At 37.2% G+C, this 121,896-nt stretch overlaps 1 protein-coding gene across 8 annotated transcripts; it reads right to left on the bottom strand.

Annotated features, from left to right (window-relative positions):
* Positions 1-5,807: 5,807 nt before the first annotated feature.
* Positions 5,808-117,370, bottom strand: KIAA0232 (KIAA0232 ortholog). Of its 8 annotated transcripts, none has more exons than XM_020992104.2 (10): positions 117,165-117,368; positions 100,457-100,636; positions 80,507-81,006; positions 65,200-65,337; positions 32,316-32,382; positions 31,045-31,126; positions 25,352-28,649; positions 10,897-11,005; positions 6,981-7,078; positions 5,808-6,618 (listed from the first exon to the last, which is right to left on the bottom strand). In XM_020992104.2, exons 3-10 carry the CDS (start codon positions 80,735-80,737, stop codon positions 6,439-6,441), a joined length of 4,203 nt encoding a protein of 1,400 aa, XP_020847763.1. In that variant the 5' UTR covers positions 80,738-81,006; positions 100,457-100,636; positions 117,165-117,368; the 3' UTR covers positions 5,808-6,438. The 8 variants fall into 8 exon arrangements, with proteins under 8 accessions (XP_020847763.1, XP_020847768.1, XP_020847765.1 ...); XM_020992109.2 differs by having other exon boundaries at positions 80,965-81,006; positions 117,165-117,367; XM_020992106.2 differs by lacking the exon at positions 100,457-100,636.
* Between the last annotated feature and the right edge of the window lie 4,526 nt (positions 117,371-121,896).

The raw sequence follows: 121,896 nt of genomic DNA, 5'->3' as shown, positions 1-121,896 counted from the left end.
TTTTTCCAATGAGATATTTCACATTGTTTTCTAATTTTTCATTCTTTTGGATTTGTTCTACTGTGTCTTGATTTCTCATAAAGTCACTATCTTCCAATTGCTCTATTCTAATTTTTAAGGAAGTATTTTCTTCAGTAAACTTTTGGACTTCCTTTTCCATTTGGCCAATTTTGCTTTTTAGGGCATTTTCTCCTCATTGGCTTTTTGGACCTCTTTTGCCATTTGGGTTAGGCTGTTTTTTAAGGTGTTATTTTCTTCAGTATTTTTTTGGGTCTCCTTTAGCAAGCTGTTGACTTGTTTTTCATGATTTTCTTGCATCACTCTCATTTCTCTTCCCAGTTTTTCCTCTACTTCCCTTACTTGCTTCTCAAAATCCCTTTTGAGCTCTTCCAAGGCCTGGGACTGATTCATATTTTTCTTGGAGGCTTTGGATGTAGGAGCTTTGATTTTGTTGTCTTCTTCTGGTTGTATATTTTGATCTTCTTTGTCACCAAAGTAAGATAATATAGTCTGACTCTTTTTGCCCTGCTTGCTCATGATCCTGGCCAATTACTTGAGTTTTAAACTCTTTGTTAAGGTACGAATCTGCTTCCATATGTGGAGAATGTACTGTCCCAAGCTTCGGGGGTTTGTGTAGCTGTTTTCAGAGATACTTGTAGGGACCTGTAAATTTTCAGTTCTTGCAAGGTGGTATGATAAGGGGTGAGGTGTTTACTCCTTTCCTGGCCTGTGACCACAAGTACTCCTTTCTGTCCTGTAACTGTGAGGAGGGGTTTCTCTCCACAGCCACTACAAGCTCCACCACGCCAGCGCTCCTCCTCACCCCAGCACTGCCGCCCAGAACTGTGACCCAGATCCACACACGGGCAAAACAAGAGATTCCTGCCTCCGCACTGGCAGAGAGATCCCTGTAGTCCCTCTCTGATCAGCCACTGGATTCCCCCTCAGTCTGTGGGCCGGAAGCTCGGGAAGCAGCTGCCCCCCCCCCCAAACCCCGCCTTCCTCTCTGAGCACCGACAGAAACAGAGTTTTCCCACTGACCTTCTAAATTGTCTTTGGCATTGGTGGATTGAGGAGTCTGGAAACCTCCACAGCAGCCCATGATTCAGTCCTCTGAGGCCTGCTCCAGGTTTGCTGCGGCCTGCGCGTCCACGCTGCGCTGCGCTGCCCTGCGCTCCCAGCCCGGCGCCATACAACTTTCTGATCAATCATCCAGGTTGTCTTGGGCTGGAAATTTGTTTCACTCTGTCTTTTTGTGGGTTCTGCTGCTTCAGAATTTGTTTACAGCCATTTTTTATGAGTATTTGGAGGGGTTTGGGGGAGAGCTCAAGCAAGTCACCGCTTTCACTCTGCCATCTTGGCTCCGCCCCTTTGAAGCTCTGTTCTGAGGCAGCCATTCCTTTTTCTGTATTTTCACTAAACTCACTGGTCTAGTTTGTAGATTTGGGTCTCTTCCTCGCTCTAAAAACGGGGACCTTACCCTCTCCAATGCTATATCTCAATAACACCCTTAAGTTCTCTCACGTATATTTTTATAGAGTTAGTCTGGACTTGATAATGTGAATTTATCAAGGATACCGAGGTGCTTTTACTTTATTCCTTATTTAGGGTACCAATTCCCTATGTTACTCTTTATACTATTAAGCATGAATGCTCTGTCTTTTCCAGCCCAAAGATTATTCTTAGCAGAGAAAACAGAAGCAATTACCTTCTCTCCTCTTTTCCTGTCCTGCCTATCCCAGCACTGGTCCTAGGTCCTAGACTTTCACCTTTTACCAGTATACCTAAAACAAAACCTTTTTGTGATCATTGGCCTTCCTCCCTAGTCTCAGCTCATTCTGATCTGACATTGCTGATACTATTCTTGTAGAACAGAGGCAGGCTTTAATACTCTACGGCAGAGGTGTCAAGTCCCAAGTCCCCCCCAGTGCCACCTGAACCAGATTAAAATGCAAGTGGGAAATATTTAACAAAATAAATGAAAATACAATAAAACATAACATTACATTTAACTTTACCTTTAAAAACTAAGTCAACATGCAGCCCACAGGGAAACTTATACATGGATTAGCGGCTCCCATTTCTATTGATGTCATTGCTGTCCATCGTGATTTTAAAATCTTAGTGGGATGAAAGTTCCCTGTGCATCCACTGTTCCCTTTAGACATGCTTCCCTCTTCATTCTCTAAACTGAAATTGTATCTTCAGAATTCCATCAAGAGCTTCTCTTCCCTTCTGGGCAGATTTCCCTTACTTAATTTCAGTTCATGGTATCTTATTTATCCTTTCCTGAACTCTTTGAAATTTCCTCTCTCCAAAGTTGGCATGACATGTCAGATAATTCCCAACTTTCCTCTATTTCTCTATCACTAATTCTAAGATGGAGTGTTAACTTCTCCTTAAGGTTCCTATAATTTCTACCCAAATCCAAGGTCACATAAATCACATGCTGAAAAATGAGGAAGAATAGGATGGTGTTAGAAGTTCAAGGAAAGAAGAGAATGCATGGATCACCTGTCAGGGGGAGTGGGATTGAGAGTCAATAAAAGATGAGTAAAAGAATTACTACCCTGCAGAGAGGGCCATTAAGGGTAGAGAGCATAAATTTATTGTAGCCCAGAGCTCAGGAATAGGAATAAAGGAGGCAAATGGAAGGAACCCAAGTTTATTTAGCAAAGTGGAAATGGTGGTAGGTCAAGGGGCAAGAAACTGAAGATTTGGTGGTTTTACCATAGGGTGAAGACTAGAGAGGAAGGAAAGTAAGGCCAGAATATGCTTGGCAGACAGAAAGAAAAGGGAGGCATTTAGGAACTGAATATTATGGCTGGGGTGGGGGTGCAGCAAGTGGGTAAGGACCATATAAAGAGTGAGAAAGGAAGTATAAGACAGATGGACCAATATGAGACTGGTTAAAGAAGAGATTTTTAGAGTCAGGATCTTAGAAATGGTGCTATTTGTATTAGAGCTTTGATATTAAAATACACAGAGAGTCACCTTTTAAGGTTCATGGGTTGTGTAAGCATGATTGTATTTTAATAGGCTATTCAATTGTTAGTAATGAATGAAAGCAGGGCTTTGGGTATGTTTTAATTTCAGAATCATAACACTAACATTTTAATGTTAGTTTTATATTTGAAGTAATTAGGGGGAAATCGGTCAGGTACTTTAAACTTTAATATTTTTTAATATACACTAATATTTAAAAAGATATCTGGCTTCACTGTTATGGATTTCCACTTTATTGATACAGATTACTGCACCTCTATGACTTAGCCAACAGTTTTCATCTCCTGGTGGCAACCTTATCCCCCAGTCTTAGATGGGCTGGTGAAGGTTAAAGAGACACACAGTTGGTCACCCAACCCAACCTGCCAGACATTATGCGCTCTGCTGGAGCAGATTCTGAGAACCCAGGGTCAGTTCTAAGGCAGGATGAAGGATCTAAGGACTACTTTAATAGAGGCAACTTCCTTTTAATGAGAGGAATCCTGCTGAAGAGAGCTGTCAAACCTTAGTTTCAAGCACTGTGATTCCAGGGCTCTTCCTGTATTCCATTAACACAGAGAATCATATTCATAGAACATTAGCTCTGGAAGGGACTTGAGTGATCACCTAGTTCTGGTGAGAGAGCAAAGTCCAAGAAGAAGGTGACATCACTGTTAAGTGGGAGAATTCAAGTGTTCTGGTTCTTAGTCCAGGACCCTTTCCATACTACCAGCAGGAGGCCATGACTGCTGTGTCTCTAAAGAACTGTGTACTCTCCCAAATGAAAACATGACACTGTCCTTTTAAATTTTTATTTGGTGTTAAGTAACTCCACAAGAAAACAAAATCAGTTACTCTGGTGTACGTGAAATCAGAACAATACAACCACTTGAAGCAAAAAAGTAGAAACAAATCTCAGCCCGGGAATGGAAAACTGATCCTCCAGTGCTATGGATCTGCCACGCGCTTCATCCCATAGTGCGTTTCAGCATTTTGCCAACCTTTAATGCTGTTTTGTGTCTATCCATACAAATAACTAAAAATCACACTTCAACTCTCTTGCTGAAAGCTTCTGAGCCACTTAAGTACAGAAACAAGTAAAGACATAATTTGTTATTGCCCAGACCCTCCCTGTCCCACCCCCTCCCCTTTACAAGGGCTGCCTTTCTCCATCATGATGTGAGTCAAGTCAGCACCTCTGCCATTCGGAGCCCTTTCTTGCTAGAGAAGCAGCTCAGTTGAAAACAAACCGAGCTGAAGGTTGTGTTTGAAATGTGTCTATTTGATCTTTGCTACCCTATCCACAATTTCTATGACAATATCCACTGTCCTAATTTGAGGAATTTACAGTCAAATTTTTTTTTTTTGCCTTCACTGTTCACAATTTTTTTTCAGTGTAGGTGGTTAACCTTTTTAAAAATTTTTTTATTTTTTTAGGAAGCTCTAGAATAAAGTAAGTTACAGAAAAATTTATCCAAAGTTTGTAAATAAATAACAACAACAACAAAAAAAACCCCCTTGAAAGTGTTAAGTGATTTGCTGCAGAAATATAAACCCTCATATAATTCTGTTTATTTAACAAGATCAAACCTAGCCAATTTAATCAGGGTTTCCAACAGCAAGGACATATATAACCTCCTCAAATGACTTTACAACCTTAGACAGTGTTTTCCATGTTATCAATAAAAGGCAACAAAACCCAATTACTTAATCAAAATCAAATGTCATATTTTCAAAGCCAGTTCAGCTCACATTTCGAACAGAATTTGTATGAGTTCTTATTGCCTGTCAAAATGAACAGTTAAGCTTTCAAGTCAGCATTGGACTCTCTACACTTGCTGATGTTCTAGACATGCTGCTATTGTATAGATTAGTTCTTAAAATGATGAGTTGGTAAGAACTTAGAATATTTAGGTTTTGCAAATATTGCTCCTCCTGGCCTCAACATTTTGCATAATGTGTTAAAAGCACTAGGAGTTGATAGTCTTGTACAGATATAACTTGACGATGTACTGACTGTCTAGTTAACAAAAGAAAATTTAAAAGCAAGTCACAGAAAGCAACCATCACTACTGCAATCACACGTGTATGTTGAAAATCATTACTCTGCACCCCACCCACCCACCCGCCACACACATAACTTGCCCCTAACATTCTCTCAGAAAACACAAAATGAACTACAAGATCTACTAGATTACAGCCACAACAGCGGCTAACTGCAGCAGCCAAAGATTTCTTTCAAGTGAAGTGTGACCTTTTTTGCATATAAAACACTTTAAAATATGAGCATTTTAGATGAGTTCAATAGGCTCAAAATCAATACAGGATGCATTGCAGGTTACACTAAGGTAATCATTTGCAAGGAGACATAGTCCTTATTTCTTATTAAAAGATTTACCATCACAAATCCCTGTTTTCCCCAGCCCCAACCCCCATGACATTTTTTGGTGTCATTTCTCAATGTTCATCAGCTTTATAATAGAAGGAAAAGGACAGAGAGATAGAGAGATGGAGGGAGAGAGAGGGACTGAAATGAGAGGTGGAAGGAAAGGAGATAAAAGAGAGGGAAAGGGGGGAGAGAAAGGAGAGAAGGTAGAAAGAGGGAGAGAAGAAAGGGGGAAGGAGAAGACAGGGGAAGAGAGAGACTGGACTGGAAAGGGAAAGATGAGCACAAAAGAGGGGGAGAGAAGAGGAGAAGAGGAAGCAAGGGGAAAAGAAAGAAACAGAAGAGAGACTGCAACCCCCTCACATTGCCTCCACACATACCAAAAATTAAAAAAAAAATCATTGGCTTCTCCAGTTAGCAAGAAAATCACAAACCATAGAATCCTCTGTGGGTTTATTTAGGGGGGAAAATATCCTAAGATAGAAAACACAGTATTCTGTAAGTCTCTAAAGCACAACCTTGTTGTTCCTACTTCAAATTTACATGAGATTTTACCAAATGAAGACTAGACAAGTCATTCATGCTCTTCTCCTGCATTCAGAAAGGCACTGATAAATTACAGTGTTCAGTATTTATCTCCCAGTTCTTAGAGAACAAAGCTAAAATGTGCCAAAAGCTAAAGTCTCTGAATAGCAGAAGGAGTTATAGACACTGCAATGCTAATAAGATAATAGTGGTGAGGCTGCAATTACAAATGAAAATAACTGCAGTTAAGAGGCAAAGAGCAGTGATGCATCTAAGATAAGCACATGCACACCCATTCTTGAATTGACAACACAATCTAGTCTATTTCAAATAGCCAAGAATTGAACAGGTTGGGGGAAAAAATGTTCCAACAGGAGAGTTATCCTCAACCATAAAATAAGCAAGAAGAGAAAGATAAATACGCATCTGAATCAGTTACTTGAAGAGGAAACCCAAGTTGTTGTTTTAGAGTAACAGGTCTCACAAAAAGGAGTTTTCCATCACATATTACTTTTTTAGACAATTGGTACTACTCTGCAGTTTCATAGATGAGTTCGAGAAAAAAGCTCCTCTTCACAAGGATCAGCCCATTCACTACCACCTTCTGAGGCTGTGTCTTCGGAGTTGGAACTATCACTGGAATATAATTTTTTCCGGAAGCCATTTGATTTTGTTCCAGGATTTCTTTCTTCTGTACACCTTGCTTCATAAACAGAAGACACCTAAGAATAGATAAACAGTTTCTAGTAGGTCTCAAAGGCTATGGTTGAATAAACTGGTATTTTTATCTGTTAACAAAGTTTGTTTGTGACATATTTCTTTTATACAGAGACACAACAATTTTCCCACCTCCCAAACTTTGTACAGGGCGAGAAATCTGTGAAGAGCATAAAGCATCTGTTTCCACACAGAATGTTCAGACCTTTGGGTTAAAGCTGATGGGTAGGATAAAATATAAATGACAGAGAAGTGATTTTGTAGAGGAAATGATTTGAATTGTTATTTTAACAGGAATAGAAAGAGTCTGTGTAGGGGCAAGGGGTTGGTGCTTTAGCAGCGGTACAATTCTAAAAGTGATACTCACCCTATTAAAATCTAACAGATGCTCTCCATCGTTGGGTATTTCTTTAACATCTGGATATTCTTCCAAGCCATTCTCTCCCTTGGTATTTGTATAACATTCTTATGAATTTTGAATGCAAGAGAACAAAAAAAGAGGGAAGATGAGAGGGAAAGACAAAATTATTAAACAATTTTACATACTATTTTTACTATAACATTCATTTAGTTACATTGCAACTCAGTCTTGGAGAGCTCCGCCTGAAACCTTGAGCGGTTAATTGATTTGCTTATGGTTATGCAGCTAGTAGGCATCAAAAGCAGGATAGGAATCCTGGTTTTCCTTACCCCAATGCCTCTTCACTATCCAAAATACTACACAACCTTTGGGACCATAGTATATTATAAGATCATAGATTTTGAGATGAAGAGGTCTCAAAGGATTTCTAGTCCAAACCCTTCATTTTCCAGATGATGAAACTGACTGAGGCACAAAGGGTTTAAATAACTTCAAGTGTCAAAGGTAGGATTTGAAAGATAGGTCCTCAGACTCCAGAGCAAGGGCTCTTTCCATTGTACCAAATTCTAATAAGGCAATAATTTAGACAATGTGGTGAATAGAGAAAATGAATTGCATCTATTTTTGAGATCTTTATTTTTAAAGATTATATTGCCGGTATAACTGTACTCCAGAGACATCAATGAAATTTCAAAGTTCATTCACCTTTGCTTCCCATTTGCTCCCATTTCCCTCACTATCTCCTCTAAAAAACAAAAACAAAACCTCTCTGAAAAAGCATCTTCCAACAAACAGCCTTTATTTTACTGGAATTACAGAACAGGGACAGAATTCAATTCAATTCAATAAATATCAATAAAGAATAATGGTAGTGTGCAGTAATGGCCAAATCCCTTAATGGAAGGCTGTTTGAGGTATGAAAGGGGATTATAGGGACCTGACTCTATGAAGAAAAAGTCTGAGCTGTTTTTTTGTGGTCCTGGAAATGGAGCAACTAGGTTTCCTGATAGCTTTTAGGCACTCCAAACAGCACCATTATAATTTTCTGGGTTTTCATGGGGGGAGGGGTGGCAGAGGGAAAAGAGAGCCCAAATAACTCAGCTATGTTTCATCATGGCTTCGAATAGGATTTAACTGTTCTTCATGGTCAAGACCAAGCTGCCTCATGCTGCATCCTTGGGAATATACAGACCTACCACATCATGTCCTCCTGACGGCTGGGTGCAAACATGTTTTTCTGTTCTTAGTGTCACTCCTTCTTACCCATAAGGATATCTCCAAGTTTGACTAGTCATGGTACTCATCCACCCACTTAGGTACTATTTGAATGTACTGTGATAGATGACTGTGTATTTCCACAACTCTTGTAATATATATGCTAAAGAATGTAAACGGCTGATGCTTCTTGAATTTTAGGAGGTTTTAACAATACTCTCTCTCTATATACATATATATGTATGTATATATGTATATGTATATATATAAATTTAAACATTGTGAATACTATTTTAGTAATTGAAAATATCTGTCATTTTTATTCCCCAGAATGGCACTTCTCAATTCAAATTCACAACCTCTTCATACTTTAATGGATGCCTTCATGGGTTGCTGTGGGGAAAAAAAAAATCATCTGATGGCCAAGTTTCTCGGCTTATGCTCAAGACAGCCTCTCAAAGGATGATCCTTGAAGACAAGCCTGAACTCAAAGTCTTCCCAGATTGGTAGGACTTGCCAGAGCTTATGTGCTGTTGGCACGGCACAGTACAGCGCAGCACTACTGAGCTTAGAGTGACCTTCGTGTTCTGAAGCAGCACATGAGAAGGACTTTATTGTTGAACATTTTTATAAAGACCTCACTCTTCAAATCCAAAGCCATCTCACAGACATTCATTAACTTAGCCTTCAATAAATTCCTGCAACTGAAATTTCCCAGAATTGGAGATGGTAAAAGTAAATGCCCAGTAACAGTAAGGAGGTTTTAGGAACCTAAACACTTGCCACATCTACGGAGAGATCAATAAAGTTGGGTGTATGACTGCCTGCTATTTCATGACTACTCTAATCCAGTTCCTATTAGGAACTCCTATTTCTACAGGAATGCTTGACAATGCCAGAGTTCCAGGAATGCTTTTCCCCCAATCAAACATTATAGTGACTTAACTCACTCAAGACCATACACTATTACTAATTCAGTACAAGTTAAACTTGTATATAAGGGGTATGCTACTTTGCAGTTAACACAGCTTTAAGGATTTAATTACTACAAGTATATATCAGAGAAATTGTATGTACAACCAGAGATGTAAGGTTAATTGGTTAACAATCAAATTCACCATGTACCAACTGGTCGAAAACCAGAATACTAGAAGAATACCAACAGAATCTTAATAAATTAATGTGGCATGTGACATAGGTTAATAGAAAAGCACTGGAACAGGAGATAGGAGATTTTGATTCCAGTCCTATTTTTGCCATAAACTGTGTGACTCTGGGCAAACTATATCCCATTCTCTCAGCATAAATTTCCTTTATTTGTAAAATGAGGGAGTTGAATATACCATATCTAAAATCTCTTTTAGATTTGATATTCTACAGATATGCTATGCATTTATGGATGATGCTTAATGGCTTGCCAACAATAAAGGAAAGTATGTACTTTGAAAGTGCTGAATGAGCTATACTGTCTCACTTAGTGGCCTTTATGGCCAAAGGCACATGTTTCAAAATGCCTGGTTAGGATTAAGGATGTAGTGTGTGACTGCAGATGAGAGAAAAGAAATTCACTGTCCTACATAGGGATTAAACCTGCCTTACTAACTTGCTGCTCTCACCAACTAAATTAATCAGCCATAGTACAAACCTCTAGGAAAGCATACAGAATTTTCAATAAAGTTAATTTATTTTACCACATTAAAGAAAAACAACAAATTTTTGCTGAGCATCTATTATGTGACAGGCATGGTAGTTTGTGCTACAGGAAATATCAATAATGTTAAAATATGGACTTTGCCCTCAAGGAACCTACAGCATAGTTGAAGACACAATACATTAAATATGCACAAAGTCAAATAACAACAAAAATTATAAATAACAGACAAAACAGAAGACATGTCACAAGGCAGGACACTATTACTTGCCACGGAGATTGTATATCCTACTTGAGCTATGTCAACCACGTTGCCAACATGCCATATTTTGAGAAGTAGAAAAATAACATTAACAAATTAAGACCCTGAGCTTTATTCTGATGGTTTGTTTTCAACACATTATAACTGTAACTTCACTTATTGATAGGCTAGAGATATATACAAAGGATATACAGAACCAAACTGTCAAACCAATTGTTACAGAGCAAAAATGAATGGGTCACTGGCAGAGCGACAGAAGAAACCCTATTACAATGTGATAAGAAAAACTTAAAGGACTAAAGCATAGCCATTAACTATTGGGAACAAAGAGATAAGGTGATGCTTTTGAAATAGTTACTTTATTGTGAATGAGCTTCCAGAAAATAGCTACAGTGCTCAAGAAGAATATAAGTACAGAGAAAAGGCAATGTTATATAGTGGAGAGAATACTGGTCTTTGAGGTACAAGATCTAGATTCAAATCCTAGTTTCCCTACTTACTATATGCCCTTGGGCAAGCCATTTAAACTTTCTGAATGTCAGTTTCTCCGTCTGTAAAATGAGTGAGCGTTTTATGCAATTTCTTTACAATATCCATGTGAGTCAAATAATATAGCTATACAAAAGGCTAAGTTTGGGTGCTGATCTTTTCACCCTATGGTAAAAAGTGAACTTGGAGAGTGATGCACACACTGTCTAGTGCTCATGTATGCTCTGTGTACACTCTATCTAGTTAATACAGGAAGTGCATTTCAGCATCAGATTTACTCGTGTGCTCGCTGTAAGACTGTTTACCTTCACATTCTGATCCAGGAAAAAGGGGAGAGTACAGCGCTTTTCCCCACCAGCACTGCTTCTCTTGATTGCCACTCATTCCTTGCAGATCAGTATTCAATATAGGAAACTGTTTAGATAAAAGCAAATATAGTAATGAATCAGCATCCCACAAATGGGGCAGGAGTCTAGTACTGAAAACAAAGGAAAATCCTGGAAATTTGTCTTTGAGAAAATATTTTGATTTATAATCACAAAATAACAAGAAAAGTCACGATTGCTACCTACTGTATCAGAAAGATGTACCAGATAATAGATTAAGGAAAGGTAGCATGAGGTGCTTTTTATTAGTAGTGTAAATACTCATGAGTCTTTTTTTCCTCTCTGGACTCAGTTTAAATAGTCTCAACTATAAAATGGGCTAATACCACATGCAAGTTTTTGTTAAAAAAGCACTTTGCCTAATCAAAGGATAATTGGGGACTTCTTTGGGAGAAATAATTGGGGAAAAAGAACCTGAGGAATCACCTGCTACTTTAATAATTTAGGTACCCACTAAGAACTAACGACAAGTTGTAAGGACACTTTGAATACAAGCAAAACATGATTGCTATAGGAAGAAATGCGTGTGTTCCAGTCACATTCAGTCCCTTCAGATTTACACAGATCATTCACTTACAAAGCTGGGATTTGAAAATCTGCCTAGGTCAGAAATCTAGTCTTCACATGGTGCACTAAAAGGTTAAGATAGAAATACTTCTTCCAGTTCTGGTATGAGAGTATAGGACATAAATAAAGTATAGGGAGAAAACGAACATTTATTAAAAACTTACTATTTGCAAGATACTGTAGTCATCACTGGAGTTACAAAGATGAGAAACTACATAGTCCTTATCATTAAAGAATTTATATTCTAATAGTGAGGCATGATATGCCCTAAAATAAATAACACAAGGTAGATTGTAATGGAATAAAAGAGAGAGCAAGATGAAGTGTTCTAGGAACATTTAAGGAGGAAGAGATGATTCAAACTTTCCATTCTTTGGCTGTGGTTGAAGAAGAATATTTAAAAGGTCTGAAAATAATAGAGTGCCATATTCAACTAAGTTATGAAAAAACTAAAATAAATTAAAGGAAACCTCAAAAATATAATGAAATGATTTGAACCACAGACTCTTATGGTTGGAAGGGACTTTAGATGTCATCCTGTTTAACCCCTCCTTCAAACATGAATCTCCTCTACATAACAGCCACAAGTAGTGGGTATTCCTGTGAGTATTCCACCTCACTGGAAGACTATGTTTAGCACCCACCCCTTACTTTGCGCTCCAAGGCAATCCATTCCATGTTCAGACAGCTCTGTTAGGAAAACTGACAATCATAAGTCAATATCTGCATTTGTGCCTTCTTATAGTGCCTACAAAAGGTTTTATACATTAATGTTCAAAAATGTACACTTTTCAAATCACAACTCTTTCCAGAAAATTTTTGGAATTTTCTACGTTGCTTGACAAGACCACAAGGGTAAAAGGGAAGAAAAGAGAGGGAGCTAATAGAAGGGAGGTGGGACTGAGGGAGGCAGTGGTCAAAAGCAAAACATTAGTGAGGAGGGAAAGGGAGAAAGGAGGAAGAAATGCATAAACATGGGGGGAATAGGATGGAGAAAAAGACACAGATAGTAATAACTGTTAATGTGAATGGGATGAACTCTCCCATAAAATGGAAGCAGACAGCATAATGGATTAAAAACCATAATCCTATAGCATACTGTTTACAGGAAATACATCTGAAACAGAGGTACATACACAGGGGAAAGGTAAAAGGCTGGAGTAGAATATATTATATTTCAGCTGAAGTAAAAAAAAAAAAGCAGGGGTAGCAATCCTGATCTCAGACAAAGCAAAAGCAAAAATAGATCTTATCAAAAGAGATAAGAAAGGAAACTACATCCTGCTGAAAGGCACCATAGACAATGAAGTAATATCATTACTAAACATATATTAACATAACAGTACTAAACATTACAGGAAGAAATAGACAACAAAACTATACTAGTGGGGGACCTCAGCCTCCCCCTCCTTGAACTAGATTAATCTAACCACAAAATAAACAAAAAAGAAGTTAAGGAGCTGAATAGAATATTAGAAAAGTTAGGTATGGTAGACCTCTGGAGAAAACTGAATGGGGATAGAAAGGAATATACTTTTTTCTCAGCAGTACATGGCACATACACAAAAAATTGACCATGTACTAGGGCTTTAAAACCTCACAATCCAATGCAGAAAGGCAGAAATATTAAAACCATCCTTTTCAGATCATGATGCAATAAAAATTATATGTAATAAATGGCCATGGAAAGAAAAACCTTAAAATCATTGGAAACTAAATAATCTAATCCTAAAAAATGAATGGGTCAAACAACAAATCATAGAAACAATCAATAACTTCATTCAAGAGAATGACAATAATGAGACAACATACCAAAACTTATGGGATGCAGCAAAAGCAGTGCTTAGAGGAAGTTTTACATCTCTAAATGCTTACATGAATAAAAAGAAAAAAGAAAAAGAGGAGATCAACAAATTGGGCATACAACTAGAAAAAGAATAAATTAAAAATCCTCAATTAAACACCAAATTAGAAATACTGAAAACCAAAGGAAAAGTTAAGAAAATTGAAATTAAGAAAACTATTGAACTAATAAATAAAACTAAGAGCTGGTTTTATCAAAAAACCCAATAAAACAGATAAATCTTTGGTTAATTTAATTAAAAAAAAAGAAGAAAACCAAATTACCAGTTTCAAAAATAAAAAGTGTGAATCCATTACCAAGGAAGAGGAAATTAAAACAATAATTAGGAACTATTTTGCCCAACTGTATGCCAATAAATTTTATAATCTTAGTGAAATGGATGAATATTTACAAAAATATAAATTGTCCAGATTAACAGAAGAGGAAGTAAAATACTTAAATAATACCATCTCAGAAAAAGAAATTGAACAAGAAATTGAACTCCCTAGGAAAAAATCTCCAGATAATCCTTTTATATGCCATTTATAAGATCATCAGATCTAGAGCTTCAAGGGAATTTAAAAGATCATTTGGGGGGAAAAAAGCCATCATCTGATCCAACTGACTCATTTAACAGATCAGTAAATTGAGGCACAGAGAAGTGAGGTGATTTGTGCCCATTAATACTAGTAAGTAGCAGAGCTGGAATTCAAAATCAGATCTTCTGATTCTAAATTCAAGGCTTTTTGTACTACAACTCACTGCCTCATGAATTCCCTATCTTATTCTCTTATAATGCCTAACCTTTCTCCTCTTGCCTCACTGAAGACACTGAATGCTCTGTAAATCTTAAAATACTGCATAAATATAAGCTGTAAATGTCAGCAAGTCCTTTAACCCTCCATCTCTTTACTCTTATTTACTCATATTAAAAAAATTTCTCTGTCCTCATCCATCTTCTCTTTCCCTCTTGTCTCTGAGGTCTGGTCTTCCTGGCCAAAGCTGTCTTCCGCCTGTACTCAATCCTATTGCCTCCCATCTCCTTTGGGATCTCACGCAATTATAACTTCCTTATCTATCTGTATTTTCAATATTCCTTTCTATTGGCTTCTTTCTTATATCATCCTCAACTTTCTCTTTTCCGGAAAACAAAAATAAAATCTTCCCTCAAGCTCAACTCCCATTGCTCCTTCCTTTCTCTGCCAAACTTGTCCAAAGGGTGGTCTACACTGAATGCCTCCTTTTCCTCACCATCCATTTATGCCTCAGCCTCTTGTAATATGGATTCTAATGTTACCATTTGACTGGAAAGTGCTCTCTCAAAAGCCATTTATCTCCAACTGCTAAATCAATGGTATTTTCTCAGTCTTTGGCCTTATTTACCTCTCTGCATCATGTGAAATGACTTGGCATGTCCTTCTTGATATTCCGTATTTTCTTGGCTTCTGTAATATTATATTTTCTGATTCTTTTCTTATGGTCTCTTTCCTGCTCTACTTTTATCTCCTTTCTTAACTTTTCTTCCTGTTTTGGCTCTCTGAGCACAGGTGCTACCCACTTCCCTCAAGGTTCTGTCCTTGTTCCTTTCTCTCTCCACTCTCCCTTACACATTTTGCCAACTTGAATTTTTCAACTATTACCTTTATGTAGGTGACTTCGAAATCTACATCTCCAGCTCTGACCTTTCTCTTGGGCCTGAGACTGCCATTCCTTGCTATATATGCCAACTAGATATCCCACTGGTATTTGAAATTCAACAAGTGAAACTGAACTCATGATTTTCCCCCGCTTCCTTATTTTGACCAACAGTATCGCTATCCTCCCATGCTTATAATGAATCATGTCTAATTCTTCCTACTCCTACATCTAACAAGTAAAATCAGTCGTTACATGTTATTCCTTCTATAGAATCTATAATACTTCTTGACTTATGATGAAAGGTACTGTTCATCTCCAGAAAAAGAACTAGTGGAGCCTGAATGCAGAACAAAGATACTTTTTCTTTTTTTTTGTGTCTGTATATTCTTTCACAGTATGACTTACGTGGAAATGTGTTTTGCATGACTACACATGTATAACCTACATAAAATTGCTTGCCTTCTCAATGAAGGAGGAGGAGAGGAAGGGAGGGAAAGAATTTGGAACTCAAAATTTGAAGAGAATGTTAAAATTGTTTTTACATGTAATTGGGGGAAAAATAAATATTCAATAAAAAAAGTATCTATCTCTTCTTTATCATTCTTCCTACCATTGCTCTAGTTGAGGCTGTTTACCGATAGCTTCCTAATGGGTCTTCCTGACTCTCCAATCCATCATACAGATTACTGCTAGATCAATTTTCCAAATAAGGCACAACTATGTTCAACTCATTCTGCTATTCAAAAACTCCTTTGTCTGCTAAATAAAGTTAAAAGTCCATAACTTGGCATTAAAGGCTCTTCAAAATCTAGCTCAAACCTATGTGTCCATTGTATTTCAAATTCCAAGACCTAGCAAAACTCTGGTACAGGCTGACCTTTGAATATCAAACTTTTCTTCCCCTATGCTTTATTATACTGTTCTCTATAACTAAAATGCCTTCCTTCACATCTTTGCTTATGTCCAATCTAGCATAGAATCAAAGAAGCTCAGAATGGGAAAGAATTTCAAAAGGCCATCTAATCCAATCCATATCTGAACATAAATTACTTTCTATAATATATCTAACAAGTGGTTATCTAGCCTTGGCTGGAAGACATCCAGTGAAAGAGAAGCCACTATCCCCAGATTATTAGGAAGGTTTTCTTTACATCAAGTCTAAGTTTGCCACTTTGTAAATTTCATATTCTGTTCCTCATTCTGGACACTGAGACCAGAAATAACAAGTTCAATCCTTTTTCTATATGACAGCCCTTCAAATACTTAAAGATAATTATCACGTCTCCATTAAGTCTCTTCTCTAGGATAAACATTACCAATCTCTTTAACCAAGCATCATCTAGTATGAACCCAAGTTCCTTCTCCAAACTGGTTGCCCTCCTTTGAGGGGACCATCTTATCAGTGTCTAGAACTGGGCATGACACAGTAGAACCATCACTTCCTTAGTCCTAGACACACTCTCCATTTCATTCAGGACTAATATATATGTACACACACACTATACACTATATATGCTACACAGTATAGTAATACACACACACACACACATATAGTGTATGTGTGGAAAGCAAGCAAGCAAGAAAGGTTTCTAGAGGACTTAATAGAGACATTATAGTTGTCTTCAATTATTTGAAGGGCTGTCACATGGAAAAAGGATTAAACTTGTTCTTTTTGGCCTCAGAGTCCAGAACAAGGAAAAGAGCATAGAATTTACAATGAGGGAAACTTAGGCTTGGTGTAACACCTTCCTAATATTCCAAGGGGAGGTGCGCACGCATATACACACACACGCTTCAAATCACCTTAGCTTTCTTGGCTGCCATAATACCTCACTTTTGACTACTACTGAGCGGGAAGTCCACTATGACTGTGATGGAAACAGTCCAAGATCTTGAGCCTAAGAGTCCTGGAAACAGAAGTTTCTCCCTCCTCCAGAACCACCACTGATTTATACACAGCAGCTCCTAGACAACAATCCTACTTCCACTGCAGCACAGCCATTGTGAAGGGGAAAAATAATTGTGGAGAGGGAGCGCACCTTCCTCATTACCATCAGCGACAACTGCTGATCAATTGCTAATAGTCAGATAGACACAGGAGTCCTGGGAATGGCAGTACCTCCCAGACCACCAGTCTTGCTACTAGCCCAGTCCTCACAGCCTTCATCTGGGGAAGTGACTGATGTGGAGCATGAGCCAGCAAGCCAGCCTAGCTGAAGCAGCTAGGCACGATATTCTAGGCAAGTCAGATCACCACTACCACTACTACCTTAATCACCATCTTCCCTCAAACTCTGATGGAGTCAGGCCTGGATCCTGAACTCATGAATCCAGGGAATAGAAATGCTTCCACAGTCCAATGCCCTCAGCCAGCATACTGGGAAACAATATCTATGTAGATATAGCCTAGCCACTGCTCCTGCTGGTGCTTAGAATCACTGGCCCCTGATGGATGACCCAGAAATGAAAGTTCTACTGCCAAAGTCCTTAACACTGTCCAATGGTGCAACATCAAAAACTGATAGATTTTTGAAATAGAAATAGAAATGATATGCTTTGCTGCTGCACCCTGAGGATAATGGGATTTCCCATCCAACCTGTAGCTGAATTCTGCCATTTGTGTTATTTCCACCCCGATTAGAATGTGAGCTCCTGGAGGGCAGGGACCATCTTACTTTTCTATTTGAATCCCTAATGCTTAGCACAGTGTTTTGCACGAAGCAAGCTTTTGATAAATACTTCATTCATTCAATTGATCTAACAACAAGAATTTATTAAGCACTCATAGGTTCCCAACATTATAAATATTGGGGATACAAGGAGAAAAATGCCCTCAAGGAGCTTGAATTCCATCAAAGCACACAACATGCATATATACACATACTTACAAAATACATACAAGGTATTTTTTAGGGGAAAAAGACTAGTAACTGGGGGTAGAGGATCAAGAAAAGCTTCATGTAGAACACAGGTTTGAGATGAGCTTTGAAGAAAACTAGGAATTCTAAGGCGTAGAGGTAAAGAGGGAGTATGAGCATTTTGACTCCCATCCCAGAGCTTTCCCACTAAAGCAATGTGTATATTATGCTCTATTACAATTTTAAGGGTAAATTTGGATATTCTCTCAAACAAGAAAAGTACAATGAATGTATTATGTTCTGCCCCTTTTATGTTTTCAGAGAAACATTGTGTTAATGTAGTGACATTACATTCACTGTGAAATATCATTAAAAACTTACATAAGAGATGCCACTATAGGTTAGACTAATGGTAAATTCATTTAGTATCTAACGATATATATAGCCTTAAGGGATGGTTTGTATCTTTGTGATGCTACCCCAAAAGGTTAGGAATATACTCCTAATAAGAATGGTGATTTCCTGTTCCACAACAAATAAATGATTAAAGGATATGAATAGTTTTCAAAAGAAGAAATATAAATTAATAATCACTTGAAAAAATGCTCAGCTGTCACTAATAACCAAAACCATAAAATTTAAAAGAATTCTTAGGCACAAATTCACACATAAAATTGGCAAAAAAGAAAAAAGCAATAAAACTAAGAGTAGAGTTGTAGAAAAACAAGTACACTTACTCATTCCTGGTAGAACTGCAAACATGTAAAATCTTTTTGGAAGCAATCTGTCAGTATACAGTGAAAGTTACAAAAATAATCATGCTTTATGAGCCAACCGTTACAGTGCTGCAAATAGGCTCTGAGAGTGTCATCGAAAGAGAGCTATCTACTCAACTATGTCATGGCAGTATTACAGACAAAAATCATAAAAACAGGAAACAATATAAAATTTCAAAAATAGAGAAATAGTTAAATAAAATGAAGCCCATTAAATATAATGGAATACTACATTGCAATTAAGATGGCTAAGTATGAAAAATATAAAGACATCTATAAAGACTTTTAATGAAATTATTTGAAGAAAAAAAGAACCAGAAGAATTGCATACACACCACAAAAGTAAGAATGAATGAACAAAGAATCCTGATGAAAACTTAGAGTAACTTAAAAACTACTATCATATGTGATACTTAAATGTAAGTAGTTACTAAGCAGCTAGACAGTTCAGTAGATAGAGGGCTGGGTATGGAGTCAAGAAGATCTGAGTGCAAATCCATCTTCAGATACTTATTAGCTGTGTGAACCTGGGCAAGTCTCAGTTTCCTCATCTGTAAAATGAATTAGAGGAGGAAATGGCAAACTACTCTAGTATCTTTGCCAAGAAAACTCCACGGACAGTACTGGCATACTATGGTCCACAGGGTCACGGAGAGTCATACGTGACTGAACAACTTAACAAGTTACTAAACAAGTTTACTTGGTGGTTTTGAAGTTCAATGTCCAATTTTTAATAAAACATTTAAATAAAAACAAATGTTCCAAACTGGATATGAGGGGGGAAAATATAATCCCAGGACAGATTTGACTTAGCTATTACCTGTTTTTTGTTGTTCACTTGTTTCAGTAGTCTGACTCTTCCTAACCCTATTTGGAGTTTTTTTGGCAAAGATACTGGAGTGGTTTGCCATTTCCTTCTCCAGTTATTATTACTGGATTAATTACTATTAATATATATATTATCTGCTATAGATCAATATTGATTTACTAGAAACCCTTACTGAAACAATACCACCTCCTAGATACAATAAGTTCCCTACGTTTGTTATCGTGTCATTTTTTACTCCATTTCTGCCTGTTAATAATAATATGAATTCATAATGCCTTTTACAGTTTACAAAATGCTTTCTTCATAACAACACTGTGAAGTAGGTAGTGCAAATATTATCTCCATTGTGAAGATGAGGAAGCGAGTGTCCAAAGAGATGAACTGGAGCCCAGATCTTTTTGTTTTATGTTCAGGTTTTTGATTTGGTGAACACTGTTTTCATCCCAGCCACATACTTAAGAATTGTACAGAAACAATGACATACCAGGCTTAGTCTTTGGTTTTTTTTTTTAAATTTTAGGTCAGTTCCCATATGGCTACCCTTTCATTTCCTTGATTATTCATTTACTATAACTGTCCTTTTTTTGACCTTCTCTAGCTTCATTTCAAGTCTTCCTTCAGGTGTAGCAACCAGACTGAAGGAAATATTCCAGGTGCAGATGAACACAATTCTGTAAATAGGTAGGAGATTTTATGTTTATTTATTTATTTATTTTTTGGCTAGGCAATGGGGTTAAGTGACTTGCCCAGGGTCACACACCTAGTGTTATTGTCTGAGGCCACATTTGAACTCAGGTCCTCCTGAATCCAGGGCTGGTGCTCTATCCACTGCACCACCTAGCTGCCCCTCTGTTTAATTTCTAATACCTTTCCTGATACTCAAGATTTTGACTTTGGATTCCTCACTTCCTCATTCCTCAAACTGTTACAATCTGACTTCTTTTTGACTCCAGCACTTGATTGCAGCAGTTCTTTCAAAGACTGCCAAAGATCTTTTAATTGCTAAATCCAGTGTCCTTTACTCAGATCTCATTGCCCTTGACCTTTTCACAGATTTCGATGTTTCTCCTCCCTTGGCTTCAGTTACATTGTTTTCTCCTGGTTCTCCCATCTATGATAGTACCTTCTTGTTCTTTACTAGTTCTCACTCTCCTCTTGCTCCCTAAGTGCCCCCCAAGGCTCTGTCCTGGATCCTTTGCTATATTTTTTCTCTTGGTAATCTTTTCTGCACCCACTTTTCAATATTTACCTCTATACAAATGATTCATAAATTTATATATCCATCTCTAATTGTGTCCTAGTCCTTCATCTCCAAATGCCTTTTAGACATCTATACCTTTTGGTGCCAGGAAAACACCCCACTCCCATGTCCAAAAAAGTGACCTCATTATTTTCCCCCTGAACTCAGTATTCTACCCAACTTCCCTTCTATTGACAGTACCACCCCATTCCCCACATGAGAAACTTCAGTCACCTGTGACCTCTCTTTCTCACCATGCACATATAATCACTGCCAAAGTCTGTGATTTTTACTTTGACAGAATTTTCAAATTTGTTCCCTTCCTTGTAGCCACACAGCACTGTCATGACCTCTCACTTGGATTACTGTAATCCCTGGATTATTGTATTAGTCCCTTTGCCTGATCCAACAGGCATTTGTGCATGCTCTCCCTTGACCTTGTAATTCACTCCCTCTTCATCTCCACTTTTCAGAATCCTTCACTTCCTTCAAGTCTCAGTTCAGGTGCTGCCTGTTCTTTTCCCTTTCTCCTATCCTCCATTACAATCACTCTATGTGCAAATCATACCACCCTTCTTCCACCCCTGTGGGATGTAAGCTTCTTGAGGGGAGCAACCATGTCACAGTTCTGAGCATATAGTAGATGCTTAATAAATCCTTGAAGAATATTCTCCAGATTTTTAGCAAAATTGAGTTAAATTAAGAAGAAGCATACATTTTTCCAGACAACTAAATTCACTTACTTTTTATAATTTCATAAGGTCCTTTAAAAAAAATCTCCTGTAATTTAGTTATAAAACAAATATCACTAAAGTACACACATACCTAACCTTGAGAGTAAGAGATGGCTCCCTGACTCAAATATCTTCCCACTTTAGTCCATCTGCCAAACTGATCTTCCTAAAGCACAGATCTGACCATGTTACCCTTCAATTCAATAAACTCCAGTGGCTCCCTCTCACCTCCACAATCACATATAAAATCTCATATGGCTTTTAAAGCACTGCATAACCTAAGCTTTCCAGTCTTCTTACACTTTACTTCCCAACAAATACTCTGCAATCCAGCAATAATGGTCTCCACATTGTTCCTTGAACAAGATCTTCAACCTCTTGACCCCATGTCTGGAATTCTCTCCCTTGTCTCTGCCCCATAATTTCTTTCAAGTACTAGCTAAAATCTCACCTTTACAAAAAGTCTTTCTCGATCTCCCTTAATGCTAGTGCCTTTCTTCTGCTAATTATTTCCAATATATCTTGTATACATCTTGTCTGGACAGTTGCTTGCAAACTGTCTCCCCCATTAGACTATGAGGTCCTTTAGAATAAGGACGATGTTTTGCCTTTCTGTGTATCCCCAGCACTTGGAACATAATGCTTAATAAATGCTTTCTGATTGACTGAATCCTCCGTCTTTTCCCACATACTACAGAAGCAGAGAAGACCAGACATTTGAAGAAAGGTTTGTACCCTCAATAAAAGTTCCCTTTATTAAGAATAAAAAAAAAAGACTTATCTTTTGGGCTCTCTAAAGCTGACTCTGTGTGTGTGTGTGTGTGTGTGTGTGTGTGTGTGTGTGTGTGTGTGTGTGTGAGATATAGAAAAAACATTGTCCTAGGAGTAAGGAGACCTGAGTTGTTCTCTTTGCTCTGTCACTAACTGACTTATAAATACAAATAATTGGACGATCTTAAATAGTCTATCTGATATTTGGTTGGTAGCTTAGAAAAATGAGGACTTTTGATAAACTTAACAGGTACAACGACTATCTAGAAAGTATAAAGACATGGTAATAGGATAATGTGGGCTCTGCTTTCGCTTATTTTTCTTTTCTTTCCATCATGAAGCCAAATGAAATACTAAATCCATAAGGAGGATATGAAACACCAAAAACTGGTTGTATAAGATGAATAAAAAGAAAGCTACTATCACCCTATGTCTCCCGCACTACTTCAAATCTCAGTTTTCCCCCGCTGTTAATGTCATTGCTATTTAGTTACTTTGCTTTAAAATATAGTTTTAGGAATTCTAATGATCAGAGGATGGACTGAAAAGTTAAAACAAATTCAACAAGAGAAAATTAAAAAGCAAAGCAGGGTGAATTATGCAGGATATAAGAAAGCTTAAGATGTACTCTAAAAGAGAGACATGGTATAGTGGAAAAAGCACTAGATTAGTAGTTAGGAAGGCCATCATTCTAACCTCAACCTCATTACGGACTAGCTGTGTGGCAGTCAATGTCATACTCTCTGGGTTTCAGTTTTTTCATCTATCAAATAAAGGAGCTGAAATAGATGGTCTAAGTCCTTTTCAGATCTAAAATTATATTTAATATTGTGATGCTGAGGACTAACAGGGATCAATACCTGATCTACATACTTAACTAATTTTTAATGCTGACATTTGGATTGTTCTGCAAAATGAAAATGCTTAAAAGTACAGTTTAATACAAAGGTACTGAAATTCTGATAGGATCATGATCCTTACGTATTTAAATTAGAAGGATTTAGGTGAATGAGCAGTGAAACATGAAATGAAAATAATACAAATTGGCTAATACTCATATGCCATTCCAAGATAATTAAAGAAACACTCAGAATTGGTGATTAAAAAAAAATAAAGTAGAGCTTACATGATCAGGTGGCAGTGACTTAATGAACTAATTTAAGAATGTAATTATATTTCAAATACAAAAGATGAAAATTTTATTAGTAGACCTTAAACGATATTGATCTAAATTTCAAAACCCTCAACTTTTTATCTAAGACAGTTCTAACCCTTATATCATTAAGTGTCTAGTATGGAAAAACACAACATGACAATAATATAAAATGTAACTTCAAAAAATATCAGTTTAGTACTTTAAAAGTAAGGCACAAAGTATGACAAATTCCTCATGTTGAGTTGTCATTGGAGATTAATATTAACAATTAATATATTAATAGAGAATATATTAATTCATAACAGTTAAGAAATTTCACATATTAAAGTATTATTTAATTGAGATGAATAACCTGGAATCTTTTGAAAACAAAAAATGCTTGCCTTTTCCTGTAGATTATTCTAATGTTGTTAGTATTGTAAGTCCCTCTTCAGTCATGTCACTGTTGTTTAACAATAGCTGCATGATGAACACTCATTTATTCTCTTATTACAGCTGTGAGTATACACCCAATTATTTCTCAAAAAACCACCATTGTGGAGGGCATAGGAATTGCCATGCTTATGGATGCTTTAAAAAGTAATGTGACAATCTATCTTTCTGTAAAACAGATTAAAGCCTATTAACTATTACTACTAAGAATCAATTGGATTTCAAATCATTTCTTGGTAATATATTAGTAGGAAATGAGAATACTATTAATGAAATACAATAAAATATATTAACAGGAATTTTTAAAAACTATTGCAAATTTCCCCAAAATAATATGCAACAAAAATATTAGTAGCACTTTCCATAAAATTTTGTACAGGTACACAAGAATATCCTGATAAACATTATTAATGGGTTCCATCAAAATAAATAGGTACGTGAAATATTACAGGGTGGCAGCAAGCTTAGATTGTCACTGACCATTCTACTTGTGTTACAGGTGACTAGCTAAAAATGATACATTGGAATTTTACAATATTATGAAGGAGTATGGTTAAGGCTATTTTAAAGTTATGGTATCATTGCAAAACTGATGTCAGGGAACATCATCTGGAGTTTGACTGTACTCTGGCTTTACATAAAGAACATGTAATTGAATATGTATGAGCTTTATTTCTATACAAATTGAATGTCTTAAATGTACACAGGGGAACTTGCTATTTAAAGAAGCCCAGTAATAAAGATTTCTTTAAAGCAAAGGTACTTTCTGTAACACTAATAACCATTTGTAAACACATCTATTTTTTAAATTAGTTTTTATGTGTTATACTTTAAAATTTTCAAAGATCTACCATTTTATCATAATTTCTTTCAACCAATGCAGATTTATAGTCTCCTACCACATAGATGGTTCTTTATAATGCTAGCTAAAAAAATTCAACACCTGGTGGTCAACCAAAGACCTTTCTGAACTTAATTAGCTGACCTTTCGACTAAAGATGTACAATCCATCACCAGATCTTTACTCAAAGTCTTTTATGCTTGGTAGAACCTGCTAGAGCTTATGTTATGCTGGGATAATGATTGAACTCAGCATCATTTCCACACAATGAAGCAACAGAGTAGAACTTTACAAATTAAGTATTCTTAAAGTGGTAAAAGCTTTTGTTAAGGTAACCAAGTGACCTGCTTAAAATGCTAACATTTCCAAGGCGGGGTGGTGGTGGAGATAAACACAAATGAAGTCTACTGATGACACAAAGCACATTAAGCATCAGGTTAATTCAAACCCACAAGGCTAAAAATTTTACACAACTGGAAAGATTAAATATTTTCAAATGATTTTGCAATAACATTTCTAAGCTTGCTTCTCAGTAACTGTTAGTTGCCTTTTCAACTGCCTGATATCACTGTTATTGAATTTGTCACTTACTCTACGATCATTAATATGAAAATGCTAATTTTGTATCCATGTATGCCTGTGCAAACACATGTGTGCTCCTGCACGCACACACACACACAAATACATACCTCTTCTAGCTCTCCTGAAGAAACAGGATTATCTTCATATGCAGGGAATTGACAACCTGCTTTACAACTGCAAAAGTTATTTATTTCTTCTTCACAAGGTGCCAATATTTTGCAATTCACTTCCGAGTTTTCTATATGCTCTGTTTCTAAAGATTCTTTCATGCTACACTCCAAACACTGATCTTGCTTTCCTATTGGCAAAATCCCAGATGATTCCTCCTGGGAATCCAGTGATGTCTGAGCACTTTTCTCCATTCCAGATTTTTTCAATCTGGGAAGGAATTTTCCGGACTCAAGCTCTGACTTTCCGTAGTAATGCCCTTCTTTCTCTGCATCTTCTTCCAGGGGTTTGAGATCTGCTTGTGGATCTTCAAACACATCAACTTGAGAAGGGAGAGGATTTGTCTCATCTTTTTCAGATTCAAATTCTGACTCACTTCCTCCTCCTGGAGACAGTTCAGATGCAGAAATTGGGCGAAAGTGAGTCCTTGGAGAAATCCTTATAGCCCTATATTGTGTTCTGTCAACACCACATATCCTGGGATGAAAAACTTCACTGTCTGAATCAGAGCAGAGGATTGATTTAGGTTTAAAACTAGGGCTGAAAGATGCAATCCCTTCTGGTTCAAATGAACATTCTACATGAAGAACTTGTGAAAATGGATTGTTTAGGTCAAAGGAAGAGAATGAATATTCGAGCCCAGGATCTTCGACTTGAAAGTTACCACAAGCTCCTAGTAAGTCTTCATGGAAGATAAAAGAAAACCCTTTATTTAATCCACTTTCCCCACTCTTAGATTGATCATTCTGTTCAAATGATACAAATGGTCTCCATAACTGCCTGTGACCTGGTGCAAAGCTGTTTCCTGGGGTCATAAAGACATCTGTACCAGCTATTGTCACTACATCAGAAGCTGCACACTGCAGTAGGCTTCCTTTTGTGTGACTAGGTGGTACTACTGCCCATTCCCCATCACTATTAAATGTTTTTAGTTCTCCATAAACTCCACCAAGAATAAACGCATTTTCTTTATCCTCGTTTACATCCCAAGGTTTGGAGGGTGTAGTATAATCTCCACCATCTACCTTAGATAGCTCACTTGGAACAAACGCTCTTTTCTCCAAGTTCTCTTTCTGTCCCTCCCATAGATGGTACTCTGATCTCTGCACTGCCTTATTAGGCTCATGGAGGGTTTCCATTTTAGCTTCAGTATCCAAACAGCAGCAGTAGTTATTTACATCTGTTGAAAACAAATCATCGTCTATTCTTTCTATTTCTACCATTGCTACAGAACTTCTGTCTGTCATATTTGTCCAAATGTCTTTAATAACCCCTGAGCTGTAGCCATCTCCTGGTGGACTCCTCTCACTACAAACTTGTGCAGCTTCATAGTCTTTACTTTCTGTTTTTTGTTCTAGCTGAATACCACAGACAGATTCTAGTTTAGATTTTTTTTTGAAAACCAAATTAGGCATCTCTCCTAAAGTTCTATCATTTTGCTGGCAAGTTTCTTCTTGCAAAAAATCTAGAAGTTCTTCATCTACATAATTTGAGGAGACTCTGGGAACTACATAATTAATATCTTCTGCATTAAACTGCGTGGATTCTTCAAACTGAATATTTAAAGTCTCATTGTCTGAACGTGTTTCTTCTGAGTGTGACCATGGACTACAAGTTCTTGTTGAAAGATTGGAACAGTGTTCATTTTCATCAAAGGCACTATTTTTGGTCCATATTAGCAACCTAGACTGTGTTTTTCCAAGCATATTAGCACTACTACTAGAATCTGTATTTTCATTTCCCAAGTTGAGTGTTTCAAAAGAAAATGGTAAAACAGAATTACTGCATTGCACTTCAAACACTGAAAAACAAGAGTTTATACCAGACCCTTCATTAATATCTGAAAAGAGCTCTTGATTGCCAGCAAGCATGTGTGAACTAAGCATTGTGCTGTCTAAGATAGGTGAGAGTCTAATAGGAGAATCACCTCCAAAACTTTCCCCATCTGCATCACCAGAGCTTGAAGATGAACAGCACTCCAAAAATTGAGCTAAATTACTAAGGTCTTGCAAGATTAATCCCTCAGCACCAACAGAGCTGGTAGAATCTGTCCATATTGCACTTTCCCCTTGCAACTCCATTCCATCTAACACTATGCAACATTCTGCCTCAAAATCAGTTTTCTCTTTACTCTTCTGTCGAATCATATTCAAAATCCGACTTTCTCCTTGCATCGTATCTGAGGCACCAGGATCCAACGTGGATTGATCAATATCCACTTCATAGAAGTGTGTTAGTTCTGACAGATGAACATCATCCAAATATTTATTGTCCTCTTGTTGAGAACATAACGAGGTCCCAGTGAGGTCAATATCCTCATTTATAACTGCAGGCATTTCTACAAAGTGACCATCAATAAAAGTACCTGCTGCGAGGTATGTTTTATGAATATTATTGTTGCTAATACAAAGACCATGCACTGATTCTGACAATGCTTCTACTGCTTCTGATGTTAGATCACATGTATCTTGCCTGTTTCGGTATGTAGTCTCAAGTTTACTTTTTCTGCTCACAGGAACAAAATATTCTGCAATGGGTTCTGTATACCATAAAGGTTCCTCTTTATATTCTTTTTCATTTCTGCTCTCCAAGTACAGATCTTTTCCTTCGGTGCAGCCAGGATCGCTTCTTCCAATTTCCTTCAAATGTCTTTTGCCCCTTTTGCACAGCTGTTTGATGGACCCACTGCTACTGCTGCTGCTACTTCCAGCATGAAACTTTCTTTCAGCCCTTTCACTGGTCTTCACAGAAATCCTGCTTTGACCATTTCGCCCTTTTCTGTTTCGAATCTCTCGTGTTCTATGCCTTACTTTAACACATTTCATTGAGGCTTTTAATTCTCCCTGATTACCACTTGAACTTGAGCCTGCTTCACTAGAACCTGAAGACCAGGATCGAGGGCGAATTTTTCCTTCAGGTTTGTGTCGGGTTTGCTTTTTATAGAAAGCAGGTTTCTCTTCAATTGTGCCATTATTAAACTTGTTCTCTTTTTCATTTTTACTTTTTTTCAGCTGGATTCGCTCATGTACAGTGCTGGACACTTCACTACTTCTCTCTTTAATGACTTCACTTTCACTATTGCAATCCTTGGGAGAGGACGTGTCGGTGGTAGCTGGTGGAGCTGTGGATGATGAGGATGAGCTAGAGTAAGAGCAAACTTTAGATTTATTCCATACGGTCATGATTTCTTGCAGGCAAACTGGTTTCTCAGACAGTGGTGGAAATGCTTCGTAGTACCTAAAAGTAAAGAAACTTTCAAAAATTAGCATTTAAAAATATAAGCATGATTAATTCTCCCTTATCTGGAATGACATCAGAAAATTGGGTATTCCAGTAAAATGGATGACCTATATGCCTCTTACAAATAACCAATTTAATGAATTAGAATACAATGAAACATAGTTTAGGCTAAATCACATAAGTCCTTCTGTTTCCAGTCTTTCCCTAGGTGAAGAGTACAAAAGAAAAGCTAAGATACAGTCTCTGTCCTCAAGGTGCTGCTTAAAGTTAGACTGAGTTGTTAAGACTAACACCCAGGAAGTAATGGTGAGTGAACAATATAACACAGAGTATCATCAAATATTCTAGAGGAGACAGAGATCACCTAAGGTAGACTAAGCAGGGAAAGTCCTCATGGAGGAGGTAGGACTTGAGCTAGGCCTTGACAAATAGGTAGAATTTGGAGTAATAAAGAGGGAAGACATGTCAGACAAGAGCAACATAAACAAAGTTACTGAGCCAGCTATAGTGTAGTGGAAAGAACTCTGGATTGGATTCAGTGGACCTGGCTTTGAATACCAGCTACAAGGTCCATGTGACCTTAAGTGTGTCACAAACTCTTCTGGCCTCAAGTTTCCTCATCTGTAAAATGAGGGGGTTGAACTAAATAGCTTTCTAGCTCTAAATCTTACGATCTTACAAAAAAGCATGTCACATTCATGAAGCTCTGAGGAAACCAAGCTGGCTATAATACAATTCTTATGGGGAGGGCAGTACAGTAGGAAACAACAGAGCAGAATTCCCTTACTGAGAGCCTTTAAAGCAAAACAGAACAAATTCCAGAAACTGGAAACCAACGAAGGTTTCTGATTAGGACAACAAAGTAAAAAAAGCAATGTCTGAGTAATATTCATCTAGCAAGAGTATACAGGACAGATAGGTAAGGGACAAATCCAGAGTTAGGGAGGCTACTTTAGTAATTCAAGCACAAGGTGATGAGATATAAGGTAGTCCATTAAAATATTACTGACAATTAAAGTTCATCTTAACACAATGCTTTAAAGTTTACAAAACATTACTCTCATCTTGCAGATGGGAAAACTGAGGCTCAGAAGGAGAAATGACCTATTCATAATGATACAACTATAAGATCCAAATCTGAGATTTGAACCCAGGTTTTTTTAAATTTCAAGTTTAGTGTTCTTTCCACTATACCAATTCGAAATGTAATTTCTTTTTTACTTTTTCTGAAGGTATTACATACAGTGCCATAGTGTCACCATCAGCAACTGTATTTCATTTATCTCTGGCTTCCCCACAGCATCCAACACAATATTTTCTACACAGGAGATACTTGAACATTGGTTGAATGAGCGAATTAATTTTATTGTTGGGGTGGAAGGTTGGACAATAGTTTACTGTATTTTGAAAAGCATAAAACAAAACAACTGCACACATTAACAAGTTACAAGTAATTTTAGAAAGGTTTTTGATTTTCATCATGTATAATCTTGAAAATACTAATATTTGGTGGTAAAACAGCTGGCTGCAAGTCGGTACTCAAAAGGAATTCATCACTAACTCATTGTCAAGTTGGGCGAACACAGCTGATATTTTATAAAGACTAGGCCTTTATTAAAATGAGTGATTCTTCTCTCTTAACAATTACAAATATGAGCTTTTACAAGACCTTTAATGCAGATCTAAGCTTCTTCTGCTCTTCAAACATGTACTTTGTATGTAGGCTTTTCACTTGCACAGCAGGATGAAATCATCTGGCCAACAAATGCACCTGAGAGTAGGTTAATGTGAATGGACTCCTAAATGCTGTGGTTTTATTAGAAAACTCATTCAACAGAGTACTTACTTTAATCATGTACTGTACAGCCACTGAGTCTTATGACATAATCTAATGAATACAACTACAGTGATAATCAGGCGATCTGGTTCTATGTCAAATTTTACTAAAGATTTACCATATCACCTTGGGCAATTTGGTCGAACTCTCAAATTCTCTATTTGGAAATATGGAATAGTACTTCCCCTTTACCAAGCTTCTATCTCTATTCAGGATAAAATAACTGTCAGAAGTATTTTAATTCTCTTGTATGAAAAGAAAATTCAGTGCTGAAATATGTATAAAATATTTTGTTCTGCTTTTTGAAAAACATGAAAGCCTGTTTCCCCACAATTAAATAGAATTTATTATAACAACAGGTTGAAAAGCGGAGGTTTCTTATCAGAAACTTGACCTTAATACTTAACACATAACATAGAAAACATGAAAAGAAATGTGTATGTAAACAGGACCTCCAGGAAAGGTGAAAACTAAAAACCAAACTTTTTCTTCTCTATTAATCTGTTTTAACCAACTTAAATTTACATTTTAAAAACAAAATAAAATCCCACATACATTTCCACTTGATCCTTTGCTGTGGGAGATATTTCTGCCTCTGGAGAAGGAGATCCCTCTAATTTTTTATTAATCTTCTCTTCTGTTACAAAACAAAAATTCAAAAATGTTTTTATTTCATTTTTTAAATATTTATTTGCTCATATTTCAAAAACTCTCAACTAGAAGCTATATAAATTATTATTTATCTAGAACATGGCTATAATATTTTCTCTATTTAAAAGGCAACAATAAAAAAACACTTGTCATGTTTGTCAAAGGCCATCTTGTGAAAAAGCTGTCACTAATTAAAGGTTAGAAATTTTTAGAAGTTGTGTCTGTTATTAATTATATACATATACTTGTGTACTTAGATAATATGAAGTCCTTTGAGTTTTCCTGATATAAAATTAACTTAGAGGCTTAAGACATAGACATCTATTTCAAATCTTGGAAATATTCTCTCACCATTCTGAAATGCTGAAGATGCATGGATTTTACATCGCCAGATATTGGCTAAAATTAATAATTAAAATGTTTAAAGAAATGTCTTAATATGATAGGTTAATAGTTACTTAGTGTCTAGGACAATACATTTTATCATGTTAAGTAGCAAAAGGGACTTCTCAGCATAACTCCAGTCGTATCCTCTGAAAAACTGCCAAATATCACTATTGTTTTAAGTATGAGGCAAGAATATACTTAGGCAGGTAGCAAGTATGGGAAATCAGCAACAAGAATAGCAATACGACAAAGGGCTCCTTACTTTGTGAGGAACCTGCTTCTCCTAATATTTGCAAAAGGAGTCATGATCTGGTATCATAAGTGATGTGCGCATATGCATGTACACACACAAGTATATAAGTCCCCTGCACTGTGGGGACACATGACATATACACATATATCTACCATTTCCTGATAATTTAATTGATCAGATTCCAAATTACTTCTAAAATGGGAACAACCAAGTTGGCTTCAAAACTAAACTAGCAGTTAGTTTATTTGGTTAAGAAAAGGAGGGTACTTGAAACCTCTTGTAGCTCCAACAAAATTAAACGGCTGCCAACAACGGGGCTTTCCTATAACAGCATGAAAAACATAAAGGATCTAATTTCATTATCACTATTGTTGAAAACATAGATAGCATGGGGATGCATTACTGATTCAGTGACAGCTACCTATCAAAAAGAATTTGTCTATGCTTGCCTTGATCAGTAATAACAAATTTAAGTTCTTACATCTATGATCCTACTATATGTTAGAACCATTCACTGCAAATATAAATCCCTCACCTTGCTTACTCTGAAGGTCTTTCAGTCTGGAGCAGAGCTCCTCCACTAAAGTTTCAATCCCCGAGCTCTGTATAAGAACAGAAATAGACAAGTTATGAATAATTATAAAGTTTGGAAAATTATAGTCTTTGTTTCGATATGATACATAATTCTCACAAGTTTTACAAATAAATATATATATATATATATTATATATATTACATATATATAGTATATAAATATACAGCAATGTATTATCCTCCTAGGGTGGCTAGACCATTTAAATTTGCTTGACCTCTTGTTGGTGAAACCTGCCAGCCCAAGAAACATGACATTCCCCTTGCTGGGGACCTCTTCTTGGGAGTAGGGAGGGGGTGATCTGCTCAGATGCCGAGCTTGACAAGGGCATGTGGAGGTCTGGAGAGAGGCTCAGCAGGGATATAAAACATTCAGGAAAGGCAGCATTCTGAAGGGTCTGGTGCAAATTACTTGCTAAAAAAAACACAAACAAATGATAAACTGGGAAAGCATAAGACTTGGAGCCTGGTATTCAGAGAGTATTTTATCACGTCAGAATCATATATTCAAATGGAATAGAATGTACTAGAAAAGTGTGGCCCCAACATAGCAACATTTGTTCAAAGTAAATGACAACAATACCACAATCAAACAGAAAGTACAATATATTTACGATAGATTATATATATCTTTTCTTCATTATAAACTTATTCTATGAAGCTAAATAGGAGTAGAAAGGGTGTTAAAAGTTGGGTTCAGAAGACTGTGTTCAAATTCTGTCTCCGTTTCTAATAAGATCTCAGGCAACTCTTTCCTCTCTCTGAGCCTCAGTTTTCTAATCAGTAAAATGAGGATGATAATATTGGCATTACCTACCTCACAAAGTTATGAGAATCATATGAACTAAAAAAATCTCCCGAGGCAGCCTGATAATGGAAAGTGCAAGTGAATCAAGAACACTTTACTTCAAATCCTCCTGTGATCGGAGCAATGTGACTACGAGGAAAGTCACTTACTCCCTAAGGCCCAGTTTCATTGTCTGTAAATTGGGAAAACTTCATCTACCCAAAAGTGTTCTAACGATTAAATAACATAATGTATATAAAGTATTCTGAAAAGCTTAAAGCAATGTATAAGTGTCAGTTATTGTTATTAAAGAACATGATCTCATTCACTGAGCAAAGTAAGGCATTAAATAAACAAAATATGGATAAAATTATATGTCCATAAAAAGCATATACCACACCTACCCATTTGTCATGTATTAAGCATGATACCCAAAATTTTTTTTTAAAAGATCCAGTCCCTGACCTCTAGAAGCATATAATTAACCTTTTGTTAAAAAAAAAACCCAAACAAACCAGATATATAGACAGCAGAACAGAAAGTTTAAACAAATGTCTGAATGGACAGTAAGTTATTTTTATATATATTCAATTATAATTTATAATTGTAAATCTATTACTGAATTAATTGCATTTTAGGGGTGGAAGAATTAGGAGTATCAGGGAAAGCTGAGGAAAGAGTCCAGACCAGAGAAAGCAAAGAGCAATCAACAGCTAAAATCTTGATGATATGGAGAGGGAAAGCCAATTTTTAAAAAATCAGGAAGCTGGATATCTGTTCATCAAAGAATGTGCAATATATGTGATTATACTTCTCAAAAAACAGGAAGAAATAAAATCCAGAAAACCTATAAACATAGGTAGATAGATTTCTAAGAAACTTGAGTCGTCAGGCTCACATCTAAAGGATAAAAGCGTTATTTAAACTAGAGGTTTAAACAGGTCCTCCTAGTTTTAAAACAATTAGAACAAGCATACATGACAAAGCACTTCTCTAACTCATCACCATCACTGGAACCTTGAGGGTCTAAAAATAAAACTTTACACCATTTGCTTAACTTAAAATGACTTAGCACTGGTATTAAAAATAACCTAAATAAGCAACCATACAGTTATACGATTAAGAAGCTAGAAATGCATTACAATGAAAAGATGAACATTAAAAATCAATAATTACATTTTGTGTGTGATATGTAAAAGATTATTTTATAAAGAAAAGCAGACAGAGGGAGAAAGGGAAAAGATCCCCAAATCCTTCTCTCACTTTTACTCTGCTGCCCACTAAAGACCATGAAAAACCTAAAAGAAGAACTTGTGGCTGACATCAGCACCAAATGTTGCTATCACTCCAACTTAATAATTCCATATGAAAAAACTGGCTTACCATACTTTTCAAGGAGTGACAAGTTTTGGAATTACACTCCATTTCCTCCTGATCCTGAAACTAATACTTGTGTCAGCTGACATGCTGCATTCTGTTCTGTAGAGCAAGCCTGGGCTAAAAAACAGTCTCCAGGGCAGAATGCCAGCCTCTAGGGATCGCTTATTCCTCTGCTTTGGCACTCTCAAATGCCTGCAGCTCAGTGTCATATCATCTCAGAAAGGCTAAACGTATTCAAATGATTTTTATTACAATTGATTGGATGTTGATATAATTGTTGGTGCCTTATCACAGGCTTTCACTTCATTCCAAACAGTAATGTAGCTATTCTATCAATCAACACTGCATGGTTTTAGGGCTTTGATTTGCTTTAATACACTGATTCTAAACATGATTTTATGCTAATAGCATAGGTTAAAAACAAGCTTTATGTATATTCTTGGTTTCTTTCTTTGACTGTTTCTGCATTTTAAATAATTTATCTTTATCTTTAAAATACCATGTTACCATACTGACATAGCCAGAAACATGGACAAGTAACTAGGAGGGGAGGAGGCAGAATATATCAAAAATTACAACTCAATGTTCCCTAATGGAAATGTTAATATAATAGGGAAGGGGGAGAGGAAGGAAGGTGTTAGCAACTGCTGCCAATGTGCTGGATGCTTCAAGCCAGGATTCTAGAGTAAATATATGTTTTCAACTGACTGGTGATCTATAACAATGCAAAAATTCTCAGAGGGGATGAGTAACAATAAAGGGCAAGTAGGTACAAGATAATAAAGCAAATAGTCATATTTTATTTAACCTCTTTTTTATCTAAAAGATAAGCCACCAGAGAGCACAGCTTTTAAAAAAATACTATAATATAACTGATGCTCATCAGATGGCCACCTCATGTATGGTATTACAAAGTAAGTGTTTTAAGAACGATTAAAACACTGTTCCCTCCCTCTCTGGGCCCCTGGGCTTTTGACTGGGGAGTCCTCATCATAACTAGCCCAGCACATAACCCATCACTTGGCTGAAGCAGCCAGATTCATACCAGGAGGATCCCCCCATCACACTCACCTCTCTGTCACTATAACATCACCCTGCTATTTCTCTTATCTCCTATTAGAATACCAGCTCCTTGAGGGCAGAGACTGTCTTACTTTTTTATTTGAATCCCCAGCACTTAATACAATGCCTGGCACAGTGCTCAATGAATGCCTTTTCATTCACTCATTTTAATTATTTTCAGTATTCAATTAAACATTATGAAGACCCCCTAGGTTCTAGTGCTGTTCATATTTTGGTATTAAATGAATTTTATTGCTCTCTAATTTCCTGAAAATCAATAATCCACATATTGCATGTATGATATATTTGTTTAGCCAGATTACTAAATTAACCCCGTATTTTGGGGTTAATATGGAAATTTACTCAGATGCTGGAGAGACATAAAAACTAGAATTTTTCTGAAAATGTACCTACTCCCTTTGACTTTCTTCTTCTTTCAAGCTTCCCTCAAACTTCTAAATACCCTACATTTTTTCTCTGCAAATCTTTCATTTCTTGAAACTCCTTGAAAACTGCAAATATGAGCTATTATCTGACATATTACTATTTCTTTCTTTTCTTTTCTATTTTTTTTGGTGAGGCAATTGGGGTTCAGTAACTCGCCCAGGGTCACAGAACTAGTAAGTTTCAAGTATCTAAGGTCACATCTGAACTCAGGTCCTCCTAATTCCAAGGCCAGAGCTCTATCTACTGTGCCATCTAGCTGCCTCCTACTATTTCTTTTTTTAAACTGCTCTTAATTTCTGCAGAAGTTTGGATCATGATAGGGTTTGGTGAGGGGACAGGAATCCCACCTCATCGAGTTAGTTTTTTGTCCCCGGAACTTTGGCAAATGCCCAAGGACATGAGTGGATGGAACAAATATGGATGATTTCCTCTCCTGTTTTCTTCCCTGAAGAAGCACAAGAGAGGAAAGGAAAGAGCACAAACTGGAGAGATAGAAAGATGAAGTCTCCTGAAAAGTCCTTTTAACATAGTACACCAAAAGAACACTAAGATGTTTCAGCCCCTGGGGACAAGTGCCCAAGTGAGAAATGGCTGCTCTTAAGGACAAGATGAACTCTCTTCATTTGAATGTGGATATCTATCGGACAACTGGAGGGAGAAAGGCATTACCAGGGGTTCTTATTCTAAGGTCCAGGAACTTATGTTTTAAAGCAAGAGAAGCCAGAATAGAAGAGAAAGCCTGCAAGAAAAATATAGACAAAGGACTGAGAAGGTTAACAATTTGGAATTAGACCACAAATCTTTAGGTTTATGCAGTTTAGTGCTACCTGGGTCAAAGCCAGAAAAGGCAAATAAATCTAGGCTTCACTACAGTAATTAAACACTCTATTTGTTATCAACTTTTTTTGCTCTTGACCATGCACAGGGAATATACTGTGGTACAGAATTATAACTATGTGTGAAATATTGTGAATTTAAATTTAGAACAAGTAAGCATTGAATCTTCAGAGCAGATCAAATCATGGTTTTATTTAATGTCAAAACCAAAATCCTCCCTGCCAGGCGCTAACGCTGTCTTACCACTATCAAAAGCAATGAAAAAGTACTCATCTTGTATGTGTAGGAGGAAAAAAGGGCAGAAACTCTAGTTTCTGCTGCATTTTACTCTCAGATTCTTCATGAAGGCAAAGACTGTTGTCTTATTCTTCACAGAATCAGAACTGTTTGAATTAAAAGGTATCTTAAAATTATCTGAAGTATCCCCTCCTTAGAGAGGGAAACTAAGGCACTAAAAAGTTAAAATGATTTGCTCATAGATACACAGTCCCTTAGTGACACATTTGAGATTCAAACACAGTTCTTTTTTTTTTCCTAGGAATTAGGGTTAAGTGACTTGCTCAGGGTCATACAGCTATTAAATATTAAGTGTCTGAGGCCGAATTTGAACTCAGGTCCTCCTGACTCCAGGGCTAGTGCTCTATCCACTGTGCCACCTAGCTGCCCCCAAACACAGTTCGTTTGACTGCAAATCCAGTTGTCCTTTATTTTTTCAAAGAAAATTATGAACATAGACATCAAGTTACAAGCATTTCAAGATATAGGGAAAAAAGACCAGGGAAGAGGAATGACTATTAAGAAACTATGAACTGCTGTCACATAGAGGTTTGTTTGTTATTTTAAAGAAAAATGTATAAATAATCCCTGCTTCACAAAATTTATCCTAATGCAGGAGACAATACGTAAATAACTAGATAAAATACAAGATGATATAGAATTGAGGGAAAATAGTCTGAGAGTGGGAGGCATTAGTACCTTGAGGACTAGGAAAGGTCTCCCACAAAAAGTAAGATTTGATCTTAGTCTTGTAGGAAGCCAGAGGAGCTAAGAGACAGAAGGAAGGGGCACAAGATTCCAGGCAGGGGCACAGCCAGGGCAAAGGCACAAATCAAGAGATGGAGTGTCATGTTCAAGAACTGCTGGGTGAATGGTGCGGGTGGAAAGAAGACTGGAAAGGTAGAAAAAGACCAGGCTGTGAGAGGGTCTTTAAATGCCAAAAATAGTTTATATTTGGTCCTAGAGGAAATGGGGAACCACTAGACTTTAATGAAGAGGGAAAGGTTGTAATATGGGCAGACCTGCACTTGGAAAAATCATTTTAGCCGCTGAGTGGAGATTGGATTGGAATAGGGAAAGACTTGGGGCCAGGAGGCCCAGGCTATCGAAACTGTCTGCACACGAGGAGACACTGGCCTTGCACAAGGCTGGTGGCTGTGTTCACAGAGAAGGGGATATATTCAGGAAGTGCTGTCAAGGTAACAACAACAAGACTTAGCAAAAGACTGGGCACGTGGGGTAAGTGAGAATGAGGAGCTGAAGATGACATGGAGGTTAACAGCCTGGGTGACTGGGAGGATGATGGTGCCCTCAACAGTGACAGAAAAGTTTAGAAGGGAGGATTGCAGGGAAAGATAATGAATTCTGCTTTGGATGTGTTGAATTTGAGATGCTTATGGGACATCTAGTTTAAGATGTCCAAGAGGTAATTGTTGGTACAGGACTGCAGCTCAGAAAAGAGAAGGTGCCCAGCAATAGGGATAGGCATATAAATCTGAGAACCATCTCCACAGAGATGATAACTGAACTCATGAGAGCTGAGGAGGTCATCAAGTACGAGAAGATGGAGTGAAAAGAGAACAGACCATGACATAGTCTTGAGGGGCCACTAGCTGTTAGTGGGAGAGACACAGATGAAGAACCAATAAAGGAGAATGAGGAACAGTAAGACAAGGAGAACAAGGAGAGAGCCAGAGGGAAAAGGATCCAGAAGAAGGTGATCAATTGTCAAATGCTACAGTGAGGTTAAGGAGAAGGACTGAAAACAAGCCATGTAACTGTGGAGACAGCATTGTCAGTTGAATAATGAAGCTCCCTTCCCTCTGTGCCCCTTTGAAAATGCTTTATTGATGCTTCTTTCAGCGGTATGTGCAAACTCCTTCCACTAGAGTAGATCAGCAACTCATAGGTATCTTTCTTTTAGCCAGTCACCAGAGCACTGGGGGATTAACTGATTTGTTCACAGTCACACAGCTAGTATGTCTCAAAAGCAGAAACTGGACTCAGGTGATCCTTACTCCAAGATTGGCCCTGTACCCACTTTTCTACATAGTATACCCTCTACATAGTATACATATCAATAAATAAATGTTTGTGGTTATGCATTATGATATGCACACAAAAACTAAACAAAGCCCCTGCTTCTCCCTTTAGCTGCCTTATGACTTACTATGCTTAGTGAACATGCTCATACAGTCAGTAATCCACAGCAGAGCCAGTATCTTGACCTGCCTTTCAACAGCCTCCTGGTTGTTTCTGGGTTTTTTTTTCTCCTACTCTTTTGTCCCCAATACATCATTTACACAGCCACCACATTAATTCTTGTAAAGCACGGGTCTGACGTCATTGCCCTGCTTAAGAAACTCCAGCGGCTGGGGGCAGCTAGGTGGCACAGTAGATAGAGCTCTGGCCTTGCAGTCAGGAGGACCTGAGTTCAAATCTTGCCTCAGACGCTTGACACTTACTAGCTATGTGACCCTGGGCAAGTCACTTAACCCTGACTGCCTAATCAAAAGGAAGGTAGGAAGAAGGAAAAGAAAGAAAGTTCAGTGGCACCCCATTTCCTCTAACATAAAATACAAACTACACCTTTTTGGCATTTAAAACCCTACACAATCTTGCATTAGTTTCTACCTATCCATTCTGACTACACATAACTCCCTTCATAAACCTCTCATTTCTGACTTCTGTATGTCTGTGCACACTGGCTCCCCCCATGTTGGAACACTATGGCCTTGGCCTTTGCCTTTTAGAACTCTTGACTTCCTTTATGGCTAAGCTTGTTAAGTATTTACTTCCTTTAAAAGGTCTCTCCTAATTACCCCAGTTATTAGCGCCCCATTGCTTTGTATTTGTGTTTATTCATTGTAGTTTGAGTATTTGTTACCAATCAACTAGTATTTATCCAATTATCTTGTATTTATACATGACAAGGTTGTATCACCTTAGCAAAATGTAAGCTCCCTGAGGGCTGAGATTGTCTCACTTTTGTATTTGTATCTTTAGCACTTAGTACATACTAGATACTTAAGAAATTCTTGCTGAGGAACACCTACTCACTACCATAGAGCAACTCCCTTTCTTCTCCGTAGCAACCTCATCCTCATCTCCTCATCCATCAGCATTTCTCTAGCTACATTCTTTCCTATTACCCCCATCAAACATCACAAATACTAGTAAAATGAATGCATGCCTTTCTAGGTATACTATGTAGATACCATCTCAATTGTTAGAAATTCTAAGGTTCTTTCCATGGAGTCAGACTTTTAAACATGGGTCCAGAGATAACAGAACTTAAGGACTAAAAAGGATCTTACCAATCATTGAATCCATCCTTCCATTTTACAGAGTAAGACCTCCAATAACCTCTAGAGTCCATAAAAATAACAGTAGCTCACAATCTATAGTCCTTTAAGGGTTTCCTCACAAAAAAATTCTGTGAAACCTAGGCTCATTTCTAGATACGGAAAGTGAGCTACAGATAAGCTAAGTGAATCAAGCAGAGTTAGATCAAAATGAGGACAATACTTACTGTTGGACAAAAATAAAAACTTGAAACACAGTTTCTATAACTGTACAAATAACTTACAAAATAAATTTCAATTGAGAAATACACAGAATTTAAACCAAAATTTTTTAAAAGAAGAGGAATTTGAACAATATAAACACAAACTGAAAAGGGTGTGAGGATGTATGCAATTCTGCTTTATAATAAGACACATTGGCATTTGTTGATATCCTATATCTCATCCTCTGTTTACACATAGCCTCCAGGATGAGAAAGTGCAACAGAAAAAAAGACATCTTCAGCTCCATATATTTTTAGGCTGGTGGGAGGAGACAGATTTAGAATAGTTAGAACTAGTTCTCAATGTAATAATAATTCAATAACAATTTTCTCACTAGTTCATGGTAACACCTGAACAAGAAAATTAGGCCCCCGCTTTTAAAATGCTTATAAAAAGTAATTATTTCCTTTCACTTGGAAATACACAAAGGAGAATTTCTTTTCTGTTAGATTCATATCTGATCCAAGAACTACTATGTTTTCTGAAAGAGATGAGGGAGGATCACATGATCACTGATTTAGAGCTGAAAGGGACCTTAGAGACAGCCCCTAGTCTAATGATGTCAAACTCTAAAACAGAAATGGGTGCTACTATCTGTACATAAAGAACCCTACCAGCCACATAGAGACTTAATTTTAAAATGCAATGTTATCTATGTTTTATTTTATTTTTATTTTCTTAAATACTTCCCAATTACATCTTAATCTTGTTCAGGCCACTGCAGATATATAGGCATGCTTGTGCATACCCCATACTTCTGGATCTACTTCAGTCCCTTCATTTTACAGATGAGGAATTGAGAATAAGCAAATTGCCCAGGCTCAAATGGATAGTAAGTGGCAGAGCTAGGATTCAAGTCTAGGTCTTCTGGCTCCAAATCTGACATGTTTTCCACTCTACTGTGCTGTTGGGTATTTAGCTAAGTTACACTTAAAAGTTAAAGGTAAACTGGCTTGGCCATACTTTTTTTTTTTTTTGGGCTAGGCAATGGGGTTAAGTGACTTGCCCAGGGTCACACAGCTAGTAAGTGTTATATGTCTGAGGTTGCATTTGAACTCAGGTCCTCCTGAATCCAGGGCCAGTGATCTATCCACTGTGCCACCTAGCTGCCCCTGGTCATATTACTTTTCAGTGAATTCAAACAACTACCCTCTTAAAACTCACCTTGGAACTTAATTTCTTTCCTACATGTTGTGCCTCCCCCATCTTTTTTCCTTGCATGTATGTTTGTGTTTCTGTCCCCCACAGCTATACCTGTCTCTATCTCAACCTTCTTTATATTTTCTTCCTCTTCATTTATTTCCCATTTCCACTCCTTGTTTTCTTTGCCCCTTCTCAAATCTTTTCTCCCTTTCTTCTTTCTGCTTCTCTTCTCTCACCAAAAATATCTTCCTTAACAGCTTATAATATGAAAATGAATAATATATTTACTGTTTATAGTCATTATTGAAAAAATTTTAATGATTCTTTAAAAATTAGAAGTTTCAAATTTCTCTACTCAGACATATTAAATTTCCTTTTTAAGAATGTGATCCTGGATAAGAAAACTATTTCCCCACCCTTAATGGTATTTATCCCATTCTTCCCCAAAAACTTTTACGATAGTTTTTAAAATACATAATTAGATTTGGCTATTTTAAGAGATTATTTTATAGAATTATACATTTAATATGATTATATCATGAAGGAAAAATTACTTCTAACAGAAATACAAATGCCAAATTCAACTAAAGATAGAATTAGATCTACATCCTTATTATGACCAAAGTGAAAATATTTAAGGAATTACTTTGCAATAAATGTCCTGAGGTAGCAAATCCTGAAATGCAAAATTGATCAATATCTCCCCTTTTTGGGGGGTGGGGAGCAGGGTGGAGAGCTTTGTAAAGAAGCCAAGGAGAAAGATCCCAGGAAAAGAATCATGAGCTCTAAAGCTTGGACAAATATATTTAACTTCTCCAGGTCCCAGCTTTCTCACCTATAAAATCAGGGAACTGGAGAAGATGACCTTTAACATGTCTTTTAGCTCTAAAGCTATAGTACTAAGGATCTACCTTTACCTAATACCAGGGGGAATAAAAGAGAAGGAAGGCAGGATTAATAGCTGATTTTGTCACAAACAAATCTTCTGCATTAAGTAGGTTAACAAGCTAGGTTGCTACAAAATATGTGAAACTCTGACATCTACATGCTTGCACAGACCCCAAATTGTGTCCTCTAGGGAATATATTCAGGTCAATGCAGTGAGTAGGTGGTGACAAGTGATGTGTTGGAAAGAGGCCTGGGCAAAAGGTCAAGAGAAAGGGGTTTTAGGTTCTAGCTGGATTTATCATCCAGAGCAAGTCATTAAGCCTCATTGTCTCAGTCTCCTTTCGTGTCAGATGGAAAATAAACTCAAAGAACCAACCTTAGAGGGCTTCTTTGAAAATATTTGGATAAATGTTCAACTGCTTTGAACACTATTGATCTCTATATGCATAAAAAGCATTTTCCCCTTAATATTTGATTAAGTAAGCATTTATTAAGCATTTGACACAATGGATACATGAAAAGATAGTCCTTATTCTCTAAGGGCATATATTTAATTAGAATCATCTACTAGCATGCATAGCAATAGGAGTGCTCAAAAGCTATATACAATGTCTCTATGAAATCTTCCTCAGTTTCCTCATCTGACAAATGAGTATGCCAGACTAATGAATCTCTAAGGTCAATTTCAGTTCTAAAATTTTATAATTCCTATAAAATCTGAAAATGAAGCTCTTTATTTTTAATGAGCTTAAGAGTTAAAAAACCCCAACAATTTGATACAATCAGGCCAATCTTGGGTGTGTAAAGAGGTAGCCATGCTGCCATCGTCAAGTTAAGTCAAGACGGTTTTGGGGAGCAGTCAGGGAATTCTTTTGATAGAATCTTGATTTTTCTTCAAGTAACCCTTCTAAGGTTGGGAGGTGGGTATTACTTCTATCTGACAGACAAGGAAGCTGAGGCTCAGAAATTAAATGAGTTATGAGTTTCCACACGGACACAGTGTTAAAGCCAAGACTAGAATGTATCTTCTGACTCTTTGTTAGCAGCTTCAATGGATCCTTTATTTCCTCTCCCCTTCCCTGTCTTTCTTTGCCTTTTCACTGTCCCTTTCCTGAACACTGCTATGACCTGTGGTCCCAGATAGGGTTAGCAACTGGCAAAGAAAGGTAACAATGGTAGGACCTGGTAGGACCAGGGAGCCACAGCTTGTCTCAACAGCATAGCTCACTTCAACTTCAGTTCTGAGGTAGGAGGCCACAGGATTATCTAGCAAGTGCTGACAGACCTTCATGGCCTGGCTAAAGTCCCAGATGTGGAGATCTCATGGGACTGCTAAGAAGCTTATAGCCACAAGAGCCATAGCCATATCTATCTGTTCCCTGGTCCCTCACCCGACATACCAGCTAATGAAAGGAAGAAGACTTTCAGTAAAAAGAACATACACTATGTCTCTAGTATTTTGTACAGGATGTGCCAAAAGTCTTAGTGTAGTTTTAAGCTATTTTTAAAGATATATTACTCAAAGTATAATAGGAAAAACATTAATTTTGAAAATTTATATTACTTAATATGGTCTGTTCTATGTGATGCTATTTTACTCAGACTTAATGTTATTACTTAATGTATCCCTCTCCACAACCCTTTTTTATATTTTAGAACACCTTCCTGGGTCTCCTATATTATTTCTACTTTGTGTAACCAAATTTGACCACTAGGAGTGCTTGTGGAACACATCTTCTTCATTAAAAGAGGTGTTCCTTAAACTTGAAAGGACTTATTTACAGAAATGTCAAGATGCTTATAAACTTGCCAGCTGGGGTACCAGAATCTATATGGCTGGAGTCCATTAGCTCACCTAGATAATGGGGTAGGAAGCACCTTTATGCTGGAGGTGCATGCTACTGCATGCATGTAAATATGTATGCATATGTGCTTCTAATCCTGAAGGGCAGAGATATGGCAATTGTATTTTAAAATGCAAAAATTATTCTTAGCTCCCAAGGCAAAACAAACAAACAAACAAAAAAACCAGGCCATCCACCAGGCAATAGTTTATCACTTTTGCTGTATGATATTAAGAAAGTTGAGGGAAGGTGGCCTTTAATTCACTTGTAGTTTATATATAATGCAGGTAATCTGTAGTTTAGTAATTTTCACAGCATTTGCATATATCTGTGGTTAGTTCGAGTCATTCACTGTCATGTGTACGTAAGAAACACTGTGATAGAATGTATGTGTATTATATATAATTTGCTTTCAACATCAACCACACACACACACATACACACACACACACACACACACACACACACACACACACACACACATGGCGGCTGAAAGCAGACTACCCAGAGGAAAAAAATCCAAAGACATGCAAGTAAAAAACAAAACAAAACAAAAACAACTACCCTGCTTTTAAAATCAATAACAACATTTAATTTACAAAAAACTAAAAATAATATTAGTTCAACTGAAGGAAAAGGAGACACATAGAAAGGAGAACTAGAACAGGAGAGGCAGGGGAAACAGCAATTGCAGTAACAGACCAGAGAAGACAACATAGGGAAAAAAAAAGAGTAGAGAAGAAATAATGCCTGCTCACCTCCTCCTTCTCTAAAGCTTTTGCCCTTATAAGGCTCTATCTAGCACCAAGGAGCCAAAACCCTGTATCTCCCTAAGATTCCATATGTGGTCAAAATCTCTCATCCATATCAGAGAATATCAGAACTGGAAGGAACTTCAGAGGTCATCTCATTCATCTATACCTGAGCAAGGATCCCCTTAACATTGTGTGTGTTCTGACTTTTTGTGACCCCATTTGGGGTTTTCTTGGCAGAGATATTGGACTGATTTGCTATTTCTTTCTCCAGCTTGTTTTAGAGAAGAGGAAACTGAGACAGACAGGATTAAGTGACTTGCTCAGGGTCATACAGCTAGTATATGTTTCAGGCCAGATTTGAACTCAAGAAAATGAGTCTTCCTCACTTCGGGCTTGGCACTCTATCCACTGCACCACCTGGCTCCCCTTATCAGTCACTAGAACCCATTATTTACTGAAGCCCAGACCTCCTATGATCAGAAGTGTCACTTGCCACTGCCACTGGTGCTTTTCAGACTTAATCCATCAACAAATCATGTTAGGAACACCAGTCCTAGTGTCTGTTACCTTCTTTAGTAAGACTATTATCATAGAATGAAGTACTAGTAGGAAAGCTACCAATGGAGGATGTGAAAATCAGTATCTTACCAATAAAACTCTATCAGATACTTAAGAAATACATTTGTTGATTCTAATTGGAGTAGTAGTATTAAAAGGCAATTTCAGAAAACCTAACTTGGCCAGATGAAATTAAGCCAAAGACCAGAGATTCCCTACCCCATGACATAAGATAATAATAGCTGACCTTTACCTGCCAGTGCTTTAAGATTTACAAGCAGTTTTATATAAACTCATGTAATAAAGTAGCTGCAGAGAATTTTAGAGCTAAAAGAGACCACTGTGGTCATTTACTCTAACATTCTATGCAAGAATCATTTCAACAATGTTCCTAATAGGTGATCACACAATTCCGAATTATTTAGAATGGGAAGCTAACTATCTGTGAGGTAGCCCATTCCAATTATGACTAGCTCTGCAAAAACTCTTTTTGACATCAATCCAAAATTATATTTCTTATAACAAACAGGCCTAAAGGATTCAGGCTTCATTTAATTTACTCCTCTCATTTTACAGAGTAGGAAACTGAGGCCCAGAAAAGGGAAGGGACTTCTGATAAGACTAAGAATAGTCTATTTACATTTATATAGCCTTTTAAGGTCTGCTAATCTTTTTAACATAATGTCCAGAATTTCATTTGACCTCCACAACAATCCTGTGATATAGACTAACAGACATTATTATCCATATTTTACAGAAGAAACTGACATCAAAGAGATTAAGTGAATTGACCGTGGTCACAACTAACATACTTTTTTTGTTTTGGCTAGGCAATGGGGTGAAGTGACTTGCCTAGGGGTCACACAGCTAGTAAGTGTTATGTGTCTGATGCCACATTTGAACTCAGGTCCTCTTGACTCCAGGGCCAGCGCTCTATCCACCGTGCCACCTAGCTGCCCCACAACTAATATACTTCTGAAGTAGGATTCAAACCCAGATCTGCAAGACTCAGAGTTCAACATTCTAGCCATAAAGATGCCTTATTACTATTCCAGGTAATGTGTATCAGAGCAGAGATTCAAACTCAGCTCTCCTGACTCCAAATGTAATGCGGTCCTTTGGAGACACAGCTAGATCTTTTCCCAAGTACCAGCCTTCAAACACATGAAGACAATGATCATCTGCCTCTCAGAGTTCTCTTCCTTAAGCTAAACAGCTTTAGCTTCTTCAACTCCTCTGGTTCCCAGACACATCTCTGGAAAAGCTCTAGTTTACTAACTTCCTCTTAAGATGCGATACCTAGAATAAAACAATACTGAGACATAGTTGAACCACTGCAGGCCAGAACAGGTCTTCTATCAAAAATCTTTTGTTCTTATGACAATACTTAAAAATATGGGGGAACCGAGAACCAGAGAAGCTAATGATGTGAACACACCCGCTGCCTGTAAACTAGTGCCTTTTCCACCACACGAGGATGTTTCCTCTTCTATTAATGTAGCTTAGAACTGCACTATCATGCTGTTAAGCTTGCACACCACAAAAAAGCCTTGGTTTCTTTAAATCCATGAGCTGTTTAGTCAGATCCTTCACATCCTGTACTTAGAGTAGTTGTGTTTCATTTATTTCAAAACCTAAATGTAGGCCTTTCCATTTATCCTATTAAATTTCATTCGAATAAATTTAGTTCACAGTGACAACCCACTGAGTCCTTTCCTGATCCTGATTCTGTCTTTTAAGGTGTTAGTTATCACTAGCAGCTTTGTATAACCTGTAAATTTTGACATCTTCATCCAAGTTAATGATAAAAAAAAATGTTGAACAAGACAAGTCTAAGAACCAAGTCTTGCAGCATACCATAAGATAACTATATCAAAAACACAGACTATGTGACTGAATTCAACCAACAGATACTTGCAGTGGGTCCTGCAATTTGTGTAGGTTCATAAGAATACTACAAATATAACTGTGGCCCTCCTAACCAATATATCTAGAGATGACTTATATTTAAATTCCACTGGGTATAGAGCTAAATTCTAAATAGCTAAGTTATGCCAACTTGATTTTGTTGAAAACTTAACATCCCTTTATGTGATAGAATAATTCTTAGACTTCTACTTTTTCATATGGCAGGCCAGTGGGGAGGGGGAGTGGTGAATTACACACAACACACACACACACACACACACACACACACACACACTTTTCCTTTTTTTTTTAATACCTTTTGTTTAATTGTTTCTGAATATAGAAAGGGCCTGTACCCAGTAAGCAGGTGACACATTAAAATCAGTAGCAGCTATGGATCTTGATTCTTATGTTACCTTTATGTTTGAACCTAATTTAGCAAAATGCTTTTTTTCTTACACTACAGCATTTGAAAACAAACAAACAAACAAAACCCCCACAATGGTTGATTTTACTATAGTACTATGAAACTGACTTTCTCCTTTAATGTTTTTTTAAAGTAGTCAAGACCCAGCACTACGGCTGGTAAAGAAAAGTTAAGCACCTTTGCAATGTTTCTTAAAACTCTAAACAGCTCTAGGGGAAAAGTTGAAGGTGAAAGAATAAACATCAGATGCTTTCCCTATAAAAGGGATATACAATATCCGTATTATATGCAAATTAGCTTTGTAGCAATGGGCAAATTACTTAACCTTACTGGGCCTCACTTTCTTCATCTATAAAATGGAGACACTGGATTAGATCATAAGATCATAGATTTAGAGTCAGTTGGTACCTTAGAGACGATCAAGTCCAATCCTCTCATTTTACAGATGATCTTTATGTTTTTGGAAAACTCAACAATGGCCACTGGATTGGAAAAAATGAGTTTACATCTCAATCCTAAAGAAGGGCAATGCCAAGAAATGTTCAAATTACTGAACAATTGTGTTCATTTCACACACCAGCAAGGTTAAGCTTAAGATTCTGTACACTAGGTTACAACCATATGTAAACCAAGAATTTCCAGAAGAGCAGGCTAGTTTTTGAAAAGGCAGAGGAACTAGAGACCAAATTGCCAATATTCACTGCATTATGGAGAAAACAAGGACATTCCAGAAAAAATATGTACTTCTATTCCACGGACTACACTAAAGCCTTTGTGTGGATCACAACAAAATGTGACAACTCCTCAAAGAGATGGGAGTACCAGATCATCTTACTTGTCTCCCGAGGAAGTTCTCTGTGTGGGCCAAGAAGCAACAATTAGAACCGAACATGGAACAGCTGATTGGCTTAAGACTGGAAAAGGTATATGGCAAAACTAAATATTGTCACCTTATTTATTTAACTTATCTGCAGAGTACAATATGCAAAATGTCAGGCTGGATGAATCAAAAAACCGGAATTACAGTTGCCAGGAGAAATATCAACAATTTCAGATTGGCAGATTATATGCCACTCTGATGGCAGAAAATGAAGAGGAATTAAGAAGCCTCTTAATGAGGGTGAAAGAGTAGAGTGTAAAAGCTGGCTTGAAGCTTAACATCAAAAAAACTAAACTCTTGGCAACTGGCTTCATCACTTCCTGGCAAACAGAGGGAGAAGAAATGGAAGCGGTGTCAGATTTTATATTCTTGTGCTCAAAGATCACTACAGATGGTGACTACAACCATGAACTCAAAAGACACTTGCTCCTTGGAAGGAAAACTATGGCAAATCTGAACAGCTTACTAAATAGCAGAAACATCACATTGCCAACAAAGGTCTGTATAGTCAAAGCTATGTTTTTTTCAGTAGCAACGTATGGCTGTAAGAGTAGGACTATAAGGAAAACTGAGTGCTGCAGAATCAATGCTTTCAAATTGTGCTGATGGAGAAGACTTTTGAGAGTCCATTGGACAGCAAGGAGATCAAATCAGCCAAGGCTTAAAGAAATTAATCCAGGCTATTCACTGGAAGGTCAAATACTAAATGCACACTTAACTACTTTGGTCACATAATGAAAAGACAGACTTACTGGAAAAGACCCTGATATTGGGAAAGACTGAAGGCAAAAGGAAAAGGGGATGATAGAGAAAGAGATGGATAGAGAGTGTCATGGGAACAATGAATATGAACCTAGACAGACTTTGAGAGATAGTAGAGGTCAGAAGAGCCTGGCATATTATGGTCCATGGGGTCACAAAGAATTAGACACAGGTGAACAACTTATGTTTCCTTTTAGTACTGAGTTTCTTTAATTTTTCATTTGGTGTCTATACACTAATATATACTTCAGTTATACCTTGTACCTATTGCCTTATAATCAATTTTTAATTTTATATGTTGTTTCCCCAACTAGACTGTAATCTTTTTGAGGTAAGGACCATACATTATACTTTTTTACTTACTCATAGTACTTTCTTTGGCCATAACCTCCATCTTACCTCCTTTGTTTCTATTCCTGAGTTGTTAAATGAAATCATAAAACCACAATGACTGAATCCACTACAAAATCATGTCATCTAACTTCACCCGGACTGTCATACCAATGCACAGCAATTCATCTCTACTGCACTTTCTCTAAAGACTATTGCAAACCCCAATTTGACCCACTTGACCTTACCACCTGCTTTTTTTTTTAGATTAAGACTATGTGCTGGGATCTCTCTCATCTCCCTTCTGTCATACTTTACAACTTCTCTATATTCTCACTCATCTATTCCTTCTTCCTTCTAGTTTCATAAAACAACGCAGGAGCTGAGTTGAATTAGGAAACTGTCAAAGTGACCTGGAGGGTTTTGAATTTAGAAAAATGGTCCAAGATTGAATTCGTGAAGGAAAAATGTGGGAGAATCTGAGAAGCTGAAGAGCAACTTGTCATAAGGTAGAAGAGCTCAATATGAAGAAGGCAAAAGATTGAATAGAAAAAACTGTAGAAGATTCCAGGAAGAGTATAAGTTGGAAAAGGTAAGGCAAGTTAAGTAAAATAAATTGATAATTAAAATGAGGTTAATTAGAGAAGGGAAAAGATTTTGGGTATAGCCACAGCTTCCCAAAGTGGGTGATACTGCCTCCTGAGGGGCTCTGGAATGATCCAGGGGGGACAGAAGTAGCCTCAAGTACAACTGGGAAGTGTTGAATAAAAACAAGTGGGCAGTAGAAACACAAATAAAGAAGAGAAGAGAAGAAAATTTTGAAAAACCATGTTTCATCTGTTGTATAACAGAGTTAAAGTTGTAATGATTACATTATTTTCCAAATAAACACACAAAATGCAAGTTATGACTGATCAGTGGCCAAGTCCACTGACAGCTCTTAATAAGTAAGTGTTGGCAGACAAGCATGTCATACATTGTCAGGAAGTCTAGCATGTTATCAGCAGGAATATGTGCATGTAATGACGTTACAATATGATACTATACGGTTATATGATGCAATATTGTGTCATCAATGGGGCAAGCTAGGTGGCACAGTACATAGAGCTCTGGCCTTGGAGTCAGGAGGAACACTTACTAGTTGTGTGACCTTGGGCAAGTCACTTAACCCTGATCGCCTCAACAGAAAAAGCAAAAAAAAAAATTGTGTCATCAAAATTTCAATGCAGGAAAAACCCACGAATTTACAATAAATTATTAAATATAAGATGAGTCATTTCTAAAAAAAATTTGATATTTTTTGAAATGATGCAAATTTCAAAAACCATTAAGGGGTTAAGGAAAGTAGATTTCCAGGGGAACACTGGGTAATTTTTTTTTAAAGGGGGTAGTAGGTCAAATAAGTTTGAGAACCTCTGAGTATAGCTGTCAAATTAAGAAATGATAAAAGTAATGAGAGGGCAAGTTTTAAACATTCACCCACAGTTTGAAAAACAAGGCTGAAGAACTCAGTCAGTATAGAGATGATGAAAATTTTGCAGTGGTTTGTACTGGGTATGCAATATTTGTATTTTTGCCATAGCCCATGAATTATCTAGGTTCAACATATTTTGTGATTGCTTTCTCCTAATTTTCTTCCTATCTGTCTGACTGCTCCTTCCTAGCCTTCTTTGCTAAAACCTTTATCCAAGTCATTTCTACTAACTGTGGATTTGTTATGGGCCTCCTTATCTTCTCTTTCTACAATCTTTCACCTGCTGACCTCATCAGATCCCATGGGTTCAGTTATCATCTCAGGCAGGTAATTCTCAGATCTATTTACCCAGCTCTAGCCTCTCTTCTGAGCCCCAGTCCTGCATCACAACTGCCTTTGGGCAGTTTGAACTTGATGTCCCATAAGTACCTCAACCTTAACATGTGTTTTTTATATTTTCCTCAAAACCTCCCCGTCTATCACTATTGAGGACATCACTACCTTTTCAGTCATCCAGGTTCCCAATCTTGGTCTCACCCTTAACTTCTCTCTCCTCTCTCTCTCATTCTGTACATATAATCAGTTGCCAAGTCTTATAATTTCATTCTCTATAGTATCTTTAGACTATGTCTTCCTTCTTTTCACTCACACAGCCACTACCCCAGTTCATTAGTACTCTAGCTTGAGCTATTATAACAGCATTCTAATTGAACTCCTTGCCTGATGTCTCTTTCCACTCCAACCCATTCACCACGCGCCTGCTAAAAGCAATTTTTCTAGGTCTGCATTGCTCTATGATACCACACCTATTCAATAAACTACAATGTCTCCCTGTTAACCTGAGGATCAAACATACTTATCTCTGTTTGATATTTAAGTAACTTCACAACTTGGCCCTTTTCTACTTTTCCAGTCTTCTTATACATGACTTCTCTTGACACACATACTCTGTGCTTGTAAAGCAGAGAGGGAAAGAATGGTGGAGCATATCTGAGCACAGCTCAATGGAGGAAGAGCTGAAACTGATTTTATTATGGGAGTGTACTATAGACTACTTGGACAGAAAGGAGAAACAAATTAGGAATGAATCACAAGCCTGGAAAAGAGATATGGCACAATAGTGATGGGAGAATTCAACCATCCAGACAAGCTGCTGGAATTATCTCTGTGTGCCAAAAACAGAGCACCTAATAACTGCTTGATTTGTCCATAAAAATTTTATCCTTCAACAGATAGAAAAATAAATTTGAGGAATTCTAATTTGTATCTGATAATCATTGGCAGGGAGGATCTGACCATTGCCTCCTAGAATTCTGATAGACAAGGAGAGGAAATCTGGGCAAATTTGACATTCACCTTATTTTTTGGGAGCACAGGTTTCAAAGCTTTCAGAGGAAGAATGCATAGAATCCCATGGACTAAATTCTACAAGGGAAGTCAGTTTAGGAGGAAAACTCTCAAGAATAAAATTCTTTAGACAAAGAGGGAAAAAATTCCAGTAAGGAAGAAAAATAGAAGAGCATGGCATGGTCTTGCAAGAATAGTGTCCAAAAAAAAAGGGCAGCTAGATGGCGCAGTGGATAGAGCTCTGGCCTTGGAGTCAGGAGAAGCTGAGTTCAAATCCAGACTCAGACACATGATACTTACTAGCTGTGTGACCCTGGGCAAGTCACTTAACCCCAATTGCCTCACCAAAAAGCAAAAAAAAAATAGTGTCAAGCTCAAAATGAACTTAAGTGGGTGAGAATAGTCAAGAACAACAAAAAGAGTGGTTTTTCAAAAACCAATATGGAGGGAAAAAAGAGGATCAAAGGGATGGGAAAGTTGCTTGGGGTGGGTAGGATAAATGACAATAAAGAAAAGGTAGAGAGGCTTAATTCTAATTTTGCTCCCCCCCACCACTCTCTCAAGAAGAAAGAACTTTATTAATTGCAAAGGGCAGGGCAAAAATGGCTAAAAAAATTAGTACACAAACACCTAGCTTGCCTTTGATAAATTCTGGTCATCTGGCCCAATGAGCTACGTTTTTGAAGCAATTTTATCATTCTATTACTGAAAGACCTAGAGAATGTAAGTGTTAAGCCACTATTAGTGACATTTGAAAAATAGCAGAGAACAGGAAAAGCACCACAGAGTTTGAGAAAGACAAACCTTATTATGATTTTTAAAAAGGGGGGGAGGGGAGGAATAGAGTCTCTCTTGCTAGTCTCTGGAACTTAAAATGTCCAAAAGTGTAATTTCTCACCCCCCCTTTTCTCCCTAAAACTTGCCCCTTCTTTCAACTTCATCCTTTTTAAAAACGATTTCAGGCTCCCAGTCACCTAAGCTTAAAACCTCAGCCCCATTTAACTCTTCTCTCATCTTCAGCCCACATATCCAATCAGAAATCAAACCCTGTTGATTCTAAATCCACAATATTATAAAATTTCACCCTTCTTTACTCACAGTGCTACCACCTTAGTTCTGACCCCATCACCTCTCTCTGAACTACATCCATTACTCTCTTACATAGTTTTCCTTCCTTTAGTCTCTTTTCTGGACAACCTGTCCTTCACGTAACTGACAAAGTCATCTTCCTAGAACACAACTATGGCCATTTCAAAAATATCTCCCCACTGCCTAGAAAATAAAGTATAAGGTTAGGGAGAAAGGAACAGGTAAAGAACTTAAGCTGAAGAAGGAAAAGGAATTGTGAAGGTGATTTTAAAGGTTTTAGAAGAGTAGAGAGGGCCAGATTGTTTTTGTCATCTGTAAAATAAAGGAGCTAGACCAGGTGACTTTTCAAGTCTCTTCTAAATTTAAGTCTATAATCCTATGAACACTTCTGGGAACAGCAGGAGAAAAATCATAAAAGTAACAAAGTGTAGGGCAAGTTGAGGATAGGAAGGCGGGGGGGGGGAGGGATGCAGAAAGGTATGTAACATGAAGTAAGGCTAGAAAAGTATGGAGGTGCGAGTTTGTAGAAGGCTTTGAACCCAAACAAAGGAACCTAAACTTTACTTGGTAAGGAGCAGATAAGTGACATGGCTTGATCTAGGTATACTTCATTACTTCAAGAATCTCTGACTTTGTGAATGTTAGCACTCTCTGAGAGACAGAGACCACAAACTTTCTATAACTGTCTTGGAGAGTTACTGTGGTTGAAGAAACTGTTATGTTGTGGCCAACCTGTAGAGAAGGCCTTCCAAACTTGTCATGAAGTCTTTCCAGGGCCCACACATAAATCCCTTCTAGTTTGAGGAAATGTAGAAGCTACCAGTTTGTAAACTATTGGCATAATCTATGGGAATCCAGGGTTCACTTCCATACTACAAAGAACTAGAGTAGGAATTTAATGGAAATAATCTATATATAACAATATGTATTGTGGCAGTAGTGTGAAGGATGTTATGGAGGATGGAGCAGAAATGAAAAGACCTGTCAAGGGTACAGATAGGTGATTCGAAAGACCTGTTTTGGAGTGATTAACAGTAGAAACAGAGAGAAGGGAATGAGTGAAAAATATTATGTAGGTGGAATAAACAGATGGTAACTAGATATGACATGAGAGTAGGAGTGAAGAGACAAAGATAGCACCAAGATTTCTAATACTGAAGACAGGGTAAATAGTGGCAGCAAACATGGTGAACTCACAAGGGGAACAGGTTTAAGAGGAAAGCTAGGTTTTAGACATGTTGATTTTTTAGATGTTGGCGGACTTTTAGGTGGAGATGTTCTAAAGACCCCTGGAGACTCCTTATCTTGTGTGTGTGTGTGTGTGTGTGTGTAGACACACATAAATATATGTATTTAAACATATACACATATGTACATATATACACACATACAAGGCACAAGTTTGATCACACCATTCACCATGCTACACAGAAACCTTTTAATGGCTCCCTACTGCACACTAAATAAAATTCAGTTATTTCTTTTTTTTTTTTTTAGACAATTGGGGTTAAGTGATTTTGCCCAGGGTCACACAGCTAGTAAGTGTTAAGTGTTTGGTCTGAGGCCATTGAACTCAGGTCCTCCTGACTTCAGGGCCGGTGCTCTATCCACTGTACCACCTAGCTGCCCCTAAAATTCAGTATTTCTTAACAAGGCATTTAAGTGCTCATCTCTCCCACCTACAATCTAACTCCAACTTACTTTTTTCAACTCTACTTAATACTAGTCCCCTTCGTATATCTGGCATCGCAGCCAAACTTGACTATCTACTGTAGTCTACACATGCATAATTACATTCTGACCTCTTATGTCTATGCATATGCCCATACCACTTCCGATGGTTGGAACGGGCTCCCCCCAAATCAACAACCAGCACTATATTCTTGTATTCACTGAGTACTCTATTCTCCTAACACCTTCCCAGCTCAAGTTCATGTCCTTCATGAAATCTTTCTTGATCTCCCTTCTTCTGTCAATTAAAAATAGTAGATGTTCACGAGCATTTCTTGTCCCACAAGCAGAGGATGTTAGATTTTTTTGTCTATGTCTAGCCCCTAACAGTTCTTGGTTTTGTTTAGGTGCTTAATAAATGATTGTTGGTGACTGATGGTAAGAGAGAAAGGTACAGAAAAGAGGAAAGGAAAAGGGTAAAGTGGGTCTTGGGAGTGAAGGAGTTAACCTAGATATGGATGAAATTATCTCAAAGGATCCATGTATTAAATGGAAATAAAACTTACTTGCCTTGCTTATCTCAAAGGGTTACTGTAAGGATCCAATGAAATGAAAAAGTATGTGAAATCACAGAACAAAGTCCTATTTCCACCACTAACTTGCCATATGATCTTGTGTAAGTTTCTAGCTTCAGCTTCCTCATCTCTGAGATGAAGGGTTTGGACTAGATTTCTAAGGTCCTTCTAGTTCTAAAATTTTCTAAGTTAAAAGTAGTATACAAATAAGGCAGTTTAATTTTCTCTGTGTAATAAAAGTTTAAAAATGTCTACTGTCAATTTATAATCTTTCACTAACATCTAATTTTATTCAAAAGAATAACACTTCATTTATCTAATATAATTTATTTGCAAATGTTTTAATTTAGTCTCTCACTAAGTAAGAGTAGCCTTATTATAATTAATCGGAATTAGTTGAGGTTTTATGTATATATAAATTTACATGTACACATATCCCTGTATTTGCATACAAGTTAAGCAGATACACATTTCTTGGGAAAGAAACTGAATTTTTAGTTATGTTGCATTCAACTATTTAATAAATACCTTCAAGGAATAAAAAGTCTGAAATTGTATTCAGGTAAAAAATATTTTAACTAATTTTGTGTTAGTGCACTGGACAATCTAGTCAAAGAAGGCATTTCAACTGCAGTGCACCAGATTGCCTTTCTTGGAATGTGGCCTGTTACTGACTGAAGGGATCAGACAGCTGCTCTTTGTGAATCAAATGCTTAGCCTTGTGAACTAATTAAACTGCAAACTGCTCTTCATTTCAAGCAGACACTTAACTCTTACGTTTAGTCACTACAAAATAAACGGGCTATCAAATTAAAGTGAAAGGAAATATTTTTCAAAAAATACAGAATAATTTCCATATATTACTGTTAATTCTCTCATCAAGAAAATGGTTTGTCATGCATAACCTGTATCGAGTTGCTTGCCTTCTCAATGAGGGTGGGTAGGGAGGGAGAAAGGGAGAAAATTTGGAACTCAAAATTTTAAAAACAAAAGTTAAAAAAAATTGTTTTTATATGCAACTGGGAAATAAGATATACAGGAAATGGGGTATAGAAATCTATCCTGCCCTACAGGAAAAGTAAAGGTGAAAGGGATAAGAGAAGCAAGGCAGAGATAGAAGGGAGGGCAGATTAGGGATATTCAGAATGCATGCCCTCTTGGGGTGGGGGGAGGGACAAGATGGGGAGAAAATCTGGAACTCAAAATCTTATGGAAGTGAATACTGAAAACTAAAAATAAATTAATTAATTTAAAAAAACTAATGGTAACTATCGGGGGGGGGGGAGAGAAGCATTAAAAAAAAAAAAGAAAAAAAAGAAAAGGGTTTGGTACCCGACCTGTGATTTCACTGGACCAGAAAATTCCTAAGTGAGGAAATTTCTTCTCCCGAGGCAATTGGTACCTTTTATATGATTTATAGTCTTAGAGAGTTTCCATAGCACTGAGAGGTTAAGGGACTTGCTGAGAGTCACACAACCAGTGTGTGCCAGGAGCAGGGCTTGCCTGGCATGAAAGCCAGGTCCCTACCCACTACTATGTGATGACTCACAACGTAGCTAGTAAATTGCAAACTATATCTGCAGTGTAAGTATTGGACAACAAGAAATTAATTTTAAGAAAAGCATACTATCCCCATTTACTGACACACATTTATATGAGTCAAAGCACACGAATAAGGCAATTTTTATGTGGATGCAATAAAGCATAATCTTTCTTTTCAACTCATGTGCCTAAATACAAGTAAACTGGTCACTGGAGTGTAAACTTTTATAAGACTGTTGTTTTCTATCCCTCTAACCTTAGCAACTACTACCTAGACCAAGTGGGAGAAAATGGGCAAGAAAAGAGAGAACTTTTGAAGTAACAGTGTAGTCCTCAACTCCAAAGAACACTCTTTCTTGCCCCCAATCTTGATCTTATTATGAACATGAATTAGAACAACTGTGCCCAACAGGTTCATGTTGCTCTGCAACTTCTATATCCTTCTTAGTCACTACTAGTGAAGTATTGGTTAAGAGAGGAGAAAGCCCCTAAAGGGTCAGACAAAAGCCACTTACCTAGAAAATATTGATGACATGCATATATAATGATATGTTTTCAAATCCTGGTTCCTTGAAACCAACAATTAGACACAAAGAGAAACTACAGCTAGTGTCTTTAGGCTGTCCAGGATTAGACAATTAGCACTGGCCCACTAAGTAACAACACCTTCTTCAAATCTCTTTAAGTGCCAATGGCTAATTAAAATCAAGCATATGTGTATGCCACGTGATTATATTACCAAATTAGACTAAAACCAACAAGGTCAAGTGTAAGTTTCTGTCTTCTGCTACACCTAGTAAGGAATGAAGGAAAAAAATCACCTACATTCATCATCAGTTATGCTCAAGGATATAATAACAGATGACCATTAACACATTTCATTGCATTTTATTTTACATTATGAAGTGGTGGCAGTCATTTAGATTGGGAGCTATAGTAATCACCAAGGTTTTTTGAAAATAAAAGCAGGTTTATGAAAGTCAAAGGGATTACTAGATTATGCTGTCTATTCATAAGCATTTTGCAAACTAAACTTGCCCATATGTTGTCAAGAATATTTTAAAAAACCTCTAGCTGAAACATCTAAATTATTACTATAATTAGCTGCTTAAAATGAAGCAATTAACCCTAGGAAACAGATAGCAAATACCCTATTCAGTTAAGTTCAACAAGCATTTAGTAAGTACCTAGTGTAAGGCAACAAGCTAGGTGCCAGGATTAGAAAGACAAAACCAAAATGGTCCTTGTACTCAAGGAACTTTTTTTTTGTGATTGTGGTGGGAAGCAGTAGAGGAATAAAAAATAGTATTTGTGCACAAATTCAATAAAATATGAAAAAGAAGACAAATAACTAGGTGAATCAGGAAAAGCTTCCAATATGAAGTGCCACTTTATTTCACCCTTGAAGGAATCAAAGGACTCCAAAGAGAAGGAGTACTGGTCAGGCATGAGACAGAATACCAGGTTCCAAGGAAAAGAGCAAATAGGTCAGTTTGGCTTTGTGTGAAGGTGAATGGTGGAAAATAAGGCTGCCAGACTATGAAGGGCTTTAAATGACAAGGTGAGGAGCATGCATTTTATGCTAGCGGCAATAAAGGGTCACTGGAGATTCTCAGGCAGGAGAGAGAAAGGTGTACAGATCAACCTGAATGCAGAAGTTGGTTTAATGCTCAACCTCATGTGACATCTATATTAACCTTGCAGGTTAAGGTTTTCAAAGCTACCATTTCAGAAACTATATCCTTCTAGACATTATATGTTGGAAATTGATGTAAACTGCCATAAGTAGTTATGGCCACATGTAGTTGGGTTTCTTACAGGCATAAATAAAAGAGTATTAATACAGCACAAAATCTCCTATAATCTACTTTGAAACATATTTACATCTCAATTGTACTCCATCGTAATTCCATAGTCTTGATTTCATCAGTGTGTTTATATAGCAAAACATCCATGCCTTCTCATTCTATTCAATAAATGAGAACTTGAATATGTCTTCTATTAAGTCCTTTATAGGGAACCTGCCCAACATGCTAGAGACCTTCCTCCAGGGCTTATAATGTTATGTGGGTACCAGTGTAGGACTCTCTACTAGAATCCATTTGATTTTCTTCTAGACCATTTTCTGACTCTGATTTCTGACTCTGACCTCCTGGAGGAGAGCTTTTATGCCCCTTCTCATTAGGAAGGCATTCTGGATAACTTTGCTACAGCCTATTTACACGCACCCAACAATGACCTAGTTTACTTTGAGTTGCCCAAAGATTGGATTCTTTGAACTTTGTGATGTTCTATGATTTGCAGCCATATACTTTAATTGGAATCTTACTGGTATTTTTTTAAAAGAGGAAGGACTGTTAAAAGTGTCACATAATTTCTTGAATGCATGCTAGTCTCTTATTCAGTTACATTCAATCATTGTTGATCCACAGTTTCCCACAGTTTCTGTCCAAGATATATACTACTGATGGATCTGCTCAATGGACTGTTAAAAACTGCAGATCATGGTCTGACAATAGACACTTCTAGTCTACTTGAATTTTCTTGTGTGGATTGTTAGGCTAAGCACTTGAGTGGTTATGTTAAATGAGAACATGCTATGTAAAGTATTTTGCAAAACCTTAAGGCACTATGTAAAAGCCAGCTGTTACAATTATAGATATTATTATTATTACTGTAGAGTTCATTTGGGAGGCTCAATAGAATTATGGGATTAGATACTATTAGCATAATACCTTATAAAAACAGGAACGGCTAGATGTACTCTCCATCTATCCCGCAGGCGATATCCTCCATGACAATAGCTAATATCTTAGGTGAGCATGTCTGTTTTATATTTTGTTTAACAGTGATAATCAAAGCATAACTGAACAAAGTTATCTCTATTGTTGTATCTAACAAGTACTCTCACATGGATCTTTACATATGCATAGGAAATATCAAATTGGAGAAAAGCCTCCAAGGCTATTACTTTGTACTATTATAGCAAAAAGCTTTTCACAGATTCATAGAATTTCCAAGTTGTAAGGGACCTCAGTGGCCATCTAGTTTAACTATCTAGCTGCAAAAAAAGATTCTCGTTACAACTGATAATTCTGCTCACCCTACATATCTAATCTATTGTCAAATCTTGCCATTTTTTTACCTTTTCAACATCTCATATATATGTCTCCTCTTGTCGTCACACACACTACCCTAATTCAAGGATGTATCCCCTCCTGCCTAGACTATACTAGCCTTCTAAATTGGTCTTCTTATCTCAAAAGTCTCTCCTCACTCTAATCCACCCTTCATTTGACTGCCAAAATGATTTTCTTAAAGCACAAGTGAAGCCATGTTACCTCCCAATAAACTCTCTATGAATAATCTCTAGAACTAAATAAATATAAAATCTTCTGCTTGGCAATCTAAGTCCTTTATAGCCAGGTCCCTCTGCACCTTTTTCCCTCCCTTAAAAACGATTTTCCACCTAAGTCTGTGATTTAACTCCATTGGCCCACTTGCTGCTCCTCATATATGACTCCCTCCTGCCTCTGCTTTGCATTGGGTGTCCACCATGCTTGGAATGCTCTCCCTAATTAGCTCTGGTTCCCACCTTACCTGGCTTCCTTCAGTCTCAGTTCAAGTTCTGCTGTCTTTAGGCCTTTCCCCTACCCTCTCCCCTAAGAGGTAGAGAACACTATTCTAGGAAATGGGGAAGACGAGTTAGATAAAACATAGCAGATCTTTGCCCTCAAGAAGCTTACACTCTAATATGGGGAAATGATGCACATAAATACATAGTACAAATAACTAAGGCTATGTATTTAAGAGAGGTAAGAGAGGTCAGACAGTAATGATTAAAATGTTAACATTTATTTCAATTTTTAAATTTTGAAAAACACTTTACTTATATTATTTTGTTTGATCATTACCAACTAAGGCTTCATGGAAAAGGTAGTAGGATTAAGAGAGACAAAGAAGGCATTCTAGGCACAGAAAACAGTGTGAGCAAGGCCTGGAACATGCTCAGGGCTTTTTCATGGAATAGTAATCAATCCATCATTATGCATTAACTAGGCACCAATGAGGTATTAAGTGCTGGGGATATAAAGGCAGTTACTTTTTATAGAGAGAGAATACATGTATACTTAAGTATATACAAAATATATGTAAAAATAGTCTTTTGGGAGCATTTGCTGCTAGGGGTTTGTGGAAAGGCTTAATATAGGAGGGGACACTTGAATTGGGTCTTGAAGGAAGCTAGGGACTTCTAAGAGTCAGAACTGACAAGGGAGTGCATTCCAGGGATGGGGGACAGATAACCTATACAAAGGCACTGAGATGGCAGATGAAATGTCACATGTGAAGAAGCAAAAAGGCCAGTTGGGCTGAACCATATAGAGTATATGAAGGGGAGTTATGGAAAATAAGTTGAGCTGGAACTAGGTTTTTTAATATGAAATGGAATTTATGTGGAATCTGAGAGGTAAATTGGAGTCATTGGAATTTACTGAGCAGGGGAAGTAATATGGTCAGCTTTTATTTCAGAAATACCATCTTAGCATTTCGTGTGGAAAATGGACTAGAGAAAGAAGAGGCCTGAGGCAGTGGACTAATTAGGAGGCTAATGCAACAGTATAGGCATGAGTTGATGAGTGAACATGGTGGTGGTCAGGTGAACAGAGAGAAATGATAAAAACGTGTCAGTAGAAACTTAAAAGACTTGGTAACTGATTGGCTATGTAGAGGAGAGTGAGAAGTCGAAGAGGAATCCAAGGGGCCAAGCAGGTTGGTGGTATGTTCACAAAAACAGAGACAATCAGAAGACAGATGGGTATGGTGAGAAAGTAATCTAGTTTGGTCAAGTATATTTAGTTGGGGGGAGCATTATGGATAATGCCGAAAAAGTAGGGTGGAGGACCCACAATGCCAGGCTAAGTAATCTGGTCTTCATTTGGTAGACAAAAGTAAATCCTGAAGGTTTTCTGATCCAGGAATGACAAGACCACATCTGCACAAATAAAAGAATAATCTGGAAATGGTGTGAAAGAAGGGTCACTGGGGTGGGGAACCTGCAGCCTTAAGGCCCCTGGGTTAGGAAGACTAGTGGTAATAAGGTCTATACTATGGTGGAAATAGTGAGTCTAGAGATGAGGAAACTGAGATGAGAAAATGTATAGGAAAATTTGAAAGGACTTAGTAACTAAATGTATACAAATAAGTATGAACAGCAATATACTAACACCAAAGTTTCAAACGTGGGAAACAAGGTCATTGGTAATGTCGTGGAGAGAAATGGCAAGATAGGAGTATCATAGTTTTAGCACTGTCAGGATCTTCATGCCAAGACCCCCTCCCTTTTTAAAAACTTTTTTTTACTCCTCTCTTTTTACTATTAGGAGACTCCCTGTTTTCCAGAGCTAAGGCCCAGCAAGCAAGCTGTGCCCTGAGCTTGGCATAACAACAATCCTTTGCACTCTCTCTGGATGAACTCTGCTGTAGCAAAATACCAGAACTGCTTCTTCACCAGCCCCAGGTGGTCCCTGAGCTTGGATAAATAATTGCAGGAACCATGTTCCAGTCATGAAGCCCTGCTAGGAATCAAAGCTGCCTCATTGTTGCTGTTACTCCCTCACTGGCATGGCTACAGCTCACTGTGTAGCCACAACTAATTATCTATCTATCTATCTATCCATCCATCCATCCATCTATCTGGCAAAGTTTAGCCTCATTGTCTTGGGTTTCCTCTAGAGGAGTGTGTCTGGTTTCCCTCCTCCAACGGAATAAAGAATGCTTCTTGCTTATAACCACTGTAAGCTCTTTGGTTTTATTTTGTTTTATTTTTCAGAGTTACCAGTTGGGGTATCACGAGCCCTTTGGTATTTTTTTCAGAGTTAACAGTGATTGCATAACCTCTGTGACTGTTTGGTCATTTATTTTCAGGGTTTGACAGCATATTACTTCAGTAATCCAATACTCCAAAGGATGTGTGATCCTAACCATTCATACCTTCTTATCCTATGTAATTTTTCTAACCTGAACATTGGCATTCCAATCACACACACACTAATTCAATTACCCTGGTTTAGGTCAGAATGGAATTAAATAATAAACTCAGAAATGATCTTTGACACAGATGTTATCCCAAGTGCCCTTGAAACAATCCTCTGCAGTTCACTTCTCATTTTTGTAAGAAGCTGGGTAACAGGATAAAAAGGAGATAAGGCATTTGCAATATTCACAAGGCCTTAATCTTGGGAAACCTTTCTACAGGTCTCACTTATGTTCCAATTCAAGATTCTGTGTAAATAGCTTTGGGACTTGCTAGGTAGGTACTATATTCAGGACTCCTGGGAAAGTAATAACTGAAGGGTAAGCACCAATTATTGGAAGTTCTTCCTTTTGTCTAAGGAAATTTGCCTTCCTATAATTTCCATTCACTGCTTATAATTTTGCCCTTTTGGAGCCCAGCAGAAAAAACTGAATTGCTCTTCCACTTAATAGGTCTTTAAGTATTTGGATCATGTCCCCAAGTCTCTTATCCAAGCTAAGCATATATAATTCTTTCAACAGATATAGGCAGCTAGGTGGTGCAGAAGATAAGAGTGCTGGACCTGGAGTGAAGAAGACCTGAATTCAAAACCAGTCTCTTACTAGTTGTGTGACCCTGGGCAAGTCATTTGCTCAGTTTTCCCAAAGGCAAAACAGGGATAATAATAGCACCTATGTCTCAGGTTATTGTGAAAACCAAATAATATTACTGATGATGATGATGATGATGATATTCATATGACATGACCTTCTGCTTACCACCTTGGTTACCTTCTTTGGAAAGGCTCTAGCTCCAAATGTTCCAGATGTGAGCTGATCAGCTCAGTGTAGATTAGAACTATCACCTCCATAATTCTACCTGCTCTACAGATATTAAGGCAACTTAAAATAGAATAAGATTTTGTAGTTACATTTTGTTGATTTATGCTGAACTTACAATTAACAAACCTCAGTTAACATGAACTATCATGTCATATGCTTTTTTAAAAAAAATAGATATAAACTCATCTAACTTCCTATCTTACACAAATGTGTATTTAACCAAATAGGCAACTGGTTTCCAAAAATCCATTCATTGTTTTGTGAGGCTGAAGGGCTGTAGAAATTCCTTTTGAAATAAAGCATAAGAAGTCTTGATTACTTACTAATATAATAATCTTATAATATTTCTCAAATTCAAATGTGTTCAGGAAACATGAGTAAACATGATGTTCTTAAAAAGGACCCTAAAATCCTACACTCACTTCATCTGAAGCAGAGCGAAGACACTGGACAGCAGCCTGTTTTTTCATTTCTTCTAGAGTTAGATCTGAGCACTTCTTCTTACTCTTTCCCCATTTCTTGTAAGCTCCTTTTTCCCAGCCCAGGAAGATGTCATTCTCCTAAAATAAAATGCAGTAAGGTTAAATGATCAAGGTTAAACAGGATATTGCATTACCTTTTCTCATATTTAAATATCACATTCACATGTCAAAAACATTTATACTATTAACCATAATTAAACCAAAAGCCACCCCCCCACCCAGGAAATGGCAATCACAACACTTCAGAAGAATTTACTAATATTTGTTCCTACTTTTAAAATAAAACAAATGCTTGAAAAAACCTCAGACATTTGACAGATGCCAAAAATCTGCTTCATGTTTAACCTGAGAACTTGCAGTATTTTTACCCATATAATAAATCTGCTTCTACCTATATTCTCTTCCATGATCTAACAACCTATTCACAGGCATTCACATTTGCAAAAATTTTATTATATTAATACATAGTGCTTTATGCATTACAAAGAACATTATCTTACCTGAATCATCACAACTTTATGCAGTGGAAAATGAAAGCATTATTAATTCCATTTTAGAGATGACAACACTGGGGCTCAGAGGAGGTAAGGGCCTGGCGCAGGCCACACAGCTAATGAAGGCAGGGAGTCAAACCTACATCTGTTTACTCCAAACTGGGGGCTTCTTCTACTACACCATAGGGGTGAGGAAATTTTAACAGATATTATCTAATTTATACCTTAAAAATCACTAATTTTCTGGGTGGATGTTATTTCTATTTTCTAATTAGAGGTTAAGTGACTATATATATCAATGGTACACTTTTGCTTCCCTTGAGGGTCATTTAAAACAATCTTGAGGGGGCAGCTAGGTGGCACAGTAGATAGAGCTCCAGCCCTGGAGTCAGGAAGACGAGTTCAAATCTGACCTCAGACACTTGACACTAGCTGTGTGAAACTGGGCAAGTCACTTAACCCTGATTGCCTCACCAAAACAACAACAACAACAAAAAATGTCAAACAATCTTGAAGCTTGTTATTTGTTATTTACAATTGTGGGAGAAACAGAGGTGATCCCTTAACGAGAAACTAATATGAGAAAAGGTAAATCATACAGAAAGTTAATGTTCTATCTGAAGGTAATGGGACTAGCATCTGACAGTTTCAAGCTTCTCTTCTGCAATCTCTTGGAAGTTCACTTATTTATTTCTATATGCTCTAATAAATTCATGTTCTACATACTATAATTGAGATTTGAATTACAGGCATGTAAAATGTAGAGAAATTCTGTAAATGTAAGTCAATGAAGTTTTCTCAGGACTCTAATATACTATAATTTTAGGCATATGTGTCCTATAATCCACTCTATCACAAGGCTAAGAGAAATTCTCTACCAAAACAAGTTTTTCCCTACAAGTCCAAATTCTCATGAAACCTAAAATGTAGTAGAAAGTAAAAGGTTAAGTTTTCATTTTGTCTCATTTAGGTCTACCTGTCTGCCAAGTTTCCTTTAACTCTGGCATTTAGATGCATTTTACTTTGCTGGAATGTCTCCGATTATATTTATTAAAATTTATTCACTGATTTTGAAAGCAATTAAAATTTGCTATTCAATTTTCTTCCACAAAGAATATTTGAATTTTTGTTTCAGAAATTTTGCAACTTTGATGACTTTGTGATTTACAGGGATATTCTTAAAAGAGAAAAAAGCATAAGAAAGAGACAATATGCTTTTACAATATTTCTTTCCTACTTATACCCTTCTTTAGTTTTCAGCCTAGATCTTCCTGGGTGCCATGTAAAGTTCTCAGAACTAGACATAGTCAAGGTGACTCTAGTAAAATAAGTGTTTCCAAAGTCAGATGCCTAAAGGTAGAATATAAGTATGAATGAAGTACCAAGGTGGAGCTATGACCAAAAGTTTCACACTGTTAATTCCTTTTCAATGTTCAAATGAATTATTGGATCTATTGGTAAGTACTTTTCCTGTGCCTATTTGTTGAGGCTGCAAGTTCAAATGAATTGTTCTTATAATCTTAGTGAGGATCTTGGAACTCGAAGGATCTGTGCAGTTTATCTACTCTCACCTACAGATGAGGAAACTGAGACCCAGTGAAGGAAAGTGACTCAACAGATAGGAAAATGGGAGCTGGAGTGAGAAGGAAAAAAAAGTTAACTTTTTGCAGGCACAGTTAACATTTGAAGGAAAATCTTTTTAAAAGTATCTCTCAAATAATCCCCACCCAAAAATAAAATAAAATATTATCTCCAAAAATTTACATCCTCACTCACACTAGTTTAGCTGCAGACTAAATCAAGTCAATATTTTTCATATTTCAAGCAAGTAACCTCCATTGAAAGAGCTCTCCTTAATGTAACTGGGGAAAAAATAAAATACCAAATAAAAAAATATTTTTACAAAGAGCTCTACTTAAGGAGAATTCCTTATTTTTTCTCTCTCCACCGGGAAGAGCTTCAAATGCCAAACAAAAGAGTTTATATATGATTCTAAAGGTAAATGAGAGCCACAGGATTTTACTGAGTAGTAGTAGGACATGGTCACACCCATCACTTGTGCAAACTACCTGAAAGATGGACTGGAATGGGGAAAAATTTGGGGTATAGAGACTAAATAGGAAGCTATTTCAATAGTACAGATAAACAGTGATGAGGAAGAGAAGTACAGTAGTGGTTGTGTTGAGAAAGACAAAGGGAGACAGAAATGACAAAATCTGGCAACTAATTGAATGTGGAGTGAGAATGAGGCATCGAAAGATGACAGTAAGATGGTGAACCTGGGTGCCCTTCTTGCTCTGGGGATATAAAACTTTTAAAGCTAAAGGACCCTGAAATTGGACAGTGGAAAAATGCAAGGGTGAGAAATAACAAAGGATGAGTTCAGGCAAAGTTCTATGAAAAATCTTGGGTGGGCTAGAGATGATTTTCATCTGGAGGGTAGGAACTGTCAGGGAGGAAGTGGCACCTAAGTTGGAACTTGAGGAAATCATTTAAGAGAAAGTGTGGAGAAGGGATATAGGAGAAGATTAGGAAGTGAGGAGAAAAATAGGCTATTCCAGGTAAAGGGGCTAGTGTTATCAAAGATACAGGCACAGGAGAAGATAAGACAAGAAAGGGGAATAGACATTAGCTTAGTATGGCTAGTGTACCAGAAAAGGCTAGAGAGGTAGGCTGGAGCAAATCTGTGATAGATTTTGAATGCTGTGACCAGGATTTAATCTTAATTCACTAGGCAATAACAGAAACCTTCAGTTGTTGCTAGACATATATCCAAAAAAGGTCAATGACAAAAAAAAAAGGCCCCATACACACCAAAATATATTGAGTAGCACATTTTGGAGTAGCAAAAAGAACTGGCAACAAAGCAGAGGGCCACTGACTGGTCAATGGTTAAACAAGGTATGGTAGTGAATGAATGTAGAATATTGTTGTGCTGTAAGAAATGATAAAATATGGGCAAAGCCAAGATAAGATGGCAGAGTAAAAGTAGTGATTTGCTTGAGCTCTCCCTGAAACTCCTCCAAATACCTGTAAAAAATGGCTCTAAACAAATTCTAGAGCCGTAGAACCAACATAAAGACAGAGTGAAACAAATTTCCAGGCCAAGAAAACCTGGATGGTTGATTAGAAAGGTCTATTGAGCTGGGGTGGGAGAGGAGCACAGTTCCAGGTAGGAGCACAGTTCCGCGTGGGCATGCAGGCAAAGACCAGGCCTCAGAGTACTGAATCATGGGCAGCTGTGGTGGTTTCCAGACTTCTCAACCCACAAATGCCAAAGACAATTTAGAAGGTCAGTAGGAAAAGTCTGTGACTGAGGTGAGAGAGAAGCTGGGTTCCAGCCTCAGTCTGGGCACAGCCCTGGGGAGACAGCTGTTTCTGAAGCTTAGCCCATAGACAGAGGGGGATTGCAGGGATCTCTTTGCTGGTGCTGAGGGAGGATTCTCTTGCTTTGCCCGTGTTTGGATCTGGGTTGCAGTTCTGGGTGGCAGTCCTGGGGTAAGGAGGAGCACTGGAGTGGTGGAGCTTGTAGTAGTACAGAGACAATCCTGCTCACAGTTCCAAGGTAGAAAAGAGTGCTCATGGTCACTCAAAGACCAGAGCACAGGCCAGGAAAGGAGTAAACACCTCGCCCTTGATCATACCACCTTGGAAGAACTGAAAATTTACAGGTCCCTAGAAGTATCTCTGAAAATAGCTGCACAAAACCCCTGAAGCTTGAGACAGTACATTCTCCACACAGGAAGCAGATCCCTACTTTAACAAAGGATTTATAACTCAAGTAATTTGCTGGCATCACGAGCAAACTTAACCAAAAAAAAAAGTCAGACCATAGAATTTTACATTGGTGACAATGCTCAAAACATACAAGCAGAAGAATACAACAAAATCAAAACTCCTACACCCAAAGCCTCCAAGAAAAATATGAATCAATCCCAGGCCATGGAAGAACTCAAAAAGAATTTTGAGAAGAGAAGTAGAGGAAAAACTGGGAAGAGAAATGAGAGTGATGCAAGAAAATTATGAAAAGCAAGTTATCAGCTTGCTAAAGGAGACCCAAAAAAATACTGAAGAAAATAACACCCCTAAAAAATAGCCTAACCCAAATAGCAAAAGAGGCCCAAAAAGCCAATGAGGAGAAGAATGCCTTCCAAAGCAGAACTGGCCAAATGGAAAAGGAAGTCCAAAACCTCACTGAAGAAAATACTTCCTTAAAAATTAGAATGGAGGAAATGGAAACTAGTGACTTTATGAGAAATCAAGACATTGTAAAACAAAACCTAAAAAATAGAAAACAATGTGAACTATCTCACTGGAAAAACAACTGACCTGGAAATTAGATCCAGGAGAGATAATTTAAAAATTGCTGGACTATCTGAAAGCCACAATCAAAAAAAGAGCCTAGACATCATCTTTCAAGAAATTATCAAGGAAAACTTCCCTGATATTCTAAAACCAGAGGGCAAAATAGAAATTGAAAGACAATCCAACTATTGCCTCCTGAAAGAGATCCCCAAAGAAAAACTCCTAGGAATATTATAACCAAATTTCAGAGTTCCCAGGTCAAGGAGAAAATACTGCAAGCAACCAGAAAGAAACAATTGAAGTATTGTGGAAACACAATCAGGATAACACAAGATTTAGCAACTTCTACATTAAGGAACTGGAGGGCTTGGAATATATTATTCCAGAGGTCAAAGGAGATAGGATTACAACCAAGAATCACCTACCCAGCAAAACTGAGTATAATCCTTCAGGGGAAAAAAATGGACATCCAGTGAAACAGAGGACTTTCAAGCATTCTTGATGAAAAGCCCAGAGCTGAATAGAAAATTCTGACTTTCAAATACAAGACTCAAGAGAAACATGAAGAGGTAAACAAGAAAGAAATTATAAGGGACTTATTAAGGTTAAACTGTTTATATTCCTGCATGGAAAGATAATATCTGTAACTCATGAGACCTTTGTCAGTATTAGGGTAGTTGGAGGGAAAAAATTATAGTATGTATGTATGTATAGATAGATAGACAGACAGGGGACAGGGTGAGTTGAAAATGACAGACAGACAGACAGGGACAGGGTGAGTTGAAAATGAAAGGGTGATATCTGGAGAATAAAATTAAGGGGTGAGAGAGGATTATAGTGGGAGGAGAAAGGGAGAGGTAGAATGGGGTAATTATCTCACATAAAATAGACAAGAAAAAACTTGTACAGTGGAGGGGAAGTGGGGGAAGCTGAGAGGGAATGAGTGAATCTTATTCTCATTGGAATTGGCTTAAGGAGGGAATAACATACACACTCAATTGGGTATAGAAATCTATCTTACCCTACAGGAAAAAAGGGGAGAAGGGGATAAGAGAGCAGGAAGATGACAGAGGGGAGGGCAGATTGGGGAAGGGGGTAATCAGAAGTGAACATTTCTAAGGAGGGACAGGGTCAAAAGACAGAATAGAATAAATGGGAGGCAGAATAGGATGAAGGGAAATATAGCTAGTTTTTCACAACATGACTACTATGGAAGTGTTTTGCATGACTACACATGTATAACCTGTATCGAGTTGCTTGCCTTCTCAATGGGGGTGGGTGGGGAGGGAGGAAGGGAGAAAATTTGGAACCCCAAGTTTTAAAAACAAATGTTAAAAACTGTTTTTACATGCAACTGGGAAATAAGATACAGGCAATGGGGTATAGAAATCTATCTTGCCCTACAGGAAAATAGAAGGGGAAAGGGATAAGAGAAGGGGGGGGCGGATAGAAGGGAAGGCAGATTAAAGGAAGGGGTATTCAGAATGCAGGCCATCTTGGGGTGGGGGGAGAGACAAGATGGGGAGAAAATCTGGAACTCAAAATCCTGTGGAAGTGAATGTTGAAAACTAAAAATAGATAAGACTAAAAAATAAAAAGAAATGATGAATATGATAAAAACAGAAAAGTGTGAGAAAACTTATATGAACTGATGCAAAGTGAAGTATAATGACCACAATGATGATGTAAATGGAAAGAACAACAACAAAACAATCAAAATGGAATGCTGCAAAACATAATACGAAGCTTGGTTCTGAAGAAATATGAAGAAGCACCAACCTACAGTGATGAAGGACTGTGGATGGAACAGTGAACATGATGTCAGACTCTTTTGACTTACAAAGATTTGCTTTGGTAAAGATTTATCCAAATGTCTACAAAAGAACACACATGTACATGAAATATCCATGAAGTCTGACTTAAGTGGGCACACATATTTCTGTCATTAAATTCTAATTTAGAAAGTTCTTCATATGTGCCTTTAAAGGACAAGCACCTTGGTTTTTTTGGAATAATCTAAATCAAGTGTTGCTACAAATCGCAAAATTCAGGACTACAGTTTACCAGAGGAATTTAGAAAAAATTGCCAACATTTTGTATGTACTCAGAAACATTCTAAGGCAAATGGATAAATTTAAATGCTATCAGTGAGGATATTTCCAAAGGAGCAAATCCAAGACTCTCATGTACTCAAGATTATCACTAAGAACTTGAGGGAAAGTCCTTGCTGGGTTTGCTTCAAGAATTCTAACTGAAATGATTTGAACATGTTTTAGGTTGAGGAAACTTTAACAAAAAGTTTTTGAAAGGGAGTAAAGGACACATTCCAACCTCTTGGCTCCCTTAAATTGTCTTAAATTAAACACACACAAAAATAGTACTGTGGCTATTTATACATGACTTTTTTTCAAGAGTTCCAGGCAATTTCATAAGTATTGTCACATCTGTCCTTAAAAACTACCCTTGTACAAATTAGAGGTAGGTGCTACTGCTGGGAAAACTGGGTGGTAAGTTTCTTTCTTGTCACACAGCAAGACTGACAGGACCAAGTCTCCTGACTTGGCACTCGTGACAGTCAATGAGAGGTTGTTTCACTGAACAAATCACTTGGTGTTCAAAACGAGTTACCTGACACTAAGTTTTAAGTCAAAGAGTCATGACCCCTCTGCCTAGATGAGAATAAAACACTAATTACAAGCACATACTACCGATAAATTTTGCATCCTAATCCAAACTTCAAATTTGCTTATGCCAGCTCTTGAAATCTCTGAATCAAAGATGCAGAAGTTGGGCTTTCTTATGAATATTTCCCAAAAACTCCCTTGAGGAAACTGGGTAAGGTGATTGCTAAGAAACTTGGATTTTATAACCTAGTGCAGTTCCAAACAATGTTCACCACTAGATTCCTATGCAACAGGACCAACACAAGGTCCATTGTGTACATCACTACTGGATGGGCTGTTCTTCCTTAGGCACAGATCTCTTCATGCCATTCTACTTCAGGAGCCTACCCAATCAATCTCAAACGCCTTTGCCTAGCTTTCAAGGCCTCCACAACTTTCTAAATAATCCTGTGCTTTCCTCAAGTCTTTCCTCACTCCAATCCATCCTTCACTCAGCTGTCAAAATGATCTTCCTAAGGCACAGGTTTGACCATGTCACCCTTCCCCCCAACTCAATAAGCTCCACTGCTCCCTCTCACCCTCTGTTGTTGTCGTTCGATTGTTTCAGTCATGTCCAACTCTTCATGACCCCATTTGGGGTTTTCTTGACAAAGATACTGGATATTTTCTTCTCCAGCTCATTTTACAGATGAGGAAATCAAGGCAAATAGGGTTAAGTGACTTGTCCAGGGTCATACAGCTAGTAAGTATCGGAGCCAGTTTTGAACTCAGGTCTTTCTGATTCCAGTCCCTGCACTCCATCCACTGTGCCACTTAGCCACCTTCTAGGGCCAAATACAGAATCTTCTGTTTGTCATTCAAAGCCCATCATAACCTACTCCTCTCCCCCAACACTCTTCAATCAGTGACATTGGTCTCCTTGCTGTTCTTTCCATAAGACACTCCAATATCCCGACTCTGGGCATTTTCACAGGTTGGCACTTGTCCTTCCTCATCTCTGCCTCCTGGCTTCTCTGGCTTCCTTCAAGTCCCAGCTAAAATCCCACCTTTTCCCGACACATCCTCCCCCCCCAATTCTAGTGCCTTCCCTTTAAGATTATCTTTAATTTTTCTGTACTGATCTTGTTTGTACAAAGTTGTTTTCATGTTGTCTCCATTAGACTGTGGTGGGTTTTTTTTTCCTTTCTTTGTAACCCTAAGTGCTTAGCTCAGGGTGTGGCACACAGTAGGGCTTGTTTATTGAGTGACTTGGCAGAATGAATTTCTAGAATTTTTTTCTAAAATTTTCTCAATGAATTCAAACTTTTCTCTGAAACAAAACCATATTTTCATACCAATATTTTTCTAGTGATGCTTTATGACTGCTAATGATAGTACACCACAATTTCCAAAGACCCAAATCACATGTAACCCAAAAGGCAACAGAGAGATATATGGTAGGTAAAAATAAGCTGTAACACTATCAAGCAACAAACTATGTGCAAGAAACAAAAAAGAAATTAAAAAAGAAGAAAAAAGACAAGATTTATGAGAGGTAGAACGGGAAAAGGAGGTGGACCGATTATATGAGTAAAGAATATGAGATAGACAACCCTCACTATAATGCTAGTTGGATAACTTTAAGCAACATTAAGGTACAAAACATGTTACAGATTTACTGGAGGACATAGATAACAAGTAGGATGGAAAGATGTGGGTAAATTATGATACTCATTGTTTAAGAATAGAACTCCATCAGTGATATCACTGATCCACTAAGGAAATGAAATCTAATACTTCTCAGGATAACAAACTCTATTTACTATTGACTACACAAAGTATTCCATTTATTTGTTCTAGATTTAGTTCTTTCAAACTTTAAGGCATCTTTATTCATGTTCATCCTATACATACTCTCAATAATTTTATAAACTTCAAAAATAGTTTCTCTTTTTTTTTTTTCCTATTCTGTGTTCATCTCTGCGGAGTAATATTTTAGCCTGCTCTCATAAGGGAGGGGATAACAGTCACCAGAAATCATCATTCATTCACAATTTAGAGAGCTGTATTTTAGGAGAACTAACTGTATTTTTTAAAAACCATGTATAGTCAATTAGCAGCCTTTCTCCATCTTTGTTGGATGGTGCTTGTGCTAAAATGGGACAGAATTGGGGAACATGGCTTTTTTGGTGACAGAGAGAGACATACTAATCTGGAAAGAAGCAATAAATACATATTGAGACTGGCTGAAGGGAAAGAATATTAAGAGGCTGGGATCAGACACAGATGCTGGGAAAAGGCCAATTTCTTCAAGAAGGGAAACTTTAGTCTGATTAGTGGTTCTCAAATTTTGTTCCTCTATTTCATAATCCATTCCCCCTACCTACTAAGAATTCTACCATTGCCTTTAACATCACCAGGTCATGTTCACTCCTCATAAAAAGGCTATAATTCTTTTTTCACTTGGCTTCTCAACACCAAATGTTCACAAGTTAGCATTCCAAATCTCAATCTTCCTTTTAGCAGCAGGGAAAATTCATTTATTCCTGAAGTTTTATTCATTCCTCTACACACACACCACACACACACACACACACACACACACACACACACACACACACACATACACACAGCCATTCATATACCTGACCCTTTCCTGACCTTTCTCTCCACACTCCAACCTGAGAAAAGGGAGACATGTTTCAGTACGTCCTCTGGAATCAATTTTAGTTATTGCATTTAATCATGAGTTCAAATGCTTTTCACTGTTGTTGTTTTTTAAAATTTACATTATTGTGATCGTACATATTGTTTTCCTTCTTTTCTTCACTTTGCATTAGTTCATACAAGTCTTCATCAGGGATCACTTTAAAGACTTGGAATAAGGTAGTGGTAGGTAAAGTTCTAAAAGGTGAACTAGGCCAGTTTCCCTTTCAAACAGCTGTTTGGAATTCTGCAACTCTGGTTTGTGTAGGGCTTGTTGTTGCTGTTTTAACCAAAGAATAAGTTACAGCATCTTTATTTTCTTACTGTTAGGCAACTGATTTAGAGACACAAACTAAGACCCAGGGATAACTACGCATTTCTTTCAATATAAAAGTAAATGGCTGGGATTGGTCTTAATTAGAATTTTTATAAATCATTTGAAAGAATGAAATTGCAGATGTTTTCTGGGTAGTAATATGCCAAGCTAATGGAAATAAACCATAGATTTACTCCCAACAATGTTCCCCAAAACAGTAATGCAGGAAACATTAGTTCCATAGCAACAATTTTATAAAAAGGATTTATATGTATATTCCCTAAGGGCTCAAACTCAAGACTAGAAAAGATTATATTAGGTACAAAGAGTAGAAACTGTACCATCTTTCTAACAGCAATTCTGATTCTCTCACCCCTCAATCGTCCCTCCCTAATGTGCCTCTTTCCTCATCACAGAAACCCTAGTAATTCCTTCTGTGTTTGGTGAGACTTGGTTAGTAGGAGCTATTTCCACATATGTCTTTCATCTTTCTTGGGTAAAGGATGGGAAGATGAGTTTCAGCGATTATTCTGCTGAGTCTCAACTCTTACTTATCACAATCCTGCAACTTCTCATCTTCTGTCCCCATCTTCTTTGCTCTCTTGATCTTTGCCTATCATATGTACACTGAGTTCTGTTGAGCAACCACTTTCTGACTGGCTGAACTAACAGTTCTCTGCCAAAGAAAAGGTTTGCTACTATCCCAGTTAAAGATGGAGTTTTGTTACAATGCATTAACAGCAATATTGTGAGGCTACTTTGATTGGGGAAACTTTATGTAGGGTATTTCTGTATGGAGAACTCTCATGAGACTGTGGTTAAGAAGTAGCAGATGACCCTAAACCCAATCCAAATTGTACTTAGGGAATGCCTTGCAACTGATGATTTTATATTACAAGTGAGGAAAGGATTTTGAAAGGTGTTGAAGATTGGTCACTAAAGATAGAGGTCTAACACACTAATGCTAACTGCTAATGTTTTCTGCTTAGATTTCCTACCTTCTTAAAGTTGCTCAGGTTAGCCTTTTTGACCAGAGCAACATTGTAAGTCTAAATTCAAATGCCACATTCATGAAGTCTTAGGTCTTTGACAGGAAGTGGAAGAAAAGAATGCCACATATTCGCAATTTTAAAAATTGTAATTTATCAGAAACTCTGCTTACCTATAGAACTTCTGATAAGAGAAATTGTATTCAGTCAGAAGCAAACAAAAAAAGTGGTCTAAACAATAGAATAGCTTTCTATAATACAGAGTATTAGTAAATACCTTTTGGTCATACAACTTTAATAAGGTAATATGGTTTTGTCACGTCCCTTTTCCTATTCTGAAAAACATTCTACAGTTTGCTAAATAAGCTAGACACTCCTTATCTACTTTAAATCATCAATGTATAATATGAACATAAGGAAAATCTTACTCTTATTAAATGCTACCTCTAAGGGATCTTAATGCCAGAGATCACAAAACTCACTAGTATATTTTACCAAAGTCTTCTGAGAAGCTTTAATTTTGTCAAAGATTTTTTAAAAAATCCTCAAATCTGTTTGCTTAAAAGATTTTAATACAATATAAATCAAGTCAATTTCTTTAAATATCTAGCAGCACCACAATAGAAGAAATAGTAGACACCACAACAGAAGAAATAGTAGATAGGAAAATAAAGAGAAAAAAATTTATACTCTACCCAAAAACTCTCATGAAACTATAGCTCTTCCTTTCATTTATTCTTTTGAAATAAAATAATTCTAAACACTAGAAAAGGAATCCTACTAGTATTAACTGAGGCATCTCTCTCCTAAACTAGTAGGTAAAGTTTAAAACAATATGTCAGTGTTAAAATACAATCCTAAAAGAAAAAAGAAAAAGGATCACTTTAATATCAAGGTGACATTTTTATTGAGTTTCAGACACTGTTTCCCTTGGAATACATGAGACTTGTATACTAGGTTAACCAACTAACCAAAAAGTATTGAGTACCAACTACATTCAAGGCGCTTTGTGAGGGACTATTAAGAAAATACTCTTGGTGTGCTACAAATCTTGGATCTCCTTACCATTCGCTTACTAGTTCTTGCCCAAGATGTTACAGTTGATATTCATGCAAAGAAAAGAGAGGACATATCTCCTTCCTTTCATATGTATACATGCATACATATATACAAACACAAAGCAAGATAGGTATAGATAGGTAAATGGATGGTCTATGTTAAATGAATTCTCACTTTGTTTTGTTCTAAGTTCATACCTGTAAACTTAAAAAGACTGAGAAATGCTAGCATTTGGCATATGATTATGATACTAGTTAAATATATAATTAATTACAAGTACCTGTCATGTTCTATGAGAAAATATTTAAGTACTATGAAAATGTATCATATTCTTTAAGTCAAAAACAAACAAAAACAAAATCAAAACTGAATGGCTAGTAAATAGGGGAAAAATCAGACAAGATTATGATTACATCATACAAACAAAGCAAGTGAAAGATACAGTAAATATGGAATGTATGTACAAAATAAAAACATTCAAAAGCAAGAGGAAACATAGCCAACAAATAGATTCATCCAATATTTCAAACTGTGATGGAAACAGTGACAAATCACAATCCTTCAGAATCTTAATCAAAGGGTATTTACAATGGAAGTATCATGATTATAAGTTCTAAATTTTTTTCTTTTTTGAGCTAGGATATAAAACTTCCTTTTATGGCTTTTGAATACCATACAATGCTATAAAAAAAAGTTTCTATTAAATGATTCTATTAGAAATAGCTTTCTTAAAAATAAGAAAATTTGGTACTGGAGCCACACTTTTTTGGTACTGAAACCATACATTCTTTAGACAAAATTTTCCTAAAATAATGCCTCCAGATATCCACTAAGTATGTCATCCCTCCTTCCAAAATTTCAACTTCAGACCAACTTCCCACCAACAAAATTAGGCAGATAAAATAGAGATTCTTGTTCTCACTACTTATGTGACTACAGTTAATTACCTAAACTATCTGGGACTAAATTTTGTCATTCACAAAATGAAGAGGTTAAACTAGATCAGGGGTTAACCTTTTTTGTGCCACGGACCCATCTCCCCCTATCACTGGCAGTTTGGTGAAGCATATAAAGAAGCCCTTCTCAGAATAATCTGCTTTCATCTTAACTAACTGTAGGAAGTGCTAAATTTCATTTAGAGGTTAGTGAAAATAAGGATGTAATTTTTTCCCCATCCAAGTTCAAAGACTCCTTGGAAGTCTATGGATCCCTGGTCCATAAAACCCCTGGACTGTATACATAGAGGCCTTCTGAGTCTAAATCTATGATTCTTTCCCTAAGAGAAGAAGCAGCGAAAGCCTATCCCAAAATGAAGCATCAAGAGTGTGTTAATGTAGTCTTAAGGACAGATATTTAAAAAAAAAAAACAACCCAAAATCTTAGATTTAGCAGGGGTTTTAGATATCCTTGACAGATGGTCATTTGCACTCTCTACTTAAACCCATCTAAAAAAGAGAAACCCTACTATCTCAGAAGGTAATGCTGCTAGCTAATTCTTTCTTGTATTTAGCTAAGTATATAACCTAATCACAACCTCTCCTTGTGTTTCCATCCTAAGTAACTGTCTATATCTTACAAGGAACAAAGGCAAAATAAGACAGGGACAAGTCCTTCCTTCTATTACATCAAAATCTTCTCCCCTATAATTTTTACATACTGGTCCTAGTTCTGTTCTCTGGAGCCACATTATAAAGTATAGAAGCCACATTAGAAATATAGCAAGCCTTAGTGCTTTAATCACTAATAGCTTAAAACTTCACTAAGACTTTTGTAACACTGTTTTGAGATTTAAGTTTCATATTTGGGGGTGGGTAAGGCTAGTACTACTGTCAACAGAAAACACAAACCACAGATAAAACCCCCAAAGTCTCTTAGGCCTTCCCACCCTCCCTAGGGTTCTATAAAAATATATGATCTTAGTTTAAATGGTTCTATAGCAGTAATTCAGAGTATATTAGATCACTGCTGGAACTCTGTTTCACTTCTGGCTAAGAAGAAATTGCATCTTTCACTTCCAATGTGTCTGCTTTCATGGTAGAAAAAAAGTCTGAAATTTTGGAATTGGTAATTTTTTTTTTATTTTAAGCTCAGCACATAAATGAACCCTAGTTGGGGGAACCTATTTTTAAATATAAGGGATCAATTTATATAGGGAATTATTCAAGGCTGGGATAGGGTGGACAAAAAGATGGGAACGAAATTACTGTGTTTGGCAAAGTACATTGCTCAACCAAACCTGAGAGTTTGCCAATCCTTAACGCACACTGATTTAAAAGTAGTTTAGCTTGAACCTTCTACAAAAACTTAAAAGCTTAATTTCAAGCAACAAGCATTTATTTTAACATGTTAGTATTGTTTAACACTAAGTAACTTATGTTACTTCATGTTATTTAAAATGTTAACTTTAGCATGTTAACACAATATATCACGGATATGCCATAATCGAATGTCAGAATACAGAGTTTTCCTAAATATTAGGAAATATTTCAGAACAAGAAATTCATAAGATCACAGCATCACAGATTTAGGCTGAAAAGGACCTTAGCATGTGTTTGGCTCCACCCCCTCATTTTACAGTTGAAAGAACTGAGACCTTGGGAGGTGAAGCTCCAGGTGACACAGGTTTTAAGTTGTAGAGCAGGGACTTGAACCCAGGCCAACTCAGTCCCAACTGAGTACCCTTTCCATTGTCCCATATGTGACCTCCCAACAACAAATACATATGTAGAGACAATAACAGTTTACTTGCATGAAATATCTAAAATGTGTAAATACCTGTTCCTGTAGATCGTAGTCATAGCTATCATGCAGCAGAAGACTGAGGACATACCGAGTATAAATCATGGCATCAATGCCACACTTCTCTAGCTCTTGTCCCAGCCAGGTCTGCACTGGGCCCAAAGCATGAAGCAGAGACATTTCAGAAACAGATACAGGGCCTGGATAAGAGCTTGAGGAGCTTTCAGATGGCAAACCATCCACAACAACTGTACAGAGAGGGTGCATGAATCTAGGTGGCTGGCATCCTTAAAACGTGAAGCATTTTCTGTAGTTGATATTCCGTTGGTATCTGGAGGGGATTTTCACTCCAGTAAACAGGAGAGAGGCTTGACTTCTAGGATAATCATTTATATTTGCTAGCAGTCAGCTGTCTAGAACTGAACTTCCCTCTTCAGGCATGACCAGTGAATATACTTATCCTAATAGCAACACATGTAGATGTGTTTTTCTACCTTAATTTCACATTGAGGCCAAATGTGAGTCTCCGGCAGAACCTACAAAAATGAAGAAAAAAAGTACAAATGTGAATACAAGGACAACACATCAAATATTTGAAAATAAATTTTAAAATTCAAATGAATGAGTTCACTTTACTAAAGTAGTCTTGAAAGTAATATTTCATAAATACTTCTAATCCACTTTTTCATTAAACCTAATTTTTTAAAAAAACTTAATATATTCAGATTTGCTGAAGGTCACATGCCCAAAATAACAACTTATTAAGGTGGGGTGTGTGCTTAGTGATTCAATTCAATAAACATTTATTAAATGCTTACTCTGTGCAAAGCACAGTTCTAGGGCCTGGGGATATAAAGATACAAATGAAACAATTCCTAACTCAGGGAGCTTACAGTCTAGGGAGAATAGGGGAAATAAATAACAAGTATGTAATAAAAAGTATATAAAAGGTAATTTGAGGACAGAGAGAGAAAATACTAAAAAGGAAGCATGAGGGAAAGTCTGCCAGAGGCAAAAATATGCAAACTGAACCTTGAATAAAGATGAGGATTCTGAGAGGCAGAAATGAGGAAAAGGAACATTCCAGCTGAAGGAATCAGCAAAGTTAACAATGAAACCTTTCCTAATTTCACTTTATCAGAAATTATCCCCCTGCCTTTGGAGAAAGCTCAGTGCATCAGAAAGGGCATTGGGCCGGAAGTCAGGAAGATCTGACTTGAAATCCAGTCTCAGACACTTACTAGCTTTGTGACTCTGGGTAAATCACTTAATTTTCTGTCAGACTCACTTACTCCAACTGTTAAATGGGAATTATAATAGCACATCCTTCACAGGGTTATTATGAGAATCAAATCAGATAATACCTATAAAGTGCTTAGCATAGTACCCATCAGATAACAGGTGCTTAATAAATGCTTGTTTCCTTTCCCCTCTCCCCTTCTTTCTAACCTCTCATATGCCCTTAAGTTCTCTTTATAGTTAGCAACTATAATTACTTGAGTACTGTCTCTTCTACCATACGTTATACTCTCCACTCTCCTAGGAAACAACGACCGATTCATCTTTATCTCTCCCCAAGCACCTAGGACAGTGCTTTACATACATTAGGTGCTTCATAAAGGTATACTACTGAACTGAATGCTTATTTTGCCATACTGTTAAATTAGTAAAATGTTGGCTTTTATCTGCAATGCTGAATTAATTAATCAAGCACTAAAACATTAGCTTATAATTTGAAAAGGTATGGATCCAAAACTAAGTAGTAATTAGCTAACAACTTCATAGAAATAGTATTTAAGCTTGACAGACATAAAGAACTTTGTTGCCTGGCAGGTACTACTTATTTATCCTTTAGGCAAATAACATGGTATCAGGATTACTTTATAAAATTAAGGAGAGAGCACATTTCTGAATATGGTAAGCACAGGAAGAAGAGTTGTAACAACTCGGGCTGCTATGAGTAAATATTCTGATTTCCTGAGGCAAGCTTTCTCATGGTTTGACAAGGGCTGTCAGAAGATTTCCTTTGTTTCCCCTAATTAATACTCTTTCAGTAAAAACTGGGGCCAAGCTAAAATATGGTCCCTATCAAATGATAACATTTATAATAAAGCCTAGTAGAAGACGGACAATTAAAATAGCAATTTGTATCCGAAGTAGAAAGAACGTAAGCTGTAAGCTTCATACCACACAGCCTTAGCTTTATATAACACATGCTGGATGACAGCAGGGTTATCACAAAGTGATCACTTTTTTAAAGCAGCATTAGTAATTGTTAGTGAAAGCATCAGGTGAGAAAAGCAAATATTCTATAAACATTTAAAGCTAAAATTCTTTGTTAGAGATAAACGCACAGAATTCTAAAAGTCCTTTGCAACAGTATACTAAATCTGAAGGATTTTTTTAAGAAGAAAAAATACTAAATGGTTGAAAGATCAACTACAAAAAAGAAATCAATATCTGTCACTACGGTGTCATATATGCTATTTTGTTTCATTTAAAAATAATTTTCAGCTACTACATTCTCTCTTCCTCAATTTAAAATGAATCTAGAGACCTTAAAGAACAGTTTATACATGTCTATTTCTAGTTGGCTGTCACAGTAAAGCCTTTTTCATAAATCACTAATACAAGTAATAAAACATTACAAAACAATGTTTCAGAAAAAAGCTTTTAAAACCAAGTAAGAAGTAACATTTAATATTACGTTTACTACTTGAAAAATGTTTCACAAGGTAAACTGTAAAGTGGAAAATGGAGGTCTAATTTCAGACAAAGGTAATCAGAATAGAATAATGTCTTTGGCCCAACTGCTAAAGACTTAAGAATAAATCTGATATTAAACGACCGATTAAGTATTCTTCCTTACATTTTCATCAGCCCTTCATATCTCCTTTATTGCTTTAGTAAAGTTTTTAGGAAGCTGTACTCCTACTGTTGTGGACAAGCAGGCAAATCATTAAGGGGTAAAATTATGTGGAGGAAAAAAAATTATTTCCTCTTCAAATCTTGGGAGGGTGGAATAAGTAGTATCCACACTGGAAGTAAGAAAGGGCAGAAAATAAGCATTCATTGTTTATTAAATGCAAAGCACTAAAACAAATTATATTCACTAGAAATTCTGAAGACACAGTTCAAGTAAACACTGACATGAGGAAAATATCCTTGCGTCAACTTTTAAAGTCTTTGCCCTCTAGGGTTCCCTCCAGCATTAGATCTATTTTGCAGATTAAGGTATTTAAAGTTTTATCCAATGATTAAGTACATTAAAAATCTAAACCTGTGAAAAATCATAGTCATTATGAAAAAACCTAAAAAACATTATTATTTAACAATATTCCCAAGTCTTAAGATTTTTTTTTTCCCATCATCAGGGAAAAAAGATTTATACTTTTTCTCAGCTAAGTGATTTAAAAGAAAAAAAGCAAAACATTCATATAAAACAAAGTACAGAGCAGAAAATTCGTTCCTAGAATTTACTTCTGAGAACATTACTAGCCCCTCAACAGTGTACTCTTTCCCTACAATTCATTCCAGACGTTCATAATTCTTCTTTTCTAATAATATAAGATAGCCTAATAGATATATTTGACCACATGCCAAGAGGCACTAGTAGAAAATGCAGACCGAGATTTGTTTTACAATCTGGGCCATAAAAACCATAAAACATGAAAGTAAAAATTATGGTGCACCAGAATTACTTGCCTTGTCCAACAGGTGCTATATACTGGCAGTGCTTAAAGTGGGTACAAATAACAGGTATGGTACTCAAGCATTAGTCCTAGGCTTGGCTTCTTCTTACGGAATCTCTGACGACAGGCCAACATAACCACAGATTCAAAGAATGCACAAACCTCTGAGCAGACAGTTCTTGCTAGACAAACAAATTCTCCCAAAATCAGACAATATACCTAGGCTCTGGTTACCAAGTCAAGAGGCCCACATTCATCTACATCTGGAAATTACCTTTCAGTTGTGAATGCACACCAAATGGATAACATAAGAACTTCAAAATGCTATTGGTTCATGAATCGCCTCTGGTACTATGGTCTGCTATTCCATCAGGCACTCACTGATGGTGCCCTTGTGGCTGGCCTGTATGGGGCAAGCCACATTTCATCCAACTGGCAGAGTTCAAAAATCTGCCTAGCAAATAACCAAATTTCCTTTGTACCACTATGTAAATTAAGTTCATCAGGATCTCTCACATTTATATTTATTTTGTTACCATTAAGGTATTGTGTATTTTGTTATAGTTTGTAACTGAAGAGGAAACTGAGACCTATTGATATTGTATTCTTGCCATTAAAATCACCTCTTTATTACCATTATTTCAGGTAGGATGTACCTAAGCACCTTAGAAAGACAAATATATTTTAAAAAAACCATATTAAACGCTTAAAAACTATATTTATACATTAAATCTTTATTATTATGACCTCTATCTCCTAAAGCCTTACTTTCCATATTATTTTTTGTAACCTCTATCTCTTAAAGCCCTACTCTGAGTGATCCAAGGCTGGAGGAGGAAGCAACATGGGGCTAAGAATCAAATTATCTGTGTTTCAGTCTTGGCTCCCACACTGATTAGGCAGGTAACAATTTTTCTACACCTCAGTTTTTTCATCTGCACAGTAGGCATAATAATAGCTTCCCTATTTACTTCACAGGGTTGCTGAAGATTAGATATGTCAAAGCTCAGACTATAAAGTTAAACCCTTACTATTACAAATTACTTTCCTCAACTTAAATTGAAACTGGATTAGATGACATACCAAACTAATGTACTTCTAATTCAAAAGGCTTTTGAATACCTTCGGGGCACGTTTATAGTTGCCTAAAATATTCAAAAATGCTTCCATGATCTGACCAGCTGAAGCTATGCTTGGTAATTTTTCATACATGATACTATTAGGACATCAAGAGAATTCAATATACTTGGGGAGGGGGTTTAGTTAAAAAAAAAAGGTATCAAACCACGAGATTGGAAACTTTCCCCTCAATTGAGATGTTAAGTTTCTCTTTTAACATTTAAATACAGAAAACTATAGTGAATCCAAAGCAGTGCAACTTCACTTTAATTCTGGGGGTGAATTCAGATTGTAATGTACAAATGGACTTTGATATCAAGTTTCACTATAATTCTGTGATGGAACATAGACATCTATGCCATAAGCATTGGGCTTCCTATACACAGACAGCACTTACAGGCCAGTCTGAACTTTTAAAATAGCCTGGAGACCAAGACTGGAGACTATTCCACTCTATTGCCACTGAGTCCAATTCTAAGACCAGCTTCTCAGCGGGAACTTTGGATTAAAAATACCTCCAGAGGTGATAGAGGAGGGGCCAATGACTTATGTAATTTTAGGGAACTCTATCCCAATCCCCAATCCTCATCAAGCAAGCTTCCTATTCAACATTCAGGCCAAACTAACAGAATAATCTCACTATTAGATTTACTTTGGCTTAGAAGTGATAGAGCATGGTTCTTTCAATTAATGTCCACCATAGCTCTCAGGAAATTAAAAACATTCCAGGGGTAGAGAAGATATCATCCTAGGTCTATAAGAGATAGTGCCCCAAGAGTTATATGTTAATATTAGATTACCCTTTGGTTTTATCAGAGAGTATTAAAAATGAAAACAAATTTAAATTATGTCAGTCTATAAACTGTAATCTAGTCCTTTTTTTTTTTTTAAAGTTTCAGGCTGATATAATTACCCCTAAACTGATTCATCCTTCATTAGTGAAAAGATATATGGCATCTACTAGACTTGGAATCAGAAGAGATCTGATCATGATTAAGTCACAACTGTGAGCACAGTTTTCTCATTATTAAGTTGAGGCCAATAATACCTGTAGAACTAAACAACAACAACAATAATGATATTGTAAATAATAATAACAGTAACAACTATTATTGAAAGTGATAATGATAAAAATAAACATAATGGCTCATATTTATATATCACTTCACTATGTGCCAGGTACTGTGCTAAGTGCTTACAATTATCTCATTTGATCCTTATAATAACCCTAGGAGGAAGGTGCTATTATTATCCCCTTTTTACAGATAAGGAAGCTGCAGTAAACAGAGTTTAATTGACTTGTTCAGATCACACAGTTAGTGTATGAGGCCAAATTTGAACTCAGATTTTCCTGACGCCAGGCTGTGTTCTATCCACTTCACCAGTTAGTTGACACCTAGTTGCCCCTAGTAATATAATCAAGTGACATGATGTACACATAATGTTTGTCTTACAAAATGAAACTGCTATTTAAATGTCAGTTATTGTAAAACACCCAGCAAACTATTCATTCTCCTTCTTAGGCAAGACATTCTCTGCCTCATCTTATTTATACTTTTAATTAGCTTATCAAATCTTCGCTATGCAAACATTCCAAAAGATAAGCCAGAGCCCAGCCTGAATGAATTAATGCTAATTTCATTTTTTTTGGTCCTATAGTATTAGTATATAGAAGTATATAGTGAGGCAATTCTCTCTAAAACAATGCAGATTAGCAAGTTTCCTGTAATTAAAGTCTAAGATTTGAAACTAGTAGGGTCCAAATTAATAAGACTTTCCTTGGGCATTCTTTAATCTTTACACAAATCTAATCTCCATCAAAATGTGGTGATACTTTCTGCTTCACACCATAAGTCTAAAACAATTAATAAATTATAACTTTAATGTGGGTTAGAAATTTTGTCCAAGTGTTAACTGCCTTCTTATGTAGGTATAGAAATCATCTCCTATGACTATAATTTTCCCAAATAGCAGGGAGTATCACTACAGTTCAACCTCTTTAAAGTAGTAAAACAATCTTATCAATTTATGTATTTAGGTGTTTCCAGTATTTGTGTAGGGAATCATGGGAATTTTATGTCTTTGAGTCAGCTAATATCTGTCCTTGCCTGAAGAAATACAGCTCTAACAATATGATGGAACTTTGGGAAAATATTTGTTGTTCAGTCATGTCCAACTCTTTGTGATCCTATTTGGGGTTTTCTTGGCAAAGGCACTGGAGGGGTTTGCCATTTCCTTCTCCAGCTCACTTCACAGATGAGGAAACTGAGGCAAACAGGGCTAAGTGACTCGCCCAGGGTCACACAGCTAGTTAAGTGTCTGAGGCCACATTTGAACTCAGGAAAATGAGTCTTCCTGACTTTAGGCCCAGCACTACATCCACTGCACCTCTTAGGTGCCCTTGAAAAAAAAATACAAAGTTCAAGTATATGCAAATGCTATGTAGATTCTGTGTGACAGTGATTATAATATTTGGGTAGTTTGTTATTGTTAGCCTCACATTTAAGTTTTGTATTACCTTTTAATCTAAGTGCTACAAAAGCAAAGAAACAAGTTTTCTATAGTAACAGAATACTAGGAAATAGAGAACTAGATTGTTTTAACAATCTTCTTTTACGTTTAAAGGCAGCTAGGTGGAATACAGGCAGTTGACAGCAGACAAAACACGGAGTCCAGTGGATAGAATGCTAGGCCTGGAGTCAGAAAGATATGAGTTCAAATTCAACCTCAGACACTAGCAGAGTGACTCTGGACAAGTCATTTAACCTCTACATCTCAGTCAGGTTTCTCAATCGTAAAATGAGGATAATAATATCACCTGCCTCCTCAGAGTTGTTGAGAGGATCAAATGAGATAATAGTTGTAAAGCACTTAGCATAGTGCCTGACACATGCAAGACATTTTATAAATATTTGACTCCTTCCTATTTAAAGCTCCAAAAATATGTTAAATTCTAAATACTAATAGCACCATAGATTAAGTGGTAGAAAGGACCTTAACTAGACCAATTTCCTCATTTTACAGCTGAGGAAACTGAAGCAGAGAGCTAAAAGAGGTTGAGTGACTTCTGTTCAAGGTCACACTGGAGGAAATGGGTCAGATTTTGGACTTAGATCCTCTGACTCCAAAGTCAGAGTTTTTTTCCCATGTACCACTTTATCTCTCTTAATTTGGCCTCTCTAATATTAGCTCTCAAGTGAACCCTTACAACACAGAAGTATCCTATGGTCTGTTCTCTATACCAATTTTAGAAGAAGCTTCAGAAAACAATCTCAGACTTTCCTTTCTTTTCTCATAATCAAATACACATCAGCAATGCCCAGTTCTTACTGTAATGAAAATAAGCAAGAGACTGAAATACTTGAGATACATTACCCCCCAGTCCTCAAAAGGAACTGAGAGCTCCCCAAAGACACTGGGAATCCCCACCATTATTGCTGGAAAACGTGGGACAACAACCAATATCTTAATATGCACTAGTTATATATGATTCTTAATGCAGCCTGATCATACTCAAATTCCCAACAATGAGAAAATGTTATGGAAATATTTTCTTGAAATTTAAACTCCACGCTACTAGGGTGATTTCTACCATTTCAGTTAAAGCAAGCCTTTAACTATATGCTCCTCGGAACTGACAGTTGATTTCCCAAATACTCCATCTTCTAAGACCTTCCCTAGTACAGTGACCTAGTTGTGCATATGATAAGACAAGATCAAGTTATCTAATTCATTGGTAATTCTCAAAATAAGATCAGCAATACTGCTTCTTTAATAATATTTACAAAATCACATAAAGATATAAAAGTAAATTTTAAAAGCAAAATCACTTGCTCATTTTCTGACAACACTCCAAGAATATCTGTGAGAAATTTTACATAAAATAATTTAACCTATTAGAATTATCAACCAGTCATTAAGGGAACTGGAACCAGACAGCTAAGAACTTTTCAGAATGGTGCCCTGTAGGGCAAAATATGAAAATGGGACCTTATGAAGAAAAACATGGGCTTACCTTTCTCAGTCTATCTTTGCAAATGTAAACTGCTATACTCAAAGCACTATTTTTTAAAAATAAAAACTTTAAAATCACCAGCAAGTGAATACAATCAACTTACCTACCTTTTCCTGTACCCCACTTTGAGCCCACAGTATGGCATAGTGCCAATCACTGCCATTATAATCCTTCTTGGATTATGAAAGTATCCACAACCAAGGATTAAGATTTAGGAAATATTTTGGAGGGGGAAGAGAGAATATATGATCCAGTCTTAATTTTCTTTGTAAATTTCAATTACAAGTCAAATCACACCAGAAAAGATCAAATACTATTATAACCAAAATTTCACCATAATTACACTATTTCTGAGTTCCAGAGTTCCAGATGATGTCCTAAATAACCATGCTTTGCTAATCTTGAAAATCTGTACTACGTTGTGACCATTCTTTGTTCATATAATAATCACCAACAAAATAAAAATTTGATACTTAATTTTGTAGCATAGAACAATATAAATATATATGGTCACACACACACACACACACACACACACACACAACCTAGTGGACAAATGAAAGGAAGAAGAAGAGGAAAAAGACAGTCCAACTGAAATAAGCCATTGTTCCCAACTTCACGGCTACTTGATGCTACATTAATGCTTTGGGAATATTTTAGAGCAAGAGTCAGGTTTGACCTGTACAACTACAAATATTGGTTTTCTAGTCTAAAATAAAATTTCTTATTAAGGTAGTAGTGGGAGTATCATCACAAACCAATGTTTCTGCATTGATTCTTTAAGACTATGTTTAGATTTAAACATAAACAAAAAATTGATAATACTTAATTCACTAGCAATTAAAAAGTGCTGTGAAGTATTTTTCTGAAACTCAAGAGTCCACATGAGGGTATTTTGTTTTTTTGCCATTTTACTTAAAGCAACCCTTAAAAATGTCTTCATTTACATTCCTACAGCTTATACAAAATTAAGCTGTGCCAAATTAAGTGGATCTTTAAAAATTTTATATATACTTTCCAACAAATTTCTGTTCTGTTCAAAATTCAGTTAATGATAACAAATCAATCTGATGGTGCTGACATAGTAAGAACAGGCAAGAAGCCATAAGAGAAGGTAGGAAGCAACAATTAGATTTATAGTGGGACCAAGGAACATTTGGAGGACAGTAAAGACATTTTCCTAAAACTAGCTGAATTTATGCAAAATTACAGTCCTAGTTTATAGGTAACTACAAACCTGACCCTACCAACCAATGGAATTTGGAGGAGCACAAGACGTAAGAGCTGTGAGGAACCTTAACATTCCTTGAATTATTAGTCAATGAAACTAGAACTTCAGCCAAACTGTGACATTTAGAATATTAGTAGTGCAAAAGAATTTAAACTCTAAAGAACACAAGTGACAAAGTTAGACTATAGAGATAAAAAAACAAGAATTAGGTAGCAAGTAGAAGTCCCAAGGAGTTGAAGAAACTGCTTTTGAAGATGGTTAACTGCTTTAGAGCCTGAAACAAGACTAGGAAAATACTAACACCTAAATGGCCCAGATAGAGAGCTAAACTTCTGTAGGAAGCTTTCCCTTGAATATTTCAGCCTACTTGGATTTCTCCCTGTTCGGACCTCTTCTAACATTTACTGCTCATTCCACCCCCTTAGGCGCTTAATTACATACTCCTGTACTCTAGTTCATGTGCAGATATCTCTCCGCATGAGATAAAGTCCTTGGGGTAGTACTTACTTTATAAATTTAAAGCCTCTTTCATTAGCTAATAGTTGTTTAATTGAAAAACTTCCTAGATCTAAATTTGAGAGAAAAAAATCCCAAATTAGAAGTTTGCTAATTACTGCTGAATACTCAAAGAATTGGAGAAAACTGAAGAGTTAATCTAGTCTGGTTCTGTGCCTTCAGGAAAGTAAATGTCTAACTCAGAGGTGAAGAATGGACAAACTACAAAATAGAGCTGGCCACTGGCTTAATGTTATGTAGTTTCTAAGTCAATTACCAAGAGTTGATAGAGAACTACTTTTAGTTAATCAACAAGTATTTACTATTACTGATTTACTACTATATGCCAGATATTCATTGTTTTAGACACTGAAGATACAGAGACAAGTGAAATAGTCCCTACCTTAAAGAACCTTAGATACTCTATTTGTTTCACATGTGTACATCTCTCTGAAATGAGATAAAGCCCACTGTGCAATATTTTTTAAAATGAATATCAGCTCCATCCACACATACTGCCCCAACTACTAAAATAGTTGACTGGCTAGTAGACTATGAGGGAGGAAGGGCAAGAGAAGGAATAATATGTACACATATAAGTAAATTCAGGTAACTGGAAGCCCAAGGGAAACACTAGGAGTTATGGCTATGGCTAATCAGTTTAGAGTTGAACCAAGTTTTTTGGGGGAGGGACAACTAAAGAGCTGTATGCACGTGCTTTAAATGTGACAAACTGGTCACAACAATATAATAGAATGCAGATTAAAGTAGTAGAATTACTTTAATTCCTTGCATGTCACATTTTAAAAGTACATCCCCATATTAGTGTGTTTATTTACTCCCACAATGGTATATATTTCCCACTCATTCTCAGTGCTTTATATAGTAAGCCCTACTATCTGTTGAACTGAATTTGAAATGACTCCTAAGCCTTTCTTGTCTGCATTTATATCTAGTCTCATCCTACCCTAACCTGTATTGCTTTATCTATACACCACCTTGCACTTTTTCCTATGGAAATTCAATCTGACTTAACTGTGCCATTCCCCTCTAATGAATCCAGGATTTTTCCTCCCTTTATTCTTCTTCTGTTTTTTAACTGGTTCCCCATTTTTACACTGAAAACAAACTTCACAACAAGTTTCTTAAAGGGCTCAATTTTTAAGGATTTGCAAGTCTTGTAAATGACAGTCACAATATTCACCTTTTGATGCCCAAAGAAATTTTGCATAAAGAAAAAGACTAGCAAAAGTAGAAATAAAGGATATAACAAACTGTAGAAGAAGTAAGAGTAAAGAAGAGAGGATAAGGAAAATAGATGCCTAAAAAGGTCAACTAAGCTACTAATAAATTAGAATCTTACACTAACTCCTACATAACATTTAATTGCTAGATCTGAGAATGCAAATACCAGGACAGATGGTTAGGCTTTCATAAATAAGAATTCTTACCTGTTCAGTTTCTGCATCTCAGTGAATGAAATTGGAACAGAAGGTGTTGTTCATCCTCCTTAGCAGATGGACTGGTAGCAGAACCAATCTATGTCCAGAAGAGACACTCCATAGCCTACTCTGGAATTCTATCACTTAATAAAGTGTTCAAGTGCTTAGTCTAATGATTTTAAATTTGCAAAAAGACACAGCCAGGCCACTATATCACAAGGAATTATCAGCCTATAACTGTTTCCAATGTCATTCTAGAAGTATATCAAATCTTTTGGTAGGGTAATCTCCTTTGTAAGATATCACTAAATTAGTAATACTGGGGTGGAATCAGAAGGTTGTCTTTCCTCTCTGGGTCACTAAAACATGCAAAAACATACTAAATACAAATGTCTTGTCTCTCTCTAACCATTACAAATTTCAAAGCTATATGTGAAAAAGCGGGATAACTGAGACTATGTTTTCAAGTCTAATTCACACTTATGCATAAAGTAAGATTCCATGGAATTCCATTTTTAAAAGCAAGTTATCAAGAATGTATAAAGAAAATGACTGCTATATGGAAAAATGAATGTTGGTTATGCTTGGAATCTATCCTTAATGGCTTTAGAACCATAACTACTAAAAGTATGCACTCAAAAACTGTACACTTAGCTAGTTTCTCATACCATAAATTTTCTCTTAATTTCTATCACCTAATCAACCTCATAAAAGGATATTTTTAAAAGCAGCCCTAATTCTTAGGAAGACCTCTCAAATGGCTCTATGGAATGAAAGAATTTCTAGATGTAGGATTATTATTATTATTATTATTACAGCTTATGAGCTTATTCTCCCCAAACAATCAACCAAGAACGAATAAATATCTGAATTAAGTTACAGGTATATAATACACCTTATATTTAAGAGATAAGAAAGAAAAAGAAAACACAAAGATTCTTTATATTAAAAACTTAGCTGAAAGCTGTCAAGTTACGTATAGAAATAAGCCTTTCCTACAGAAGCAAAACAAATGAGATCCAGATCTGTTCTAGCCAAGTATAGATCCAAATTCAAGTGTAAGGGACACAAGTTCTCATTCCAACTGTATAAATTCTTCTCAGTTAACAATGTAATGGTCAGATGCCTACAAACTTGAAAATCTATGAATGGTCTCTATGTTCTTCAATATTTTTAACTAAGTACTAGAAAAACTAGTTCAAGCATATACTAACTACTGTTTTATTCCTGAACTTTATTTGTAGCTTAAGATAAGTTTGCTTAAGATAGTTCCAATCATAAAAATCTGTGTAAAATTTCCAGATTAGATCATTTTCTACAGATTAGAATTTTGAGACTAACTTGCTAAATGTATGGCTGATCTAGTTCTATTATGGGCCAAAATTACTAAACAAGGGGAATTTATAATTCACCAAGATGTTCTAAGCACAAAAACTATGCCTTATATTACCAGAAACAAGAAACGCTAGTTTATGTGATGGATAGCGCATGTCTCTATCATACAAAAATGGGCTGGAAAGATAGACAATCCACACAAATCACTAAGTCTGAGACCAAGTTGTTTTCTGATTAAGATAAAAGTATACTTAAATTACTTTTTCAAACTTTCACATATTTGCCTCCCCCCCCCAAAAAGGGCAAAATACTCTTCTTCACTATAATAAGAAATAAAACCAAACTAAAACTGCCTTACTATCTGGACTTCAGAAGTAACAAACTGATGCTTCACAGCTATTAAAATTATACTAGAAACTTAAAACCTTTACAAAGGCATTATTTTTGCACAAATGATGAACTTAAGAGATTTTTGACATTAAAAACTATAAAACATTATAAAACATTTAAAAAAATTAAAACCGGAGCTTTAATTGCATGGAAGAACCCTACAGCTATACAGGCTTTTTCTAAAACTGAAGGGGAAACAAGGATAATAGGTGAGCATGATGAGCCTAAACACTTAAGGCATATATTTTAAATCCACAAGCTCTCAGTTCAATTCCATAAGAAGCGCACAAAGATCACAGAATTTGTTAAATTTGACTACATAAAATACGAGGTATCATGATAACTCAGATACTACGGTCTTAAAAATGTTAGTCAAAATGATGCAAGAAAATGTCTTCATGAAATTTCTACTGCTTCCAAATTAGAACAGCCATTATCAACAGTTTTTTTAAATTTTATTTCCAATGTTTAATGAGCACAATTTAAGAATTTTTTTTAAAGTTAATAAATGTTCACTGGCAGGACTATCTTTCAAATAGTAAACTAACTCCTAATATAATTATTCAAAATAGGCTTTGGTAATACATAAAGACGTATTTGTCTAGTTTTCAATGATGCCTACTTCAGTGAAGAATTTACATAAGGATAGCTTGATCATCTTGTTGGTTAGAAATGAAAGAGGATCAGAAAAAAAACAAAAACACCGTGAATTTTAAAAATCTAGTTTCAGTTGAACAACCAATCCATGCATGTAAAAATTCAGAGAAAGGATTAACTAACTTGTTGAAATCAGCCCAATTTAAAATATTCAGAGTGAAAGTTACTGCCAAAACACTAAAGTATATCATTTTTAAAATGTATAGTCTTTTTTCATTCATGGATTTCACATTTGAGATAGTCTGTTTCACTGAATTAATTCTTTAGGACAAGTCCTAAGCATAAACAAGCTATTGCTATACTCTGAGTTAGATGAGAAAGGTATGTTAACTTTTTCAAGCCATTGGGGAGTTTTTAAAAACAATTGGAGTCATAATTTGAAGGATAATCTAGTAAAAATTAGAAAGTTAACATTTCCCTAAGGACTAATTTATAACCAAGGAATAACTTACTTGAAGTCTATGTTCTTATAGTAGTTGTAAATACCAACAAAAGAGTAAGTTAGGCCTAAAACCAGGGATTCTAACCCTTTCTCTGGGGTTGCATACCAGAGAAACCTAAGACATAGTTTAGAAATGTAATTATTTGTTTTAAGTAGACTTATTAATCTTTTTACACATTCTGATTTGCTTTCTCCTAATATACATACTTCTAGCTCCCCCCCCATCCCCTTTAAACTTTTCTTGACTCACTTTTTCAGGTTTCAAGGACTTACGAGCCTCAGGAGAACAGCTTACTTAAGACGGATTTTTGAGCCTGGGTAGCATTTCTCTGAGAATCCCTTTTATATTTCATAAATCAAGCCTAGTGCTGGCTTGAAAGTTATCTTTTCCCAAGTAAATGAAAAGATGGGTATTTCTTTAAAAAAATAAAAGACTGCAAATACTTTTTTAAAAAGACATTTTAATAATGCTACATTTCAAAATACACGTTTAACATTTTATCGATCAGATTGCAAACAAACTAGGATACACTTTGGATTGGTATGCTGTATTATGAGGAAAAATACATCAATACAACTGAAGCAGCATTGTAAATCAGAAAGCATCTTAAATTTGAAAGCTCATTACAAATGCAAATATAATTAAAATATACCTTGATGGATGCAGACAAAAAGAAAAAAAATTATCACATGAATTGATATATGACCCAGCAAGTAAAAAAAAAAAAAGAAAAAAGAAAAAAAGATAGAGAGAAGGTGAGGATATGGAATATAGAATGGGTAGAGATTGTTAACTATTCAAATGCTAAGAACAAAATAAATTCTATTCCAAAGTGCTGCCAAGTGAAATAATGCATTATCTTTCTTTTATAAAGGATTCCCAGTCAGATTTTTTTTGCCATTCTAAATTTAAAATTTTGAGTTTGGAAACGTTAATTGAATAAAACATCAATTTCATATACCTCACCTTCAGTTTAAAGTGAACGTAAATGTTAAAAGTGAAAAGTAAATATAAAGTTTGCCTTAGCTTTCAAGGAAAAAACTAAATTATTCACCTCAAAATATTGAAGAAATTGGGGTAAAATGGTTTATTTTCTTCTAAGGTGATGTGGTAAAGTGGAAAGAGCCCTGGACTTGCAACCATAAGGCCAAAATTTAGGTCCTGGTACTGACTCTGTGTAACCTTAGGGAAGTTACTTAACCTTTCAGTCTCAGTTTTTTCATCAGTAAAATTAGGATAATAATAACTGACTACCTCATAGAGCTGTGAGAATATAATACACGTATAAAGGGCTTTGTAACCCTGAAATATTATGTAAAATATAAGTGCTATTATTCTGCAATTACTGAAGACTGTAATGATGCAACATGTTTACTAGAATAAATGTCCACAGCTGGGCCACAGGTAAGTTTACACCTGAATACATTCAATCCATTCAACAACTTTCTTGATTGTCTTTTTTTTATTACTTTAAAAGATACTGACACCATCACTGACTGAATTTGCAAATTGGTACTTTGTTAGCTATTCTTCCTATCAGCTCATGCTACACAGATTCCATTAAATCTGTGTTAGAACATAGGACAAATAACACAAAACTTGAAAGCAAATTGGAAGACATTTCTTTTATATGAATAATAATTAATGATAATGTAATTAGACTTTGTAAAAATATTATGGTAATTTTAAGTTGGTCTAGTTGGTTCAAATCTAGTCTTTTTTATTACTAAAATGAAAAAAGAGCTAGTTTGGGAATTAGACATTTCTTTCATGTGTCATGTGATGCCATAACCATCACAGCATAATGAAAAAAGCACTTGACCAGTATTCTGAAGACCTGGATTCCAGTTCCAGCTCTTCACAAACTAGCTGTGTAATCTCCCTCACTGGGCTTCAGTTATTCGTTATAAAATAGCAGGTCTGAATAAGAATCTCTCAAGATTATTCTAAGTATAACATTTCTTGATCATAACTGTAATCTAGAAGGCCATTCAGCAATATTCAAATTACTAATAATTTCTTCATAAGTAAAATCCTGCCCTTATTACAGGTATATTATGAATAAGAGTATACATATAAAAGTATGTTGACGGGGCAGCGGATAGAGCACCAGCCCTGGAGTCAGGATCACCTGAGTTCCAATCCAGCCTCAGACACATGACACTCACTAGCTGTGTGACTCTGGGCAAGTCACTTAACCCCAACTGCCTAACCAAAAAACCCCCAAAAACTATATTGACCTGCAAGTTTTATTTCAATTAATGTGGTAATTTACTTTTTTACTCATAATATCATAGGATCATAGGCCTAGAGCTAGAAGCCATCTAATCCAACCCTTAATTTTACAGGTGAGAAAACTGAGGCCCAGGGAGGTTGTGACCTAACCAAAGTTACAAAAGTAGTGTCAGTGGTACTACTATTCTTCAGCTATCACTTCTTTGATATCTTCAATCAAAACCTCTCATTAGGACAGCTTTACCTAGATAATCTACTCAAAACAATTTAGTTTACTCAGTCCTAAACTGCCCCTTCACATCCCTCTCCCATTTCTATTAATTCGTTTGGCAAGCATATATTAATTGCCCAATAGGTATCAGGCACTGTGCTGGGTATAAGGGACACAAAGACAAAAATATAAGTTTCTGTCCTCAAAGAGCTCACATTCTGTTGTACAACCATCCTTCCAGCTTCTGAAGCTAAAATCTTGGAGTTATTCCTCTTCACACTCTAGATGCAATATCTTACCAAGCTTTGTCACTTTTCTTCCCTTTCTGGGCAAGGTCTCTGCTTTGCCCTATTCTCCATTGTCACCCATCTCTCATTTTCTCAGATCTGCATGACAAGAACCTTTTACTTTATCTGCCTTCCTTTGGTCTTTCCACTCTCCAATGGGTCCTGTCAGACTCATCTTCCATTCTTTTTATGATGTTGTTCTTCCCATCAAAAAGCTTACAGTGGTTACCTACTATATCAAGTCAAAACTTCTTGGCCAGGATAAGGCTGTCCATGGTCGAAACTCACTTTCTAAATACCTCTATCCTCTCATTTCTCAGTTCTAGTAACATGCTTAGTAAAGCCCAATTCTGTGACTGTTTTATTTTTGTCTTTATATCTCCAGAACAGAACACACTGCCAGGAACAGAAAAGGAGCTAAATAAATGCTTGTTGATTGATTTCTCCTCTCTAAGAATATTCTTTCTGCTCTCTTCCACCTTCTAAATCCCACATGCTCTTTGTACATCAGATCTTTCAAGAATCTTCTTTGACTACTGCGGCTCACACTTATCTTCCCTATACTCCTATTGCACTTTACTACCACTGGGTGGTATACTCATTCTTCTTTTCCTGTATATCCCCGTGTTTAACAAAGTTCCTGGCACAAAGTAAGTGCTTAATAAACGTTTATTGAATTGAATTGTTAGTTTTATGTTCCAGAATCAGATTTTAAGTTTCTTGAAAGCAAAAAACACATCTAATACTTCCATATCCTCCACAGCACCTAAAACAATGTTGCTCGATATGTTATGATTAACTGATACAGGAAAAAATGTTTTATATGCAATGTAATCATAGTCAAGAGTTATTCCTATCCCTTTCAAAGGTGGAAGAGCTAATTAGCAGTGCAGGGTCTAAATGGCAAAAAAGGTCACTGAAGTGGTATAGTAGCTGGCATGGTAGTGAAATGGCCAAATCTTGCTTCAGTACTCTTTTAAAAATACAGGGAAAAATATGATTCAGGATTAAAAAATGAAAGATTTGTAAACTATTCAAAAATCCTAAGCATGTACAACATAAAAAATTTCTTTAAGAAGAAAGCTGGAAGGTGCTAGACTTGAAAATCATAACATCACAAAAATGAAAGTCACTATATCTTAAAGCAGAGAATGATTGCTTATTTTTTTTAAGGCAATTTGGGGTTAAGTGACTTGCCCAGGATCACACAATGATTGCTTATTAACAGGGGAATACAGCAAGTCTCCAATAAGTTAGAGCAAAGGTAAACAATAACAAAAAATTAGAAGAAAAAATATTGGTGAGAAGACTAAACTTTGTACAATTACAATAACTTTATCATGACATATTTAAATAAACTATTAGCTATGAGAAATGGGTAACACCTAAAAGTCATTGATTCTATGTATCACCAATTTTAAAGATGCTTAAATTTCACAATTAGGAGGTGAAAAGAGCCAGGAAACTGCCTCAGGCAGATAAAGCTGATCTCCTCGGCAAAAGAAAGGAGGTCAAGGGCAACTCCAATTTAGAGCAAAAGGTCATCTTCAAAATACCTTTTAAGCAGTAAAAGAGAAAACAAGCCTGCAACTTGGCATGAGATCCAACTAAACTTGATCACCCTAAGAACATTTAATATGCAAACTGGAATGATGACAACAAATGGACACAAAACAAAAAAAACATTTGCCAGCATTTCTATAGAGATCTGTCCTCATTAATAAGAGTAAAACAGACACATTTGGATTCTTAACTTCTAGGTATTTAGTGAATAAGCTCTTTAAAAGAAAGGACTGTGTCAATTTTGTCTTTGTAACTCAGGACTTAGCATAGTGCCTAGAACATACTATGTCTTTACGGAAGGTCTTAATGTTTAATTAAATTGCTATATCATAAAGGGGTAACAGCACTTAAGAAAGTGAAGTCAAGAAGAGGAGGCTGAAATTAACCAAATACACACAGAAGAAATCTGAGCTAGAGACCAGGCAATTTTAAATACATACAGGGATTCAAGAGGGTAATGCCAAAAGAATATAAAAGATCACATATGATAATATTAAAACACATCTATAATCACTGACCCATATGCTTACCTTCTCATCTCTATAAAATCTTTACAAAAATAGTCTACATGTGCATCAAGATTACCCTTGGAAAATATGAGAAAGGAATAGAAATTATTTCACAAACTCTCTATAAGAGATCACATTCTTACATTCATCTGAGAGGGGTAGACATAAGATCCCATTATGATAATTACTTGTCTAGTACAAAAAAAAAAAAAAACAAATCAAATGATTGAGAACAAAGCTCTGCCCAATGTTAAGATAAAAGATTCCCTGATAGAGGTAACCACAGAGATAACTTTACTTAATAGATGATCCTTTAATCATCAATATCAACCAAGGCATAAAACAGGGAAGCACAAGCTCACCAAATGTGTTCAGTGATGTTAGAGAAGATGATGTCTTGCTCAGATTCCAAATGGAAGATGGTAAGGTTCTTCAGATGCTCCAGTTTGCAGATGAGATTGTACTGAATGCATCAAGCCCAGAACACTACAGACCTCCTCAACGAGACCCACAGCCATTCAAAAAAAATATCACAATGGTTCCTTCAAAAAACAAAAACAAAAAAACACACCATGGTCCAAATATCACTAAGGTTCCTAAATCCAGAGCTGGTAACCTAAACATGCTAAAATTTCTATTACATTTTTATTAACTAGAATATTCAAAAAGGATTTTTTAAACTTCCTTTGTAAAATTAATAGTTCTGTTTCAGTGTATAAATTGTCAAATCCTCCCCACAAATAAAAATGCTACAATCATATTAAAACTTAATTTGAAACACCAGGGAAATCCATAGGTTTCTTAGAACCTTGACAAATTCTATCACTTCTTCCCTACTTCAGTGAAATGATGAATGGAAACACAATTATAAGAAAAGATGGGTCTTATGCTATACTTCAGTATAAAATCACCTTCTTTCTAGATGTCCATTAAAAAAAAAAAAGCTCCTGTGTGGTAAAATTTACATGTGTGTATGTCTGTGTGTGTATGCATATAGAGAGGGGTAGGGATCAAAAGCAGCAACAATAATTAAGTCAATACCACTACTAATACAAAGAAAGGCATGACCTCAGAAACTAAAGGCCACAAAAGAGCCAAAATATACTTCTAACCTAAATCCAACAAACTACCAGATCTAAAGTGGAACTTCTCTCTCTTGTAACAGGGATAATTAGGAGTATTTTGTGACCAAGGTGTTTATACCTCTAGACTGAATGCTCAGCAAATGTGAAGCTGCAGCCACAAAGGATTCCATCACATTCATTTAAATGCTATTCTCTGAATTTAATTAAATGAAAATATTGTTAATCTAATATTACTACCTTCTGAATACCTCAGATTAACACAAAAATAATAGCAGCAGTATTCTCTAATAATAAACTTTCATTTTTAGTGGTATCTAATGTATCATCATGGTGTCTCTCAAAACACAAATACCCCCAACACTTTGTAAAACCAAATTTAAACATGCCTATTGCTCACTGTAGATAGAAATCTTCTCAATTAAAAAAATGTTCCCAAATCTCAATACAGAGAGCAAAAGCTAGGACTGGACAAGATATTCTTTGAGGAAATAGGGCACTCATTAGACTGTAATTACAATAACAATTAGAAGACACAAACATTAGGCTAGGTAGTATCAGTATGGCAAATAGAAACAGGTTAACAAAAAACAAAGTACCAAAGCTTTTAGTTTTAACTGACTGGAATGATATCCCAAACATCATTTTCAGACCTCTGCTCAGCTTTTGTAATGGTGTGGGGGTTGCAAGTGTCCTACAAACCTTAGTACTGGTAACGAGTCAACAGTTGATAAATACAATTAATCTAAGTATAGACTGAACGTTGTTACTCAATCAATTAAACATTATTATCGTTCTTACACTCTGAAATTATGGCTCTCATTGTTCCTCACACATGACACTCCATTTCCCATCTCTGTGACTTTGAATCGGCCATCCCCCATTCCTAGAATGTACTCCCTCTTCACCACAGCCTCAAAGAATCCTTCTCTTCCCTTAGAAGCACCTCAAGCACCACATTCTCCATGAAGAATCTGCCAGTGCAGATCTGCTAGATCTCCCTCTCAGATTACTTTGTATTTAACTGCTTTGTATTTATTTTGTTTATGCTTTATATGTATTTGTCTTCCCCATTAGGGTGTAAGCTCCTTTTAAGTAGATCTGTCAGTTAACAATTCTTTATTAAGCTCCTGCTACATGCTGGGCACTATGTTAAATGCTGGAGACACAAAGAAAGGCAAAAGAAAAGCCTGGTTCTCAAGTCTAATGGGGGAGACAATATGCTAACAACCATGCATAAACAAGATAAACTGGAGATAATCAATAGAGGGAAGGGACTGGATTTAAGGGGGATCAGGAAAGTCTTGTAGAAGGCAGGATTTTAGCTGGAACTTGAGGGAAGCCAGGAGGAAGAGAATTTCAGGCATGCAGACAGTCAATAAAATGTTTGGAGTCAGGAGATGCAGTTTTTTCTCATTTGAGGAACAGCATGGAAGTGAGTGTCACTGGATCAGAAAGTTCTGGAGGTGGAGTGGGAACAGTGTAAAGATGACTGGAAAGGTAGGAAGGAGGCAGATATGAAGGGCTTAGAACATGAAATAGAGGATTTTATCTTCTGGAGGTAATAGGTAGATACAGCAGTTTACTGGATAGGGGAGTGACATTGTCAGACCCGCACTTTAGGAAATTAATTTGACGGGTGAATGAAAGATGGACTAGACTGGGAGAGATCTGAGGCTACTGAAAAAGTATAGGCATGAAGTGACTAGGGCCTGTGCCAGAATGGTGGCAGTCTCAGAATAGAAAAGGGGTGCATGCAAAAAATGTTTCAAAGGTAGATACAACAGAACTTGGTAACACATTGGCTATGGGAAGGGTGACAGTGAGAAGTCCAGGATGACACCTACTGTGGGAGCCTGGGTGACTGGTAAGATGGTGGCATCCTAAATAGTAATATGGAATTAGGAAGAAAGGAGGGTTCGAAGGAAAAGATAATGAATTTAGTTTTGGACATGCTGAGTTTAAGATGACTATAGGACATCCAGGTCAAAACATCTAATAGGCAGTAGGTGATGCAAGAACTACAGTTCAGCAGAGAGGTTAGGACTGGATAAGGAAATCTGAGAATCATTAGCATAGAAATGCTAATGAATCCATGGAAGTTAATGAGATCACCAAGTAAAACAGTATAGAAAGGGAAGAGAAGAGAAGGTTGGACAGCCAAGCATAGCGGGCATGATCTGGGTGAAGGTCTAGCAAAGGAGATTGAGACAAGGTGGTCAGACAGCAGGAAGAAAACCAGAGGAGAGTAATATCATGAAAACCTAAAGAGAAAAGAATGTAAAGGAAAAGGTGATTGGCAGCACCAAAGGTGGAAAAGAGGTCAAGAAGAATAGGACTGAGTTAAATGGTCATTAGACTAGACAATTAAGAGATCATCAGTAATTTCGGAAAGAGCAGTTTCAGTTGATGATGAAACTAGAAGTCAGACTGTAAAGAATTAAAAAGAGTAAGAAGAAAGGAAGTAGAGGCATCAATTATGGATGGCTTTCTCAAAGACTTTAGCCACAAAAGAGAAGTATGGGACAACACTTATCAGGGATGAATGCACTAAAAGAATTTTTTTGTTTGTTTGTTTGTAGACAGCAGGGAAGCAGCCAGTAGTCTGGGAGAGATAGAAGATAAACACGAAAGTAGGGATGATAGAGAGGGTAATCCACTGGGGAAGACAGGATAGAATGGGATCACTTGTGCATGTAAGGATTTGCCTTAGCAAGGAGAAGGGCTACCTTTCCATGTGAGAAATGGATCAAGGTGGAGATAGCAGAAGGAGGCATCTGGGAGATGTGAGATTACGAGGAGAGAAAAAGAGGAAGGTCTCAGTGAATGCCCTCAATTTTTCAGTAAAATCAGAAGAGAGGGAGAGGAGGAGCTATAGGAGTTTTGAGGTCAGGTTAGAAAAGCTGCTCTAGTGAGTCAAATACTGAGTTCATTAGGAAGGTGTAAAAGGATTGCCTTGCTGCTATGAGTGCCCAGTTAGATTATGTAACATAAATTTGATACCTAAGGTAACATTACATAGGTAACAACTTTATCATATTGTTTCATTCATTATTTTTTTGTATCTCTATCACCTAGCATAGTACCTAGCATATATCAGAAATGTAAATGCTTGTTGACTGACTAATAATAATAATACAATAGTAATAGTTAACTTTATATAGCACTTTACTTAGATTATCTCCTTTTATCCTAACAACTCTGGGAAGCAGGGACAAGGAAGTGAATAAGCATTTATGTAACACTTCCTATATACCAGGCACTGTGCTAAGTGCTTTACAAATGTTATTTCATCTGACCCTCACACAACCCTTCAAGGTAGGTGCTGTTATTATCCCCAATTTTACAGCTGAAGAAACTGAAGAAGAGGTGAAGTGACTTTGGGTCACACAGCTAGTAAGTATCTAAGGCTACATTTGTACTCTGGTCCTCCTGATTTCACTTTACCACTTAGCTGCCTCTAGTACGTGCTATTATTATCTCTACTTCACAGATGAGGAGAAGAAAGCTCAAAGAGGTTCAGTGACTTGCCCAGGGTCACCTGGCTGGCAAATATCTCTCCAGGCAGGACTCAAACTCTGGCCCTGCTGACCCCAACCCAGAGCTCTAGTGGCCTAGTTGAACAAACGTTCATGAAATTAAAAAGTTAATGAAATGAAAAGATAATCTTTGAAGGTAGGAACAGGGTTTCCCATTTTTTACATGACTTCGGTATCATGGTCTACATAAAATGGATATTCAATGATGTTAGCAGATTTTGTAACCTCCACTAGCCATGCCATTTGGAGTTCTTAATAATTTATTCTTCAATGAAAACTGTTGTTTTAAGGTACCTCAATTTTTTTTTATTGCATATTCCAACAGGATCACTGCTCAGAGCAGCAGAAAGATAAAACAATCTTTGTTGTTTGGTCTTCTGCTGAGTTTGCCTGCCAAGAGCTTTGTATCAAGATCTGTAAATTGAGGGGGTTCAGTCAGACTAGATAAGTTCCCTTTCATTTCTAGCATTATGACTTCTTTGAAAACCAGTCTCAGGTGGCAAGATATGGGAGAGAGGGGTGCTTACATGTTTTATCTGAAATATTTGGACACCACTCCTCCAAATCAGAATAAAGAGGATTAACAGAAGTGCTATTTTCTCCTTCTCAAACTCTGAAAAATCACATTGCCTCCACCTCTTCTCTGACTCTCCTTCTAAACTCTTTGGAGTCTATCCCCTAATCTAAATTCAACTAAAATCACTCTCTCCAAAGTTACAAATAATCTCTAAATTACCAATCTATGCCTTTTCCTCATTCCTCAGCCTTCTTGACCTTTCAGTAGCCATTAGATACTTTTTAATCACCTCTTCTCCTAGATACTCTTCCATCTGGGTTTTCAAGAAATTGCTCTCTCCTGTTTCTACACTGAGCCTATTTCACAGCTCCTTTCTTAATCTCCTTTGCTGGATTATCATCCATGCATACCCCTAATTGTGGATGTATCCCTAAGCTTTTGTCCTAAGCTATCTTTTCTCTCTACTCTCACTCCATGATCTCACTAGAGTGGTTCAATCTATGTAGATGACTCAGATCTAAATAAGCAGCTCTGCTCTCTTATCCTGAGCTCCATTCTACATCAGCAACTGCTAAGTGGACATCACAGAGTATCATGCAGTCACCTCAAGCTCAACATGTCCAAAACAGGATACATTATCTTTCCTTCCTACACCTACCCTTCTTCTGAACTTCCCTATGTGTCCACAGAAGTAGATAGTACCAATATCCTTCCTATTACCCAGGGTCACAACCCTGATATCTTCAACACTTCACTCTCCCTCAACCCACACAATCCATTCACATACCTTTTCTACCTCCATGAAATCTCTTGCACACGTCCCCTTTTTTCCACTCATACATTCAGGCCTTGCCCGAATAGGTTCACTTCTTGCCTGAATACCAAAATAGCCTCCTAATTGATCCTCCTACTTCAGGTCTTTCCCCATTCCAATCCATTCTCCAAATAGCTGCCCAAATGACTTGTTTAAGGCTCAGGTCTAACCATGTCACTTCCTCTCCACCTACTCAAAATCCAGTAGCTCCCTATTACTATCTCTTAGGATAAAAAAACAAACTCCTCTGTTTAATACTTAATGATCTTTAAAACCTGGCCCTATGTTACTTTTAAAAATTTTCAATCTTTAAAAGTTGAAAAATCTCTTACACTGATTCTTGAACTGATGGCTCATATTCAACAACTCTTTCTTTCATGTCTGTTTCATCTTCAGAAGGTTTTCCAAAGCCACTACCTTCACCATGTAGTGAATATGGGCTTCTTGAGCATCTTGACTTTTTGAGCAAATATATCATGGAGAGGGTAAACTGATTGACAAGTCTTTTCTGTGTCTCTTCCAATGCTGTCCGCAGAATTAATTTTTTGAGTTTTTTCAAATCATTTGTCTGCACCTATGGATGGATCATGATTTCCATCATTTTCTTGTGAATCTGAAAGACTTTCTGTTGCTGGCTATAAGAGGTTGCATGGATCTTGCGATATTTCTTGACAAAAATACACACAAAAGAGGCAGTGTAAGTAGCCTTCGGTGGTTTTAACATCAACATGAGCTTAAATCATGGTTTACCATTAAAAAAAAATCACATCTTGTCCAAGGTAAGGCCCATTCCATGGAAATTACCAAGTAATTTTTACCCTGCACATTATTAGTAATCAATTTGAACTTACAAAAAGCAACCTCATAATTCTGATTAGCATGGCTAACTTCAGATGTAATTCCCATTCCATGAGTCCAGGACCTTGCCAATATTTTATACACTAGTGCCTTGAAATCACACTAATCTTTCTTCAAACTGACCACTTTCTTCTTGGCTCCTTTTTTTTTTACCCCCTTTAGTGAGGTCCTTATTCTTGCAACTTCCAATGAGCCCCAAAAGCCTTTTCACTGCATTTAGCACAGTGACTGGAATACAGTGGGTGCTTAATAAGTGCTTGTTTTGGAACATGATTTGACTGCCCTGCATGTCTGGAATGCACGCACCTCTTCCTCTTTCAATTTCTGGTTTCCTTTGAGACAGCTCAAGCGCCACCTTCTTCGTGAGACCTGGCCTGGCCTCCTTAGCTGCTAATACCATTCCCCTCAAGGTTATTTTTTAGGTTTTTCTCTACCTATCCATGTACATGTTGTTCCCCTTCTACCACCACCATTGTCACCATTCTTTAGAATGTAAGCTCCTTAAAAGGCAAGAACTATTCTTCTCTTTTGTCTTTGTATACCCTGCACCTATAACAGTGCCTGGCAGAATGAACGTTTAATAAATGCTAGATGACTAAGATTAAGCTATCAGAGTACATCCTAATTATTTATTCACTTTTACTTATACTCAATATTTCAAGCATCTGTGATTTCACGTATGCTTTTACCAAAACAGGCAGAGCCAATTGTTCTTCCTATTCTAACCAATGGTCTTGAGAGTTACTGTAGCTGGAAAATCCATTCTCCTCTTACTTCTTCTGGCATCTCCAAATTTGGTGAGATGAGTTCTTAGACAAAAGACATACAGGCCACCTTTCCAGGGTGGTAGTAATTGCCAAAGTTTGAGCCACACATTTGGTATAGTCATTGAGAACCAACTGAGCACCTACTTTACGCACAGCATTGTAGCACACAACAGACCTTCCAGGAAGGCATTTTAGAGCTAGAAGGGGCCTTAAAGAGCACTGAGTCCAAATTCGTCTGTTTCACAAAGGGGAAAATAACAAGTGCCAAAGAAATCATCTGGCTCAAGAAAAAAAAAAAGCTAATGAACTTATTCTTAAGGGACACTTCCCACTCCAAGCATTTTAGACTATGTTCCTGCAAAGTACCCAGCCATTGCCCTGCATCATTCTCCTCTTCACCTCACCCCTTTAACCCAGTGCCATAACTTTGCTTTGTTCCAAGGGGCCTAAATAGAGAAAGAACCCACAGCCATTCTACAGGACTCTCTATGGACTGACTCTAGGCTTTGCCTTGCCCTTCATCAAGGGATCCTCATCTTATTAAAAGACGTCCCAATTCATCCAGTAAACCTCAGTAACTAAGCCATTCCTCCAGAGTAGAGGCATACCATTAGAGTAAACCAAATGAAATCTATTGATTGTTCTAGGCAAGTTGCCTAGAACAAAAACACTTGTGGTTTCCAGGATTATTTCAAGAATATCAGTTCCAGATGCCCAAAGAGCTCAATGCCATTGATTAGTCATTGAAAGCATAAAGTTAGCTATATAAAAACCAAGTAGCATCAAACTAGCCATAAAAAAATAAAGCGAGAACTTCCAACAATGTCAGACAAATAAGCTGGTACATGGTGGTAAAAAGTGCTCAAAACTATTAAAGGAACTAGATATGTTGAGTCCAGAAGAGAACACACAAAATGTGACCTGATAGGTATCCTCAAATATTTGAAATACTGCCATATAGAAGAAGGAAAAGAGTTGTCCAATGTTGTTCCAAAAAAGCTTTGTTTTTTAACATTAAAAAAACAAGAGGTAAAATTAAAAGAAGCAGATTTGGGGTCAACATAAGAAAAGTTTACAATGAAAATACTTGCCAAACAGTGAAAGAAGTTGCCCTATAAGGACCTGAACTCCCTTTTCCTGGAAATGTTTGTACATTGACTAGAAAGTCATCTGTCAGAGACACTAGAGAGGGGATCTCAACAAGGAAGTTTTGCTGGATCAGCTCAAAAATCCATTTTAACTTTAGAATCTATGCTTCTAGGTAACTACAATGGTCTAGCTCCTTCCTTTTTCATAAAACTTTCAAATAAGCACCAAAGTACTGAACATTATACTCAACTAAGGAATCCATCCTCCCTGAAACTTACATTTTGGGAAATATAACAAATTTAATCTTTCTCTGATAATTCAGAAGACAGCATTATTTCAATGTTACCATTATGAATATTATTTTACAAACCGAAAAAGTATAATTAAATTTTCTACTTTTTTATATTAAAAAGAAAACCCACAAAATAACTGCAAAGTAACCACCATCCTAAACACTACATCTATCCTCACTTAATTACTTCCTTTTCACTCTCTAGCAATATTCACACAGAGTCACACCGGAATTTATTTCAGCAATTATCAGGCATCTACTATGTGTAAGGCACTAATGATAGATACAAAAAACAAAAAATAGGGGCAGCTAGGTGGTACAGTGGATGGAGCACTGGCCCTGGATTCAGGAGGACCTGAGTTCAAATCCAGCCTCAGACACATAATACTTAATAGCTGTGTGATCCTGGGCAAATCACTTAACCCCACTGCCTGGTCAAAAAAAAAATAGTCTCTAGCCTCAAAGAACTTGTAACACATTGGGAAAAAAATATATACTATAAATAAATGAATGAATAAATTAATGTAGATTGAGTTGAAAAGGGAGACTACTAACAAAGGGGTAAGGGTACAAAGTGGAAACCAGGGAAAGCTTCACATGTGGCCAAGTGGCACCAGAAGTAAACTTGAGAGAAGGTAAAGAATCTGAGGGGCAAGGATGAGAAGCAAGTACATTCCAGTCATGGTGGATAGATTGTAAAAATGCCAAGGAACAGGAAATGGAATGTCAAGTTCATGGAACTAATAACATGGTTTGCATGGAATGTAAAGTGGGCAAAGGGGAGTAATGTAAAATAAGGTTGAAAAGTAAGTTGAACTAGGCTGTGGAGTTTGTATTTCCCGCTTCCCTTGGAGGCCATGGGGAACCACTAAAGGTTTTTGAGCAAAACAATGATGTGGTTAGACTGATATCTTGGACTGATTATTTTAACAGCTGTGTGGAAGAGAGATTGTATGAGGAAGAGACTGGAAGCAGGAAGACCAGTTAGGAAGTGATTAAAATAATCCAGAAGAGAGATGATGAGGGCCTGAGAACAGAAAAAAGAGGGCAGATTCAAGATGTCATGGAGATAGAATCAATAAGTGTTGGCAACTAATTAATTATGGTGAGAAGCTGGGGGTGAGGGGCAGGACAAAAGGGAGAGGGAAGAATCAAGGATATCTCCAAGACTGCAAACCTTGAAAAATCATTAACACTGTCAGGGGACCACGTTTTTCAGCGAGTAGAAGACTGGGGGGCTGGCAACGTACCAATAATGTGACAAAGACTCAAAAGCCAGCTACTGTTACTAATCCTCCTACAACCTTAAAAAAGTACAGGTATCCTTACAATGCCAAGGTGACACTGTCCAGTTTTCAGTTTCTGATAGAACTATTCTGATGCTGCTACCATATATAAACATATACATATATATGTACACATATATGTAAAGTATCCCTTGGATTTTTTATTCTATATAGTCATATAAAAAAAGAGGATTAGATTACAATACTGTCTCACATCTCTTAGAGATGCTCCAATAGAAGGAGCATTGGGTTAGAGTCAGAAGACCTGGGTTGGAATTTAATGGATAGTACCAGTTTGACTTGGATGAGTCACTTGACCTCTATAGGTTTCATTTTCCTCATTTGTAAAAGAAAAGATTGGACCTGATTGCCCTTAAATCTTTTCTAGTTCTAAATCCATGATTCCATGATCTTAAATATCCAGAAACTTCTTCCTAATGTTTTTTTTAAATCACTCCCATCCTCATCAAGAATTCAGATCCACATATTAAAAACTAAGCAAACAGAACAGATGAACTCTCTGTTCTATAGGAATTTCAAATAAAAAAATATGTGAACATGGAGAAGTATAAATAAAGCCATATGAAGAGACAGAGCTCTAGAGCAATAAACTAACTCAATAGCAAAAGTTAGGCTTCTCCAAGTCTGCTCATGCCATGAGAGACAGGGTTCCCTTAAAACTCATCTCCATCTATATTTTCCTCTCTCCTCATGGATCAGTTCAGTTATCATCTCCTCCATGAATACTTTATGGATTTGAATCACACCCACCCCCAGCTAGAAATCTGACCTCTAAGATTTACAAGTTTAAAATAACAATTATAATACAATGATATAATTTAATAATATCTAGAGATTTAATAATTTTCTAATTTTTACTCTAATTATTTATGTAAAATGTTCACCATTCCTCTCCCCCGACTAGACAGTAAACTCCTTGATGGCAGAGAGGCAGGTATAATCCATTTTTGTGGCCCCCTTGATTTCCACAGAATTAGTACTTGATAAATATTTTTGAAACACTTAATGCCTAAGTTTTTCATAATTCATCAAAATATTAGAGTCCAGTTTGTACCCTCTCAACTGAGAAGTCCTTGACAGAACTTGTACTAATGATGCTTGCAGTATAATGGGGAGATAAGAACAAACGAAAATAACTCAGAAAGCCATAATACAGTCCATGTCACATGCTGGCAATCCTACAACCTCAGCCAGAAGATGTGGTGCTAGGAGAGTAACTGGTGACTAGCCCTCCCCTTTCTATCATTCCAGCTAGTGCCAAAATGTTGGGTATTATACAGAGCATTTTTAATTTATCCCCTTCAATAAACACCTTTCCAAACAAAACAAGTTTCACCTGGTTAAACTCTTTTTGACATCAAAATTATTATTCTATTACAGAGAAAAGTTATGATCAGAAACCCTTTGGGGGAAGAGAGAGGGGAAGAAGAGAGAGGAAAAGACTATATATGATGGGCTAAATAACAGTAACAGAGTACTAACTCTGCAGCTATTTCTCAGAATTCCTTACTCTTCCACTTCAGCAGGCATTCTGATCACTTTATAGCAAAAGAGCATGCTACTATTAAATAATACTAAGCACTTGGACATAAAAACCTAAATTTCTATTCAACTGGGTTATTTTAGTTTAAGAGTCACAATGGATTAGTCACCTTTATTTGCACTGCTGACTTACCTATGGATGATCTGGTTTATTTAATTCAGTTTTATTAGATGGATTCTTTCATCAGATGTATAATCCTGTGAAGGGTTTGGCTGTCTTTCTGGAGTTGTAAACTCTCAATTATCTATAATAACAGGAGATGGGAGTATTGCTGTAAACAAAAATAATCCCAAAGCCTCCTTTTCTCCGTCTAATTCAACCTCACCTCCAACTCAACTCTTTAAAACAGTTGCTGTTAACAAATTGCAAAAAGGATACTTACTGTTAATGAGCAACATAATAAAAACTTAGCATATGAAGAAAAATTAAGAGCCTCCATAATCTTGAAAATGAATAAGCAGTCCCTAATATTCATGATTGGTTTGTAGGAATTTTGAAACTGCTTTGGAAAATGTGAAATTTCTTGTCACATATAAACTTCTTAGTTAAAATAAATTCTTAGAGCTTCTACAAATACTATTAATTTGCTAACTACTGGCAGCTAGATGGTTAGCTACTTCAATCTTTGATGCAGAAGACAGTAGGACTAGACAAATTTGCTAAAGGGGGGGAAAACAAACAGAAGAATCAGCACATTTATTACTATATGTATTCATTAACACATACATAATACAGCTTCTTTAGTGTAGGGATCCCAAATTTTGTTCTTTTTTAAAAAGCAAATTGATTGTTTTTCTTTTTTAAAAAGTTCCTCCGTAGAAGAGTTATTAGTACTGAAGAGACCAAATGGCCTCAAGGCCAAGAATACTTAAGGCTTGCCTATCACAAATACTGGCGGTGTGACCCTAGGTAAGTCATTTAATTCCTTTATATACTAGACCACTGGTTTCAAACTCAAATAGAAATGGGAACCACTAATTTGTACATAAGAATCCAGTGGGCAGCAAAATGACTTAGTTTTAAGTTTTAAAATGTAATGTCATCTATGTTTTATTGCATTTTATGTATTTTGTTAAATATTCCCCAATTACATTTTAATCTGATTCAGTTGGACTCTGGAGTGTAGGCTAGCTAGCTGAATTCAGCCTTGTGTGACCTTGTGACACCCCTGCTATAGGCTCCTAAGATATAAATTGTAGAGAATGAGCTAACATGCACTGGCAGAGGCACCTTCCTTATGGGGGTTCCCTGAACAGTTAACATAAAATAACCACTCTCTCTCTCCACTGTCCCCCCCCAATTCACTACCACATATAACAGTTTAAGGAACTTATTATTACCCTTCTTATTTTCATATTCTGCATAGGCTTACAGTGGCAGTGCATGGAAGGCTTGCTACATCTTGTAGTGGTTCTAACACTTTAGCAGAGAAGCAATGGCCAAAAAAATAAAGTCCTTGGAACAGAAAGATGTCTTCAATACTATTCCCTCTACCTAATTTCAAAGGAGATACTGGGGAAGTACGGCACCAAAGTGGGGTGGGGGGAAATAACCCTATTTCAATTATCTGGTGAATAAGCAATTAAAAGAAAAGCACACAGGTTTAAAGTGGAAAAGCTTTCAAAGTACTCAAACTTCACACTGGACTGAAATTTTGTCAGCAAAGTCAAATAAAATTTATCAAATCTCACTTTTCCATAGGTATGGTCATCTTTGAAAGACTAGATGAACTACACACAAATTTTGACAAAATTTAGGGCCAGACAAAAGATCCAACAGAACAAACAAGCAAACAAAAAGCCCCACCCACCTGTTCCTGCTTTTCACAAAAGTAAAGAAAAAACTTTACCAGAAATGAAAAAAACAGAAGTTAAAAAATCTTCAACACACACACAAAAACAACCTCCACCCAAATGTCAGAAACAAAAGCATTTATACAGTCATCATTTAATTTGACCTCTATGAGAGACAAACTTAAAAGATGATCAATGGAAAATGGACCACACTTTCAGAGGTACTGATTTAAAGCCTTAAAAATTTTTGCTGCTAGCTAAATATTGTGGGAATATAAATCTATTTTCATTCTAGTTGTAAGCGAAACTACTGAAAATAATTCATATAATATATTCTACACACAAAGAATTTTTTAATAATCTGTTCTACCAGTACTCTCAAGTAGCATAAATAATTAAGTAATAGTAAAGGATGCTGATTTCATTATCACTTGCATATTCTTGATGCATTTTCATGCCAGTAAATTTTAGATCCATATTTACAAAATTCCCCATGATGGAAACATTCAATAATTAAAACACTGAAAGGCCAAATTTAATTACTCCTCTCCAAAAAAAAAATAGTCTTGTTACTTTCTTAAAGCTTTCATTGTAAAAACCCATTTCTAATATTTAGCACCTAAGTTTAGATCCAAACCCAATAAATTGATGTTTCATATTACATAATACTTCATAATAGCTTTCAAAGTACATTTATTTTGATTATCTGATTTGATCCTTAAAACAACTTCATGAAGGAGGTTAGGTAGATGTTAAATCTCAGGTTACCAAGGAGGAAACCAAGGTTTAGAGAGGTTAAGCGATTTATCCCAGGTCAAAGGGTTAGCAGTAATTTGAATTCAAGGAAAAAGCACTGGAAATAAGGGTAAGGATAAAAACTGAGCCTGTGACTTTATTGATACAGGGAATTCTCGAAGGAGGCAGCTCCTTCTATGTTAGCACCTTCTCTAGAATTTAGAGTCTTAGAGAGTTGCCCAGAGTCACACAGCCACTTGAACTCAGGTCTTCCTGATCTGAGAAAAGCTCTCTCTTCATTATGCCCAGATGCCTTTCTTGATATTAGAGTACCCCACTACATAAAAACAATTATTTGTGAAAAATGCTTTTGTAAAATAAGGCACAAATTAGCATGATTACAGAAAACCTAAAATCGAATTTTCTGGATATTAGTTCTAGCTTTCTAGAACTTCTACATAAAAAATATAAGCTGACTATCCAGTATAGTGTAAATTCCTTGAAGGTAGAGACAATTTCCTTTTTGTCCTTCCCTCATACCTAGCACAGTCTCAGACCTCCTAGGCATTTATGGAAAGCTTATTGAATTAAATGAAATTATTTTCAAATGTACCACATTAGTATATCTTAGGTGAAATATTTGCTTTGTAACACGTATTCAAATATCATATTTCCTGCTTCTTTAGAGTGTCAGCAGCCAAATTAGGATTTTCTGAAATAGAAATACTATATTTCCCACTGTCACAATTCATAAGTTTATAATGAAGTAAGAACCAATAGTATTGTCCAGAGCACCACATTTCTAAGAGTATACTGCTTAAAAAATAAACCTAACTATTTCACAAAATAACAGTTTAGTAGCTGAGTCTAGGATTTAAGGAATGTCATAAAAAATGAGGTGAGGTAAATGATAGTACAATCCTCAAAACGGCATCAACCCAGTGTGGGGAGAAAGATCTCAATAAGACTCATTTGAACTTTGTTCAAGTAACTAGTCTTAGAACACTTGACCTTCAAAATGCAGTAAGGGAGGAGACCAAAAGACTGTTCCTTAAATTGGTTACAGGTTTGTTTTTTTTTAAATGTTTTGGAATGGCTTCTGTAACTTAGTTAATAGAATCAGGCGTGTAAATTTATTACTTGGTAAACAGTTTTATCTAAAATCTTATTCTTCAGTTGCCCCTACTCCCCATTTGTCTTCATTGATATCCCAACGTCTGACACCATACTTTTCTAATATCACTGCAAATAGGTAAAATCAATAAAAAATGAAACTGGATGAATAGAAACTTCAGTTATTATTTAAAGTATGTAATCCAGGAAGTAATTTACAAAAGCTAAGTACGGTTAATTACGTCCCAATAATCTCATTCTCCTCCCTTATTTCTAAAAAAGTGCACAGTTTGACCCAATGAGAAAAGGCTGTCGGCAGAAAGAGAAGAGGCAGAAATGGATCCTATTCCGAATTGGGGGAAGAGAGCTTACCAATACAACTTAGTAGGCACCTTTATTCGGTAGCACCACAAACTGCAAGCTAAATGACTGTTGAGTAATGTGCAGTTATTTCAATGACGGCAGATTTTGCTTTCTTCAGGCAGAGAGGCTAAGAGCTCTTTTAAAGTCGATTAGGAAGGAGTACTCTTAGGAATTATCTAAAGAGGGGCAAAAGCTACGCAGGAGGATCAGATCCTTCAGAGTGACTTTTTGGAATACTCTTCCATTAAAACAACGCAATGAGTTTGACTTTGTTGGTCTGTCACTTCTGCATTCAGCTGTAACCTTCGCCAAACCTTGTGCCGCACCCCTTCTCCCCCGCCCACTCAAGGCCCGCCCAAATAGAGAGCAATTCCAAGTCACCATAGGACACCGTCTCCTGTCAGTCAGCCCCCCCCCAGCAGTTCCTCCAGCAGCTCGCTCTCCGCGGTTTCCCTTCAATAGGCCCCTAAAGGACAATGCTAAATGGGAGGGGGGAAGGAGGGAGAGGAGAGGATCAGGGGGAGTCCGTCTATCCGGCCCAACAGCACGGCGGACAATCTCTTCGGCTCCTTGACAGCGCAGCCCATTAATTGCAAAGTCATCTTGGAGCCAAAGGCTCCCTCCACTGTTTACCCTCTCTCGCCTTCGGATGCCCGGGAGCACCAACGGCTCCGGGGGGAGGGCAGTTCAGTCCCCGCGCCGGCCCCGGGAGGGGGTAAAAACGCCGAGACTCTGTGCAGGGTCCAGAGGCGCCCCTCGCCCGCCCGCCCTCCCTCCCTGACTCCCGGCTCCGACCCCACTTTCCATGCAAGAAACGGCCTCCAGTCCAATGTTAGGCTATTGTGCACGGACAGAGCAGGACCGGCCGGGGGGTGGAAGGGTCCGCTGTCCGCTGACCCCCCGTGAGCGCACAGCGGAGCCGGGTCCGCAGAGGCTTGGGCAGCCCCGGGCGCCGAGCTGCGCCTGAGCCCCGCGGGGCCGCCGTCCAGGGCCCCCCGCCCCCCTCGGCCGGCACCGGCTCCCGCCTGACGCACCACAGGCCCTCGGCCGCGGGCAGCATCCCCGACCTTTCCCGGGTTCCCTCTCCCGGCTCCCGAGGCCCCGCCGCCGCCGCCGCCCCGGGAGGCCGGGATGCCCATCCTCCCTCCGGGCCCCGGCGGCAGGCCCACAGGCCCCGAGGACCAACGAGCCCAACCGTCCCCGGCCCGGCCCCGGCGGCTCGCCCGCCCCCCAGGCTCCCGCCCGCTCCAGACGGTACCTGCCGAGGCTGCGGGGAGGGCGGCGGCGCCGGCGGGAGCGGCCCACAGCGCAGGCTGGCGGGCGGCCTCTCGCTCCGACCGAGACCCCCGTCCCGCTGCCGAGCGCCCGACCGGCCCTGGCCTGCGCCTTACGTAAACCGGCGGCGGCGGCGGCGGCGACTCCGGCGGCGGCTCCCAGCGCCACTAGGCGGAGGGGAGGGGAAGGGAGGGGGCAAGGGAAGAGGGAGGGGGACGGGGGAAGCCTCTCCGCTCGGTTACCCGGCAACTGGCCTCAGCGCCCCGCCAACCAGGTGATAGCTCCATATCCTTCCGCTCAGACACCCGGGATTACATCAGAACAGGGTCACATAGTCCCCTCCTCCTTTAGGGCGGAGAGCGAGCAGAGTGGAAGGGAAGGAGCGGAGGAGAGGAGAAGGGGGGAGGAAAAGAGGGCGTGAGAGGGACGGGAAGAGAGAAAAGGGGAGAGGGCGACAGAAGGGGGAGGGAGGAAGGAAAGAGGGTAGCCGGTGTAAAAGGGAGGGTTGTAGGAAGGAGGTGGGAGAAAAGATTGGGGCGGGTGGGGGGGGAGTGTAAAGAGCTATGCAAAATATACAAGGAAAGAGAGAGCCAAATTTTCTTACTCGGGAAATAAATGTGCAGAAGTGAAGATAGAAGGCAAGCAAAAGAAGGGGAGGGACCCCTCCTTCCCCCCCAATTCTGTTGTGCATGGAGAATAGCAAAACTAGCAGGAACACGGTATATAGATTGCTATCTTTCGTGTCTGGAGATTAGGAAAGGGAGCGGGAGCTGTCAGCTTGTGCAGCAAACCCCACCTCTGACTTCATTCCCCTCTCCAATGAGACTTTTCTACTCCCCCCCCACTCCCCCAATTCTCCACCAGCCCCTTCTGGCTGCTCTGCATCCCTTCTCCTCCATCGTTTCCCGCGGGAAGATCAATAAACCGGCGGAAATGACAGCCCTCCTCTCCCACCCTGCTGATCAGGTGTGTGTTGGAGAATTTCAAGTGCCTTCCTCAGATGCTTCACCTGTCAGCTTCCCTCTTCTTTATCCTAGTAGGGAAGACAGAAGAATTTTTTTTTGTAAAATCTGGCTGAAAGGCAAAACTCAAAAAGCTGTTTTTATTCATAAAGAAAAATGAAAGTAATACTGAAGGATATGAAAGTGAAAATCCAATTGGCAGATAAGCACTAACCTTTCCACGACCCGCAACCTCTGACCCTCCTATTGTTCCCAGAATAGAATTTCCAGAGCTTGAAGGGACCGTGGAGGTCATGGATCCAACCCCCTTGGTTATATAGAGAGGGAACTTGAGACCCAGGGGCAGGAAAATGACCTACTCATGAACACCCCGAGACTACAGGCCTGATAATAATAACAACAACAAATCAATTCCACAGGAACTTACAGAGGTCATATCTCTCCAGTGTTCATTTGGTTAATCTTATTTTTTGTGTGTGAACTTACACAAGGAACTACATAAGTTTATTAAATTTGTTAAAAGATAACACAGAGACCTGGTTTGTATCCCTCTGTTTTTTTGTTTTTCACCGAAGATACTTGATTGGCCCAAGGCACTTTGCTACTGTAAAGCAGTTTTGAGAGAGCATGGAAACTGAGGGATGAAAACAAAGAAGCCTTCAAGCATGTGTAAGGTAGCTAGTTATAACACTATAAAGCTCTTACTTTGGCATTTTGAAAGTATTGCCTTTTCCCAAAGCTCTCCTAAAAGTTCATAGGTAATTACCCTTCCCTTTAAAAATAAGGATTATCATAGCTTTCTTGCTCCTGGTAGTTAAGATTCCTGGGGTACACAGCTGAAGCCAAGCAACTAGAAGAATCTGAGATGTCACAGTAGTTTCACAGAGTACAATTGGTTTGGGAGAAAAATTCTAATAAAACCAGACTCTAATAGTCCTTATGAGCCCTATCTACAGAGGATCATTCACTTTCTCTGGTCAATAAAACAACTGGAGCAAAATCAGACAATAGCAAGGAAAAAGACTGAATGGTGTGTATATGGACATTTGACCCTAGCATGTAGTAGTAACAGAAGAATGGCAGCTTTGATGTCGGTGCAGTGATGGCCTACCTGGAGAGTTCTAACAACTAAAAGCATTTTTAGTAGTTTTAATCATAGAAATATTCTATAAACTGAGTCAGGAAGATCTGAGTTCAAATTCAGCCTCAGATACTAGTTATGTGACCCTGATGTCACCTAACTTCTGTCAGCCTCAGTTTCCTCCACTGTAAAATGACAATAACAACACTTACCTCCCAGGGTTGTTGTGAGGTGCAAATGAGGTAGTATTTGTTTAACTTATTAATAATAATAATAATTTAATATTATTAATAATAATTAATAGTGTTTAACACAGTACCTAACATAATAGCTGCTATAGAAATGCTTCTTCTTCTTCTTCTTCTTCTTCTTCTTCTTCTTCTTCTTCTGCTTCTCTTCCTCCTCCTACTTTCTTCTCCTCCTCTATCTCTTCCTCTTCTTTCTTCTTCTCCTTGTCCTCTTTCTTCTTCTTCCTATTATTAATTATTATTTTTGTCCCAAAGTCCTTTGTGCAAGATGGGGTATATTCATCATCACCAATAAGGAGAGAGTCCCATATCAATGGGCTTTGGCACAGGGATTATATTATGCTACTGTTGCTGCTGCTGTTGTATATAGTGAAAATAACACTAGACTGACACTCTGAGTTCTGACTGTGATTCAGAACTCATAAATCTCAGAGATAGAAGAAAACTTTGAGGTTAACTAATTTATTTCATTTTACAGATGAGGAAACTGATTTTTGGAGGAATTATGGCTTGCCTAAGATGGCAGAGCTAGTAAATGATAAAGACTGGATTTGAGCCCAGGGAAAACCTAGCCTAGTTGGAGCAGCAAGGTACCCTGAGGGTGATATAGGAGGTAGCATGTGCCAGGCCAGACAAATCACCACCACCACCTTAACCACCATCCCCTCTCAGACCCTGATGGAGACAGTCCGGGACTTTAAGCCCAAACACCTACGGAATAATAGTGTCCCTCCCCCACCACTGTACCAGACCTCACAGCCATCACTGAGAGAAGCAATCATTGTGAAGATGGGACCCAACAGCTGCTGGCCAAATACCAATCATGATTGGATAAGTACAGGGAGCAGCATCACTACCTGGACCTCCAGTCCTACTTCTGTCCCAACCCTCACAACCATTGTCCAGGGAAGCAATTCTTGTGGACAAGGAATCCAGACATTCCCACCAACTGCCATTTAACAGGTAATATAAGCCAGCCTACCTGAAGCAGTAAGACACAATGAGGAAGAAATAGTAGGTTGTGGGGGCAGCTAGGTGGCGCAGTGGATAGAGCACCAGCCCTGAAGTCAGGAGGACCTGAGTTCAAATCTGGCCTCAGACCAAACACTTGACACTTACTAGCTGTGTGACCTTGGGCAAATTACTTAACCCCAATTGCCTAAAAATTGGAAAAAAAAAAAGAAGAAATAGTAGGCTGTATGTGCCAGAATGAGTCAAACCACTATGTTGACCACCATATCCTCTCAGACTCTGATGGAGACAGTGAAAGAGATAGCCAAGTTCTGAATCTAAAAGCCTTTGGAATAGCAATCCTTCCAGCCCAATGTCCATCAAATGGTTCGACATTAGAAACTGACATGAGTTTATCAGTGGCAATGATGTTAAAGGGAAGGTATTAACTTTTGCTTTGCTACCTCATTCCATTAGAATGTAAGCTCCTTGAGAGCAAAGATTGTCTTATCTTCAGGGCTTGCACAGTGCATTGCACATAGTGAGAGGTTAGTAGATGCTTTACTCATTCATTAAATCCCATTGCCTCTAAGACACTGGTCCTAGCTTTGCTATTAACTAGCTATGTGATCTTGGTTAAATTTTCTTTGCCTTGGTTTACTCACCTGGAAAATGACAGGTTTGAATGAGGTTGCTAAGGTGTCCTGCAGCTCTACAATTCTACATCCTATGGTCCATAGTATAAAATTATGCTGTGACCTGTCAAGCTTCACAGCTATCTTATCCCACTGTGGATGAACAACCTTAATTCATGGGACAGACAATGTGCAAATGGACAATTATAGAACCAAACTTTCAACTATAGTTGCCTAAGCTGTATAAACCTATACTTGCAGAAAAAGGAATAAAACAAAACAGAACAAAAACAGCACTTGTAAAACGTTAGGACACATTATTTTATATAGGTTGCTACTAGTTGCTGTTACCATTTAACTCATATCAACCCTTCCTCAAAACCCTGTCATGGACTCCATTACGTTATGTGTCATGAACAAACTCTCTATTTCCATGGAGCAAACTGCTTTCATTTATTTATTTCATCTATTCCTTCGTGTTAGTTGGTATTGTTGTTATTATTTCCCTCCATTCATTCTATGTCCTAGCCAACTTGAATTGCTCTCAGTCATCCAAGGGAACGCTCTACTCTCCCCATTCTGTGCCTTTTTCTTCTGCTGCTCAGGGTAGTAGAACATGGACTAGAGTTGGAGGTATCCTGAGTTTGAACCCCAAAAGTGCCACTCACCAGTTGTACGGCCTTGTTTAAGTTACTCAACCAATCTGGGCCATAGTTTTCATATCTGTAAAGGAGGGTTAAGAATCCTTGTACCTACTACCACACAAGATGATTACGGGGATCAAATCCCATGATGTAGTTTGTAGGAAAATGCTTTAAGTGTTACATAAGTGTATTTT

This window comes from Phascolarctos cinereus, unplaced genomic scaffold (assembly GCF_003287225.1).
Source record: "Phascolarctos cinereus isolate Bilbo 61053 unplaced genomic scaffold, phaCin_HiC Scaffold_9;HRSCAF=440, whole genome shotgun sequence".
NCBI lineage: Eukaryota > Metazoa > Chordata > Mammalia > Diprotodontia > Phascolarctidae > Phascolarctos > Phascolarctos cinereus.
The sequence above is the reverse complement of the archived record's forward strand: the minus strand, read 5'-3'. Positions and strand labels throughout refer to the sequence as shown.

Excerpts from the sequence above, each read along its gene's own strand:
- KIAA0232 (XM_020992104.2), bottom strand. The coding sequence starts at position 80,737 with ATGCACCCTCTCTGTACAGTTGTTGTGGATGGTTTGCCATCTGAAAGC. Across the intron at positions 32,383-65,199 it reads TTCGCTCTGCTTCAGATGAA|AGCTCGGGGATTGAAACTTT; the intron begins GTGAGTGTAGGA and ends GTTCTTATACAG. Across the intron at positions 6,619-6,980 it reads ATCTGTTAGATTTTAATAGG|GTGTCTTCTGTTTATGAAGC; the intron begins GTGAGTATCACT and ends ATCTATTCTTAG.